The sequence below is a fragment of the Ornithorhynchus anatinus genome, chromosome 3 (assembly GCF_004115215.2).
Source record: "Ornithorhynchus anatinus isolate Pmale09 chromosome 3, mOrnAna1.pri.v4, whole genome shotgun sequence".
In the NCBI taxonomy this organism is placed as follows: domain Eukaryota; kingdom Metazoa; phylum Chordata; class Mammalia; order Monotremata; family Ornithorhynchidae; genus Ornithorhynchus; species Ornithorhynchus anatinus.
The window spans coordinates 59,105,369-59,249,547 of NC_041730.1; the positions used below are offsets into that span (position 1 = coordinate 59,105,369).

At 41.4% G+C, this 144,179-nt stretch overlaps 1 pseudogene; it reads left to right on the forward strand.

Moving 5' to 3' along the window:
* The first annotated feature begins 49,479 nt into the window (after window positions 1-49,479).
* LOC114810981 lies at window positions 49,480-49,654 on the forward strand (annotated as a pseudogene).
* The last annotated feature ends 94,525 nt before the right edge of the window (window positions 49,655-144,179 follow it).

The window sequence follows — 144,179 nt, forward strand, 5'->3', positions numbered from 1 at the left end:
CTATGTACTAGGAACTTTAGTAGCCCTTGGATATTAGCACAAGTCAATCAGGTTGGACCCAATCTACATCCCAAGTGGGGCTCGCAGTCTTAATCCCCATTTTATAAATGAGGTAACTGAAGCATAGAGAAGTGAAGTGATTTGTCCAAGATCACACAGCAAACAAGTAGTGTGGCTAGGATTAGAACCCAGGTCCTCTGACTCCTAGGCCTGTGATCTTTCCACTAAGCCATAGTGTTTCTCCAAATATATCATTCAGCTTTTATGATATGAACACTTTGGACATTTGATATTAACCCCATTCTCAGCCTCACAGTACTTTTGTGCATATCTATAAATTATTCATTCAGAGTATGGTCTGTGAGCTTCATGTGGGACACGACTATTTTGTATCTATCGCAGTTCTTAGAACAGTGCTTGACATATAGTAAGTGCTTAGCAAATAGCATTATTATTTTTATTATTAAGGTAATGCAGGCAAAAGTGAAGGGGACAAGAGGAATGTATCTGGTTGATCCTAGCCTCAAAATCACTATGTTTTTATTTCCCCAATTTATCTTGGTACTTGAGGCAAAAGAATAGGTTTGTTTTTTGTGAGAATGACCTACACAATTGCACAGGATAGACTGAATCAACCTATTCCATTATTGTATAAACTGGTCCTTTTCTGACCAACAATATGATAGCCCCAGACCAGAAAACCCAGAAAGCAAGCCTTCACCATAGTTCATCAGTTTGTCCCCTGACAGAACTTTTGCCTAGGTGTTTGCCTTCCCTTCTGAAATGATGCCAGCAGGACATCCTGCCCTTGGCATTTCTTTCCTGTGGGAAACCTGTTCACCTTTGCAATCCAATTCTCAGTGATCATTTCCTGACATATTACTGTTCTTTGAAGACGTACCTTGCTCCTTTCATGACCAATCTCTGTTAATCATATCAAATCTAATAATAGCATTGTTAATAATACCTCATGATACAATATCCTCTCTCCCATAGCTTTCTAGGCTGTTCAGATGGCTAATGTCTTGTTAAAACTTTTTTTCTTTACTTATTAATTTTGTCTGTGACAGAGGCTGATTAGCTTCTGAATTACTCTGCACCTATTTTTGGTGTGCCATGCCCCTATCCTTCACACACAGTTTAATCCTAAAGTATTAATCCGTCTCCATATAATGCTGACTTGTCTTTTTTCAGGTATCCTAAATCTTTCTGTTTTTGTGTGAGGTCCATCTACTTCAATTTTAACTCTTCTCCTCTTTTTCATCCCTTTCATGGAGCTGCTATGCCAGAGGGATAACTGACGGCCCTCATTGGGGCTGGGGTAGATAGGTTTGAAAGTTTGATTTTAGGAACTGGGCATAAGCTAAAGGTATACAGTGCATATCCTTCATCTGCAAGAGAGAGGCTGGAAAGCAGAACCTTATTCCGGTTACCTCAATTAGGCTTCATTTTATTCTCATAAAAATAGTGTTCAGTTGTAGGGGGAGGAGTGATAATTGGGGTAAAAGTGGTCTTTGATGCCATGACTGAAGACAGTGAATGCAGTGAATTTTGCTCAGGTTTAGCAAGGGTTCACACACTCTCTGTGGATGTGTGGCAGGGTCTGTCACCACAAAACCCCAGGGAAACGTGACATGAGAAGATAAAGCACTTAAGCATCCTTCATCACTTTTGTCATTCAAGGACAGAGTCTGTAAATTGGAACAGTGGTACTTGCTTGGTTCTTACCCAAGGGATAGGTGGCCCTTGGATACTCAATATTGCTTCAGACTCCCACAGCCACTATAACAGCAGGAGCAGAAAGACTAACAGACCCTTGAATGTGAGAAATCACACTCAGGAAAGAAACACAGAAGCCTCAGATTGTGTTTATGGTTGACTCTCCTCCTGAGTTTCATTGTATATTGGCTTCTTCATGCATAGATCTTCCACAGTCTCCCCCACTTCTACATGCACCCCTATCTTTGGATAATATTATGTTCCAATATGAAGCAGCATGTCTCAGTGACACAAGCCCAGGCTTGGGAGTCAAAGGTCATGGGTTCTAATCCGCCTCCACCACTTGTCTGCTGTATGACCTTGGGCAAGCCACTTAACTTCTCTGTGCCTCAGTTACCCCATATGTAAAATGGAGATTAAGACCCTGAGCCCCACGTGGGACAACCTGTACATTGTATCTACCCCAGTGCTTAGAACAGTGCTTGGCACATAGTAAGAGCTTAACAAATACCATCATTATTGTTATTATTATTCTCATACATATCTATCTATCTATCTATCTATCTATCTATCTATCTATCTATCTATCTATCTATCTATATCTCTTGATATGAGACAAATAGCTCCAGGAACTATCTGAGTCCTTTGAAAATGAAGACACAAATGTTAGCATGTAATTCCAAAATGGAAAGGATATCAACTGAGCTAATTGGGTAGTAAATAAAAGATCATCCAGATTCAAAAAACCCTTTTTCCCTTTTTGGGTAATTGTTAAGCACCTACTATGTGCCAGGCACTCTACTTTGTGCTAGGTTAGATACAAGCTAATCAGGTTGGAAGCAGTCCATGTCACACATGGGGCTCACAATCTTAATCCTCATTTTCCAGATGAGGTAACTGACACAAAGAGAAGTTAAGTGGCTTGCCCAAGGCCAAAGAGTAGACAAGAGTCAGGGTCAGGATTAGAACCCAGGTCCTTCTGACTCAAATGCCCGTGTTCTACCCACCAAACCACTTCTTCTGCTCTAACAGATTAACTTTCCCCAGGTCCCTTTCTACTTTCCTGCGAGTCTTACACACTTTCTCCTGGTCCATTCCCCTCAGCTTCTCTGAGGGAATCCCAAATTTAAGTTTCATAATGATAATAATAATAATAATAATGATGGTATTGTTAAGTGCTTTCTATGTGCCAAGCACTGGGGTTAATACAAGGTCATCAGGTTGTCCCACGTGGAGGTAACAGTCTTAGTCCTCACTTGACAGATGAGGTAACTGAAGCCCAGAGAAGTTAAGTGGTTTATCCAAAGTCACATAGCAGACATGTGGAAGAGCTGAGATTAGAATCCACAACCTCTGGCTTGCAATCCTGGGCTCATGCCACTAAGACATACTGCTTCTCCTCTCTGAACTCTCCCCCAACTTTTTCAGATGCCAGGGTAAAACTGCTGCTGAGCTCATGATAGTCTCTCTCCTCATTCTGGGGTGGGAGCCTTGCTTCACAGGGATCCTAGCCACTCATATCCAGGTTGGAGACACCCCACTTCTCTGACCTTTTCTCCCAGGATTGAATGATACCTTAATTTTAAAAGGATGGGCAGTTTCTTCTCCCCATTTAACTCACCTTCTCCTCTTTTCCCAATTCTCCTGTGATGAGCTGGCATTCTGGGGTGGTGTCACCACCTAAGCAATTACTTGGTACTTAGTTCAATCAGCTTTCCCTCATGGAGTGGGTTCTCAGGAGTGAACTTCTATCCTAACACCTTCTGAGGTTTCCTCCCCAAGTCTGCCGGACTCTTGGTGGAAGACTAGTTCGAATGACTGACACAAGACTGTTCCTCTAAATTGCTCTGTTGCTACTGATTGGGATTATCTTCCCTTCTTTTACACATGATAAACATTGTTCAAGTTGCAGTGAACATGCTGTTTATGACTTTGGCTATTTCTACTTAGTAGTATGGCAGCAACGTGGCCTAATGGAAAGAGCACAAACTTGGTAGTTAGAAGACCTGTGGGCTAATCCCAGTCCTCCCACTTGCCTGCTGTGTAATTTTGGGTAAATCACTTAACTCCTCTGTGCCTCAGTTTCCTCATCTGTAAAATGGGGGGTTGAATTTGACTCCCTCCTCCTTAGACAGTGAGTCCCATCAGAGACAGGAACTTTGTCCAACCTGATCATCTCACACCTACCCCAGTTCTTAGTACAGTGGTTGGCACATAGTAAGTGCTTAATAAATACCATCATCATTAATGTTGTAGTTTTCATGTCTCTGGTTTATGCCCCGTCAGGTTCTTGTTCATTTCCCAACATTGAGGCTTTATACGGATTGTACTGCAGTACATATACGTATCGGTAATATATTTATTTTTACTGATGTCTCTCTCCCCTCCTCTACACTGTAAACTCAGTGTGGACAGGGAATGTGTCTATTGTTGTATTGTACTCTACACACACTGAGCACTCAGTAAATACAATGGAATGGATGAATGCTGAAAGTTTCAGCTAGGAAAATGGGTTTACTTTCCACCCAAATAGCTTCCCAGGATGGGATGAGGAAGAATTTCAAAAAATCCAGCTAGGTCTCCTCTTTTGACCATTTGAGTCAAGGCCGAGTGATCCTTACTGGTGGTGGAATGACCATTAGGTAAATGAATTATAGAATGACCAAATTGGAAGTTAACCTCGGGAAATTGAGTTCCCCACCTAAAGAAGAAATCTGAAAACTATCAGGAGCAAGAAAGCACTGTTGGGAAGCATAGGGCTTTCACTTTGCATAAAGGCCCCTGCTCCCTGTCTTGCTTCTTCCTAAATCCATATCTGAGATCTACAATCTAGTCCTCCTGCAAGCTCCAGCCCTGAAAATAAAAAAAAATAAGAAAAATGATTATTATTACAATTACGCATTTACTGGAAAGTATGATAAGCTCTGTAATTAGCAATGAATGCACAACCCTTTTATTGGAATCTTTCAACAGTTTCAATAGGCTTAAAAAATTCTTGTCACACACACAGAGAATGAGGAATATGGAAATATGATTGCTTTCCTTTTAGTGTTTTTTGTGCTGCGCCTGATAACTGAAAATTCTTCTTTATAAATCAATAACTATTTGAATTCTGGTAAGAAATTGTGGCCCTAAGGTATTGGCTATGTCTGGATTTTAAATCTTGTGGAGGATTCTGGAGGGTATCATTGTTGTCTGTTGAAGCACCCACACCCGTGAAATGGGTATTTTGTAAAAAAAAAAAAAAAATCAAAAAGCGCTCTTATGATTTCAGCCTAGCACCACCATGGCTGGAAGAACCTAGGGAGGCAGAGAAACTCCTAAATTACCTAAGCAAAAAGAAGTCTCAATCATGAAGCAGAGGGATCAGCAATAGATCATTTCACTTGGAGAATTAATGATTTCTATGTATATACTTCATGAAATTGTTGTATTTGTGTTTTTGTTTGACACAGCTGTAAAGTTTTCTCATGTAGTGTCAGGAAGACTGGACCACCACAGAAAAAAATATATATTTTATGATAATGACAATGATCCTCCCTGCATCTGGACTGGGAAAACACGTTATTAGATTCAATTTGTCGTGAAATACTGCTTTTTTTCTGAGGAGACAATCAGCAGCCTGGTAAGAGTTGTAGACCTTTGGTACTAATAATTGTCTTAAAAAATGACTCAATCAATAAATCAATCGATGACATTCATTGAGCAAGAGCACTGTACTGTGTATACTGTGTGCAGAGCACTAAGCACTGGAGTAGGTACAATAGAATAGGTGGATGAAATTCCTTCCCTGAAGGTAAACCAAACCATGCTTAATCCCATAGGAGCACTTGAGATGTTAAATTGATAGAATTAGCAATCTAACCTATTGTGGGAGGACAGAGGACAGGAGAGGGTGTCACAAGTTTAACCCTTAAAATAAATTAGTAAATATTCATTGTCAGGGAAACAAAAGAAAACAAAAATTAAGCAAAATATAGTGGATACATCATGATACTTCTACTATTAATAATAATAATGGTGGTATTTAAGTGCTTACTATGTGCAAAACATTGTTCTAAGCCCTGGGGGGGATACAAGGTGATCAGGTTGTCCCACGTGGGGCTCACAGTCTTCATCCCCATTTTACAGATGAGGTAACTACAACTATTACTATTACTACTACTAATGATAATAGTTACAATAATGATTGCGGTATTTGTTAAGCACTTATTATGTGTCAAGCACTACTAAAGAATGGGGTTGATACAAGATAATCAGGTCCCACATGGGGCTTACTGTCTAATTATGGGGAGAACAGGTATTGAATCCCCATTTTGCTGATAAGGGAACTGAGGCATAGAGAAGTTAGATGATATGCCCAAGGTCACCTAGCATCTCAATAGGCCAGACATCCTTTATGATTAATTAGTAGAAAATGTCTTTTATTGTTTGATTATAATTGGGATATAAGAAGATCAGGAAGGGCACACCTGAGAAAGTTGTGTCCTATTCTAGTATTCTTTCTCTGATAATTGCAGCAAGATTCATTCATTCAGTCAGTCTTATTTATTCACATTTACTGTGTGCAAAGCACTGTACTAAGCACTTGGAAAGTACAGTTCGGCAGCAAATAGAGACAAGATACAAACTATGGTGTCTTCTTTGACACCAACCACAAAAGCTCACCTAATGCACCTAAACAAAGTGATAATGGTATTTGTTGTGTGTTTAGTATGCTTTAAGAAATGTATTAAGATTCAAGATAATCAGGTCAGATCAGAGATACAGTCCCTGTTCCTCATGGAACTCTAAAAGGGAGGGAGAACATATCTGTAATCTTTATTTTACAGGTGAAGAAAATAAGGCACAGAGAATTTAAGTGACTTGCCCAAAGTCACACAGCAGGTGGATGGCATAACTGGGATTAGAACCCAGGTCCTCTGATTCCAGGGCACAAATTTCATTATGGACCATTCATTATCTGTAATTTATTTATTTATCTATTTATTAATATTAAGGTCTGTCTCCCCCTCTAGACTGTGAGCTTGTTATGGGCAGGGAATGTGTTTGATATTATAGTGTACAGTCTCCCAAGTGTTTAGTACAGTGCTTTGCACACAGTAAGTGCTCAATAAATACAATTAATAATTGTTATAATCATTCATGAAGTGATCCAAATCCCTCCTGAACCTACTGATATTTTCTGACTGCACAACTCCCTGTGTTAACAAATGCTACATACTTATCTCCTGCTGTGTGAAGAAGTGATTCACTTTTGATTGTATTGAATCTAATCCCTTCGAGGATCAATAGTTGTCTCTTGACCTGCCGGTATGAACTTTGGGGAAAAACAATTCCTTGCATGTTCTGTCCATATTCTTCAGGAGTTTCTAAATTTCAGTTGCATGTGTTTATCATCTTTCAATTCTGTTGTATCCTTACTAACTGGCAGAAAAAGCCACAATTCTTAGACTTGTGTTCCTCTATTCCTATTTCAAATTTTCCCTCAGGCTGGTAACAGCACACCTTCCAAGGCAAACAGTCACTCAGTCAATTGTATTTATTGAGTGTTTACTGTGTGCAGAGCACTGTACTTAGAACTAGGGAGAGTACAGTATAACAGTATAACAGACACATTCCCTGAACACAACGAGTTTACAGACTTATGGCTGGTTGGTGGAGAATAGCTGAACCCCAAGGAAACAATTGTGAGCAGGCATCAACTTGACAGCCGACTAACATTGGTCATCTCTTCTGGGCTACAATTCATTAAGAATTAAAGGTAATGCATCTAAGAGGCCTTCCCCAATTCCAAAACTCCTTTCCTGATTCCAAGAGTCCTTCCCCTATTCCAAGAGACCTTCCCAGATTAAACCCTCTTTTCCTCAACTCTCTCTCCCTTCTGCATTGTCTATGCACTTGAATATATACACCTTGGGTGCTTTGTATTCACCCTACAATCAGCCCTACAACACTTACACAAATATCCAGATTTTATTTATTTATAGAAATGTCTATCTCCCCATAAAGACTGTAAGCTCCTTGTCAGCAGGAAACATGTTTACCAGTGTTGTAATGTACTCTACTAAACACTTAATCCAGTGCTCTGAACACAGTGAGTGAGCAGTAAATACCACTGATTTATTGATTGCATCCCTACCTTTATTGTTAACAGATTAACCAGTGAGATATCATTAGCTTTCTTAAGTCACAGGAAGATTTTGTGCAGTATTTCCCATCTTTTGCTAAGGTTTCCCAGTGAGATGGTGGATGAAAGAATCAATCTATCAATTGTTTTTATTGTTCTTACTGTGTGCAGAGCACTGTACTAAACACTTGGGACACGATGATGCAGAGTTGGTAGACATGTTCCCTGACCACAATGAGCGGACAGTTGTAGAAGGAAAGACAGTTAATAAATATGAACAAACAAATTATGATTATGTACAAAAGCACTGTGTAAAGATTGTGTACAAAAGCACACATCATCAACCCAGTATTAAAATAGGAACTAGATGGAGGAAAATATAGGGATGTGTTCAAAATAGGTTAGGTCACCTTGCCACCCTGCTTTTGTTCTGTTAGATTTTACGCTCCTTAGGGCAGGGATTGTGTCTACCCTCTCTGTTGCATTGTACTCTCCCAAGCACTATGAACACTCAGAGGCCTTCCTAGTCTGAGCTTCCCCTTTTCCCTCTGCTCCCTCTGCTGCCTCTCTGCCCCCCCTTCACCTCCCCTCAGCTAAGCCCCCTTTCCCCCCCACTTTACCTCTGCTCCTCCCCCTCTCCCTTCCCCTCCCCTCAGAACTGTGCTCATTTGCTCATTTGTATATATTTTTATTACCCTATTTATTTTGTTAAAGAGATGTACATCCCCTTGATTCTATTTATTTCTATTGTTTTGTCTGTCCGTCTCCCCCGATTAGACTGTAAGCCTGTCAATGGGCAGGGATTGTCTCTATCTGTTGCTGAACTGTACATTCCAAGCGCTTAGTAGAGTGCTCTGCACAGAGTAAGCACTCAATAAATACTATTGAATGAAAGAATGAATGAATAAATACCATTGATTGAGTGATTGGTTGCTCCTTGGATTGCTTACTTTTGAAAATGCTATATTTAATTATATTCCCTAAAGACTGTAAACTCGTGAAAAGGAAACACGTCTAACCAACTCCATTGTACTGTACTTTCCCAAGCTTTTAGTACAGTACTCTGCAAGCAGTAAGTGCTCAATAAATATGATCAATTGATTGATATTCCTGAATATGCCCAAAGGATTTACTCATTCTGGGGATACCAAAGACATGAGGCTGACAACTTGACATTGTAGCCTCTTTTTGGAATGCTGCTTCAATTTGAACAGAGGAGTGATGAGGAACTTCTCTTTTTTCCTATACAGAAGAGGTGCATAATCAGTATCCCAAACCAGTCTTCTGTAGACGTTTTGCTTAACAACAAATTTAACGGCAAGGCTCCTTGTAACACCAAAGGAGATGGGTCTCACTCACTTGCTTTGATAATCAAATCATTGTTTTTGCAGCCTTAAGGGCTGCCTGCTTACAATAAAATTCAACACATAGTTTAATTTCCTTATCTGATCTTCCCCTTCACATGAATAGCTTCCATTTCCTGCCATATTTCAAATTTTCTTCCCTAATTCAAAGGGCAGCTCTGTGTTTTGGAGGACTGATCATATTGACAGCACAAAATGACAAGGGGTTTTATATATCTTTTTTCACTTTTCTTTTGGATCAGAGATTCGAAGGGTTTAGCTTGACAACACTTTTACACTCTTTCAATGGCCGTTGCCTTGTTCTCATTCTTTCCTGTTAGTCAAGAATAGAAAGAAGAAGAGGTGGTTTTTTTTATGAACACGGCCATCTCCCCAGCAACAGCAACAAGAATAATAGTATTAACTATAGTGTTTGTTAAGCCCTTACTATATGCCAGGCACTGTTCTAAGTGCTGGAGTAGATATAAGATTATCAGTTGGACACAGTCTCTCTCCCACATTGTTTTAAGCCCCATTTTACAGGTGAGGTAAGTGAGGCACAGCGAAGTGAAGTGACTTGCCTAAGGTGACCCAGCAGAAAAGTGGCAGAGTTAGGATTAGAACCCAGGTCCTTCTGACTCCCAGGCCCATGCTCAAGTCCCTTAACTGCATTAATTGTCAGGACACGTGGATTCAGGACACGTGGATTCCCAGATCCAAAGAGGGAGGAACCTGATGTGGTGGCCTCTAACAGGGTTATGTTAATGTTGTCCTTTATTGCTGGGGAGCCCCAGGGTCTCATGCCCATGAGAGACAATGGAACAAGGGTATTCTCCACCTCTGGGCCTAAGAAGACATACAGGTAGGATGCTCTCACTGAATGGCGGAGAATAGAGACCAGGGCTCCTTCTAAACCCAGTACTTTACAATCAAAGGTGCTTACACCACATCTTGCATACTAACTCTCTAACTGGACCTCAATCTCCAATCTCCTTTCTCACTCTATTTCTCCTGGAACCCCCTTCTTCCCAAGTCCACCAGAATGATGACTTCCTCTCCTTTAAAGCCCTTGTAAAGATCCACCTCCTTCAGGAAAAGTCTCTGAATCAAAGCCTAATACCTCAAATTGTGTCAAGCCAACAGTCAACATTAGGACTGAAGTATTAGTATTAGTACCATTCCTCAGCACATATTACTACTTTACTAATGAGAATGGTAATGATAATTATAATGATAGTAATAATTGTTGTATTTGTTAAGTGTTTAGTAAGTGCCAAGCTGTGCACAAAGCATTGAGGTAGAAGCAAGATAATCAACTCCCTCTTGGGGCTCACAGTCTAAGCAGTTGGGAGAATAGGTATTGAAATCCCAATTTGCAGATGAGGAAACCGAAGCATAGAAAAGGTAAATGATTTGCTCAAGGTCACACAGCCAATACTTGGTGATGCTGGAATTAGAACCAGGTCCTCTGACTCCCAGGCCCGTGTGTTTTTCGCTAAGCCATGCTCCTTCCCTATACTTATGTATATTCAATTATACATTAATCTATTTCATTCTGATATATTCTTGCTACTACTTATTACATCCTTGTTCTTCCCCTTGATCCCAGTATTTTAAAATAATATATGTTGGTAGATATAACCCATTGGATCACAAACTTTCTGATGTAAGGGACTGTATGGTTGATTTCTATTGTAATCTCACAAGTGTTTAGTACAATAATAATATTAATAATTCTGTAGTAAATGGTTTGAAGATACAAAGTAAGTGCTGCATAAATCCAAGCACTTATCTATTCTGTCTTGATTACTGTATTAGCCTCATTGCTGACTGCCCTGTATCATGTCTTTTCCCACTCCAATCCATACTTCACTTTGCTGCGTGAATCATTTTTCTACAAAAATGTTCAGTCCATGTTTCCCCATGGTTGAAGAACCTCCATTGGTTGCCCATTCACCTCCCCAACTAACAGAAACTGCATCAAACATCAACTTCTTGCCATCGGCTTTAAAGTACTCCACCCCATATAATACAGTGCCTGGCAAATAATAATAATAATAATATAATAAGCACTTAACAAATACAATTAAAAAAAACTCTGAAGGAAACCTTTGCAATCCACGCACACTTTCTGTTGAGGAGAGAGGTGGGTGAAGGACAGAAGGATAGGTAGGAATTGGGAGGAATAAAACAACTCCAGAACAATTTCAGATGGGCACAGGGGAGCTGCCGTAGTACCAATAAGAGCTTGACACTCCTCCAGCCTCCCACACTGACTATGCCCTCCTTTCCTCTTCTTCTGCTCCCTTCTGCTTCACCCTGATTCACTCCCTTTATTTATCACCCTCCAGTTCCCATAGCACTTATGTACATATCTGAAATTTATTTATTTATTTATTGCATTAATGTCTATCTCCCCTTCTAGACTATAAGCTCATTGTGGGCAAGGAATGTGTCTGTTTATAGTTAAATCGTACTCTCCCAAACATTAAGTGTAGTATTTTGCACACAGTAAGCACTCTATAAACACTACTGAATGAATGAATGGTTCTCTGTATTTAAGCATCAGCTCCTGGAGTTTGGGGGTCATTCTAAATTGGTTTGAGTTAGCCCAGTGCCCTAAGCAATGATAGTAATAATAATAATTGTGGTAATTATTAAGTGCTTCTATAAACCAGGCACTGTACATGTTCTCCTCAGCCGAACTGTGCTGTCATGAACACTGTTTCAAAGTCGATGAGCTTACTACCTTCCAGACCTTATTAATCGTAGTCATGATCTATTATTTGTTGTTGAGAATGGTTCTTAGATGATGCTGATGTAATTGCTCTAGAAGTTAGTTGTGTGTTCTGTAGTATGTCCAGCTTTCACGGGAAGTTGGACATCACAACCTTGTAATCCTTCAGCTCGGTGTTTCTTGGTCTCCATCCACTTCCTTGCACCATCCCAAACACCTTTTAGATTATGTGTTTTAGCTCTTGATGGACACACCGAACTATCGAAGTAGCAACATTTGTGGACCACTTTTTATTCTATGTGTTGCTCATGAGAACCTTTCCTGCGGTGGAGGGACTTCCCAGGTGAAGCTCATGGGGGATTTCTGTTTCCTTTAGAGTTTTTTTCACACTATCACCCTGTACCCCATCTGCAAAGCTATTCATAATCATTTGACTGTCTTCTAATCCCTGCTCTTCCACTTGACTGCTGTGTGACTTTGGGCAAGTCACTTAATATCTCTGTCCCTCAGTTTCTTCATCTGAAAATTGGGTCTAAAAACTTGTTCTCCCTCAGCCTTAGATTATGAGCCTTGTGTAAGACCACAACTATAGTTTGTATCTACCCCGGTGTTCAATATAGGGCTTTGCCCAACAACTACCACAATCATTCTTCCTGTGTAAGTGCCTCCAGAGCTGGTATCTGACCGTAGAAATTCCTGACCCCATGTCAAAAGTGTTCCTAACCTGTTGGAACGGAAGAGCTCCTTAGTGATGGGAAGCATATTCTGACTCAGTTTGCAGTGATGTTTGGTTGCAGATCTCTCCTTGAGCAAGACAGCAGAGAAAAGAATAGGACTGAAAACCCATATCAACCCTACACTCTGATGATGATGAGAACTAGCATGGCCTAGTGGAAAGAGCATGGGCCAGGGAGTCAGAAGACATGAGTTCTAATACCGGCTCTGCCAATTGCTTGCTGTGTGACCTTGACAAGTCACTCACCTTCTCTGCCTCAATTTCCTCAACTGCAAAATGGACATTAAATACCTTTTTTTCCTCCTATTTAAGACTGAGCCTTATGTATAACAGGAACCATATTCAACCTGATTAAGTTGAATCTACCCCAGCTCTTAGAACAGTTTTTGACAAGTAGTAAGCACTTAACAAATATAATAATTATAAAGGAAAGGCTCAGACCAGTTTCTTCAACTCCTCCTTGATCAATATCCTGTTGTGAAGTAGTCTAAGAACTGAGTGAATTTGTCATGGCAGTCAAATATTCTTAAGTCGGGTCTCCTGACTACCAGTTCTCCAATAATTTCCAGTAGCTCACACTGATCATTTCCAGTTCAGTGTATCTAGACCAAAATAGAGTTACCATCTCCTTTAGGGTTTTCCCCCTATTATGCAAATATTTAAGATTATCTTTGTCAAACTTCATAAAATATTTCCCTCATATAGTCCCTTTCTTTCCACTGCCAGGTAACCAGATAATTGAGCACACACTTGAATTTAAGATAAAAGTAGCATGAGGAGGCCTGAATTATTCAGACTGATTTTCTAACCAACTCAAATACACTGAACATGGCTTGGAGTCTGCATTTCTCTCTGGCCCATGTAGTTGAGTTTATAGGACTAAAAAGCCAAAGCTTCTTGGAGCATAGTCAATAACTACATGTACCTTGGCTATAGAATAGCTGTGAACTGTGTATCACTTTACCAACGTTCTTTCAAGTGTTTTCTGTATTACAGATTGGCATTATCTATATTTGCAGTTGACGGTGTATCCTGCTCATACTGAAATTACAGTTTTATTTGTTGCATTAGTGGTAGTTTTGAAATAGGCTTTATACCTGGTGAAACATCTCTGCTGCTTCAGGCATGCCAGGTAATCACACCATTCATTGCTCAGTAAGCTAAATTATTTTAAACCTTTCAAAAAATAGCTCCTCTCTTCTCTGCTAGTTTTCCCAAGAACAATCTCCATGAGAACGACTCCTAATTTAAAGAAAACTAAGGCATTCCTCACCACTGACAGGGAAAATGGCTCTTTTTGGCCAAATCATAGAAATGAGCTTCCCTAAGTACCTTGCACCTTTAAAAGCTGACATTATTGCAGAGAACCGTATACCGTACCTTGTCAGCATGGAATAACCAGACTTGGCCAAGTTGTCATTTCTGACAGGTCAGTGTAATGAGCAAAAGAACGCTGAGTTTGTCTAAAAGTTTTCACTCGAATCAGCAGGGTATAGCTGTTTTGGGTGATAACAGCTATACATATGTGACTCATTAAATGTGTCACATTATCAAAACTCCATCGCCTACTCTATCACAGCCACCACATTGATGCTGGGGCTGCTTTGTTATTTTTTCTTTTACCCCTTCACCCCTGTCTATTTTTATTCTTACTTCAAGAAGAATAGGGATTGCAGGGTTGGAAGCATTGGGCATCAGAGAACAGATGATTAGATGGATGCTAAATGGATACATTCTCTCTTTCAAAACCCCAAGCTGAGAAAAATGCTCATCAAACTCAATTTTGTTCCTCTTCTGGGTGTCTCTTTTCCCACTCCCTTGGTGTTCTGGAGTGGCTTCTTAGCCACACCAAAATCAGAGAGACGAGAGAAAGGAGCAAGTAAGTACAGAAGGGAGGAAAGACATGAGGAAGGAAAAGGGAAAGTATAAAGTTGATAGATGCAGATGGTCTTTTTTAATTGTTGTGCATCATTCCAAGATTTCAGGTCCCGTTCATACATTCTTCTCCCTGCCACTCCCCCTAGGTGTTAGGGTGTGGAGAAAACGTCCAGCTTCACAACTTTGTTAAATGCAAATAATCACCTGGATCAGAAGGCCTCCTTTTCAAAGTGGTGAAATATTTGTTTTCAGACCTACCCATTTTAGCAGCCAGCTGGATAACCCTTCCTTTAATCAGATGTACCAAACAACAGAAAACATTTTTTCCCCTCTTCAAAAAAAAATTCACTTAATGTTCGTGACTAATTAAATTCTCACTCTAGTCATGATTAATGTAACAAATAATTACAGCTTAGATCTAATATAGATACAACTAATTGTTCTGCCCACAGTGCATCGTGACTAACAATTAAACACAGCCTTTTAAAGCAAAATAGAGAAGATCTGAAGCTAACCTTTTGCCTTGTTTTGCTCTCTCCACCGAAGGAAATGCCTACAGCTTTTGTTTTCCCCTTCACATCTTTGGCGTTGACAGCTTTTTCTCCCCCACCCCCTGCTCTTATTAAACGTGAGACAATCTCTACTTCTTGAAACTTGGTGTTTTCCAAATTTGGGGAAATGTTAGATCAGAAGAAAAATACCCGAAGTGTGAGGCTGAGCCGCCTGAGTTCACTGGGGAGCGTCAAAGATGGAAAGCATCATTGGTACAACTGGAGCAAAAGGTGGATGTGCGGATGGGATATGCCTCAGGGCTCACATTCAGCAGATAAGTTGGACTGAGCATTTCACTTACCCAAGGAAGTGCAGGCAAGAACAATGGGGAAATGCAGCTCTTAGGTGAAAGGGAAAGAACCAGCAAGGAACAGTAGAAAGCATGCTATAGAATGAAAAGTAATACAACCAATAGGTTACTGATGATGGTCCAATTATATTTATTGAGCACTTTATGTAATAGTAATAATAATTGTGGTATTTGTTAAGCACTTTTGCTATGTGCCAGGCACTGAACCAAGAGCTGGGGTAGAGACAAGCAAATAGGATTAGACATTGTCCCTGTCCCAAATGGAGCTCACAGTCTTAATCTCCATTTTATGGATGAGGTACCTGAGATCCAGAGAAGTGAAGTGATTTTCCCACGGTCACCCAGCAGACAAGTGTCAAAGCTGGGATTGGTACCCAGGTCCTTCTAACTCCCAGACCAGTGTTCTTCTCACTATAACACTGTATGCTTCTCTACTGTATGCGGAGAAAGTCTATTAACTGGGGGTGGGAAACTGTATAACAGGATTGGTAGACCCAATCCCTGCCCACAAGGAATTTACAGTCTACAGTGGGGGAGACAACAGTGTAGAGGGGGAGATAATGGTTTGTGTGTCATTTATTTAGGGGAAATCTTTGAGCCATCACTTTGGAATTTTTTGTGAGAGCTACAACACCCTTGCCTCCTCTGCTGGGGCAAAGTCATGGGAGATAAAGGCCAGGACTCCAAGGCTAGACCCATATTGAAAGTTGGGTAACAAAGTGATAGCATGAGGGACAGTACAATCGAATGAATAGCATTCATATCATCATAAGAATTTGAGCAATACCAAAGATCCTTCCAGCCCAGTATTAGGTCTTTAAGCAGGAGCAACATGATGTATTGTGACATAAATCCCCTCATATCACTAATTTTTCTTCTACTGCACTTATGAATTTCTCAAATATGAATGAATTTCAGCCTTTATTGCGATAACTGGTATTTTCATCGTGCATAGCTACTAGAGCAACAAATGCCATGTGTTTGTCTCCCCCTCTAGACTGTAAACTTGTTGTGGGCAGGGAATATGTGTTTTATTGTTATATTGTACTCTCCCAAGCACTTAGTACAGTGCTCTGCACACAGTAAGGGCTCAATAAATTCGATTGAATGAACAAATCAATGCCCCAAAATCCCCATCCTCACTTCATCATGTTTCTTCTGCTCCTCCATCTTCTTCTACTCTTTCTTCTCCCTCTTGTTTGACCTCTTCAGGGCTGGTATTCAGAGTAAAGTCAAATGCCCACCAACCCTATTAATGGTAACATGACTCAGTGGAGAGAGCTCGGGTTTAAGAGTCAGAAGTCATGGGTTCTAATCCCAGCTCCGCCACTTGTCAGCTGTGTGACTTTGGGCAAGTCACTTGATTTCTCGTTGACTCAGTTACCTCATCTGTAAAATGGGGATTAAAAGTGTGAGCCCCACCTGGGACAACCTGATTATCCTGTATCTACCCCAGCGCTTACAACAGTGCTCAGCACATAGTAAGCGCTTAACAAATACCAACATTATTGTTATCATTAAGATTTGTTACTATGTGCCAAGCACTGTATGTTCTGGGTTAGATATAAAAAAAATCAGGATGGATGTAGTCCTTGTCCCACAAAGGGCTCACAGTCTAAGGGGGATGGAGAATAGGTACTTAGTCCCCTTTTTATAGATGAGAAAGTTGAGGCAAGGAAAATGAAGTAACTTGCCCACTGTTATGTAGGAGGAAAGTGACAGAGTGGGGATTAGAACCCAGGTTTCCTGACTCCCAGCCCCATGCTCTCTCTGCCAGGCCCTGCCCTTTAAGAGCTTCCAGTCTAAGATGGGTGATAGAGAGAGTGGGGCTTGGCAAAATGGAATTTCTTCATGCTCATCAGGAAAGACTTCCAGGAGGGAGTTCTTTATGACGAAGGGTAGAGAATGTGGTGAATAGAAGGGAGATTCCTAATTTAAGGAACACCCTGGTGGAAGGTGTGGTTGCCATAATTGTGATGATTAGATGAAAGGATCACTGAACAGTCACTATTACCTATATAAATGATGGGTTCAGACCCAGTTTAAATCTGAGAGGAGATTGGCTGGCGAAAGTAAAATAAATATGCATATATTGATAAATAGCTGTGATTATTTGCAAGATTGTGTTCATAGCCTTCATATACCACTACTGCTGGCCTAGAGTACATATAAATTATTGACCCACTGCAACCATGATCCACTTCATGAAACACAGGGCATTACATTTAGCTAATTTCTTCAAGCCACTACAGAGAGAAAAAGCAATTGAGGGACTGTAAACAAGAAAATATATGTATATATATGTGTGTGTATACACAAACACACACACACACACACATATGTGTGTGTATATATATCTGTGTATATATATATGTATATATATATATATAACTTCCCCAGCATCTCTCTTCTCTCCACTAGTCCTGAAAGCAATAGAGAATTACAGTGAAATAGTGAATTCGTATGGGTAAATGATATTTCCAACTTCAAAACTACATGATGGGCCAATAGATAGGAAAATAGGGTGAGAAAAATGATGTAACTGTGAACAATAAATGCAGAAAAATGTAGCACTAGGCATTGGACATGCTAGTGGAACATAAAGCCAGAAAAAGATTATGTTTGAGAATGATCTATCAAGTTTTCCTCCTTGATTCTGAGCAAACAGCAAAACCTCAACCAGCCAGGCTTAAGGGCACACAATCCTTAACTCTTCCCCCCTTTTGGTTCCTTACTTCATTCACCTACAGCCCTCCCATTTTAGCCGGGTGTCCTGAAAAATAGATATGTTTCTCACACCCTTAACTCTGCCCTAATAGTCCTTCCCTGCTCAAACCTGCGGGACCATAGCTCACCCCATTTTCAAAGCCCTTCTGAAATCACACCCCCTCCAGGGTGTCTTCCCAATTAATCTCTCTTCCACCCAGGTGATATTAGCTCAACTACCACATCAAGACCCGTACACCAATGACACATTTGTAGACTAACAACCACCTGAATTATTTTTCTCCATTTTGACTTACTATTTAAACATGAATTCCCCTTACATGCCCCCTTTTCCTTCTTTCTCTTATCTGTGAATTATTTCAGTGTTTGTCTCCCCCTGCTACATTATCAGCTCCTCGAGTGCAGGGATCTATCCTATTTACTCTAGTATTCCCTCGCAAGCGTTTAGCCCAGTGGTCTGTACACAGTCAATACTCCATAAATACTATGAATGATTAATTAATGAATTGCTTGAAAGCTGTCTCTTGTTGTCTTTAATGCTAATAAATCTTCCTTTGGCTCTTTCTCTTTCTAAAGATACCATTTCATACTCTCTGCACAGCCTTCTCCAGCTAGTCAATTGGAATGAACATGATTCCTGGACACTTGTACGTCAGGCTTCAATCCTCCGACAGTGTTCATTCGCACTTAGAGAAGCAGTTGTTGCCTAGTGGATAGACAATGGGCCTGGAAGTCAAAAGGACCTGGATTCTAATCCCTGCTCTGCCACTTTTCTGCTGTGTGACTTTGGGCAAGTCACATTACTTCTCTGTGCCTCAGTTCCCTCATCTCTCAAATGGCGATTGAGACTGGTGAGTCTCTTGTGGAGCATGGACTATGTCCAACTTGTTTATCGTTTATCTACCCCAGCCCTTAGTACAGTGCTTGGTACATAGTAAACTCTAAAGAAACACCATTAACAACAATACAAGCTCCTGGTAAAAAGAAATGACTTTGGGATCAGAAGGAATTTGGGTGGATATCTGGACAGCATTTTGAAAACAATTGACAATTGAAAACAAAAAACAAGTAACAGCTGTTACTTGAACAAAGTTGGACACAACGAATCAATAATAACAATAATAATGGTATTTGTTAAGCAGTTACTATGTGTCTAACACTGTTCTAAGTGCTGTGGTAGATATAATACTATTGATGGTATTTGTTAAGTGCTTACTGTATGCCAAGCACTATTCTAAGCGCTGGGGTAGATACAAGGTAATCAGGTTGTCCCACATGGGGCTCACAGTCCTAATTCCCATTTTACAAATGAGAAAACTGAGGCACAAAGAAGTTAAGTGTCTTGCCCAAGGTCACACAGCAGACAAGTGGCGGAGCCAGGGTTAGAACCCATGTCCTCTAACTCCCAAGCCCATGCTGTTTCCACTAAGCCACGCTGCACATTCAGTGCAGGTTTTTTGTTTTTTTTTGTCCTCTCTAATTAAATGGTCAAACAAACCTTAAGAATTTTTATCTTTGCTGAGAGAAGAGAATTGAGAGAATCTCATGTTTGGACTGTGTGTAAATAGTGGATACAATAAATTATAATGACTGGATGGCTAAATGAATGAATGTGCTGAAGGGGTTTAGATAAGAAGGCACTGGCTTCTCTTGCCACAGCCCAAGATAGGAGGGAATTCCCCAACCTCTTATCTACATGTCCACCAATTTTAAAACATCTCCCAAAATTAAGGTGAGATCATCTATACTTGGTAATATCCCTTCAACCCAAGACCTGGTTAATCCAAGAACAATGGATCTGTAGAATGAATGTACAATCTCATAAAATGTTAGTCATAATTTTAATTTTTCTTGGGGCTTATTCTCCTACCTCCTCAAAACACTGGCAGGTATTAAAAATAAAAAAAAAGGTATAAATTCAGAACAAGAGGCAGGATCTAATAAGAAAAATAAATTTAGACAATGAGGATTTTTTAATTGGATTACTGAAGGAAGTTTTACAGGGAAAGCACCAATTTGGGAGGGTCTTTAGGAAGAGGGGAGTGCCAAAGAGAAGTTCAACTGCTCTTTTTCTCCTGCCTTCTTACCTTCTGCCTGATATCCTTCCCATTCTAAAGAAAGTTTCTCTGATCCTAATGTACCCTCCAACTATCACCTCATCTCACTTCTATTCTTGTCTAACCATACCTTCTGAATGTCAATTAATCCCAAGAACAAGACTATAGCATAACAATTGGGGGTCTTTTGAGGTTCCTGAAATTGGAAGGGTCTTTGCAAGATTAATGCTCCATTTCTCTGCCATCAAAAAGGACTGCACAAAAATTGCTTAATTTTTTGTTGTTTGTGTTTTCTTTATTTTAGCAAGTCAACCATAATGTATGATGAATCATTTGGAAGTGTAGGATTTTATCATATATTGCTATTAGCAGGTAGGGTCCCTGATGTCAAATCAGGTCTGAATCCTATAAATCAATCCAACCGATCACCTTTTGTTAGATGATTTATTATGGAAATATTGCTCAAGTATGAGATTCCCTCTTCCCTCTTCATTCTCATTTCTCTTAAGCAGTTTTAGATGAGTGAAACCCATGACAAAGAAAAATTAGATTTACTCTAATTTTAGAAATTACTCAAGAAATTTCTGTAATCTTCATTTCATTTGAAGGGAAGGAAATGATGTTAGCATCTCGGCGTGTTTATCAGTTTGAGGCTTCTCTAGCTCGCTCCCTGGGAGAATATAATTTATAGCTCCTATTATTTTGTTTTTCTTGTTTAGATTTCCAGATGAATGTTGTGCCCATGAAAAGCATCAGACAGGAAACCAAATCCCTCTGCCTACCCAGGGAATACTACAGTCACTCTCAATCAAACTGGGCAGGGAGAGGGCAGTGAGAGCCAAGGGAAATCAGAGTCCATTGTGCTAGTACATATTATCTTTCAGAAACTCATAGGCACAGTACAGACCTCAAAGAGTGTTCCCAATTCATTTGGAAGTGTGTGGTGACAACAATAGCAACACCAAGAATCAGTGATGAAGATGATGATGACGATGATAAAGAAAAAGAAACAAAGCCATAAAAGACCAGGACATTTTGGGCACCATTGGGCATCATTTTAGACACCAACTATTCTGCTCTTTGTTAAATTCCAGGAATAGATCCAGGAACAAGTAGCTGTTGTTCTTAGAAGATATATCCCAAGACCTTATGCAGGGAGATAAAGCGGAAGTTTATTTCCCCACTAGACCACACAGGGGATGAGGGATACTAATCAATCATCAATCAATCAAGTTTTGTATGTCCAATGTGTGCAGACAATTGCCCTAAACATTTTGGGAGCTACACTTGAATCAATGTACATAATCCCTGCTCTCAAGGAGCTTAAAGTCTAACAGTGCAGACAAACAACAAAATCAATTTCAAACTGTCAGAAGTAACAAAATCTCAAAATGCGTGGGTAAGTGCTGCAGGGTGTTGTGAGTATCCCAGTGCTTAGTTGGAGCAGAAATACTAAAGTGACAGTAGGATGATAGAAGCAGCATGGCCTAGTGGATAGAGCATAGGCCTGGGAGTCAGAAGGACCTGAGTTCTAATTCTGACTCTGCCACTTGTCTGCTGTGTGACCCATGGCAAGTCACTTCTCTGTTCTTCGGTTACCTAATCTGCAAAATGGGGATTAATAATAATAATAATTAATATTTATTAAGTGCTTACTATGTGCCAAGCACTGTTCTAAGCGCTGGGTAGATACAAGGTAATCAGGTTGTCCCACATAGGGCTCACAGTTTCAATCCCCATTTTCCAGATGAGGTAACTGTGGCACAGAGAAGTTAAGTGACTTGCCCAAAGTCACACAGCTGATAAGTGGCAGAGTCAGGATTAGAGCCCATGACCTCTGACTCCCAAACCCATGCTCTTTCCACTGAACCATGCTGCTTCTCATAAGTCTGTGAACCCCATATGGGACAGTTACTGTGTCCAACCTGATTTGCATGTGTCCACCCCAGAGCTTAGTGCAGTCTCTGATACATAGGAAGCACTTAACAAATACCTTAAAGAAGTGGGAAGATTAGAAATTAGAAATAATAACCCTCTCCTCCTGCCACACTTGATTCTGAGAGCTGAAGCTCCATTTCCATAGGTAGGGATTGTTTGCACAGTGAATATTGTTTCTTACTCAACTGTTTTGCATTTTGAAAACTCACAGCTCCTGATTTGAAGCTTGTTCTGGTTTGCTTTAACAGGGTTCTCTTCATCTTTTGATCAGTTCAGGTGAGAAGGTAAAGTAGAGAGCTCATCATTGTTCCCTTTTTTATATTGTTTTTTCATATAAATTGATTTTTTTTTCCTTAGTGTTCTGTGACTCAGTTGCCTTCCTCTTTAAGGTTGTAAGTATCTGTTTGAGGAACGTTTTTGCAATATCCCCAATGCCTCAAAATAGCGTTCTGTGCTTTACAGACCTGTAAAAGTTTATTTTGATGTTGATGATGATGATGTGATGCTAAAGATGGTGATGAAGATGATAATACTTATGTGATTGTAATGAGACTGGTGGTGGTGGCAATGGAGGAGGAGTTGTAATAATATAGAGTGATGCTAATGATCATTTTTGGGCCTTGGGTGGTTTGAATATTCTAGCTAAACATCTTAGGGAATTGGGTTTTCATTATAAACTGGTCTCTATTCAGAAATGCGATTGCTGGATACACTTCAGGTAATGATAAATTTTTAAGAATCTGAACAGCAGAGAAGAATGCAAGGGACAGATAGAGACACGTATGTTTCGCTGCATACAAAGTAGACTAAGATGAGTAAGAAAGTTGAATATTGTTACAGTGTCTGATAAAATTTGATTCCTTTCTTTTTCAGGGATTTCAACATGTGTTGGGTTAGAGTCTTCTTTGTCAGGAAATCCTCCTGGACAGAGATTTTTAAAAGGTCAAGTTATGGGTTTACAGTCATAGATTATTCAGATATTTTCATACAAAAACCTTTTTCTTGAAATATTTGGGTATTTGAGGCCAAAATGTTTTTTGTGAGGGTGAGTTATTAGAATGCTTTGCTACTGTAGACAGAGCTAGTTGTTAAAAGGTAGAATTGCTAGTAGAGACCTCAACAGGAATGAGTTGGTCTATCAATCAGTGGTATTTATTGAGTGCTTACTATGCACACTGCATTGTACTTAGCACTTAATAATAATGTTGGTATTTGTTAAGTGCTTACTATGTGCAAAGCACTGTTCTAAGCGCTGGGGTAGACACAGGGAAATCAGGTTGTCCCACGTGGGGCTCACATTCTTCATCCCCATTTTACAGATGAAGGAACTGAGGCACAGAGAAGTTAAGTGACTTGCCCATAGTCACACAGCTGACAAGTGGCAGAGTTGGGATTCGAACTCATAACCTCTGACTCCAAAGCCCGCGCTCTTTCCACTGAGCCACGCTGGACTTGAGAGAACACAATACATCAGAGTTGGTAGACATGCTCCCTGCCTACAAAAGTTACAGTCAAGTTTTACTGTCAAAAATCATGCCCTAAAGATTCATTTTCCTTTTACTGCTTATGGTATACTCCCCAAATGGATCCCTGGTATGCTGTTGATTCCTGGGTCCCACACCAACTGAGAAATCCCCAGTCCCCCCAAAATATTTTCTCCTTCACATGAGTAGAAACAGCCTCTGAATCAAGCTACTAACTGACCTTCAGTTTATTCCGAATAAATACGAGCCCAGCTGCTGAGCTCCTGAAGCTGCTCATCCAAAGTAAAACCAATATCAACTTTGGCTCTCATTGGTCTGTATTCTGCGGGTTGATGTTGTGCTCAATGAGAATATTGTTTAAAATGTTACTCTTTTCCCATTTAAAAGGTTACACATAATGAGATTTCAGCTGTTGTGGGAAAGTTCAGAATTCTGCACGACTTGCCAAATCTTTTGATATCAAGACCTGCTTTTTATACATTTATTCTAAAGCATTTACCTTTAAAAGGTCTAAAATGCAATCAGGTAGCTATCGCTTTCAGTGTCTGCATTTCTTCTTGGCTCCTTTCCCCTTTAAACTTTGAAAGATTTCCCACTTCCCATTCCCTTTCCTTCCCTATTTCAAAGTTAACTCCTTAAGATCCTTTTTCTGCTCACTGGGGTAAATAAAAAAATGTTGACTTTAATTTACACAACTTTTCTCTTAGCCCAGTGGCCCATTAGTACGTCAGTTCCTTATGATATTGACAAGAGGAAAGATACCAGTGGTCTTTCCCCTTCTCTTGTTCCTTAAATCTTGATTCCATTCCTTCCTTCCTTGGCCCATCTAGAAAGAACTAGATGTTCATGATTGTTTTTATGGATTATCTGAATTCAGCATTCATCATCCAACCCAATGATAAAAGGCTTTAACATATTTCTTAATGTGGAACACTAAAGATTAGGGCTTGGATAAGGATCTGGAGTGAAGTGGATGACCTGACATTAATGAATGGAGTATTTGTTTAGCTCTTACAATTTGCCAAGCACTGTACTAAGTGCTGGAGTAGATATAAGAAAATCAGGGCACACACAGTCCCTGGCCCTTATGGGATTCAATCTAAGTAAGAGGGAGAACATGCAATTAACACCCATTTTGTAGATGGTGAAACTGAGGCACAGAGTAGTCAAGTGACTTATCCAAGATCATTGTGTAGGCAAGTGGTAGAGTTGGGATTAGCACACAGGTCCTTTGACTCTATAGTCTTTTCTATTTTAAATTAGGTTATACTGCTGCTTCTTTGCTTCTTAAAATCAGTATGCGTCTACTTGGTGTAAAATGGATTTTCCTACAAGCAGAGGTAGTCATGGGTGACTGGTAGCTGGAGCATTTTTATTTCCAGAAGACCACAAGTTTACCAGCAAACCCTTTATTGGTCAGACAAATAGTCCGCCCAAACGAGTCATAGTAATAGATATTGGGATTTTTTTGTTATTGTTTTAAGCACTTACTGTGTGCAAAGCACTGAACTATGTGCCAGGACAGAGTACACAGATAGGAATTAGACATAGTCCCTGCCCCCAAGAGTCTCACAGTCCAAATACATACAGAGTGAGGAGAGGAGATAGTTACTTAACAAACGATGAAACAATAAAAACACAGGAAAGACAACATAGGCAAGGTCAAATATACTCAAAGCAAAAACAAACCAATGTGGCCATGAGCAGTCTCATCATGGTTCAAAGCCCAACAATCACAACGGCAGTCACTGCATCTGCCCCAACCTATTCAATGCTCAAAATTTTGTGGATGCCTGCTGCCACAGCTTTTCTCCTTCCTTCCATACAGATGCAAGGCAGAGTGGGATCATGGAACAGAAGGTTGGAAACCTGATTTGATGATTTCCCTCTCTTACATCCATCCTAAACTTCATATGATGATGCCATCAAACAATAGTCATTCTTTGAACCAGAGGAAAAACAACTAGACCAATATAATAATGTTGGTATTTGTTAAGCGCTTACTATGTGCCGAGCACTGTTCTAAGCGCTGGGGTAGACACAGGGGAATCAGGTTGTCCCACGTGGGGCTCACAGTCTTAATCCCCATTTTCCAGATGAGGTAACTGAGGCCCAGAGAAATGAAGTGACTTGCCCACAGTCACACAGCTGACAAGTGGCCGAGCTGGTATTCGAACCCATGGCCTCTGACTCCAAAGCCCGTGCTCTTTCCACTAAGCCACGCTGCTTCTCCAATCAAACAATGATCTTGTGAATAATAGAAACAGTTTAAGGTTGTGGGTTTCCTGTACAGGAACTGTTAGCTTGGAATTGGTTGGCATTGTCAGGATATACATTACTTGAACATTTACAAGAGGAATCAATAAATTAATCAGTGGTATTTATTGAGTGCTTACTGTGTGCAAAGCACTGAAATGCTTCAGAGAGAACAATACAAGAGAGTTGGTAGACATGTTTCCTGCCCACAGTGAGCTTACAGTCTAGAATGGGAGACAAACATTACCATAAATAAATAATTTAATATATAAAATTTAGTGATATGTCCATAAGTTCTGTAGGGCTGATGGTGAGACAAATATCAAATGCCCATGGGTCACACATCTAAATCCAGAGACAACACAGAAGGGAGAGGGAGCATCTCATCTGATATTTTTATGGACAGGATGTAATAGTTGTCTCCTAAGAAGTTTAACTTGCCTGTCTAGAGCCTACAGAATAGATGGCCTAAGTTTTCTCTGACCTTAATAACATTAATAATAAATTATAATGTTGGTATTTGTTAAGCACTTACTATGTGCAGAGCACTGTTATAAGTGCTGGGGTAGACACAGGGTAATCAGGTTGTTCCACATGAAGCTCACAATTAATCCCCATTTTACAGATGAGGTAACTGAGGCACAGAGAAGTTAAGTGACTTGCCCACAGTCACACAGCTGACAAGTGGCAGAGGCGGAATTAGAACCCATGACCTCTGACTCCCAAGCCCAAGGTCTTTCCACTGAGCCACCCTGCTTCACTAGATGCAAACTCACTAAATTCAGCCAAAGGAATGCAGGTCTTCCTAAAGCCTGTTTACTGTGAACCTGAGAGATTTAAGGAAAATTGAAATATGTAGATTATTTTGTCTTCGAGCAAGCTAAGGCCAAAGCTGAGAAGTTTCATTCTCCATTAATATTTGCAATGATATATGAGTTCTATAGTAACAGGGAAGTGATTCAGTGCTTTGAGGGCAATGCTATTTCCGAAGGAATCACAGGCACCCGAAGGTCGATGTTTCAGATGAAACGCAGATGAAGAAACAAAGGGTGTATGAAATCACACCTGGTATTAGTGACAGGAAGGAGGCACATGAAAGAAAAAAAAAGGATGAAGATGTAAATGAGTTATTCAGAGGAAGGATCTCAAGGTTTCAAAAAATGAGTAAAAGAAAAGCTCATCATCAGGGAGAAGGAAAATGGAGGGAGCAGTGTCACTGTGTGGTTGAATAAAGAAGGTGAGAGTCTAAAGGACAATGGCAAGCCAATCCTAAAACTTGAGAAACACTTCTTTTTCCTTGTAGAAGGGATCCGTAATGAAACAAAATAGGGTCCATCTCCACAAGGGATTGTCCAATGGGAAAGTTGAATGATAATAACAATGATAATAATAATAGTGGTATTTGTTAAATTCTTAATGATGTGGCAAGCACTATGCTAAGCACTGGGATAAAATAAGACAATCAAGTTGGATATAGTCTCTATATAGCCCAATATCCCAGTGAAAATATGGTTTATTCACTAATTTCAAGGAAACAATCTGGAAGTCATTCACTCGCAGGGTGACACAAAGTTTGTTAAGAAGCTCTTTTGTCTGTCATTTGAAACATGATCCCCCTGATGGTTTTGTTTGTTTATGTTGGACTATATGTTTTCAGCTTGGGGTTAGCGTAGAATACTACCCACACTCTCAAGCCTGTGAATAGGAAAGTATAATTGCCCCATAGCCATTGCTGGTCTCATTTTTCAGCATCAGTGTCCGCAGTCTTTCAGGGTACTGTGGACCTGGGGGACATATAGACTACCATTTGGTGACTGGATAATAGGCCATTTCTATTTCTATCATTGTGTTCTGGGATATTACCTCCTAGAGGGACCAGATCAGTTCACCTGAGAAACAGACCATGACCTGGTTCCAGATGACACAATCTGGATGAAATCTGGAGATATGTCATCCCTCAATAAATGGCACTGATTGAGCACTTACTGTATAAAGAGCACCATGCTAAACACTAGGGGGAGTATAATACAGCAGGAGTGAATAGAGGTTGTGTAAGGCAAGGGGGTGATCTTTCTAGTTGAAAGTGAAATTAATCTTTTTCGAGGGGCTGGGCTTGGTGCTAAGAAAAAGACTGGATATCTTGGAACAGGACCAACTTCACTGTGTATGTTTGTCAATGTTAAGGTGCTCAGGTGGAGGTGGAGACTATGAATTATGGTCCTGGCTGTGGCACTGACTGTGTAACCTTGGAGCGATGACTTACCCTGTCTATGCTGTAGATTCCTCCTCTGCCAAATAGAGCTAATGGGATCTCATTGGCTAGCTGAACCAATAAACAATAAATATGACTGTGAGGAACTTTGCAATTGTAAAACACATATAAATGAATAACAAGTGTGAGGAGAAATGTTTAATTAGATATTGATTAAGTTGCAGAAGCCACAGTTGAAGCTTATTGCGCTATTATTTGACCTTCTGAAGCCTGTATTATTATATCTGGAATTAATTCCTCTTTGAAGAACACAGATCTCTCCTTCTGCAGTCTCACATTTCCTCCTGCCTTCAAGACATCTCTACTTAAATGTGTCAATGACACTTCCCACCTAACATGTCTATTACAGAACTCCTCATCTTCCCACCCAAACCCTGTTCTCTTGCTGACTTTTCCATCACTGTAGACAGCACCACCAACCTCTCTGTCTCACAAGCCTATAACTTGGGTGGTGCTGTCTCTCATCTCTCTCCAACTTACATATTTAATTTGTCAATAAATCCTCTCGGGTCACAACTTTCACTTCCTGGAAATCTTCCCTTTCCATTCCACCCAAACTGCTGCCACCTTAATCCAAGCACTTAGGTCTATCCCACATTTATTACTGTATCAGTCTCCTTGCTGACCTGCCTGCCTCCTCTCTCTCCCCACTCCAGTCCATACTTCACTCTGCTGCCCAGATCAGTTTCCTGTGAAAATATTCAGTCCATGTTTCCCCACCCTTCCAGAATGTCCAATGTTTGCCCATCCACCTTCACACTTAACTGAAGCTCCATACCACTCAATCACCTTATCTCCACCTACATTCATTCATTCATTCAATAGTATTTATTGAGCGCTTACTATGTGCAGAGCATTGTACTAAGCGCTTGGAATGTACAAGCGGGCAACAGATAGAGACAGTCCCTGCCCTTTGACGGGCTTACAGTCTAATCGAGGGAGTCAGGCAGACAAGAACAATGGCAATAAATAGAGTCAAGGGGAAAAACATCTCATAAAAACAATGGCAACTAAATAGAATCAGGGTGATGTACATCTCATTAAACAAAATAAACAAAATGAATAGGGTGATAAAGATATATACAGTTGATCGGACGAGTACAGAGCTGAGGGGGTGGGACAGGAGAGGGAAAGGGGGGAGAAGAGGGGTTAGCTGCAGAGAGATGAAGCGGGTGTAGAGGGAGCAGAGGGAAAAAGGGGGGAGCTCAGTCTGGGAAGGCCTCTTGGAGGAGGTGAGCTTTAAGAAGAGATTTGAAGAGGGGAAGAGAATTAGATTGTTGGAGGTGAGGAGGGAGGGCATTCCAGGACCGCGGGAGGACATGGCCCAGGGGTCGATGGTGGGATAGGCAAGACCGAGGGACGGTGAGGAGGTGGGCGGCAGAGGAGCGGAGCGTGCGGGGTGGGCAGTAGAAAGAGAGAAGGGAGGAGAGGTAGGAAGGAGCAAGGTGATGGAGAGCCTTGAAGCCTAGAGTAGAACATCACCTAGCTGCTGTTCCACTACAACCCAGCTCACACACTTTGCTCCTCTAATGCTAACCTACTCCCATCTATCGTGCCACTGACCTCTCACCCACATCTTGCCACTTGCTTGGAACACCCTCTCTTTTCAAATCCTATAGACAATCACTTTCCCATCTTCCAAGCCTTATTAAAGGCATATCTTCTTCACGAGGCCTTCTCTGATTCATTCCTCATTTCCTCTTCTCCCACTACCTTCTGGGTCACTGTGCATTTGGTTTTGCTCTATTGTTTACCCTTCCCTCAGCTCCACAGCACTTATGTACATATCCATAATTTATTTATATTAATGTCAGGATTCCCCTCTAGATTTTAAACTCCTTGTGGGCAGAGAATGTGTCTAACAACTCTATTATATCATACTCTCCCAAGCACTTAGTACAGTGCTTGGCACACATAAGCACCCAATAAATATGATTAATTGATTGAGATACACTCTGAAAAAAATGATGAAGAAAATGAAGAAATCTCAAAAAGAAAATGTAAAGTTAAAGACATCAAGGCCCAGTCAAGGGATATGGGATAGAGATACTGTCTCTGGGGTAGAGATTTCTCCATGATAGGCATTCTGGGTATGAATCCTATAGGAGACTTGAATGGTGAAAGGGATACACACTGATGAAAAGGCCCCCAGTAGAAGTGTTTTGAAAACAGTAGCAGGCTATATGATTTAGGAATCTTCTCTAGAGAAGCACTGTGGCTCAGTGGAAAGAACACGGGCTCTTTTATTGTCAGCGGTCATGGGTTCTAATGCTGCCTCCACCACTTGTCATGTGTGTGACTTTGGGGAAGTCACTTAATTCTCTGTGCCTCAGTTACCTCATCTATAAATGGGGATTAAGACTGTGAGCCCCACATGGGACAACCTGATTATCTTGTATCCCCCCTCAACCACAGTGCTTCGAACAGTACTTGGCACATAGTATGTGCTTAACAAATACCATCATCATTGTTATTGTTACAAAGCAATGGCTTTCCAATTGAATCCTATTCCAAATTTTCTCCCTTTCATAAAACAAAATTTGTAATTATCACAATCAATCAGTTCACTAGATTGTAAGCTCCTGTAAGGCAGGGATTGTGTCTACCAACTCAATTGTATATACTCCCCAAAGCTCTTAGTAAACTGTGCTGCACACAGTAAGCACTCAATGAATACTGCTGTTCAGTCAATCAATAGTATTCATTTATATCAGGAATTACTACTTTAAATGGAAAGGAATGGACAACCATATGAGGTCTTGGAGGCATGTACAGAATAACTTTTTGGAAAAATGAATCGGGCAGCATTAGCTGCAGAGGTGACAGGCTGCAAGCAAGGAGACCAGTGAGGAGGTGGATGCCATAGTTAGAAGGTATTGGTAAATTGTCTGGACAGTGATGTGGTTCTTCAGAAGAGAGGAAGGGGTGGAGTTGAAAATTCAAATAAATATGGCAAACTCAATAAGGCATGTGAAAGAGAGGGAGGAATAAAGGATAATAGCAAGGTTTTGGGCTCTAGAAACAAAGAGGGTAATGTTGTCAACTGTGATAGGAAAGTAAGGTGAAAGTCTATTCTGGAGAGATGAGAATTCAGGCAAATTGAGATAGAGTAGAGTCTGTTAAATTTGTCAAATAGTAGGTCATTGATGTCCTTGGAGACAATATTTCCAGTGGAGCAAGGAAGGAATAAAATGGATTCTAGGGAATCAAGTAAGGGGGGAAATGAAGGAGAGGAAGTAGAGAAAGTAGGTGTATAACACCAGTTAAGAGCAATTTCGGCAGAAGTAGAAACAAGGAGATTGGTGGATAGCTGCACTCTACAGTAAACTAGAGAGGTTTTGTCAGAAAGAGCAGATATGTGAATGTATAAAGACAAAGGAAATGATCCATCAGAGAGTGACCAGTTGAAGAGAGCAGTTAGAGTGGGACAAAAGGTGACAAGCAGAGGGGTCTAGTGGACAGATCATGAGTCTGGGAGTGAGAAGGACCTGGGTTCTTCCATCTCTGCCACTTGTCTGCTGTGTGACCTTGGGCAAGTGACTTAACTTCTGTGCCTCAGTTATCTCATCTGTGAAATGGAGAGTAAGATTGTGAGCCGCATGTGGGTCATATACTGTGTCCAACCTGATTAGTTCATATCTATCCCAGTGATTAGTAGAGTGCCTTGCACATAGTTAGCAAATACCATAAAAAGTGAGCACAAGGTGGGCTTGAAGGTAAAATGGGTTGTAGATGGAGACATGAGTGGTGGATAGATTTGGAAATAGACAGCCTTCTTCTTCTTGTGAGGTTCGTGAAAAAGATGGGAGTGGGTGTGGAGATGGGAGGAGGTTGAGGAGGTTAAGAGGAAACCATGTCTTATGGTTTTGAATTTATCAAGAAAGTAGTTGGCTAGGTCACCGGGTTGAGAGCTGGAAGTGGGGCCACCAAGGTTTTCAGGAGAAAGTTAAAGTTGAGGGATCATCGTTGGGGGCAATAGTCATGGGATTTGATGAGGGAGAACATTAATGTTACTCTGCAGTGAGATCAGAGTTAAAGCAAGTAAGCAGGAATTTTAAGTACCTGAATGTGGCCCGGTGCCTGGATTTACACCAGCGGTGCTTGCAGCATGAGGCAAGAGTGGTGAAATCACCCCAAGGATATGGTAATGAAAAATTTTCTGAGGGAGAGAGAGAGGCAAGGGAGTTTAATTCCGTGTAGAGGCAGGTCTTCAGTTGTTTTTATTGAGCACTTACTATGTGTGTAACACTGTATTAAGCACTTGGAAGCGTACAACAGAATTAGCAGACACATGCCCTGCCCTTAGCAATTTTATAGTCTAGAGAGAGCAGTATCCAATGGTTACATCTTTTACGATGTCGTGTGTTTGGTGTAATGTGCTGCCATATAGAATGATGTGGATGTATAGGGTAATGTGATGACTCAAGTGAGGGATGAAGCCTCCTCTTCAATGGGTAGCCCAAGCGTGTGAAACTGCCTTTTGGCTTCTGACAAATACCAACACTGTCTGTATTCAGCCCTGGATTTTGGGTCAAAGTGAAACAGAGGGAGAACAAGTTGCCAGTATAGGAGACAATTCAAATGATTCAGATACTGTGTTTGATTTGCTAATAGTTTGGATGATTCCATGGATTTTCCAGCCACCAGTTTCTGAGAGTGAATGACTATTAATAAAAATAATTATGGTATTGCGGTGCTTACTGTGTGCCAAGCACTGTTCTAAGCACTGGGGTAAATACCAGTTTATCAGGTTGGACAGAGTCCCTGTCCCTTAAGGGGCTCTTGCTCAATCCCCATTTCACAGATGAGGTAACTGAGGCTCAGAGAAGTTAAGTAACTTGCTCAAGGTCAAGCAGGAGACATGTTGTGGAGCTGGCTGGGATTAGAACTCAGGTCCTTATGACTTCTGACATAATCCACCATCCACTAGGCCACACTGCTATCAACATCCACTATTGCATTAGGGCAGGGAAGAAGAAGCTTGACCAGCACACAGTATGATATGGTGTTTCAGCAGCATAAAGCTTTAGACAGTCTACACATAGATTGGTATTTTGAATAGGCACATAGGGAGAAATCAAGCCTTATACAGAGAGAATTATCATCCAGCTTTCTCTGTCAATTAATAATTTACTTTCCAGATATTTCACTGTATCATGACTTCTGGTCTGGGACCCTAATTTTCAGATTGACTATCTACATTGCCTAAATTCACAAGGTAATCATCAGCCATGCAGATTTTCAAGCGCCAAAAAACCGGCACAGTTTGCATTTGTTTTAGCTGCATCGATAGCAATAAACAGATTTCCAAACAATGCACATTTTTACAATTTTCACATTTGAAGTGTTAAGAGCAACAGAAGTTACACTATTAAACAGCACCCTTCATAGCTGATGCATACTTGAATGGACATTTGGAATGCTCATTTTTGTAGACAAAATGGTTTTGCTCTGCAATTACACGGAATTATTTTATGCAATAACCTTTGCAATAATGATAAAAATCCAGAACGACCACTGGCTCTGCCTCAGAGCCATATTGGTGGTCATTTCTTTCTCTAATAAAATGGCAAATTGTTTATTTGCTTTTAGGTGTGTGGTCGGCCTAGAGACAAGGGAGGCGTGTGTAAGGTGCATTGACACAGCTGAATTTCATTTATTTTCAATCAAATGCTCAACATAAACTTTACTTCTCTCCTTGCCCAGGCACATAACTACTTTATATATTCCCATTTCATTGTTCCGTCCCAGGGCTATAGATTTGAATGACATGAGTCATCTGTAGTTTAGCTTATGAAAGAGTATATGGCAACTTAAGATATTGTTTTCAGATTTGACTGCATTGTGCAATTCATACGCTGTTTTTTTAACCTATCATCAGCACTCCTTAGGCAGATAGTAATATATTTGAATAGCAGACATCCAATCCAAAATATTTGCACACAAAGTAATTGAATGACTGCAAGTAGAAGATAATTTTCTTATTATTAATCCTGAACAGTTTAGCTCAACAGAATACCTGCACATTTCTAATATGCACTGAGTTGCACTGAATTTTTTTTATGACATCTGGTTATTTAATCTCCTGCCAACACTGCCTGTGGAGCCTATTTTTTTCAGACTATGCCCACTAAGCTTTCATACTATTGATGTTTTTGTAGAGAATGGTGCATGTGTGTCAAATTATAGCTATTGATCTATGTTTGTTTGTTAATGTGTACAGTTGTTTAGATAGTATTATGGCTTGTCTGATTGTGGATACATAAATAAAAGGGGGAAAGAAAAAATGCCATGTCTATTTCTTACATGGATTTCATTGTTGAGTGAAGACTGTTTATTTGAATTGAAAATACACTGGAATCAATGTTTCTTTAGATATGAGTTATCTTTTTCCATTTTTCAGTAACAAATGGAAATAATAGGACATAGAGCTTGAATATAAAGAGGCTTCTATTTTTCAGAAGAAAATAAATCTTTTCTAATATATATTGTGTCAAATTTCTTTTGTCTTAAAACATGACTGTTCTATCTACCCCAATAAGAACGGGTCTATTAAATGAGAGCTGTCAGAACAAGGTTTAATTTTTTTTAAACTCTCCTTTATTGAAGAGACTTTGTTGCAAGTTTGCAAATAAATCATCTCCCCTTCCAATTTTGCTCCTTGTCATTTTCAAATATTGATTCTGCCCACCCACTCTGAGGAATATTTCAGATGGAAGGGAAATTTAAACAGTTTTGGGTCTTCTGCCATTTTACATCAGAGTTCCGAAAAAGTAACATTACAGATAGCATAGTGACCATGAAACTAAGCAGAAGAAATAGAAAAGCTCAATGGGCCTTAATCTTTTTGAGAGATAAAATCAGAACTTTCTCTGATGGAGAGACATCAGGGCTTTCACACTGTTAAGATTCTGTGTGGTAAGCTTCACCTTCTAGTGCAATAGGAGCTGGACTCTAGTTGCCTGACTTGGGTTCCTGGAGGCAGAATAGTCCAGTGGCCAGACAGTGGAACTGGGAGTCAGGACATCTCGGCTCTAGTCCCAGCTCTGGCATTGACCTTGCTGTATGATCCTGGAGAAGTCACTGAATGTCTCTGGATCTGAGGTCACACAGCAGATGAGTGGCAGTGCCACGAAAAGAACCCAGGTCCTGTGATTCCCAGGTGTGTGTATTTTCCACTAGGCCACTTTGCAAAATTGCCTCCAAGTAACCCAAAGGATACCTACTGACACTCATATCCATTGCCTGTGCCAGCTGTTCCAGAGGTTTAACTTCCTCTTCAAACTTCCTGTCCTTCCCTTCCGGCCCCACCCCATTTATTTTGCCTAATGACCTGGCCACATGCTCCACAGATAAAATTGAAACCATCAGTCATGATTTCCTTAATAATAAATAATGACGGTTACGGTATTTGTTAAATGCTTACTACTTGCCAGGCACTGTGCTAAGTGCCATGTGAGGCTCACAGTCTCAATACCCATTTTACAGATGAGGTAACTGACACCCAGAGAAGTGAAGTGACTTACCCAAAGTCACACAGCAGACAAGTGGTGGAGCTGAGATTAGAACCCATGGCCTTCTGACTCCCAGGCCCAAACTCTAACCAATATGCCATGCTGCTTCTCTAAAATCTCCTGCTCCTCTCCAGTCCCTCTCTACTCTTGCACCCTCTTTGACTCTCCTAATTTTCCCAGCAATATCTTGAGAGACACTTTCTCATCTCTTAACTCCCATTAACTTAACTCATTCCTTAACATTCCTTAACTCCCATTCTCTCCTAGACCCCCTCCAATCTGGCTTCCGTCCCCTCCACTCTACCGAGACTGCTCTCTCTAAGGTCACCCATGACCTCCTTCTTGCCAAATCCAATGGCTCCTACTCCATTCTGATCCTCCTTGACCTCTCTGCTGCCTTTGACACTGTCGACCATCCCCTCCTCCTCCATACCTTATCTCACCTTGGCTTCACGGACTCTGTCCTCTCCTGGTTCTCCTCTTACCTCTCTGGCCGATCATTCTCGGTCTCCTACGCTGGAGCCTCCTCCCCCTCCCATCCTTTAACTGTTGGAGTTCCTCAAGGGTCAGTTCTTGGCCCTCTTCTGTTCTCCATTTACACTCACTCCCTCGGTGAACTCATCCGCTCTCACAGCTTTGACTACCATCTCTACGCAGATGACACGCAGATCTACATCTCCGCCCCTGTCCTCTCCCCCTCCCTTCAGGCTCGCATCTCCTCCTGCCTCCGGGACGTCTCCACCTGGATGTCGGCCCGCCACCTAAAACTCAACATGAGCAAGACTGAGCTCCTCATCTTCCCTCCCAAACCCGGTCCGCTCCCAGACTTCTCTATCACCGTGAATGGCACGACCATCCTTCCCGTCCCGCAGGCCCGCAATCTCGGTGTCATCCTTGACTCGTCCCTCTCGTTCACCCCACACATCCTATCCGTTACCAAGACCTGCCGGTTTCACCTCTACAATATCGCCAAGATCCGCCCTTTCCTCTCCACCCAAACGGCTACCTTACTATTACGGGCTCTCGTTATATCCCGGCTAGACTACTGTGTCAGCCTTCTCTCTGACCTCCCTTCCTCCTCTCTCGCCCCGCTCCGGTCTATTCTTCACTCCGCTGCCCGGCTCATCTTCCTGCAGAAACGATCTGGGCATGTCACTCCCCTTCTTAAACAACTCCAGTGGTTGCCTATCGACCTCCGCTCCAAACAAAAACTCCTCACTCTAGGCTTCAAGGCTCTCCATCACCTTGCCCCTTCCTACCTCTCCTCCCTTCTCTCTTTCTACCGCCCACCCCGCACGCTCCGCTCCTCTGCCGCCCACCTCCTCACCGTCCCTCGGTCTCGCCTATTCCGCCGTCAACCCCTGGGTCACGTCCTCCCGCGGTCCTGGAACGCCCTCCCTCCTCACCTCCGCCAAACTGATTCTCTTTCCCTCTTCAAAACCTTACTTAAAAATCACCTCCTCCAAGAGGCGTTCCCAGACTGAGCTCCTCTTCCCCCTCTACTCCCTCTGCCATCCCCCCTTTACCTCTCCGCAGCTAAAGCCTCATTTTCCCCTTTTCCCTCTGCTCCTCCACCTCTCCCTTCCCATCCCCACAGCACTGTACTCGTCCGCTCAACTGTATATATTTTCGTTACCCTATTTATTTTGTTAATGAATTGTACATCGCCTTGATTCTATTTAGTTGCCATTGTTTTTACTAGATGTTCTTCCCCTTGACGCTGTTTAGTGCCATTGTTCTTGTCTGTCCGTCTCCCCCGATTAGACTGTAAGCCCGTCAAACAGCAGGGACTGTCTCTATCTGTTGCCGACTTGTTCATCCCAAGCGCTTAGTACAGTGCTCTGCACATAGTAAGCGCTCAATAAATACTATTGAATGAATGAATGAATCTCTTCTCAAAAATCTACCCTATCCACCTGCACCCCTCTGACTCCTCTCTTCATATTGTATCAAAATACTTGTCACCTCCATTCTTCCTTCCATGAGTCTCATCTTTTTTTTTGAATGGTATTTGGTAAGCATTTATTACGTGCCAGGCACTGTGCTAAGCAGTGGGGTAGATACAAGCTAACCAGATTGGGCACAGTCCCTGTCCCTCATGGGCTTAATCCCTATATTACAAATCAGGTAACTCAGGCACAGAGAAGGGAAGTAGCTTGCCCAAGGTCACACAGAAGACAGGTGGTGGAGCCAGGATTACAACTCCAGTCCTTCTGACCCTCAGGCCTGTGCTCTATCCACTAGACCATGGTGCTTCTCCTCACCTTTTCACTTTCCAATGGCTTCTTCCCCACTGCTTTCAAACAGCTGATGCATAATCTGTCTTTAAAAAAGGCCTTGACCTCACCATCTTCCCCCTCCCCATTGCTTTCCTACCACTCCTTGCCAAACTCCTTGAGCAGACTGTTCAAACCTGCTGCCTCCACTTCCTCTCCTCCAATTCTCTGATTGATTCCCTTCAATTTGGTTTCTTACCACCTCACTCCATGGAAATTGCCCTCTTTAAGGTCATTAATGCCTTCATTATTCTTGACAAATCCTATAGCTTCTACTCCATCTTAATCCTCCTTTACCTCTTAACTACTTTCAAAACCTAGACCTCCCCCTTCTCCTTGAAGAATTGTCCAACCTTAACTATGCTGACACTGGCCTCTCCTGACCCTCCAGTATCTCTGACTGCTCCTTCTCAATCTCTTTAGCAAATTCCTCCTCTGACTAGAGAGGATCTCTCAAGGCTCAGTTCTGGATGCCCCTGTATTCTTCATCTAAACCCACTCACTTGAAGAACTCAATCACTCCCATTGCTTCAACTATCATATTTACCCAGATGATTCCCAAGTTTACTTCTCAATCCTAACCTCTATCTTTCTTTACAGTCTCATATATCCTCCTGCCTTCAGGACAGCTCTATCTGGATGTCCTGCCAATACCTCAGACTAAACATGTCCAAAATATAACTTCTCATCTTCCCACTCCAACCCTTCCTCTCTGAGATTTTTCCATGACTTTAGACAACACCCCAAACCTTCCTATCTTACCAGCCAATAACCTTGGCATTATCCTCATTTCATCTCCTTTCAAGCCACACATTCAATGTCACTAAATTCTCCCAATTCTACCTTCACAACATCACTAAAATCCACTCTTTCCTCTTCATCCAAACTGCTAGTATGCTGATCCAAGAACTTATATCCTGGCTTGACTATAGCATCAGTCTGCTTGCTGACATCCCTGACTGTGGGTTCTCCCCATTACAGTCCATACTTCACTTTGCTGCCTGAATCATTTTTCTAAAAAAACATTCAGTTTATGAATCCTCACTCCCCACTCATCAAGAAACAACTCTATTTCCCATCCTTCTCTGCATCAAACAGAAACTTCTTACCATTTTCTTTAAATCACCTTGCTCCTCCTACTACCCCCCGCCACCGATTTACACTGATAACCCAGTCTACACACTTTCTTCCTCTAGCACTAGCTTGATCCTTGTGCCTCAATCTCATCTAACTGCTGCCTGCTTTCCCACATCCTTTCTCTGACCTGGAATTCCCTCCTCCTCCATAAATGATCAATCACCATTCTTCCCACCTTCAAAGCTTTATTAAAATCACATTTCATCCAGAGGCCTTCCTTGTTTAAGCCTCCCCTCCTCCCCTCCTCCCTCTCCTTCTGACTCACCTATACACTTATATCTGTACCTCTAAGCATTTGCATACAGATCCATACTTTATATTATTGTCTGACTCCCCCTCTAGATTGTAGCCTCCTTGTGGGCAAGGAATGTACTGTACTCTCTCAAGGGCTTATTACCCAGTAAGCACTCAATAAATACCTTCTATTGATTGAAGGGAAAATGTGGAAATCCAAAAAGAAAGAGAGACATGCATGGGGCCTCATAGGAGCTTTTCCTAGCTCACTGTGGGCAGGAAATGTATCTGTTTACTTTTGTATTGTATTCTCCTAAGTGCTTAGTACCGTGCTCTGCACAGAGTAAACTCTGAAAAAATACAATTGAATGATTGAATGAATTTCAGGATGCCATCCATGTGACAGATGAATCTCCTTTGGGTAGGCATGTCCCTAGGTGTGTTAATAGTTGTGACACATAAATTCTCTTTCTCACTTCAAATACAACACAGCCTCGAGCTCAAGTCAAATTAAATCAGCCACTCAAGTATGAGAGCTTTGTTTACCTTTCTATCCATCCAACCATCAATCATCAATTTGTCACCCATCCATCATCCATTCAGCCATAACTATCCACAATCCATCCAAAATTCATCTACCTACCCATTTACCCATCCATCCATCCATCCATCCATCCATCCATCCATCCATCCATCCATCCATCCATCCATTCAAACATCCATCCTTCAGTAAACTATGCACCCTTGTTTATGGTTCTTTTGTAGCCCACCTTTCAAGAAAATTGACATGAATTCTAAGCTTGTGTAAACCCAGACCACGGAAGGGATTCACACCATGAGACACCCTGCTAAAAATAACTTATTTGTCACATCAACAATATGACTACTACTTCCCCTACTAAAATAACTCAGGGAACTTCTCACTCCAGAAACAGTGGATATTCTTTTTCTTTTCTTTTCAGGGGTATTTAAGTGCTTAATATGTGCCAGGCACTGTATTAAGCTTAGTGCTAGATAGAAGCTAATCAGATTGGATATAGTCCTTGTCCCTGATGGGGCTCACAGTCTTAATTCCCATTTTACAGATGGGGTAACTGAGGCATACAGAAGTTAAGTGTCTTGCCAAAGGTCACTTAGCAGACAAGTGGTAGAGGCTGAATTAGAACCCAGGTTTTTCTGACTCCCAAGTCTTTCTGTGCTCTATAATAATAATAATAATAATGTTGGTATTAGTTAAGCGCTTACTAAGTGCAGAGCACTGTTCTAAGCACTGGGGTAGACACAAGGGAATCAGGTTATCCCACGTGGGGCTCACAGTCTTAATCCCCATTTTACAAATGAGGTAACTGAGGCACAGAGAAGTTAAGTGACTTGCCCAAAGTCACACAGCTGACAAGTGGCAGAGCTGGGATTCGAACCCACGATCTCTGACTCCAAAGCCCATGCTCTTTCCACTGAGCCACGCTGCTTCTCTGCTCTATCTTTAGGCTATGTTACTTCTCCATTTGTTATTCACTTCAGTGAAGTAAGTTGTATTGAATTCTTTAATATATTTGTTTCAATATTTATAAGTGCTTACTTTATGTCACAAACACTGGTCTAAATACTGGGGTATATTCACATTAATCTGGTCAGATACAGTCCCTATCTTACATGGGGCTTACAGTCTGTGTAGGAGGGAGAACTAGAATTCAATCCCTATTTTACATATGAGGAAACTGAGACACAGAAAATTTAAGTTACTTACACGAGGTCCCACAGCAAGCAGGTAAAGGAGCCAGGATTAGACTACAAGTCCTCTGACTCTCATGACAATGGTCTAGGCTATATTGCTTCTCATTTATGATTTACTTCAATGAAATAAATTGTCCCTTCCACCCAAGATGAAGAAACCAGAATGCAACTGCATGGTCAACAGGTTCTAAGTACCATGTTTTCCCTTGGAAGTTTTCAGGAGTCATATATCCTGAAAATAAATAGGTCTGTCCTAAATGGACACTCTGTCCATTCCTAAGGTTGCTATAGCATAAAGTCATTAGTGATGTAAAGTAATTGGTCTGAATCTGTGTCCCTTTCAGATCCCTGGCTCAGTATTTCATATGCACAGCACATAGGATAGGTTAGACAAGAGAGAACAAGGCAGACCTTTCTGTTAGGCGTTTGAATAAGGCTTCCAATTTTTAACCATGAAAGTAAGATGGAAATGGCGAGTCGAAAATCCAACTAATCTCCCTTAATGAAGAAAAGAATGCTCATTAAAATAGTGAAAGAACTTGAGCACAGACTTGTACGAAGTTTCATGGTTGAAAAGGTAATTACTCACATTTCCCCAAAGCTACTATTCTCAAGAAATCCTCAGTCAGATTTCCAAGGAATCGTTTCCCCATTCCCTTCCTCTCTTCCTCCCACCTGTGCCCCCCACCCACCTCAATAAAGTGGCAGCTCCGTGCCTCATTGTGGCTTAAAATCTTAAAAGAAAATGTGTAAACATTCTCAAGCATCATGCAGCTGGAGCCCTGAAGCACTGAGCTACAAGCAGTGGTGGAGTGCTGGGCTGTGTTTTTGTAAGTACAAGACAGAAAATCTATGTAATTACCTCTGAAGCAGAAGAAGCTGTGCAGCCTGACAGAACAGCATGTGTAGGAAGCACTTTGTCAGGTCTCTACTGACTAATTTCCCACTCTACACATTTTTTTTTTTTTTTTTGCTAGTCGTCTTTCCGTATTAACCCTCGAGATGCCAATCTTCTCTTCTGTTTTTGCAGTCACACCTCTACTCATCTCTGACTCTCCAAAATGTCCTTTTCATAACTTTGACCTGCTGTGGGAATGTGGGAGCTGCTGCAGAAATGTGGGAAATGAGAGAAAAGTAGTGTTCTACTTTTTTCCTCCCAAAGTAAATGTTGGGGCATCTTTTAGAGTCAGAGACAAGTTATGTTCTGAGCAAGTGGAGAAATGTATAGTCCTTGTAGGTCTTTCATGCACTAAGGGTCTATAGAGTTGGAGTAAACACAGGACCCCATCCTAACAAGGTCAAGCTTGAGTCCAGACAATCTTTCAATAGCCTTTTGGTTCTTATGGGAAGTGAGGCTCCTAAATGAACTTCGGACGTGAAACCCATGATGAATTTGCATCATTCATCTGTAAAGAGCAGGGACAGGTGGGAGACAGGCAGGCAAAGCAGTGGACTTTGAAGATTATTCAAGTGGGAGTTTCCTTTCATATTATGGTATCATTTCTAAATTCTCCTTTGTCATGAAGACTTTTAGTTTGAACGCTCCCAGCAAATTTGTGTAACATGGAATCGTTGAAGTAAGAGGTGGAAAACATCTATTAATTCCCTATTGCTCAAGACAGAATTAATCCCTTTGGGATACTCGCTGGAGTTTTGTCAGCTGAGTTTAATATGAGGTTAGCTAGAAAGAGGGACCAAGTGAGGTACATGACTGGAATTGTAAGAGATAATAATAATAATAACAACGAATAATTCATAAATAATAAATAAAAAAATTCTGAATTGTTACATAGTACTTTCTCCCAGGAACTCAAAATGTTCAGGAATCGGAGGCCTTTTTACTTTAGGATTGGATTAGAATGATGACTGTGGGCACGCTTCATATTCTGTGACTCACGGGCCTCTACTCTTATTTACAGTATTTCTATCCCAAGAATTCACATCGGTTTACAGTTCATGCATAGCCTCTTCATGGATTATCAGTTGACAAACTTCAGTTTCCATGGCCTATGTGAATATTTCCATAAAATACTGCAGCTTTCAACTTAATTGAATTCCATTTCTTTCAGGAAGCCTTCCCTGGTCACAGTAGTAATAATTGTATTTATTGATTGCCCACTTGGTGCTCCTCTCTGTACAAGATGCTTGGGAAGGATAGCCTCAATCAATCCATCAGTGGTATTTATTGATCTTCTTCTGTGGGCAGAGCACTGTACCAAGCCCATTGGAGAGTACTATACAATAGAGTTGGTAGACATGATTCCTTCCCTGAAGCACTTCACAGTCTAGTGGGGAGGACAGACATTGAAATAAAGTACATAAAGCAGCCGTCTATATGGTGGTGAAGGGCAGGGAATGTATCAGTTAATTGTTATGTTGTACTCTCCCAAGCTCTTAGTACAGTGGTCTGCAAAGTAAGTGCTCAACAAATACAATTGATTGACTGACTAACTGAAGGTGGGGTGAGCAACAAAGTCCTTAAGGGATACTGGATCAAAGGGAAGGTGAACAGGGTGAAGAAATGGTTAGTCAAGGCTTTTCAGAAGAGCTATGATTTCAGGTGGACTTTGAAGAAGATGACATTGGCAGTTTGTCAGATATGAAGAAAGAAGGACTTCCAGACAGGAGGGAGGGTGTAAAGAAAGAGTTGATGGTAAGAGAGAAGAAATCAAGGCATAGTAAATAGGTTAGTTGTTAAGAGACTGAACTGTAATAGAGGGAGATGAGTGAGATTAAATAGGAGGATAGAGCTGACTGAGTGCCTTAAAAGTCAATGGTGAGGGATTTCCTTAAAAGGAGCTTACATAATAATGAGGGAAAAATTCATAAAAATAGAGTGGTCAAAATAAAGAAAAGCATATTAACATGAGTTCTAAAGAGGATGGAAATGAGTTCATAAGTGCTAGAGTTGATTGAAAGGGAGATAAAGCTCAAAGTGCAGGGATATGAATTGGAGAAGTCTTCTTCCAGCAACTGGGGTGCTCAAAAGAATGTGAATTTAGGGAGAGATGTCGTATGTGGAACAGGAAGGAATTACAAGCTGAGGGACAGGAGAAAAGGGAAGGAGGTGAGTTGAGAGTGAGGTATGGCCAGAAAATTAGCTTGGGAGGAACAAAGACAATGACAGTTAAGTAATGAGGGCTGAAGAAAATAGATAGGCAATGTAGAATTAGGTGGTAGAGAACCTTGAAAGAGGAGGACCTATGAGTTCTGATACAGAGACACAGGATTCCAGTGGAAGGTTTTGAAGAAATAAGAGTTGTGAGCTGAACCAAACTTCAGGAAGATGATCTATACAACAGTCATTAGTCTAGGTTGGAGTTAGGAGAGGCTGGAGACTGGAGGCTGGGAGACCAACAAGGAGGATAATGTTACTGCATTACAGTCTAGTTGTACCAAGATCAGAGTTTCTTCCAGGGTGGTATCAGCTTGGTTGAGAAGAATGGAGCAGATGCAGGAGATGCTGTGCAAGAATTCCTGGTCTTGTCATCCCAACAACTCTTTTGTATTTAATTGCATTTCCTAACCTCAACATTTATCTCTACTTATAATTTTATATTAGAATATTTGCATGAATATATTATAACATATTCTCCTACATCATTCAGATATGCTTGGATCACATCCATTTATATTCTCTTGTGTACAGTATTTATAAATCATTTTTGCCCATTTCCTTCATCATGAGATTCTTCAGGTTGTAGAACACATGCATTGCCCTTATTTTTCTCTCCTAAATGTTTAGTACAGTGCCTTACATTCAGTAGGTTGCTCAACAAATACAACTCACTGAAGAAAAATATCCAATTATATACATATATAATTGTATATAAAGATATATATATCTGTGCATTATCTCAAGGGAAAATAGAATGACCCTAGTGTAGGGATCTGATTAGGAAGTGTCCCATCAAGAGGGACAATTTCAGGCGAATCTTTTAGAAGGCCTGAACCTCCATATGCCCACTGTATACTGAGTTCTTCTATGAGAGCTACATTCTTGCAAAACCTCATGCTAAAGAAAACCAGTACCGTAGTATTCACTGGGTTTCAGTGCTGTACCCCTCAACTCCATGTGCATAAGCCCTTTTCTCTGATAACAGTGCACCTGAGCCAAACAGACTTGTGTTATTGGAAGTAAGTACCCTTAGAGTATATTAGTAAAATGCATAGTCAAACATGCTATGGCAGAATTCCTACTTACACTGTGAGCCCCATGTGGGGCAAGAACTTAATTAATCTGCACCTACCCCAGTACTAGAACAGTTTTTGACACACATTCAGCGCTTAACAAATACCATTAGAAAATGTAAGGAAAAGTCACAGTGATCAATTGAAGAATAGGGAGATGGTTGTCTTTACTGAGCAATGAGCGAGTCATTGCAAGTTTTATTAATCATTTTTTTTAAAATTTAAAAGAGTCACACCTATTTATAAGCAGACCTGTGTAGGACTCTGTCCTGGTTGCGTCCCCTAGAACATCCCTCTCTCAAAGGTATTCTACTCTAAAAACAGAAAAAAATGTGTTGCCTTGACTTAGTGTGGAAATAACTGAGGAGAGATTCATTAACCTAGTGCAAAAAAAAAAAAAAGATATGCTTCTCAAGAGGAACAAGTGAACAAGTCCATTCTCCCAACTTTCCTACCTATAAGAATGGATGACCATTCCCAATACTTAATACCTACATCAAATCTTAGATCTATCCAACGAAGCAATCTGTCCTTAATAGTAGTCCCGAATGATGTTACTATAAGGCCTTCAAATATCCAGGGTAGCCTACTTGGGGACAGTTTTTGACCTCTGACCTAACATGTCTTTAGTCACATTTATCTCCTGTAGAACAAGGAGAGGTAGCATGCTCAAATGGAACTTTTTAATAGAAAAATGCAATTTTTTTTCTGAGCCTTAAATGCCACGAGCTCTTTTTCTGCTTCACGGATGCTACCCTTCTGACATGGTTTGTCTAGTACCCCTTTTTGTGTCTATTATAAGCCAACATGGGTCAGGTCTTGGACTCCTGCAAAATAAATTCCTCCTTAACACAGATCTAGACTAACTTCAAATAGTGGAGGTTCTCACTGCATTTTCTTAACTGGCCAAAGAGGAAGGTCTTCAGATCATTCATTCATGCATACATTCATTCATGCAATCATATTTATTGAGCACTTACTGTATGCAGAGACTGTACTAATCACTTGGAAAGTACAGTACAGCAATATATGATGGGCTCACATTCTAAAAGGGGAGACAGACATCAATACAAGTAAAGAGGCATCAGTATGAATAAATAGAATTATAGAAATGTACATATATACATAAGTGTTGTGGGGCGGGGGGGGAGAGCACAAGGAGCAAGTCGAGGTGATGCAGAAGGGAGGGGGAGCTGAGGAAAAGTGAGGCTTAGTCTGGGAAGGCCTCCTGGAGGAGGTGCACCTTCAGTAGGGCTTTGAATGGGGGATGAGCATTTGTTTGGTGGATTTGAAGAGGGAGGGCTTTCCAGGCCAGAGGCAGGACGTGGGCCAGGGTTCGGTGAAACAGGCGAGATCGAGGCACAGTGAGAAGGTTAGCACCAGAGGAGTGGAGTGTGCGGGCTGGGATGTAGAAGGAGAGGATGGAGGAGAGGTAGGAGAGGGCAAGGTGATGGAGAGCTCTAAGTGAGGAGTTTTTGTTTGATATGGAAGTGGATATGCAACCACTGGAGATTTTTGAGGAGGGGAGTGGCATGCCCTGAACGTTTCTGTAGAAAGATAATCCAGGCAGTGGAGTGAAGTATGGACTGAAGTGGGAAGAGGCAGGAGATTGGGTGCTCACAAAGGAGGCTGATGCAATAATCTAGTCAGGATATGATGAATGATTGTACTAATGTGGTAGTTTGGATGGAGAGGAAAGATCAGGTCTTGGTGATGTTGTGAAGGTGAGAGCAGCAGGATATGGTGGCAGATTGGGTGAGTGGTTTGAATGAGAGAGCGGAGTCAAGGATGACACCAACGTTATGGGCTTGTGAGACGGGAAAGATGGTTGTGTGTTCTACAGTTATGGGAAAGTTTGGGTAGTATGGAAAAGTTGAAGAGAGAGCCAAGAGGAGGGGGATTGAGGAAGGGGAGGGGTGATTTTGGGGAGCTCACACCTGATGGTATTATTTTCTTAACAAAGTAGATGGCCAGATCACTAGGGGCAAGGGATTGGGGGGAGGGGGCAGGGGGCCAGAGGAGAGAGTTAAATGTCTGTAACAACTGGTGAGGGTGATGGGTATGGATATCCATAAGGGAAGAAGAATAGTTTTGCTGGTCACAGGAGAGGGCAGAGTTAAGCAAAAAGGACCAACTTGAAGTGGGCAAGTGTGGCCTGATGTTTAGATTTCCACCAGCAGTGTACAGTTCAGTGGCTCGATCATAAGAGCAAAGGAGTATCACAGTACAGGTGATCCAGGGCACTGAGTGATACGAGAGCGACGAAGGGTTAGTGGGGTGAGTGAGTTGAGTTAAGTAGAGAGGGAATATCTATTTGGTCATCAAGATCAGAAATTGTTCCCAGGAATTTAGTAGTTTATTCAGGCTATCTTAGCCTCCATTCAGTTTTCTCTCAGATAACTCAAGTCTTCTGTAGGGTAAAGGATGATTCATGTTTCTTCCCAAGCATATTAAGTCTACAGTCCATATAAAATGTCTCATATGATAAAGTATAAATTGCTATTCCCTAGGGTATTTTCTGATAGAGACTACATATTGGGAATCACAGCCCTGAATGATGTGATAAATATATTCATACACTTTCATACAGGGGGTACATGAAGACACATAGAGACCTGGTTTATTTGTGGGACTCTGTACTGTCAGTATGAGGTGAGTGCAAGTTGCTACATATTTAGGCTTCTTCGCTCAATGTTTCTCTGGCCCTGTTTCTCCGGTCAGAGCACATTTTGAATATATCCTTTGAAACCTGGAAGAAATACAAATGAAACATCCAAAGAAATAGCTCAACAAGGAACAATTCACACTCTCCACACACTGAAATATGAAGTGTCTCCATATATTGCCAGGTGGTAAAACCTATGTTACAGCATATATTTGATTTGGAAAGATTCTTTTTTTTCAGATTCTTAGAGAAGGGAGGGACCTTACAACAATGTTAAACTGTTTTTCCTGCCTCCAGACAGATGTATGTCTAAATTAGGGTTAAGCTTAGATATAGCTAGGCCAGGAAGGAGGGAATCCACCTCACGTTCTGTATGTCGAGACTACATTAGCTTTGGCTGAGTGGATTTTTAAGTAGAAAGCCTTGTTTTAGCCCAATGTGCAGAAACGCCCAGTGTCAACATCTAACTAACCTTACAGGTCCTCATAAAGCCTTCTGTCCCCACATCATAGCTCCCAGGACTCTGCTCCCAGCATGCCCTTTGCACCCTGGGCCATCCAATTGGACTTATACCACAACTGATTGTGTTCCGACCATCACCACCAGATGGTTTTATGACTACTCCAGGGGACCTTCAGCCCCCACATGAGGGATCCCAGGGCTCTTGGAATCTTTCTCTACCTGACCGCCTCCTGGTTCTCCTCTGTGTCACCAAGAAGCCTCCATCCTGCCCTGCCCTGCACCAACCCGGTGGGACAGAGGAAAGTAGCTGCAGCCTGGCACCTTCAGGAAGACAATGACAGCTGCTGCTGTAAGGTCACTTTGGCTGCAGTTGTTATGGTGGGTGCTGAGCCACAAGGAGCATGCAATTCTGCTCCTTTAGCCACAGTACTTTCCTGATCCTCCTTTTTGTCTTCATGGTGTCTCAGTGTTTGTTTCATCTCTCCTAATGTAACTATTAGCAGACACAGTTCCCCATTTTTATTTTTAGATGGTGAGCCCTTCAAGGGATGGGGAACATGTCTAATTCCTACCTGCATATTATTTCCCAGGACTTAGTCTAGTGCTCTGTACATATTAAGTGCTTAATAAATACTATACTGTTACTTCTGCTACTACCACAATTACCACTGGAGTCGATGGGTTGTGCAGTTGTAACAAACGAGGAAGCTCAGGTCATTTTTCCTTCATTCAAACCAGTAATTGGAAACTTGACATCAGGCCTATGGTTGACAATCATCCTTCTCCACCCATTCAATCTCCCTATTCCTGACTCCTAATCCAACTGCTTACCTAACAGGCTTCAGACCCATTCCCAGGATCCAGGCAGACCAGTGACTGGGAAAGCAGAACTGACAGCACTCCTGGATATCAATAGTCACTCATTTAGATTTTCAACCAATCAGGAAACTCAGATTAGGATTATCTACCACAGACCATTGCTTTGTCATCATGAAGTCATCACTGGAAACTCAACTGAACTAGACACAGTGGGAAGAACCTGACATATTTATCAATCTCCTTTTGTTAGCTTGAACGTGAGGATGGAAACATTTGCGCTATTTTGGAAGCAGGCAGAATTCACATCTCCCCTCTCAGGATCGCACCTGGAGAGTTTCCAGTACTCTACCAGTCTTGGCTACAGGAGGGAGAGTCAAGCAGAGGCAGACCCATTCTATTCCTAGTTTGGGCACTTGCTAGTGAGACCCATTCTATTCCTAGTTTGGGCAGTTGCTAGTGAGTGGAAGGCAATCTGCTACAAGTCAAAACTCCACTGTGCTGGGCAGCAGCATCATAGGAGAGAGTCAAGGGAGGAGACTCAAGTTTATGTGTGGAAGAAGGCTATGGTAAACCACTTCAGTATTTTTACCAAGAAAACTCTACGGATCCACTACCAGAATGATTGCAGGTGGAGGTGGGGAATTCTGGGAGAGATACGTCCATGGAGTCACTATGGGTTGGAGATGACTCGACAGCATAAGACAAGACAAGAATTCACACTGATTTCTTTGCTTTCCTACTCTGCTGTTGTGTAGATTTACTAAGTTATGAAAACACATTAGCATCCATTTTGAATTTGAAATTGATTCTGGAATAGTAGTGCAGTCAGTTTAAATTGTGTTAGAGAAAACACTGTGTCTCCATTTCTTTATCTGCCTTTTCTATGTGCACACTTAGTTATGCACTTGAAGACCTTTATCCTTCAAAAATGACCCAAGCAGAGCTTAGAACAGTGCTAGACACATAGTAAGCACTTAACCAAGACTATTAAAAAATGCAGAGCTCTATGTGACTGTAATACATACTTATACTTGAAAAGAAGGCAGAAAATATGGCACTAAAAACCTGACCCGGGCTTCTATTATTCACTGTAATCATCGAAGGAAGGTCTCTCTAGTAAGAAAAGTGGTCAATCCATCACCAGTTTGTCCTTTCAGTCAAAGACAATTTTTTTCCTCTATATCTGCTGTGAATTCTTTGTAGAACACCTCTGCTGGAGTCCTGGTTACTTAGTCCTCTTTCCCATCAGATAGTTCTTCCTATTTCCCTAAGTCTACTGAGGTTTGCCTTTGAAATCACCACTGTTTCACTGATTTCTCAGTATACCTTGATTCCAAGTGTGAAGCTCAATTGCAGTTTTGCAGTTAGACTGGTGCCGTTTCCTAAGCAGTAGTTCTATGAGGCATACCTCTATTCTGTACTTCATATCTACTCCTGTGCATGATTCAGTGCTTGGCATCTTGTAAGCAATTAACAAATATTATTATTATTATTATTATCATTATCATTGTCACAATATTACTGCATCATACTCTCCCAAGCCCTTTTCAGTATTCTTCATACAGTAAATACTTAAAAAATTCCATTATTTGATTGATTGATTACTTTCTGGACTAAGTCTCTTGGTGGACCTTGGATGCAGTACATACAGATCTCAACTTTTGCCTGCCTGGGTGAAAGGGGATATTCTGAGACCAAGGTGGCTGACAGTGGGTTAAGAAGGTAGGAAAGTGGCAGTGCAAAAACCTGAAAAGCTATCTTTCTTCTAGGACAAAACAGAGACACTTAAGCTCCCCAAGATGGGTCTGCAGATGGACTGATATCTCAGTTCCTACAGAGTAATAGCGAATCTCCCCTGTCCAACCCTACCAGAATGTTATAGAAAACTGACGGTCAAGCCTGCTTTGGAGAGTACCTTGGCTAAATGGAAATATGAACTGGATAGTTTCAGTTGAAAATAAAACCTATATATAAATTCAGTCATATTTATTGAGCACTTACTGTTTGCAGAGCACTGTACTCAGTACAGTACAACTATAACCAGTGACATTCCCTGCCCACAACGAGCTTACAGTCTAGAAAAGGGGTGAGAGACATCAAAACAAATAAAGAAAGTTGACGTAGACATTTTTTGTCACTGGCATGGGTGGTTTCCATACCACACCTAGTTCCTCTTTAAGTCTATAATTAGGCAAAAGTTCAGAATGAGATGGGTTTGCCAATTGACTCTAGTCAAACTTCTGAGGATCCCTGAAGCTCTTTTCAAGATTAACCCTACGAGATGTCAACATTTGTATAAATGCAAAAACATTTCCAAACTGAAGTGGGGCATGTCTATATAATGATAGTCTTGAAATCTGCCTTATTTTCAGATCTCACCCTTAAGCCTCATTTCAAATGTATTTACACTAATGGTGCCATGGAATTAACTGCTAATTTTGCTCAAATTTTGAGAGTTCAGGTCTTCCAAGGTCACACACAGTGAACCACTTTGTGGTAGAATGGGAGTTTCCATTTAGAAAGCAATCTTGGATCAACACGTCAAACAGGGCATGAAGTAGTGGAAGGAAAATATAATGTTAATACCCTAATGCCAGGAGACAGATCCTATGCTAATGAGAAAGCAAACTGCTTTCTCTTTATTTCCCCACTGTTCCTAGCACTGCTGCTGAGGCATGAGAAGCAAAGTAAAGCATATTTAGAGAGATGGTTCGTCAGTGCATCAATGCCCAACACATCTGCCTGAAGCATGGTAGGAGAATTTGATGGTCAGAGATTTTTAAAAATTGGTTCTGCCACTGATCTGATATGTGACCTTGGGTAAGTCACTTACCCTCCTTGTGTGTCAGTGTCCTCATCAATAAAAAGACAATATTGATACTGGCCCTCTATAACCACCAGGGACACTATGAAAACAAATGAGGTTATGGCTATGGATGTGCTTTGGACAATAAAGCATCACATAAATTCCAGGTCTTATTGTTTTAGACTGGCAGTAACAGAACATCAATCAATCAGTAGAATTCATTGAGTGTTTACTTAGTGTTAAGCTCTGTACTAAGCCCTTGGGAGACTGGACTGTAAGAGAAGCCTACCACAAGGAACTTAATTGTAAAAGGAAGAGAGCAGGACAAAAATTATTTATAACTAGTCAGAGTATGAGAAAAGTGAGGATATAGCTGGAAGTAGTATAAATAGTTCAGGAAGAAATAGCCAAAGAAATAATTGAGTATGAATATCCAGCTGAATATGCATATTAAAATGAATATGTATGCATATATATGTGTACATATATTTACATACATATGTCAATAATATTTATTATATCATATCACATGTTTATATATATGTACACACAAACATGCACACACACACACACACACACAAGTACACACACATATGTTTACATCTCTTGTGCTATTTGTCTCACTGGGCCTTGATCTCACCTGTCTCGCCGCCTACCCCTAGCCCAAGTCCTGCCTCGGGCCTGGAACGCCCTCCCTTCTCAAATCCGCCAGACGATTACTTTCCCCCTCTTCAAAGTCTTACTGAAGGCACATCTCCTCCAAGAGGCCTTCCCAGACTGAGCCCCACTTTTCCTTATCTATCACTCCCTTCTGTGTCCCGTGGCTCAGTGGAAAGAGCACGGGCTTTGGAGTCAGGGCTCATGAGTTCGAATCCCAGCTCTGCCACTTGTCAGCTGTGTGACTGTGGGCAAGTCACTTCACTTCTCTGGGCCTCAGTTCCCTCATCTGTAAAATGGGGATGAAAACTGTGAGCCCCACGTGGGACATCCTGATTCCCCTGTGTCTACCCCAGCGCTTAGAACAGTGCTCGGCACATAGTAAGCGCTTAACAAATACCAACATTATTATTATTATCCTGACTTGTCCCCTTTGCTCTTCCTCCCCTCCCAGCCTTTCAGCACTTATGAGTGTATCTGTAATTTTATTTATTTGTATTTATGTCTATTTGTATTGATGTCTGTCTCCCTCTTTCTAGACTGTGAGCTCCTTGTAGGCAGGGATTACCACTCTTTATTTGTTATATTGTACTTTCCCAAGTGCTTAGTAAGGTGCTGTGCACACAGTAAGCACTTAATAAATGTGATTGAATGAATGAATGAATGAATGAATGAATGAATGAATGAATGAATGAATCTACCAAGGATAAGAACCAACTACAAAAATTCTATAGATATGTTTTTAAGTGATGTGAATGGGGTGTTGTAAATTAATAGGAGAAAAATTCCCTGGACTTTATAAGAATTTTATGAAGGCCCTGGGAGAGAAGAAGGGGAAAGCTGTGGGTTGGCAGAGGGCTTGTCATTCCAGGCTGGGAGAACAGAGTGAGGAGGTACTGGTAGGGGAAGGGCTTGGGAGGAGCAAAGAGTGCCAGTTGTGGAGTTTAGACTATAAGCTTGTTGTGGGCAGGGAATGTGTCTTCATAGAGAAGCAGAGTGGCTTAGTGGAAAGAGCAGGGGCTAGGGAGTCAGAGGTTGTGGGTTCTAATCCCAGTTCCGCCACTTGTCTGCTGTGTGACCTTGGGCAAGCCACTTAATATCTCTGTGCCTCAGTTACCTCATCTGTAAAATGGGGATGAAGACTGTGAGCCCCCACACAGGACAACCTGATTACAGCACTTAGAACAGTGTTTCACACAAAGTACTTCACAAATACCATAATTATTATTATAGTTATATTGTAGACTCTCAAGTGCTTAGTACAGTGCTCTGCTCATAGTAAGTGCTCAGTAAATACTATTCACTTACTGACTGAAGAGCCCCTAAATACGATAGAGAGATTTGGTGGCGAACCCTGTAAGAAGTTTCTGCTTGATGCGAAAGGAGATGTGGAAGGATAGTCACTGGAGGTTTTTAAGGAGCAGAGAAATCTGTTCAACGCAATGCTACAGGAAGGTGAGCCATGCAGCAGTGTGAAGTATGAACTGATGGGGACAGAGACTGAAGCGAGCAAAACCAACAAGGAGGACCAAACTAGAGTCTAAGCAGGATATAACAAGTGCTTAGGCCAGGCTGAGAGCTGTTTGGGTGAAAAGGAAGGGAAAAAGCAGCATGGCTTAGAGGATAGAGCACGGGCCTGGGAGTCAGAAAGACCTGGGTTCTAATATCGGCTCCAACGCTTGTCTGCTGGGTGACCTGGGGCAAATCCTTTCACTTTTCTGGGGCTCAGTTACCTCATCTGTTAAATGGGGATTTAAACTGGGAGCCCCATGTGGACAAGGACTGTATCTAACCTGATAAGCTTGGATCTTTCCCAGTGTTCAATACAGTGCCTGGTACATAGTAAGTGCTTAACAAATATCACAAAAAGGACATATTTCTATGATTGTTAAGGTCATGAGCTTCTGTTAAGGAGGAGGAGGAGTGAGTTTAGGAGGTACTATGAGAAACTCAGTTTTGGACATGTTGAATTTGAGGTGTCAGAGACATCAATCAATCAGCCAATGGTATTTATTGAGTGCTTATTGTATGCAGAGCACTATTTTAAGTGCTTAGGAGAGTACAATATACTAGAGTTGATAGACAAGTTTCCCTGCCCTTAAGGAATTTACATTCTAATGGGGGGAGATAGATATTAATATAAATAAATAAATTACAGATATATACATAAGTGTTGTATGGCTGAGGTGGAATGAACTTGAAATGCTTAAAGGGCACAGATGGGAAAGGGAGTAGGAGCAAAGAGGGCTTAATAAAGGCAGGCCTCTTGGAGGAGATATGATGTTTAATAGTGTTTTGAAGGTGGAGACAATGGTGGCCTGTTGTAAATGGAGGGGAAGGGAGTTACAGGAGAGAGGAAGAAAGTGGGAAAGTAGTTGTGGTGAGGTAGATGAGATTGAAGCACATTTAAGCAAGCTAGTACTAGAGGAGTGGGCTTGGCTGTGGTAGGAAATCAGCAAGGCGAGGAAGGAGGTGGAAAGCTGACTGAGTCCTATAAATTTGATGGTAAGGAGTCCCTGATTGAAATTCTTAGTGGTCAAGTGCAGGTAGCAAGAGAAAATGAAGACTCATAGATAAGGTGAGAAGCTGGTGCTGGAGACACGGATTTAGGAATCACCTATCTAGAACATAATATTAACAGTGATATATGCCAATGTACAGCCACTTTCCATGTAAGATCTTTATGGGCAGGGAACATGTCTGCTAATTCTGTCATATTCTACACTCTCAAGCACTTAAAACATGGCTCTGCAACTAGTGAGCACTCAATAAATGTGATTGATTGATTCTTCAATACTCTACTAAAATCTCACTTTCTCCAGGATCAGTGCTCTACTAAAGATCTCAGTTTCTCCAGGAAGCATTGCCTGATTAACAAATCATTCTTCCAATAAGCATTTATATCTCCAAATGAATTATTTCTTTTTTAAAATTTCGTTGTGCTAATGTGTATATGATTTGATCATCATCATCATCACTGTTACCAACAACAGCAACTTCTACACTGTATGTAAAAAACACTGCTTTAGGTTTTTAGTAACGCATAATGATAGCATAAAATATAGTCCTTGTTCTTAAATAGTTTATAAATGAATGAGAGAAACAAGTTATCATAAAATACCCAATGCAATAAATAAAAGAATAAGTAAATAGATTCTTTGTATCAAAGATGGAGTTAAGAAGCTAACTCGAGAAGTCAAGAGAGTCTCAGTTGAGATGTAGCAGGAGTTAATAACAGATAGGCCAGAGGAAGACTCCTGGAAGAAATCCTTGAAAGTCAATGACTTGGGCAGTTTACTTTATCAGAAAAGAAATGGGGAGCGGCTAGGAGTGAAGTGTACCAAATGCCATTTTAAGAAAAGGATGCAGATAGTTACAGTTTGAGAATGTGAAGATGTGGGGCCATGCTGCATATGTTTAACCACCAGAGTTGTGGAGCAGTGGAAAGAGCACAGCCCTGAGAATATAATTGAAAAAGAATGTCTAGATCAACTCTGTTGGTACTGATTTCTGCCAACTGCTTAGTATAGTACTGTGCACACAGTAAAAACTGAATAAATGTTATCGATTGAATGAGTGACTTAGAGGACCTGGGTCGTAATCATGGCTCCACCACTTGCCAGGTGTGTGAACTTGGGCAAGTCACTTAACTTTTCTTAGCTTCTGTTTCCTCATCTGCAAAATAGGGATTCAATACCTGATCTACCTCATATTTAGGCTGTGAGCCCATTGTGGGACAGGGACTGTGTCCAACCTGATTAACTTGTATCTATCCCAGAGTTTAGTATGGTACTTCACACACAGTAAGAGCTTAATAAATGCCATAATTACTGATTATAATTATTGTGGAAAAAAAGTTCTCACTCATAATAATAATTATGTTGGTGTTTGTTAAGTGCTTACTTTGTGCCAAGCACTGTTCTAAGCTCTGGGGTAGATATGAGTTAATCAGGTTGTTCCACTTAGGGCTCACAGTCTTCATCCCCATTTTACAGATGAGGTAACTGAGGCCCAGAGAAGTGAAGTGACTTGCCCAAGATCATGCTGCTGACAAGCGGCAGAGCTGTGATTAGAACCCATGACCTCTGACTCCCAAGCCTGTGCTCTTTCCATTATGCCACGCTGCTTCTCATAATCCCACTAAGCTGTTAGGCTCTTGACGACAAGGACTGTGTCTAACAACTCTATTGTATTATATTCCCCCAAAGTGACAATGTATGGATCCAAAAGTTGGACAGTGAAAACACAGGTTAGAAAGGGTATTCATTATTTTGAAAAGTGGTGTTGGAGAAGGTTTTTGGGAATACCATGGACTGCCTGAAAAACAAAAATGGATTTTGGAGCAAATTACACCAAAGTGGTTTTTAGAAGGCCAAATAACTTGACTTAGATTAGCATATTTTGAACACATAATCAGGGGGAGTAATTCTCTGGAGAACACACTAATGCTAGGAAAAGTCCATGGAGAACATGGAAGAGACAGACCAATAGCTAGATGTATAGAAACCATAACAATGAAAAAGGAAGAACCGTTAACAAGGTTATGGATTATGGAAGATGACAGGATGTTCTGGAGAAAATATATCCATAGAATCTCTATGAATCAGAAACTATTCAACAGCACTTGATAATAATAATAAAGTTCTTAGTAAAGTGCTTTGCCTACAGTAAGTTTTCAATAAATACCATTAATGGATTGATTGATAGAAATCCACTTCAATCTGTATTATTTTGACATGAAAGATGGCTGCTGTGCTCGTATGAACAATTACAATGCTATCAACCAGTGTTCTTCCTAGGAAACTCAGAGTATCAGTCAATCAATCAGTCAGTCAATCAGTCATATTTGTTGAATGCTTACTGTGTGCAGAGTACTGTACTAATCACTTGGGAAAGTACAGTTCAACAGAGTTGATTAATCAATCAGTCAATCAAAGGTATTTCTTGAGCAGACCAGTGTACTAAGCACTTGGGAGAGTACAGCAGAATTAGTGGCCATGTTCCTTGTCCCTTACAGTGCAGAGGGGAAGACAGACATTAATATAAATAATTTATTGAAATTAATTTAAATATATGTACATAACTGCTGTGGGGTTGGGAAGTAGGGTGACTATCCCATATCCAAGCGCATAGATGACGAAGAAGGGGGAGTGAGCCAAGGAAAATTACGTTTGATCAAGAAAGTCCTCTTGGAGGAGAGGTGGTCTTAATAATGATTTGAAGGTGGAGAAGGTGGTCTGGCACATGATGATGATGGTATTTGTTAAACCCTTACTATGTGTCAAGGACTGTTCTAAGTGCTGAGGTAGATGCTGGGTAATCAGGTGGCCCCACATGGGATTCACGGTTTTAATCCTCATTTTACAGATGAGGTAACTGAGGCACAGAGAAGTGAAGTGACTTGTCCAAGGCCACAGAGCAGACAAGTGGTGGAGCCAGGATTAGAACCCACGTTCTCTGACTCCCAAGCCCGTGCTCTTTCAACTAAGGCACAATATGGATCGGGAGAGAGTTCCAGGCTAGGAGGTTGACTTGGGAAAAGGGTAGTCATGTTCCCCCTTTCCACAGTGAGCTTACAGTCTGGAGGGGGAGATAGACATTAATATAAATAAAGAAATTATGGATATGTACATAAGTCCTTAGGTGATGAGGGTGGGGTGAAATCCAAATTCCCATAGATAATGCAGAAGAGAGAGGGATTCAAGGGGGAAAAGAGAGCTTAATTGGAAAGAACTCTTGGAGAAGATGTGACCTTAATAAGGCTTTAAGGATGGGAAGAGTAATGGGCTGTTGCATATTGCGGTGGAAGAAGTTCGAGGCCAGAGGGAGGATGTGGGGAAGGGATGGGCCATAGCTGAGAGAGATCTAAGGGCAGAGTGTGTGGCCTGGGGTCTAGTAGATCAGTGAGGTAAGGTAGGAGGGGGCCAGCTGACTGAGTATATGAGCTAATTTAAAATTCTTCCAACCCATCATAGTGCACTAATTACCTGACCCCTAATCAATCATTCAATCAATCAATGGTATTTATTGAACACTTACTGTGCGCAGAGCACTTTACTAAGAGCTTGGGAGAGTACAATACAAAAGAGTCAGTAGACATACTTACTGAGCATACAATCATCCATTTAGTGGTAGCAGGTTACAAATTGCAGCCTGGATTTTGACCATCACTTAACCATTCCTCTGTCTAAATGGAGAGGATTTCTCTAAGACTCACATGGAATAGGGATTCTGTGGGAATCAGACTCGTTAATGTATCTGATATCCTGGAAGCTATATGATGCCATTCAAATATGAGAGAGCTGCCTGAGAGAATCTCTGACAGTCATGTCAAGGTGCTATCCCAGCTCCCCGCCATGGATGTGCCGGTAAAACTGTTCTTGCTTTGATGAGTGACAACTCAGTAAAATGTCACCTTGATCCCTGGGTACCCAGCTTGCCTTGCTTCAGGACAGCTTAGACCAGAGGACCAGGTGATTCAGTGGAGTTTCAGGATCCAGGGAACTGCATATTGAGCTTTTCAACTTTGAGACATCAAAATGAGGGTTGTAACCCTTAGGGAGACATCTATGCCTCTGAAAACCAATAATAGAGATTTTCTCTCCTTCTAAAAGGGAGAGAAGGACCAAAGCATTGTTGTGACTACCCAGGAATTTCCTAGCATTCAGAAGGATCCCTTCAGGTCAGAGGAGAATTGATGGTTTCTGCCAAACTCTGTTCCTCTTTGGCCTGATCCTAGAAAAGCCAGAAGCAGTCTCCCTCAGTGGCCTCAGCACATACCAGCTATTCCCTTCTGCCTCCCCTGTAAGTGGGGCAAGAAGGTGTTGGAAGGATAAAAATGCACAAAAGATGTGGGAAGATTTAATGTCTGGTCAGCTCTAATCTAGGACTGCACATGAGACTCAGCTCAGGGAGCAGAAAGAGAGGGAAAATCTAGGCTTTATAGGCTGTCATTTATTAGTCCATTATTTCATTCTCACAGGGTAGCAAAGGAAAACTTCAATATGAGTTCCTCAAGCAGCAGCTACAGCAGCAGCTCTGATGTAGCCACCATCACTGAATATAGTAGACTTCAGTCAGTCAGTCGTATTTAGTGATCACTTACTGTGTGCCGAACACTGTACTAAATCCTTGGAAGCAGCATTTAAAGAAGCAGCGTGGCTCAGTAGAAAGATCCTGGGCTTGTGAGCCAGAGGTCATGGGTTCAAATCCGAGCTCTGCCACCTGTCAGCTGTGTGACTGTGGGCAAGTCACTTAACTTCTCTGCACCTCAGTTACCTCATCTGTAAAATGGGGATGAAGCAAAATGGGGATGAAGACTACGAGCCTCATGTGGGACAACCTGATTACCCTGTATCTCCCCCCAGTGCTTAGAACAGTGCTCTGCATATAGCGCTTAACAAATACCAACATTATTATTATTATTATTGGAAGAGTCCAATGTAAGAACAGACAGACACATTCTCTTCCCACACCAAGCTTATAGCCTAGATGATAGTCTAACCCAAGTGCTTAGGTGACAGATGGTAGTCATAGTATTTTGGGAGTGCTTACTGTGTGCAAGGCATTGTACTAAATGCTAGGAAAGAATACACAGTTGGGAATTAGATGTGTTCTGTCTAATTAGCCTATTAGCCCCCTTGGAGTCAAGAGCCAGAAATCAGCCTTAGGAGCTGCTTAGAAGGAACCATGCTCAGTCGTATTTTGGCAAATTTGCCTCCATTTCATGAGAGCCTAATAACAGCCCAAATGTTTTGTCACCTCCCTCTTTTTATTTCTCTTTGCCCAAAAGTTTCCTGTGTTACAAAAAAGTACCCCCCACCCTCTCTTTGCCAAGATGCATAGAAAACTGAGATTTTCATTATTTTCCAATATGAATTTTCTCAAGAGAAAAGTGTATCTGTTCTGAAAGCATTTTTTACTGAAAAAATTGACATCCTGCTGCTTTAAAAATGAAGAGCAAATAATAAAAATTACATTAAGCATTCCTTCTCCTCTTCTCTCCTCTCTCCTGTTTTTCTTCTTTTCCACATTTCTCCCTCTTTTGCCTCTTTTTCTGTCCTTTTTTTTCCTGCTCCTCCTCCTCTTCTAATCTCTTGATCCCAGCTACTAGAGATTTCTGGTACAGAAATTTAAAGACTTATACCCACCAATCTACAAACCCACAAAGCCATAACCTTTATGGCAGTGTTAAACAGGGCCAAGTTTGTGGTGGGCCCTTCCTTGCCTCTCCCAAGGTTAAGCTCACCCTGACTAATAATTGTAATTGTAGTTTTTGTTGAGCACTTACTAAATCCTTCACACTGTACTAAGCACTGAGGTAGATACAAGAAAATAAGGTTGGACCCTGCCCCACATTGGGATCACTGTTTAAGTAGATGAGAGAACAGGTATTTTTCCCCATTTCACAGATGCAGAAACCCAGGCCCCAATAATTATAACAATAATAATGGTATTTGTAAGCACTTACTATGTGCCAGGCACTGTTCTAAGCACTGGGGTGGAAACAAACAGATCAGGGTGTCCCATGTGGAGCTCAGTTTCAATCCCCATTTTACAGATGAGATAACTGAGGCCCAGAAAAGTGAATTGCCCAAGGTCACCTAACAGACAAGTGGTGGAGCTGGGATTAGAACCCATGACCTTCTGACTCCCTGACTCATTCTCTGTCCACTAAGCCATGCTGCTTCTCCCCAAGAAATCAAGTGACTTGTTGAAGGTCACAGAGCAGATAAATGGAGGAACTGATATTCAAAACTAGGTCCTCTGACTCCTAGAACCCATATTCTTTCCATTAGTACAAGCTGAATCTGAATCTGAGAAGCACAGAAATTTGCAGACTAATATCCACCAATCCACAAACCCCCAAAACCCTAAACTGTAAGTGTTGCTCTAAGGTTATGGCTGTGTGTAGCTTCCAACTTTTGATTTTAGTATTATGGTATAAATTAAGCACCTATTTTGTTCTAAGCACTGGAATAGACACAGATAATTCAACTGTATACTATTTATGCCCACCTCGGGGCTCACAAATAAGATACAGAGAGTAGGTATGCCCATTTCACCAATGCAGAAATTAAAGCATTCACAGGGAAGTTTAGTGATCTGCATGAAACCACACAGCATGTCAGTGTAAGTGCTTGTATCCACAGATCCCCAGCATCATGCTCTTTCCACCGACACTGCCTCCTTGATTTGGACTCTGCCTGTGGCATCTTCTTCTTTTTTAAATAAATGCCCTTATGTTCTGGCTTTCTTCCTGAGGAAGATGGAATCAAGCCAAAAGAAACATAAATGCAAGTTTAACCACCTTCCCTTCCCCTTCATCTCTCTCACTGATAACCAGACAGTGGTTACAGTGCTTGAAGTGGGCTGGATTTATCTTGTCACAGACCTGAATGGAGAACCCACACAGAATTCTGCTAATGCAAAATGGTCCACTGGAAAAGGCCATGGATTTGACAGTCAGGAGTTCTAGGTTCTAGACCCAGCACTTGATAAAAAGTACTATTGCTACTACTAAATAATTTTAAGGCTAGTAATCATTTTCTTTTACACAGCACAGTACTTTTGAATATATTGAGCATTGAATAAATGCCATTATGATTATTAATTGATAGCAATAGCATTATTTATGAATTGATAGCAAAAGTATTACTTGTGACAATGGTACCATATGGAACAAATCATCCAAGTCCACTCCCTGCATTTATGATCTGCCTCCACTACACAGCTGAACCTGAGTATGTGAAGACAGTGAGATGATTGAAGGACTAACTGAAAGTCAACAATCCAGCAGATACACCGACTAGGATGAAGCCAGGAAAGAGATATCTGGTTTCAGCAATAACCTTTCTCAAGCACACAAGGGAATCCAGCTGCAATTTGGGGAGTAGACAAGAAAAGTCACCTCCCCTGGGCTATGGGAACTTTACGCAAGCTGGCCCATGTGCTATTGGTATTTGGCCTGCTAAAATGAAAAAGGGGCTTGGCTAGAGAGGAGTCAGGTGTAGGGCAGGGAGAAGTTAGCTTTAATGAGGACAGAGCACCTCTCAATTTAATCTCCCTTTATGGGGACTCCAAGCAAGCTCTCTGTAAAGGTTTGATCTCTGTAAAGATCCAGGAGAGCTATAAAGCCATGCCTGGGGAATAGCCACCTGCCTACCCATAGCAACACGGGTCGTGAGCACATCTGCTCCTCAAATACTGGCTTTTCTCAAATCCAAGTGTAATTCAAGGAGTCGCCTTTGAGTTATATCACCCTTATATATCCTTGAGAAAGGTGATCAGTTTTCTCCTTGAGGAGGACATTAGAAACCAGGCCCCCTACTAATATCCTGAGATATGACAGATACCCACTTGGTTTGATTTCAGAACACGTGGCAGACACTTGTCTGTGTTTAATTGTGCAGTGGCCGTAGGCTGCCCTTGGATGACACTGGAATTGAATTTGGAATATGATATAAATGGGTCTCTGTTTTTCCTGTCAAAATCCCATTCACGTGGTTTCAATTCAGAACACTCTGATCGTCATTATCACCATCATCATTTGCTTAGCATCGCCTTCATGGAAGCTGCCAGTAGTGAGATCTGTTCCTACTCTTCCTCCAGCCATAGTGTGTATTTTAACCTGAAAAGAGAATTTTTAGAACTGATTTAACAGTTAAAGCATTTTGGTCTATGAGAGTGCTGCCTAGGATAGAGTTGTATTTCATTAGATGATTTTTTTAAATGGTATTTGTAAGTGCTGCTATGTACCAGGCACTGTACTAAGCACTGGAGTAGACAAAAAATAATTGAGTTTGATACAGTCCCTCTCCTAAAAAGGGCTCACAGTCTTAACCCCCATTTTACAGATGAGGTAACTGAGGCAACAGAGAAGTTAAGTGACTGGTCCAAGGTCACAGAGTAGACAGGTGATGGAGCCAGAATTAGAAACCAGGTCCTCTCACTCCCAGCCCTGTGTTCTTTCCATTAGGCCATGCTGCTTTCCATTATTATCACAGACACATGTCAGAGGAATTTTGATCCCAGATGAAGAGTTGAAACTGCCAGTCCAGACACAGGCATCAAGCTTGGGCCAATTTCCCATCCAGTTTGAGTGTGACAAATATGTCTATTGGCCATACTATATTGGATCAAAATAATGACCAATCCAACCCAATACTGTGTCTCTGACTATATCTACTAAACTGCTTGGAGTAACCATGTAATAATAGCCCTCCTGGACATCTATCCTCTAGACTGCAAGTTCATTATGAGTAATGAACATGCCTGCTAATTCTGTTGTAATATGCTCTCCCAAGCACTTAGTACAGTGCTTTGCACATTGTAAGCACTCAGTAAATAACACTGATTAATCTATCCCTATCCTCTAGCAACTAGGTAATTATGTAACCTGTTCTTTCCTCAAGTAATTTATCCTCCAATAACTCAATGTGTACCCTTCGTCCCCTTGGTTCCTACTGATATTTTTATCTGCACAGTGTTGCTTGAGTCAGTGTTGAACAGGTTGGCTGGGTTGCAGCCAATTTTTTTTAGGGAAAACACGTCTGCTTGCTAATCAGGTCTTGCAAGGGAATTGCTGGAAGCATAGGACTGGTTGAGTACATTTCCCAGAGGCCTTTGGGGCTTTCAAAGAGGAGCTTGTCTTCACTGTCAGGATGGGAAATTATACCACTATCTGTAGAGAGCCAGGGTGGAGCTAAGATTTTATAAGTGATTATTCAGAAGCCTAACCTCTCTCTCTCTGCTTGCTACTCTGTGTTAATAATTGTTATGTTTGTTAAGTCCTTACTCTATGCCAAGCACTATATCAAGCTCTGCGATGGATACATAATAATCAGATCAGACACCGCCCCTGACCCACACTGGCTCACAGTCTAAGAAGAGAGCCCTATCCCCATTTTACAAGTGAAGAGACTGAGCACAGAGAAATTGAGTTGTGCAAAGTTACCTGGCAGGCAAGTTTAGAGCAGATCTGCTGACTCCCAGTCTTGTGCTCTTTCCACTAGGCCACAGTGCTCTGTTCAATTTTGACTTGAACCTTCCCAGAAGATGGTTTGCCTCTATTTTGCTTGACCTGAGCACACACTGAGTAGCTTTTGTATTGAAGCAATTAATTTATGAAGATGTATTTTTTTAATGGTATTTGTTAAGCGCTTACTATGTGGCAGACACAGACTAAGCACCAGGGTAGATATAGGATAATCAGGTTGGACACCATCCCTGATCCCACACAGGATTCCATCTTAGTCGCATTTTACATTTGAGGTAACTGAAGCGCCAAAAAGTGAAGTGACTTGCCCATGGTCTCACAGCAGGTAAGGGGCACAGCCAGGATTAGAATCTGGATCCTCTGACTCCAATGCTTGTGCTCTTTCCACTCAGGCCACGTTGCTCCTGATGGGGAATCTGCCTTTGAATCTCTATTTGTATTCTTTCCTATTATACTATTCTTTCTGGAGATCTATTTCGATGATGGTGATCAGGACTTTTGCAGATCCAACATCTAAATATTGGCTAAACTCATTACATCTTTTGTTTCTCTGATTTGTTTTTGCACAGAGAGAGTTAATGTTTTTACTCTTCTCCAGTGCGAGTTAGAAATGGGGCCCCATTCTCACAACTAGTGTGAATCTAGTACACAGAATCCTGTTGGAACAGTTTCCCTGTGCTACATCCCATACTCCACGTCCTGCCCACGTCCTGCCTCTGGCCTGGAATGCCCTACCTCCTCATATCCAACCCACAGTGACTCTCCCCTGCTTCAAAGCTTTATTGAAGACAAATCTCCTTTAAGAGGCCTTCCCTGACCTCTTTTCCTTTTCTTCAACTCCCTTCTGCATCATCCTGACTAGCTCGCTTTATTCATCCCCCCTCAACCCCACAGAATTTATGTACATATCTGTAATTTATTTATTTGTACTAATGTCTTTCTTCCCCTCTAGACTATAAACTCATTGTGAGCAGAGAATGTGTCTTCTATATTGTTGAGTTGTACTCCCCAAGTACTTAGTACAGTGCTCTGCACACATTTAGCATTCAATCAATATGATTGACTGCCTGATTGACTAGAAGGAAATCAGGGAGGCAAGGTAGGAGGAGGCAAAGTGATTAAGTGCTTTAAAGCCATTGGTAAGGAGTTTCTTTTGGATGAGGAGGTGGATGGGCAATCACTGGAGAATCTCCAGGAGTGAGGAAATATGGACTGAATGGCTTTATGGAAAAATGATCTGGGCAGCAGTATGAAGTATGGATTGAAGTGGGGAGAGACAGGAGACAGGGAGGTCATTGAAAAGATTGATACGGTAATCTCAGGCAGGATAGGATAAATGCTCGGATTAAAGTGGAAACATTTTCAGAGCTACACCAAGAAATTCAAACAAGTAGATGAAGGCTCCATATCCTGGTGGCCTACATATGACTCCTCACCTTCTTGGGCTTTTCTGTTTTCCAAAGTTAAAGTCTTTGTAGTCAAAATGACAGGTCTTGAACTCCTACTGAATGCAGTGAATAGCAAGGAGTGCTTAGGAAATATTGCAGAAGCACAAGTCATGGAAAATAGGAACACTGCAACTTTTCCAGGCACTGCCCTCTATCCTATATCTTCCAACTGACACTTCAGAACTTCTGTGCTACTTAAGCACTTGGATACTCATAGCCTCCGTAACACTTTTGTAAAGATTACCGTGCTCTATTACCTCCTGTCTGTATTTAACTTCAAAGCCTATGTCCACCAGTAGATCATAATCTCCTTGAGAAAAGGGATCTTGTCTACTAATTCTATTTTAGTCTCACAAGGACTTAGTATAATGCTCTCCACACAGTAGGGCTCAGTGAATATGATTGGTTGATTGACTGATTGATTAATTGTTGTGAGTAATTGTAAAGAGATTTTATATTGCCAAAATTATTGCATGTTCACGAGACCCCCAACAAGAAATCCAACAAGGGCCAAAGGCACCTTTGTCCAGATTGCTTGACAACATTTCTTTGTGGTTTTTAACGAGAAGATTTTGATAGCCTTGGTTATAACAAATGGGGTTTTTAAAGACTATGCACAAGATTTATAGTTTAGGCAAGGTTAATCTCTTAATTGCTCTATTTCAAGAGGGGAGAAGGGGGAAGGAGGAAGTGGAATTACCTTCTGAGCTTGCCTTCTTCTTTGGACAAATGGAAGAAATCAAATCATCTTTATTTTGCAACAACATTGGATCCAGAACAGTTAAGTGCACAGGTGGTAGAAACTACTGAAAACCATAATCAGAAATCAATCATACAAACAGGAGGAGACATTTTCTTCTTGTCTGACTCAATTACCAGGGAGGGGAAGAGATCTAAGGGTTGAAGGTGGAGATAGTAAATCAGAGCAGATTACTAATGCCGCACATTTCGGGACTACACTTCCATCTTCCACATCCTCCTGAAAATGAGCCTCCATTTTGCTCCAGGGACAAGTCCATGCAAAACTCTCCGAGTAGAATTAGCCAGAGAACATATCCTTTGCTGGTGTCTACTGTCTGACATATGGACTTTTGTCTCCAAAGACTTTCCCCTTTTTATTGCTGCCTCTGTCTAAGTGGGAACTTGTCAAGGTTATCAAACTGCTTTGGGGATTGCCGTTTACGACTTGGGCCATAAAACCCAGACAGCACAACATAGTTTAATAAGCAAACAGTACGCTAATTTAGCAGCAGCAGAAGCATACTTTATTCATTTTGTAAGAGTTAACACAGCCCCAACACACTGTATTTCTGACCCATTGTACAATCCCAGAAGCAGTCCTCTCTGTGAAAGTTGACAGTGTTGCCTAGTGGAGAGGACACAGGTCTGGGAGTCAGGAGACCTAGCTTCTATCCTCAGTTCTGCCATATCCCTGTTGTGTGACTTGTAAAAAAAAAAGTCACTCAACTTCTCAGTGCCTCAGTTTCCACATCTGTAAAATAGAGATGAATCACCTATTCTAACAATGTGATATCTGCGAAGCACTTACTATGTGGCAGGCACTCTTCTAAGCACTGGGAGAGGTGCAAGCTAGTCACTTTGGACACACTCCATGTCCCGTTTGAGGCTCACAGTCTTAATCCCATTTTACAGATGAGATAACTAAGTCACAGAGAAGCTAAATCATTTGCCCAAAGTCACACAGCAGACAAGTGGCGGAGTTGGGACTAGTACCCAGGACCTTCTGACACACAGGTTTGTACTCTATCCACTAGGCCATGCAGCTTCTCCATGGTCTTAGACTGTGAGACCCATGTGGTGTAGGAACTGTGTATAATATGATAATTTTGTATCTATCCCAGCTATTGGGACTTAGTAGGGGATTAATAAATCACATCATTACCAATGGACATTGTTTTTTTGCGAGGGGAAGCACTGCTGTCTGGCTGCCCATGGCTAATGGGACATGGTTTGGAAAAACCAACAGGTTTGGCAGAGGGGAAGACTGCAGGAATTTAGAAGAGGAAAAAAAATACATTGATTAAATGCTACTCCCGTAACTCTAAGTGGAGTATGGAAATGGCTTTTGTTGATCCATTGGTGGATAGACTATCATTGTTACATGGAATAGATGAAAAGTCCTAATGAAACCATTTCTTCATAGTGTGAGGCTGCAGGTAGATGTTTCTGTGTGGGATCATCACATTGTTTATCGAGTGCCTACTGCAAGTAAAGCACAGAATTAGGTACTTGGGTCATGCAAAATAATTAATTTACCCTTTCCTCATTGAGTCTGCAGTCTACTTTTCAATCACTATATAATGAAAAAGAGGAAGAACGAGGTGGAGTAGGTGGCGTATTTCTTAAAATACCCAGAGGTATCCAGAAAATCAGATTAAATAGAGCACTACCTCTCTTCCTAATCCGATTCAACTAGTTAAAAGTTTCCAAAATCTTTTCAGAGGGTTTAGTTTGTAAGCACTTGGATTGCCAGGTCACTTTGGATGTATAGAAGAAACCTGGAGGAACCTGTTATTCTTCCAGTTGTCACTGGGAAAAGAAAAGAAACAAAGAAAAAAAATGCTTAAGAAAAAAATTTTCCATGCCCAAAGTTAAAATGAGGACTGCACAGTGGCTGATGCACAGTTAATGTAGCTCACGGACCCCTATGGAGCGGAAGGATTTTACCAGAACTGTATGAAGTGGCTTGAAATTAATTTTCTTATAATAGAAACTACTTAAAAGCATTATCTTGCTGTGCAGCAAATCAGTTCATGTGGCAGATTTATTCTTTTTTTTTTTTTCCAGGAATGTTTTTAAAGGGGGCTAAGTCAGAAGAGAAATAGTTTGGATGAAATAAGAATCAGGGCAGACCCAACTCTGAGATAAAGTCTCTGAGATGCCTCAGAGTTCAAGAAACGTTGGGACACAGAGAAGGATGGATCCATGCTGGACAAACATTTGAATGTACCTGCTAAATCAGTCAATCAGTCATTCATGTTTACAGACTACTTGCTTTGTGTAGAGCACAGTACTAATCACTCACAAGTGCTTAGTACTTACAGTTCTTGGGTGAGTACAATACAGTACAGTTGGTGACTGACTTCTAGAGGTTTACAATATAGAGGGAAAGTCTATCCCAACACTGCAGAGCTGGGAGTGACTAAAATAAATACTATGTATGGGGGGCTTGTCTGCTCTTAGAGATTCCAAGTCATTCCAGGAAACGGTAGGTAGAACCACCCAGGCTTCACTCTGGCTCACCAAGCATGGTGTAGTGGATAGCACATTGGCCTGGAAGTCAGAAGGGCATGGGTTCCAATCCTGGCTCTGCTACTTGTATGCTGTGTGACCTTAGACAAGTCACTTCACTTCCCTGTGCTTCACTTACCTCATCTGTAAAATGGGAATTCTGTGAGCCCCTCGTGGGACAGGGACTGTGTCCAACCTGATGTGCTTGTATCTACTCCAGCATTTAGTACAGCGCCTGGAACATAGTAAGCGCTTAACAAATAACATGTTTTTTTTAAAACCCCTTCACCCCCTCCCCCTGATCACGACTCAAACAGTCAGCTGGAATCTCAATATTCAGGGCACAGACCACAAATTGGTCCTGAAGAATTAGTAAGTAGATAGGTAAAAAGAGCAAGAACTTAAGCATTTCAGCAACACCTAAGTGTCTGGGTACTCACCCCAGCCTGCACCACAAAGCAATCAATCATTTAATCAATGGTAATTTTTGAACACTTACTTTTGCAAAGCACTATACTAAGTTTCTGGGATAGTACAGTACAACAGAGTTTGTCGACACGTTCTGTGCCCACAGTGAGTTTACAGTCTATAGGGGAGAATAGCATTTATATACATATATTTAAAGTCTGTTTCTTTCCCTATATGCAACTTATTCTTGTATCTGTCTCCCAGCCAGATTGTGAGCTCCTTGAGGGCAAGGATTGTGTCAACTTTACTCTTTACTCAGTGGTATCGATAAAGTACTTACTCTGTGCAGAGCACTGTACAGAGCTTTGGGGAGAATACAATACAATAGAATTGGTAGGCAAGAGTTTACAATCTTAGAGGAGGAGCTTACAGTCTTCCTTGAAGAGAGAGCTCAGCTAAGGTTGCTTTTATGAGGGGGTCCTTCTAGAGGCCTAAAAGAGAAGGAGCCCAAGATACTACTATCTGTTTATCATAGGTGTAGTTAGGACTTTTTCCTTCAAAGATGATTTTCAGGATAAGCTAATGCTGGAATTTGTTCATCCTGAAGGGAGTCATAACACATAGACCAGAACCAGGAGGTTGGTGGAAGATGGGATAGGGTAGATCTTTAAATTGTTCCTTCCTCTACTGATCTCCTCCTATGGGTTGGTTGGCCTATTGTCAGTCTTTTTAGAAGGTCTTTGATTTGCTTTTTTCACTTCTCCAATCCAAGAGGACCTGAAGCAACACCCTGGTTTAAAGTCTTCCTTTTCCAGTCAGTCAGTCAATGACCAGAATGGATTGAGAATACTCTAGGTGCTGCCAAACTCAGCTATGTAATAAGAGCTGTCTGATTTCTTTCTGAGTCAAATCTCTGGGCTTTGACCAGGATTATTTATTTAATATATGCCACCCTTCTCCTGGACAGTTTCTGGGGACAGAGAGTTTTGTTCTCTGTGTTATGCCTGTCTTTATGATGAATAATTTCCTGAAAAATTTAATGGCAAAGAACTTAATCAGAAGTTGATGTATACAGTGAAGTTATCACTTCCCTCATGAATTAATTGCCTCTACACTGTAAGCTCCTTGAGGGCAGGAAACATGTCTAACAACTATGTCGTATTGAACTCTCCCAAGTGCTTAGTACAGTGCTCTCCCCACACAGTATGTGCAAAATAAATAACATTGATTGACTGAACGATTAATTATGGAACAACTTTGAGAATCTATATCTACTATTTTCTGAGAAATGGAAACTGGACCATAACTGTTATAGACCATAACTGTTGAGTAGGTTTATGAGTCATATTCTAAATATCCCCTCCATACAGATTTGCATAAGAAGAACTTTTTCTAGCTCATACAGGATGCTAACCCTGGAAAATTCAACTCAGTCCTCTATTTTAAGGAAACTGATGAAGGGCATAGTTTGCTTTGCTGATTCTAGATGCTGATTTCTTGTCTGCTTTGAAGAATAGTACATTTTCAGGGCGTGAGACCCAAAATCAGCCACTAGAGCTCCTACATTTTCAGTTTTATCTTGGTATTTTGAGGCTTTAAAACAGGCAGAAAGTAAACAAGCCTGCCAGGATCGTTTAATAACAAACATGACTCTCTGAGAATTTATAGTGTAATAACACTTCACTTCTCAGACCTATAAAAATCCTTGGTTTCCACCCATTTTCATAATCTGGAATAAAATTGAAAACAAAACTTTTATGTTCTTATTTTGAAAACCCTAAGAAAAAGATCAGTTTGAGGTCTTTTAGTTCCACTGATGATGAAGTCTGAGATCTTTGCTTAATGCTTTTTGTTATGGTGGAGATGACAGAGAAAACTCAGCCCCACAGACTCCACTGTGATTCCAAATTCTGAGTCTTGCCTGTCTGCAGAAGATGCTTTTTTTTCCCAACTGGTATACTTAATTTCAGAAGTGGACATTATTCAATTTATTCAGCCGCCATTTCCAAAGAAGCATCAGAAAGACAAATTAGTTGGTGGCCTATAAAGATCTATGGAGATGAGAAATGAGACTCTCAAAGCTGATGTGTATGGACAAGGCTTTTGTTGGCATTGATATGACTCTGGCATGAATTATACAGAAGTCTATGGAAGAAGGAGCAATAAATCATGGAAACCAAGCACCTAAAGGTCAAGCATCAATAAATTCAAATTGTCGATAATTCCTGAAATTAAAATCAGCCTGTGGTCAAATCAAACCACCTAAAACTCATTTTAGGGCTATGTTTAGGATTACCAGCCAGATTTAGTGTTAAAGCTCAGATTATATTTCAGGCTAGGATCAAAGTTAAAATTAAAGTTAGAGTAAAAGTAAGGTTTTGTATAGGGATTAAGGGAAGGGTAAGGACTAAACTTTAAGACCAGTGTTAATGATTTTTTTGGTAAATGAATATTAATAATAGACCACTACAGGATTGATTTGTTGATGATTGATTTTAGGCAGTTCCTTTCTTAAATGTTTTACAGCCACTTTAGGGAAGGTGAAAGCCAGAGTGTAAAATTCAGAAAAAAATTATTTGTCGTATCTCCATATCCTGCTATTTCAACTATTAGCTCATTGTACTCTTTAACACAGTTGGAACATGCCTGTCAGGGTCAAGGGAATGTACTGTGGTACTGTGGTACTGCACAAACCAGTCTCATTGCAGGTAATGAGACTGTACTAAGAACTGGGATAGGTACAAAATAATCCTATTGGGCAGAGTCCCTGTCCCATGTGGGGCTCACAGTCTAAATAGAAGGGAGTAGGACTTAATCCTCATTTTACAGGTGAGGTAACTGAGGAACAGGGAAGTTAAGTGACTTGTCCAAGATCAGACAACAGAAAAGCAGCAGAGCTAGTATTATAACCCCAGGTCCTCCAATTTTCAGGGCCGTTGTCTTTCCACTGGTCTACACATGCTGCTGTTGTTACTGCAGTGCTGATGTTGAATCCCTCCTGATTCAGCATCTTTGTTCCTTTCCCTAGGGCTCAGTACAGTGTTTTGTGAAAAGTAAACACTCAAATAAATGCCTGAAATGTTGAGGTGATGATGATGATAGATCAATCAGTCGGTGCTATTTACTGAACACTTGCTGTGTGCAAAGCATTGTACTCAGGGCTCGTATGATAGTTGTAATGATATCCCTAAGGTTTTTAGAGAAAAGTTGGATTCCTAAAATGTCTACAACCCCTTCAGTTTATCCTGTGCCGACATAATTTCAGGTTCTCTCCAGATTAGATGAGCCACTGTGGGCAAATTGGTCTACAAAAGCTCAGTTTCTCAAGTGGGGATAGTATGTTTATGGATGGATATAGGAACAAATATTATGGAATTTTTTATGCTTCTGGGAGAAAGTCACATACCAAATGCTATGTGCTGCATTGTTACTGCATGTATATTCCATTGCTTATTGAGTCAAGTTCTAAAGGATTCAACTAATAGGATTTCAAGCCCTTTTCTTGCAAAACATTCTGCTCACTAACACGCTTCCATGGTTTAACAGATCACAACATATGGCAATTTCTCCTGATGTTCAGTCTACAATTTCTCTGGTTTAATTGTATCCAATTATACCTCTCTGTACTACTTTCTTTCCTCTGTGTTTACCCCTTCAACTGCCAATAGTCAAAGTTTAAATGAAACACAATACAATGCATGAGTTTTTGAAAGCGTCACATCAGTTTTGGGGTGCTAAAGGAACTTTTGTTTCCTATCAGAAAGAAAAAGAAAATATTCCTGTTTTATTTTGTTTCCTGCTAGGTTGGTTTGGCTCCTCAGAAATAAAAATCGCTAGGGTAAACCCAATAGCAAAACAGCTAAACTGATTTTGTAGCTTCCTGCTGGCCATTGAAAGTGTAAAACTACTAGATATAGAGTTTCTTAATACATTGACCCAATAGTAAATAAGTTTAATACAGCGCATAAATGTTTGATATTCTGTCTTAAATGAAAACATATGTATTTTATAATGAATACTTAATTAGGACTACGATCTGAATATAAGGGATGGAGCCCCTACTGCTGCAGAGACAAAGTAGAGTGAAATGAATTACCACCATGCAGGGAATGATATTAATAGTGTCCAGCTTTATAAATGAATCCAATTTTAAGCCACTTTAGTTGCTATCATACTGAGAAAGAGTCCAACGTGTCTAACATATCATTTCTGTTCTAGCAAATGCCGAGATGGAAGCAGAAAACAATTTAACGTGCTGATGTTTGCCTGCATTAAATATTTCTAATTATTGAGTCCTCACATTCAAACATCATTTTGAAAACAAACGTCAGTGCTCTTTTCGCATCAACAAGTTGAGAGGCGACATCTTCTTTTAACAAAATCATAAAACTACCCAAGAATCTAAATTCTTTTGGATTAGAACATCAGTAATTGTTAGAGCACTTCTTAGAGTCTGTACTCCTTGATCTGCCTGGATTTTAAATTAAGGTCCAAAATGTATTTATGAAGAGGATATTGGATGCTTTCGGGGATGATTTCAGGTAGATGGTAGAGCCATAATCAATGATGGAAGAATCTCAAAAACTGGGAGATTCAGAGAGGACTTCAGAAATGTTTGCCAATTGATTGCAACTGGTTGGGATCTCAAGGAAATTGAATACAGAGATAGAAGATACAGGGTTATTCTCATCATTATTCAGAACTTCTTATGAAAAATCGGATTAGAGGTTTGCTGTGCTTATTGTTATTACAGAGAATGATGTATTGTGACTTCATTAGATTGTCTCTGCTACCAGGCATGGGGAACGCAGGGGATTCCATCACCAAGGTCTTCTGAATTAGCAACATCAGCTCACTGAAATGAACCCAGAGATCACTGCGCTTCCATGGCTCTAGAATTTCAGGGCATATTAAATGCCTGTATTCCTGGACTACTGGGAGAACTCAGCCTACTATTATGACTACTTCTACTGCTAGTACTAGTAACAATTATAATGATAATAGAGTTTGTTAAACGCTTACTATGTGCTGAGCACAGTACTAAGGACTATGGAAGGTTCAAGATAGCCAAGTTGGACACACAGCCTCTGTCCCACATTTTGTTCACAGTCGAAGTAGGAGGGACTGGGATTTAATCCCCACTGTACAGATACAGTAAATTTGGCCCAGAGAAGTTGAGTGACTTACCCCAAGGTCACACAGCAGACAAGTGGCGAGACTGGGATTAGAACCCAGGTCCCATTACTCCCAGGCTCATGGTCTTTTCACTAGGCAACAGTGTTCCTTAACTGTAATAGTGATTTGTAAAACAGCTGCAAAAGTTATTTTTGCTGTGATTTCTGCCCCAAAATGACCAGGATAAACTAAACTGGTTTAGTTTAGTTAAATTTAGTTTATCCTCTGAGGTCAGGATTTCTTTGTGCTTTACAGAAGTAAGCAGGTTAACGGAGATGTGGGCCAGATAATAATGATAAAAATAATAATAATGGTATTTGTTAAGTGCTTACTATGTGCAAAGCACTGTTCTAAGTGCTTGGGGGGATATAAGGTGATCAGGTTGTTCCACATGGGGCTCACAGTCTTAATCCCCATTTTACAGATGAGGTAACTGAGGCCCAGAGAAGGGAAGTGACTTGCCCCAAATCGCACAGCTGACAAGCGGAGGAGCCGGGATTAGAACCCATGACTCCCAAGCCTGTGCTCTTTCCAATGAGCCATGCTGCTTCTCAAGATAAGGTAGGCATCACATAAAATATGTGTTATTTCAGAAAATTAAAGGGGAAAGAGTAGGGAAATGGAAATGTTGGCCTGTGGGTGATACAACTCCCAACCCAGTTCCTTTGTGATATACAGTCATAGAAAACATTGAACATCATAGTGACATGCACGTAAAGCAACCCTGGGAAAGTTCTACGTTACTGGGTAAACTGCTATAGGCTGTGTTGTACTGTTAAGTTATACGAAGTACTCATCTATCCATCTTGCTCCGTGTGAAATATTCCTCATAATACAGTCATCTGACTAATTAAAAAGAAATTCCTAATAATAACTGTGGAATCTGTTAAGACTTTACCTTGTGCCAAACACTCTACTAAGTGTTGAGGTAGATACAAGATAATCAGGTCCCACATGAGGCCCAGAGTGTAAGCAGGAGGAAGAACAAGTTTTGAATCCCCATTTTTGCAGATGAGGGAACAGAGACACAGAAAGGTTAAGTGATTTGCCCAAGGCCACAAAGCAGGTACATCATGTTCTCTGCCCCAAAGGAGTTTACAGTCCTTGGGGGAAAACAAATATTAACACAAATTATATGGGGCTGAGGGTGGGGTGAATATCAAGGGCTTAAAGGATACAGATTCAAGTACATAGATGATGCAGAATGGAGGAGTAGGGGAATGAGGACCTAGTTGGGGAAGGCCTCTTGGAGGAGATGTAATTTTAATAAGAGTTTGAAGGTGAGGAGAATGGTGGTCTATCATATATGAAGTGGGTTGGAGCTCCAGACCAGAGGGAAGATGTGGCCAAGGGTTCCATGGCGAGATAGAGAAGATGGAGTTTCACTAAGTAGTTTGACATTAGAGGAGCAAAGTGTGCAGTCTGGGTAATCAGCTCCCTTATGGGGCTCACAGTCTAAGTTGGTGGGAGAACAAGCATTGATTCCCCATTTTGCAGATAAGGGAACTGAAACACAGAGAAGTTAAATGAGTTAACCAAGGTCACACAGCAGATCAGTAGCAGAACAGGGATTGGAACCCAGGTCTTCTGCCTCCTAGACCAATACTTATTCAACTAGGTGACACTGCTTCTTTGATGAGGCCATCAAAATAATAAAACAATTCTCTTTCTTTTTGATTTTTGTGCTTCTAGGCAGTCCGTGTTTCAGGATGTTAAAACTTAAAGGTGTACATTTTTGCCTAAATGAAAGGAAACACTGCTCAGGAATTCACAAGGTCATATAAGCAGATAAGATCTAAGCAATGCCATATATCTCCCTAAACTATCCTTCAGACTTCTAACATCCCTAATTTTTCCTTCTCTCCCATTAATTCATCCAAGCCTTCTTGAATTTACTGATACGTTCTGCATGCATAACTTCCTATGAAAACACATTCCATATGCCTACAGTTAAATAGGCAGAAAGTGTCAGTAAGTTCAAGAATGGCTTGGACAAATTCAAGGGAGAGATGTCTGTTAGAAGGAAAAATTAGGGATGTTAGAAGTCCCATGAATGTAGGATGAAGAGTGTGACATTACCATGCATTCTCAGAACTTAAATTCCAGCCAAAAAAGTCCTTGATGTCACTGTAGGAACACTTGGACTGTCTTTGTTCGGCTTTCTAATGATTCTCCAGATTACCCGTTCTTCTACCACAGGTTTTGGGGCATCCTAATCACTGCCTCCAAAAGGTCTGCACCCCTCTTGCTGCCACTACTCTATGGCTGAAGTCCAGTAGTCTCCCCAAAGATGTAAAGGTCACTGGGGACTATCCTACCTCCCACATCCTGAGTCTGGCTGCAGGAAGCACATGGATATAATGTTCCCAACCATGGCTTCTCAAGTAATGTATCTCCCAGTCCCTCCTGCAGGGAGACACTAAGACCCGAGATGTCTACAATATTTAATGTGTTCTTAATAAGGTAACAAACACAACAAATCCAGTTAATACTGCCTCTCCCTGTATCTACTACTTCTCCTTCAGGACTCTGTACTTCCCGGTGCCCAAATTCTTCTCCCTTTCAAGGCAGGAGCCTCATTTCTCCAAAGTCCTAGCCACTAGACTCCAAATCTCCAGGTATTCTCTCCCACCCTTTCTTGTGCCGTTTGTCGGTCTAGGCACGTAGATCTTTTCCCCTCACCTCTAGATGGCCAAAAATCTTCTTTCCCTACTCTGGTCCTTCTGTTTCCTTCCCAGTCCTTTTATCTGCTTGTTTCCGTTTATACTTCAGAGAGGGGAATCAAGGAGTGACTCTTCTGCCTTCCTCCTTCCTCTCCTAAATTTGGGGGACAGTGGAACTAATAGTCACAAAGAGACAATAGATCAAAGTAATGCTATTGGAGGGAAAGTTAGGGATGTTATCCTTACCCTAACCATGTAAAAGAAGGAAACCACCACACTGTTTTTCCAAGCATCCTTTGGTGCCATTGTGAGATAGATTAACTAAGCTAGGTACCTAGCGTGGCAGTGCCTATGACATTTCCTTTTACAACTCCTTGAATTCTTGAATAGTTTTCTTGAGAATTGGATACTCATTTTGCCAAGCAGGTTTCATTCTGGAAGGTGTTAGAGGCAAGTGGTAGAGGGTTCTGAGATGTTTACTGCTCAAGGAGCTAGCATGAGTCAACATGAATCAGCATGAGCCTGCAGTATCAAAATCTATCACATAATAACCTTTCAAATTGAGTCCCAACCCAGGCAAGAGCCATCCTCACAGGTTATAGGAGTAGAGACCCTAGTCTGATTCCTGTCTAATGGGGATGAGAGGTCCCCTCCAAGAAGGAGGGAGTTTGAGGGATTTACATAATCGATAAAGTACAAGGAAGATATGATAAGGATAGGTAATAGTATAAAAGCAGACCAGGATGGGGTTCTGTGAATATGATGGCTCTCAGGTCTGTTCTCGAAATCCAAATCTACAATGGAAAGACCATCTCTCATTGGTAACATCCGATCCGTGGCATTCTGGACCATCTGGGCCTCCAATTTAGTGTGCCCTGTGATGACAACCATCAGCCTCCAGAAAATTCAGGAGGGCTTTTTAATCTGAAAGCCACTGGATGCAGGGGGAGGCAAAGGCAGAGCTATAAACAGGTTCCTCTTAGGCCCCGGAGAGAGACAGGATTGACCATCCCCATGTACATTCACCCAAACGTGGATTGTAACCACACTGTAAGATTGTACACTGTATGGTAAGCTCCTTGAGGGCAATAATTGTGTCTTGCTAATTCAAGCATTCTCTCCCAAGTGTGGAGTATAGTGCTCTGTACAGAGTGAGTAATCAATCAATGTCACTCAATCACTATATTTACTGAGGACTTATTGTGTGCAGAGCATTGTACTAAGTGCTTATGAGAGTAATAATAAGAATAAGAAGAAATATGGTATTTGTTAAGCACTTACTATGCACAAGCACTGTTCTAAGCGCTGGGATAGATGCAAGTTAATCAAGTTGTCCCACGTGGGACTCAAGGTCTTAACCCCCATTTTCCAGTTGAGGTAACTGAGGCACAGAGCAGTGAAGTGGCTTGCCCAAGGTCACACAGCAGACAAGTTACAGAGTCCGTATTAGAACCCATGACCTCTGACTCCCAAGCCCATGCTCTTTCCACTGAGCCATGCCGCTTCTCTGGAAAATGGTTATAACAGAGTTGGTAGACACATTCACTGCCCTCAGCGAGCTTACGGTCTTGATGGGAGTTTACTCATTAAGTACTGTCGATTGATCTGTATTAAAAGGGTATAAGTGTTTGGCCCCAAACAGTTGGGGTTAAAAAGTGTCTTCATTCCCTTCCACCTTAACAGAAGCATGACCATGCTTAATAATGTTGGTATTTGTTAAGGGCTTACTATGTGCAGAGCACTGTTCTAAGCGCTGGGTTAGATTTACAGGGTAATCAAGTTGTCCCACGTGAGGCTCACAGTCTTAATCCCCATTTTACAGATGAGGTACCTGAGGCACAGAGAAGTTAAGTGACTTGCCCACAGTCACACAGCTGACAAGTGGCAGATCCGGGATTCAAACCCATGACCTCTGACTCCCAAGCCCAGGCTCTTGCCACTGAGCCACGCATGCTTCTGTTGTACTTTCCCAAAAGTTTAGTACAGAGCAATTAGTAAATATCTGCTCCTTTCAATTTGGCACTGTTTGCTACTTACTTTGAATTTCAGATCCAAAACTAACTTTCTTCCTCAAAAATATTTTGCCAAAGGACATTCTGCTTTACACTCAAAACTGTACAGCACAACATCAGGGGTATATTGTGCTTTATAAACAAGATTAACATTTTTAGACCTACAAATAAAAGTTCATCTTGGGGGAAGGGTAGGGTAGTTTGCCTGCCCTTTGCCCTGTTATTCTGCTTTTGAATGACACCAAACTCTCCATCCCTCACCTTCTCTTCTTTTGAAGCCCTAATCCTCCATGGTAACCATCACTGCTAGTTGCGATGTTTTCCCATCCCATAGGCTCACCTCCATTTTGCTGAGCAATGTCATTGCCTTTCTCATCTTACTCCACTCTACTCTTCTATATTGATCCTGGGGAACTTCAGTATCTGTGACTTTCTGAGGACCTCCCCACAGACTACTTTATCTCACTTCTCAGCTCCGCCAGCTACCTGCTCTTCACCACCTCATCGACTCAGTCAGTCACACTGGTTCTCATCATCAGAAGTCACTGTCTCTATATCTACTCTCAATATCTACTTTCACCAAATCTGAAATCCCACTCTCTGACCACAACCTCTAAAGCTGCCTTCTCTTCTTCATCCAGCTTCCCTGCACAGTTGTTCTCCCTGCTCTCTAAACTCCTTCCACTTATTCATGGTCATCATACTGCTTTTGGATTCCCCAATCTATGGTAAGCTCATTCATTCATTCAATTGTATTTATTGAGCGCTAACTGTGTGCAGAGCATTGTACTAAGTGCTTGGGAAAGTACAAAACAGCCCATCGTGGGCAGGGAATGTGTCTAGCAACTCTGTTGATTGTATTCTCCCAAGCACTTAGTACAATGCTCTGTACACAATAAGCACTCAATAAATACCACTGACTGATTGAACAAATCTAAGCCCTCAAAACTGCCCTCTCTTCCAAACTCAAATCTGTTCCTTCAAATCCTTCTAGGGATTTTCAGTGTCCCTTCACTGTCCCTCCCTCAGTCTTGTATCACTAACTCCCACCCTAGATCACCTCTACAGCACCTTTTTGCTGCTTTTAAACTCATGGGTTGAAATGCTTTTGGTGAATATCGAGCCTCCAGGCCAACTTCAGCTGCTTCCAATTCATCCTTGTTTGCTATAACTCTGCCTCTATTCTGAACAGTTTCATTACTTCTCCTTCATTGACTCCCATACCCACTGACAGACTAAATATTCCAAATCTTCAACCCTCTCCTGTAACCTACAGTGTTCCTTCCATCCATTTTCTTGTCCTTGATGACCTTGCTAAAAACATTTTTTGATGAAATTGAAATGATCAGGCATTAATTCTTCAAAATCTTCCTCTCATCTCTCCAACTACTTCCCACCCTTACACCTGCTCTCTCGTCCTTCTAGGGTTTTTCGCAAAATTAGATCTGCCTTTTGTTTTCTAAATCTACCACCTCTTATAGTTCCTTCATCCCCATTCCTTCTCACCTTCTAAAGCACTTGCACTCACTCATCTTCCCCCAGTGTGTACCATCTTCAACTGCTCACTCTTAATGGCTCCCTTTCCTTCTTTCAAACATGTTAATTTCTGCCCTATCCTAAAAAAAATTAAGTACCCCAGGAGTTTCTTGCATCCTCCAGGTATTTCTCCTTGACCCTCTTTCAGATCCTTGTCCAAGCTATTGGCTATTGTCTATTAATTCACCAGTAAGTAGCATTTATTGAGCACTGTACTAAATGCTTGAGAGTGTAATATTTCAAAATATCTCTTAAGTATATTGATATTTTATGGTTACACAAATTCCTGTGGTAATAAATTCCTTAGCTTTACCACCCACTTTGGGGAAGAATCAACCCCTCCCTTAAACTTCTATCAATGCTATTTATTTAGTATCTACTGAATCAAGCCAAAATTGCAGCTCCTATTCTCAGGAGGCTTACAAACTCTTGGAGGGCACAGGCACATGTAAACTATTAGCAAATGGAGGAAGCAGAGAAAGAACATAAATACAGTAGGTATTTGTACAGGTAGGTACAGTATGAGTTTGTAAGGATTAAATAGCAGAATAATTGAGTAAATTTGTGAGAAATATGTGTATATACATATGTTCATGTTTATTAGTATAGAGCATGAGCATAAATATATTAGGTTAAGGGTGACTTTGGGGTTGATGCAACATGGGTACAAATTAATGAGGGAAGACTTCTTGGTGGAGATAGGATTGATAGAGGGCTTTGAGAATGAGGAGAGCTGTAGTCAGGCAGATTTGAAGGGGAAAGGTGTTCCAGTCAAGATGTCACCTCGTACTGGTTTGGGATTTTGTGAAAAACAATTTTTTACCAACTTTAAACATATCCTTCAAGATTTGGTAGACTTCAACTATGTACCTTTTCAATCTTCTCTTTTTCAGACCGTCTTCATGAGACCCTGTAGTGGGTTCATTATATTGTAAGCTCCTTGAGCACAGGGAACATGTCTACTAACTCTAGTGTATTCTCCCAAAAGCTTAGTACAGGACTCTGCACACAGCAAGCACTCAATAAATACCACTGATTAGATGGATTGATTCACAGTTGTAGCATATTGCATCACTTACTTTAGCACTCTCTCTCAGCCTTCTCTAGAAACTCCAACTTCTGTGTGCTCTCCTGGCTGAAATATAGTATTTGGGAACTTTCTATTCCAAGACTCTCTTTTCCTTTCCTTTCCACACTGCATATGAAGTCCTTCAGGACAATCTTCAGTGTCCAGGCAGATAATGTTATAAGCTTAGATCCACCACCAACAGTTATGGGTACAGGTCAAGTAATTATTAAAGAGAGGAATATTATCCCTCCCAGAATCCTGTGGGGAGAATTTTGAGAAAAGCTCTAGTAACAAGTCCTGTACATGTTAGCATCCAGAAAAAGAGGAGGAGCTATAAAGTGTTTTCAAGGTTTACCCCATGCAGACTCTGTTATGAATTACGATGCTAATTATAAAAATTATTTGAGGAAGTACAGTAATCAGAATTAAGCATCTGTAGAATTTAGAGTCAAGAGTTGTTAATGCCATTTTGGCTAAGTTCTCATCTCTCTTCATGCCCAGGAGGAAACTGGTGTTTATAGAGGGAACATCCTACAACTCAGAAGCCACCTATCCACCTGATTGCTTGGTTACAGGAGTACCTCAAAACACTGCTGTGGTCAGAAAAAAGAATAGTTGTCACGATCTCCAATAGTTGTCCTGCAGAGCCCACGAAAATACCTTCTAACAAAGGCATGAACTCTTGGTGGAAATGTAACACTGGGTACTTTCCTGTGCCCTGTATTTCTTCTTCATCTTTTTATTACATCATGTCAGTGACAGACAACTGGGGTGGTTTGAGAATTACAGTGAGTCTGTTATATGATGAAGGCTAGATTAGGCATGTAGCATGGAGAATTGGCTGCAATATTGTCAACCATTGAGCTATTTCACTAATTTTACTAAGTTCCTGACATGTAAGAGGAAATTAAAATGTAAAGAAAATAATACAGATTATAAAAATAAGCAAGGACCCTGAAGTGGGACAAACTGATTACATTGTATCTACCCCAGCGCTTAGAACAGTGCTTGTCACATAGTAAGCACTTAACAAATGCAATTATTATTATTATTATTATTAGTAGTAGTATTGCAACCTTTGGACATCATGGATATTTAATAGCCAAGGAGATTATTCATTTATACAAGTTCATTAACAAATTTAACAATCTGAATGTGAAAAAAAAGTGTTAATGATTTTTACAGTTTATATTTTCCCAATTTCCCCTGAGTACCAAAATGTCTTAAAAATACTGTGATTCATTCATATTCACTGGAGCCAATTTGTGAAGTGAAGACTGGTGGTTTCTTTCAGGTCTGGTTAGCTCTCCAGCCCAGATGGGGAGCGGAAGACTCTGAGACACGGTCTACCAAGCTGTTCTCAGTATTGTGGGTGAGCTGAAATCATGTGTTGGAATCTGGGTTTACAAAGAGGATGTTGATGTGTGGTAGTTTCCAAAAATAAGAGATATGCCATGAGAATTTGGCAGTCCCTAAAAGGAAGGAATACTGAAGCAATCTGTGCATGTCTTTCAGATCAAGATAAGACACGTGGGGTGACTTGAAATGGAATTTCTCAAGTTCCTGAGCAGTAAGAAGTTGACAGAGCACTGTGGATGGCATAAAGAGTTCAGTCAATCTGGGTGGAGATCAGTCACTCAATCATTGAGTGTTTACTATATCCAAAACAATATACTAAGGGCTTGGGAGGAGTATAATACAATAGAGATGGAAGCCATTATTCCTGCCTATAAAATGTTTACAGGCTAGAGGGGTAGATAGATATTAAAATAAAATACAGATAAGGGAAATAGTGTATAAGGATATACACATCAATGCTATGGCAAACTGAAGGGAGGGCCAATAAGGGAAATGACTGGTTGTCAAGGAAAGTCTCTTGGAGGAAGTGTCATTTTAGTAGTTGTTTGAAGATTGGGGGAATGGTGTTACGTCGGACATGACGGGTGAGGGAACCCTAGGCCTGAGGAAGGAGGTGGGAAAGGGGTGGGTGGTGAGATAGAGGAGATGGAGGAACAGTAAATAGGTTGTCATATTAAGAAATATTATAGTAAGAAATCAGTAAGGCAAGATAGGAGGATGAGAGCTGATTGAGTGCTTTAAAGCTAACAGTAAGGAGTTTCTGTTCGATGCTGACATGCATGGGCAATCACATTGTTGATTTTTGAAGATTGAGGAGACATGGACTGAATCTTTTTTAGAAAAAATGATCAGGTAAGCAGAGTGAAATATGGACTGTAGAAAGGAGAAATAGGAGGCAGTCAGGTCACTGAAGAGGCTGATGCAGCAATCAAGTTAGGAAGTAAGTGTTTACATGGTAGTAGTTTGAGTGGAGAAGAAGGGGTGGATTCTAGAGATGTAGTGAAAATAGAACCAACAGGATTTGGGCCAACAGGATTTGGGGACAGACTTCTTATGCAGGTTGAAATAAAGAGTTGAGTTGAGGTGATGAGAAAATCTGGAGGACAGGGTTTTATGGATAGATGAGAAATTTGGTTTTGGAGATGTTAAATTTGAGGTGTCAGCAGGACATCCAAGTATAGATGTCCTGAAGGCACCAGAAAATATGAGCCTGCAGAGAAGGAGAGAGTTGAGGTTCGAAGGTAGTTTGGGGATTCATCTACATAGAGATGGTAGTTAAAGTTGTGGGAGCAAAAGAGTTCTCCAAGGGATTTGTTAGATGGAGAATAGAAGGGGACCCAAAACTGACCAAGAGAGAGGCTTGAAATGAGAGAGGCAAAGAGGATGAACAACAAAGGATATTGAGCAGGAGTGGCCAGCGATTCAAGAGGAGAAGCAGGAAAGGACAGAGCCACTAAAGCCAAGGTTGGATAATGTTTCCAGTAAAAGGTGATGGGCCACAGCAACGAAGACAGCTGAGAGGTCAAAATGGCAGGATGGATTTGGCAAGAAGAAGGTCATTGGTGACCTTAAATCGCTTCCATGTAGAGAAGGGGTGATTTCAGGGAGTAAAGGAGAGACTTGGAAGAGAGAAAGTGGAGGCTGCTGTTGTAAACAACTTGCTCAAGGAATTGGAAAGGAATGATAGGAGGGAGATAAGGAGATAACCAAAGGGAGCTGTGGGAGTGAGGAATGCCTTTTTTGTTAGGATAGGGGATACGTGGGTATATTTGTAAGCAATGGGGAAAAAGCCATTGACAAATGAGAGATTGAAGATGGCAGTTAGTGATGGACGAAGTGAGAGTGGAAAGGTATGAGGTCGGAGGAGTTGGGTGATCTCTTCTTGAGATACTGCTGGGAAGGGGATAGGAAAAATAGCTGGAGGATGCGAATGGAGAGGTACTTGGGGATATTTTAGGGAGATAATAGCTGGTGGCTTCATGAAAGAGGTGACCAGGTCATTAGGGGGAAGAGGTGTCAGAGGCAGAGGAACAGGGTTTTGAGGAGAGATTTAACAGTGTGAAATAGCTGGCATAGGCAATGGGAATGGGAGTCAATAAGGATGGAGAAATAATGTCAATCACAGGAGAAGGCAGATTTGAAGCAGATGAGGATGAATTAAAATGCACAGGAGCAGAGGAACCATACTGTGGAGGTGATTCAGAGCATCAGGTTAGTGGCATAAGATCACTGGATGAACAGGCGGGTGAGGTAGTTGAGTTAATTGGAAAGGGTGGAGTTGAGGGGAAAGAGCATGGTCTTGGGAGTCAGAGGTCATGAGTTCTAATTCCGGCTCCGCCACTTGTCAGCTGTGTGACTTTGGACAAGTCACTCTGTGCCTCAGTTACCTCATCTGTAAAATGGGGATTAAGACTGTGAGCCCCACATGGGACAACATGATCACCTTGTAACCCCCTCAGCACTTAGAACAGTGCTTTGCACATAGTAAGCGTTTAGCAAATACCATCATTATTATTATTATTTTTATAGTATTTGTTAAGACCTTACTATGTGCCAGACACTATACTAAGCACTAAGGTAGACACAAGTTAGTCAGGTTGGACACAGCTCATGTCCTACATGGGGCTTACAGTATGATATCCCCATTTTACAGATGAGGTAACTGAGATGCAGCAAAGTGAAGTGACTTGCCCAGGGTCACTTAGCCGACAAGTGGCAGAGCTGGGATTAGAATCCAAGTCCTTCAAACTCCCAGGCCCCTGTGCTATCACTAGGCCACCTACTTCTCAAGGATGTGCCTCAAGAGATAATAGGCTTGGTATGGAGACAAAATGGGGCATGATGACTTTGGAAAACCAGAGGAAGTCAAAAGATCTCTGAAATGAGAATAGGCTGACAATACCAGGGAGACAGAGGCCCACTCAGGCTATAGGTGAACTTATCTTCCACAACAGGGAAATACCTGGCAAAGAGGGATTTGAAATCAAATAGTCAAGAAGCAGAAGCCGAATGGCAAGGCAAACAAAACCACAGAAGGGCTATATTTAGCATTCTCTGGCTCAGAGATGAGGGGTTGAATTTACTTTAAAGGGCTCTAACAAAGAGGATCTTTAGGTGGGAGTCTGCCCTTGGATACAATTCCCTGACAGATTTTGGGGACAAAATACAAGTAGCAGCATGGCCTAGTGGAAAGAGCAGAGTCGTGGAAATCAGAGGACCTGGGTTCTAGTCCTGGCTCTGCCAATTGCTTGCTGCATGACCTTGGGCAAGTCAGTGAACCTTTTTGTGCCTCAGTTCTCCTGTTCTTCCTTCTATTTAGACTAGGAGCCCCATGAAGGACAGGTACTTTGTCCAATCTCACTAACGTGTACCTACTCCAGCACTTAGAACAGAGTTTGACACATAGTAAGCACTTGACAAATACCATAAAAAACTGAAAATTAAACAGAATAATAGTGGTCTAACTGAACAATGGAATTTATTGAATACTTACTATGTGCAAAGCACTATATTAAGCACTTGGAAAAGTACAATAAAACAGAGTTGGTAGACAAATTCCCTGCCCACAGTGAGTTCACAATCTAGGGGAGAGACAGACATTAATATAAATAAATAATTTATATTTATAAGTGCTGTAGATATGAAGTTGGGGAGAATATGGTAGACAAATTCCCTGCCCACAAGGAGAAAGGTGGGAGAAGTCAGCTCTGGCTTCCTGGTTTCCTCCTGCTCTGACTTGCATCTCTGGCCCTGGACTTGAGAGGAAGCCAGTTCCTATGGGCTGTTTTGAGCTAAAGTTCATTGCTAACCGTAATTTCACAATCTTCTTTCCACCCACCTAACTTGTTTTTATAGGCCCCCACAAAGCAATTCTTCAAGGAGCATAAGGTCCTTTATCACCCACCCTCTCGTATAGGAAAGTTGTAAAGGTTATGGAGACCTGCAATTTGGCCCAAGAAGAAAGGAAAGGTAAAATCTATGGCCTGGCTGATTTGGAGAGTTATTCAGCCATTGAAAGACATAGCTGACTGATCTGACTGAACCCTGTGAAAGAGGGCCAAAATTTTCAAGGATTCAGACGACTCAGATTGAAAAGCAGTGTGATCTAGTGGATAGAGCACAGATCTGAGAATCAGAAGGACCTGGGTTCTAATCCCGGCTTCATCACTTGTCTGCTATGTGACCTTGGGCAAGTAGCTTCACTTTTCTGGGCCTCAATTACCTCATCGGCAAAATAGGGACTAAGACTGAGTGTCCCATTTTATCTTGCATCTGTCCCAGCGCTTAGTACAGTGCTTGATACACAGTAAGCACTTAACAAATACAAGAAAAAAAGACTCCACCACTGTTTTGACTGTTAGAAGGGAAGATGCCATTTTAGAATTTCATATCTTTGAGTCTAGATTGAACCACATTAATCTGGGACTCAGACTGCTCTGTCACCTGCTGAGAATATCAAAGCAGGAGATAATCCTGGAATGTGGTCTGGCTCTTTCTACTTCCCTCTTTTTACCTTCTACCATTCTCTTTGATTTTTAGAGGGGCAAGGAAATTTGCCTTGTCTGGATAAGCACCCTTCCAAATGGACTGTATTACTTCTATATGCTTTAGGCATATAACCCATGGGCCAGGGAGAAAAGAACTAACAACAAAAATTCTAGCCTGTTGACATTATCTCTGAGGCTTGCAAAAAAAGATTGTAAACAGGAAATTAAATAAGGGATTTTGAACCCTCAGCCCAATTAAGGGCTGGTAGGAACCCCCTCAATCTCCAGGGTCCGAGCCCTAAGGAATTATGGAAATCACAGATATTTCAGCTGGCAACACCAAACTGCCCATTTTAGTTTTAGTTATTATATGTTTGCTGTGTTCCAAATGTGCACTTGGGGCTGTAGAAAATGGAGGAAGTCCTCTCTGGCGATTGCCCTCAGGGATGACAGTCTAAGTTACTCAGACTGTACAACCACACAGACAAAAAATACATCAGAGGAGAAGGTTAAATCTCTGAGGTGAAATTATACACACTGAGTTCCCAGGAGGAAAGGTGCCAGATAATGGATAAAAACTTTTGTTCTTTTTATTTCCCCCTGTGATTCCATCAGTCTGGATCAGGAGGAATCTCTAACCCATTTGGGGAAATAAATGGGTTTCCAAAATGTGATTCAGAACAAGGGGTCACCTTCTCAGCTTTAGTTTTTTGATCTGAGTAATGGGGATAATATCCCTCCTTCTCCTTCTGTCTCAGGAATACAGTGATATTAAATTGGATAAGTTTGAAAGGCTTCCAGGCAACGACCTGAGCGTAGACTGATGCCTACTGCTCATGGAGTGGATTCATACGGAGAAGACGGAGATGCATGTTACTCGTAGAAAATAAGGCAAAAGGCATATGGGATTGAGGATAGTCAGTAAGTGTCCCCTGGAAGAAAGGTCATGAACTCCTCTATTACTAAATTCTAATAATAATAATAATGATTACTGTGATATTTATCAAATGCTTACTATGTGCCAGGCAGAGTACTAAATGCTGGGGTGGATACAAGCAAATCAGTTTGGACATAGTTCCTGTCCCACCTGGGATGAGGTAACTGAGGCACAGAGAAGTTAAGTGCCTTGCCTAAGGTCACACAGAAGATGAGTGGCAGAGCTGGGATTAGAACCCAGGTCCTTCTGAATCATCTTTATTTGTTCCCTTATTCACCAGCCCCCTTAGCCCCACAGCACTTAGATACATACCCGTAATTAATATATTTATATTCATGTTTGTCTCCCGCTCTAAAATGTTAACTCTCTGTGGGCAGGTATTGTGTGTACCAACTCTATTATACGGTGATATTGTACTCTCCTGAAGTGTTTAGTATAGTGCTCTACCAGTAAATAATAAATATGATTGATTGATCGATTGATTACTCCTTTCTCCTCCTGTGGTGTCTGGTTTGAAATAATACTAATTGTGTTATGTCTTAAGTGTGTACTGTGTGCCAAGCACTGTACTGAGCACTGGGGTTGATACAAAATAGTCATGTCAGACACAATCTTTGTCTCTCATGAGTCCTAGTTGTTGTCCTGAGCAGATAGCACAGTCCTCAGCCCGGAGAACTTGCTCAGTTAATACCACAGAATGATCGATGAAGCTCGCAGTCTACATAGGAGGGAGAACAGTTATTTCATCCCCATTTTACAGAAGAGAAAATTGAGACTTTCATAATGTCACACAGCAGGAAAAGTTGTAGAGCCAGGATTAGAACCCAGGTCCTCTGACTATGGACCTGGACTCTTTCTACTAGGCCACCCCAGGTTCTGGGGCCTGGCTTAGCAGCTCAGAGAATAGTCATCAGTGAGTGGTACATAATGAGCCCTTCATTGCTTGTAAGTGTAGAAGAGAAGCAAAAGATGCTTTCCCTGCCCTTGAGGTTTACAAGAAAGGAAGGAGAGGGGATAGTCTCCAAAAATCTGCTGAATTTATGAGAGGAATCCCCAGAGTTTATGATTCCCCTCTTTGCCCAGAGGCCAGGTTTAAAGGTTTTTAGCCTCAATTAATCAATAAATCCATTAATAATGTTTATTGAGTGTTTACTGTGTGCAGAGCACAGTTCCTAAGTATTGGAAGAGTACAGCGGAGTAGATAAACATGATCCCTGCCCACAATGGGCTTACAGTATCATAGAGAAGCTTACAGACAAGTAAGTACTTCTCCACACTTGGATGGGTGGGTGAATTCAGCTCTATGGGATGGCATGAGAAAAGGCTGTTGAAGACTCAAAAAGATCCATGCCATTTTGGTTTATGGCACTTTGGCCTGCATAGCACCTTTACAATAATGGGAGAATTAGGCTCAATATATCAACCAATCAATAAATGGTATTTATTGAGTGCTTACTCTGTGCAGAACACTTTACTAAATACTTGGGATAATGTAACACAAAACAGTTGGTAGATACAATCCCTGCCCACAAGGAACTGACAGTATACAGGGAGAGACAGACATTAAAGAAGGATAGAGATAGAGGAAATTGTGGAGTATAAGTATATTTACATAAGTATTGTGGGGTTGGGGTGAATATAATAATCATGATATCTGTTAAGGGTTACTATGTTACCAGGCACTGTACTAAACCCTGGGGGAGATACAGGCAAATGGTGTTAGATGCAGTCCCTGTCCCACATGGGGCTCACAGTCTCAATCCCCATTTTACAGATGATGTAACTGAGGCCCAGAGAAGTAAAATAATGTGCCCAAGGTCAGACAGCCCACAAGTGACAGAACTGAGATTAGCACCCACAAACTTCTGACTCCCAGTCCCGTGCTCTATCCACTACATCATGCTACTTCAAAGTGAGCAGGGAACATTTCTGCTAATCCTGTTGTTCTGTACTCTCTCAAGTGCTAGGTACAGTGCACTGAACAAAGTAAGCACTCAATAAATATGATCGATTGATTAAGGGGTGCTCAGCCAAGTTCATAATTTATGCAAGAGGGAGGGAGCAACTTTCCCCATTCCCTCCACTTTCCCACTGACATTTCTGCCAGTATATACCACCATCAACCAATTCTTAAATTTGAGATACTGATGGGCAAGTCTTGTGGCAACGAGTATGGAGCCTCTAATACTAAAAATCAATAATCCAAATCATTAATGATAAATATGCCATATGTGAGCATATGGAATGTGAGTAGCAAAGAGCAACATAAACAAATGAAGAGGCATCTACATGAAGGACAGCTCTCTTTTCCTGGTTTTATGATTGCCTTTCAACCGGCTTCCACTCTGGCTTTAATATATGATTTTGTTTCCTACTGCTGCTCTTTCTTACACTCTTTCTGTTGCCGGTGTGAGGCTCTGAAGCGATCAATGCAAGTTTAGCTGGTTTCTTGTTTCTTGGCCCCATAGAAAACTCAGAGATTTCTCTCACTACCTGGTCATATACTTGGAATAAGTAGCTATTAGGGCTCCAATTGAAAACAGTTGAAAAATCAGAAGTCATTCTGGAGTGGTTAACAGTATTGGGCCTGAGATTAAACTTCGTGAAATGGAGCGTTTAGATCACTGCGGAGTTGTAGCAAATAGCATACATAGTGTAATAAACAAGCTGCAGTGTTTCCATGCCACATCTTCGAAACAAATGAATGCTGAGCTGGATAGACATATTCAGATGTAGTTAAACTCCTTGAGCATCCTGAGCAATTTTTCAAATATTCTGAGTTCTTTGACTTTCCAAATGCATATTGCCCAAAGCTCATTTTCTCCTGGTTTATAAACTCACGTCTCAGTCAAGGGTGATGTGATCCATACATTTCAGAGTCATTTGCACTTAACCCATCGGAATCTTGTTTGGGGAGTGCTATTTGGTACTCAGGAAGCCTTAAGCCATTTTAATGACTTTCAAAGCTATTGTTTCACTGCACAAAGAGGAAAAATGCATTTTGCCAAGAGGAAATTTCATCAAATACCCAAGATAATAGTAATAATAATAGTATTTTCTAAGTGCTTATTCTGTGTCAAGCACTTTGCTAAGCACTGGTGTAGACACTGGATAATCAGAGCTAACACAGTCTCTTTATCACAAGGGGCTCACAATCTAAAAGGGAGGGAGAACTGGAATTTAATCCCCATTTTACAGATAAGGAAACAGGCTCAGATAAATTCAATGATTTACCCAAGGTCACACAGCAGGTAAATGACAGAGTTAGGATTAGAACCCAGGTCCTCTAACTCACAGTCCTGTTTTCTCTCCACAAGGCTTCTCATTTGGGGTTATTGAGGTGAAAAATCAGAATTTAGCCAGAAGAGATAAAATTCTCTTATACATGGATTAGGGAAACAAGAGAAGTGGATTCTAATCACAGATCTACTACTGATTTGTTGTGTCACTGGGGAAAAGTCACATCCATTCAGTGCCTCGGTATCCTCATATGTAAAATGAGGGTAATTACACCTTTTTCTTCCTATGGTGTTTTGCACGTAGGAAACACGTAATAAATGTTATTGCTATCTGAACTCAGAGATTTTATGAGATTAAAATAGGATAGCTGCTATGAAAGTTACTTGAGGAAATAAAAGTGATCTTCAGATGCAGTGTTTAATCCCAGTATTCATTGTAGTTTAGAGGACTTCAGATACATATTTTGGATTAAAGTTCTGCCTCAACTTCGTTCAAGAGGACAGAAATGAAATCTTGTGAGAATTATTTCTGTACTACGGGCTCATTGTGGACAGGAATTGTGTCTACTAACTATATTGTATTGAACTCATTCAAAGCATAGTACAGTGCTCTGCCCACAGTAAGCATTCAGTAAATACCATTGATTGATTGACTGATCATGTTTCTATTCCCTAACTCCTATTCCATGAGAGACTATGACAGTTCCTGCCCTTCCACCGAACAGATTCAAGAGGTTAGGGGCATAGAGATGGGGGATGAGTTTTGGAGAGAATGTCAAATTTTGTTTGGACTCCTGGTTCTGAGCTTGAGTTTGTTCCCAATCCTATGAGACCTTGAGAACTCAATGAGCAATTCTATACACAGCCATCTATACAAAACATTTGACTTTACCATTAATTCAGCTGTGACTGTGGCAGTGTGTGGTTCCAATCCGTTTTTATCGGGGCCAGCACAAATTCATGATCGCATCCCATCTTGTCTCACAAATCTAGGTGCTTTCTGTATAAGAGGTATAGTCTGATGAGATGCTGTTCTCACTTTTGCAGAATAAGGTCACATGACTATTGGTTTTCGGGTCTAAGCCTGCCTTGGAAATTGGGTTGGGGGCTAAGGAAGTGGGTGGGTTCAAGAGTGGGCAGAAGGGAGTCTTTGATCACATTGGATGCAGAAGGGAGTCTTTGATCACATTGGATTTAGAGAAATGTTTGGAGCAGGGGAAGGGTTTTGGGTTTGTCTACCCCTCCCACTGTCTTTCCCTCAGTTAACTGGGAACATTTATTGACTGCAGACTCTGGAGTATGTGTATATGTGTTTGGCTATGAGTAGGTGTCTATATACTGCACATAATGACCCGGGAAATGTGGCTTACAAAAACAATCCAGACTGACCTCCCTTTCCACATTATATGTGTGAAAAAATTGTCTTTTTCTGCACTGTAACACTGTCATTCTCAGTGCCCAGGGCTGTTTTTATTTCTCTTGCTTTGTGATGCAACCTTCCTGAAACACTTCTGTTCCCAAACAGTTGCCCAATATTTGTTGGTTGCCAGCCAATCTGACCCATCTTCTACTTCTTTTTCCAACGGTTCACTGCTAGATTATATCACTTGAGGATTTACTTCATTGTAATCAATCAGTGGCATTTATATAGTGCTTACTCTTTACAAAGCAGTGTAGTAAGTGCTTGGGAGAGCACGATAGAGTTGGTAGACCTGATTCCTGCCTTAAAAGCACTAACAATCTCCTCTCCACTCTGAAATGCCTGCACTTCTGCAAACAGTAAAATAGTTTCTAGGACTTTCTGTTGTCCATTTTCCTCGCATGTCCTACCTGGAGAAGGTATGATGGGATCTAGACTGTAAGCCAGTTGTGGGCAGGGATTGTCTCTCTTTATTGCTGAATTGTACTTTCCAAGAGCTTAGTACAGTGCTCTGCACACAGTAATATCCAGGCTGGATTATTGTGTCACCCTTCTCTCTGATATCCGTTCCTCCTATCTCTTCCCACTCCGCTATCATCATTCCGCTATCTTCGCTTCTTCATTCCGCTATCATCTTTCTACAGAAACACTCTGGGCATGTTACTCCCCTCCTTAAAAACCTTCAGTGGTTGCATATCAACCTCTGCATGAAACAAAAATTCCTCACTCTTGGCTTCAAGGCTCTCCATCACCTTGCCCCCTCCTACCTCACCTCCCTTCTCTCTTTCTACTCCACTTCTCTGCTGCTCACCTCCTCACTGTCCTCCGTTCACGCCTATCCCGCCATCGACCTCTGGCCCATGTCATACCACTGTCCTGGAATGCCCTCCCTCCTCACCTCCACCAAACTAACTCTCTTCTCCCTTTCAAAGCCCTACTGAGAGCTCACCTCCTCCAAGAGGCCTTCCCAGACTGAGTTCCCCCTTTTCCCTCTGCTCTCACTGCTCCCGCTCTGCTGCCCCTCTGCCCTCTGCTCCTTCCCCTTCCCCCTTCACCTCCCCTCAGCTAAGCCCCCTTTCCCTCTTCTCCTCCCCCTCCTCCTCCCCCTCCCTCAGCACTGTGCTCATCTGTATATATTTTTTTATTACCCTATTTATTTTGTTAATGAGGTGTACATCCCCTTGATTCTATTTATCATGATAATGTTGTCTTGTTTTTGTTTCATTCTGTTTTGCTCTGCCATCTGTCTCCCCCGATTAGACTGTGAGCCCGTCATTGGGCAGGGATTGTCTCTATCTGTTGCTGAATTGTACATTCCAAGGCTTAGTACAGTGCTCTGCACATAGTAAATGCTCAATAAATACTATTGAACGAATGAATTAATTAATTTCGATACTGTGGATCTGATTACATTCAAGGATAATAATAATAATAATAGCTCTGTAGGCAGGGAATGTATTTGTTTATTGCTATATTGTATTCTCCCAAGTGCTTAGTACAGTGACTGACTAGTATTTGTTAAGTTCTCACTATCAATCAATCAATCCATCCTATTTATTAAGAATTTACTGTGTGCAGAGCACTCTACTAATTACTTGGGAGAGTACATTATAACAGAGTTAATGCAGTAGGCCACAAGAATGGCCTAGTACCATGTCCTAGTGGATAGAACTTGGGCCTGGAAGTCAGAAGAACCTGAGTTTAGTCCTGACTCCACCACTTGTCTGCTGTGTGACCTTGGGCAAGTTATTAACTTCTCTGTGCCTCAGTTACCTCATCTGTAAACTGGGGATTAAGCTGTGAGCCCTATGTGGGACATGGGCTGTATCCAACCTGATTAGCTTGTATTTACTCCAGCACTTAGAGCAGTGCCTGGCACTGGGTAAGCGTTAAACGAATGCCATTAAAATAAGTTGATAGACATGTTCCCTGCCCACAAGGAGTTTACCGATTAGAGAGCTTATGTGACAACCACTGGGCTGAGCTTTGGGCAATGCATTTAAATCAGGCCCATTACTTGTCAAACATAAAGTTCACCATCTAAGGGGGTAGGAGCACAATGTGGATCTCAGGGTGATTCTGTCTGAATGCTTGAGATTAAATATTGCCCAAAGATAGCTTAAGTGGAACTGCTCCAGAAGTTGGATGTGGAATCGGTGGTAGGTCTCACAATGTAAGCCCGGTGTGGGCAGGGACTATCTCTCTTTATTGCTGAATTGTACTTTCCAAGCAGTTAGTAAAGTGCTCTGCACACAGTAAGAGCTCAATGAATGCGATCGAATGAATGAATGAAGTGTATATCACCTAATTAACAGAGGTCCTGAACACCAACCCTGATCAGTTTTTCTTGCACTGAACATTAGCAGACTAAAAAGTTATTTACTGAGGCATGTAACAAAGACTACTTGAGAGCATCAGAAACTGACAGCAATTCATTTTTAATGAGAAGAAGCCTTCTGTTAACAACAACAACAACAAAAATCCTGTAATTACTAATGAGAATTTAAAATCCTAGAAAAATCACTCAGCCTTAGTAACACATCACTGCATCAACTTTGCCTCAGGATGAAAAAGTGGTCATCTTTATTGAGGTATGATCTAACTTTGGAAACTCCCTATAGGATGGGATAACTTTGGTGCTGTACTTGGGGTCCAAATCTGTTTCTCCTGGAGATTCTCAACATTTTTGGAAAGAGTACTCGCACAAGATGGGTACTGGCAGATTGGCTAGTGAGAGTCTGACATTGTAACCCAGCTTGTGTTTTCCCTCTGACAGTTTAATGCACCACTTCATTATTTTGAACCCTGCAATTATTCTGTTTATTGATCCCCATTTCAGCATTAACAGGAGAATTGGTGGTAATTCCCTCAACATTCCTTGGCACACCCCAGGGTTGGGGAAACTTTTGCAGAAAGGGGCACGGTTGGGTCACATGACCCAATTTGTATCAGTATTTTCCCTCATCACTATTTCTTCTCTCATTAATACTGAGGTTTCCTTCCCGGACACCCAAGGGAAATAGCAATGAATGGCTGTCTTAGTGTGCTTTAAGAAAATATAAAAATTATCTTTGTATTTTAGTAGTCATTTCCCAATTTCCCCTGACCCACGTTAGTTCTGAGCTTTTTAATCTAAGCAACACAGATCTGAGCTCAGCCTCTGGAAGATTGTGGAGCTTGATACCTCCTAGTTAGAAATTTTTTTAAAAACCCTTATATGAACGCAGAGATGACCTCCAGGCCTTTAGCTAACCATGAACCTAGTCCTAGGCCTAGTCCGTCTTTGAATGATGGGTGTTATTCTTAAGATGTGGAATTCACTCTCCTTTTTTCTGATCATTCAGTGGATAACAATAAAATAAAGTTTGGAGAAGGCCCATTATCCCTCCTACAATTCATGATCCATTAGGCAGGAATAGCAGAGAGAAGAAATTGGAAGTGAGAGTTTAAAGGGGTTGGTAATATGATGGATGAAAATCCAAGAGTAATTGAAAAAAATCCGAGCAACTACAGCCGCCAAAATACAATGACATTGAGAAACTATGAAGAAAGAAAGGAGTGAAAAAATGTTAGGAGTTCAGCAAGTTTCACTTTTAGACTCTGATGGAATTATATTATTTCCAACAGAAATGGAATCTACTTTACCATTAAATATTGCTGCATTTAATTGTCATGTGTGACAGGGAATTTTCAATTATGGTGTCTTGCAGCTAAGAAAAGAAGGTAGGTGGATACTGTTTGTCAGATTATGGAAACAATGCTATTTGCCACTTTTGCTGAAACCTTGTGCCTTGTCTCCAATCAGCAGTTTTCTGACAGCTATCCTATGATGGTAATAATAATAACAACAATAATAAGCACTTTGGAAATAGATGGATCTAAAGATGAACAGAAAGAATATTTTTACAGAATAAGCCCTCTTCCTAAATGATCCTAAAGTAGTGATTAAGATTGCGGATCAAATGAAATGATGGTATTTGTCAGGAACCTGGTCTGTGCCAAGCACTGTGAGAGACACAGTATAATCTTATCACATAAAGTTCCTATCCCACATGGAGTTCACATATCTAATGGCAAGGGAGAATAGGTACTAACTCCTCCTTTTACAGCGGAGGAAACTGAGGCACTGAGAAGACATACACTCACACAGCAGGCAAGTGGCAGAGCTGGGATTAGAACAAAGGTCCTCTGACTCCCAGGGTTCTTTCCACTAGGCCCTGCTGCTTCTAAGTTCAAAATCCACACTGAACAGTTTCTTCACTTTACTGCTTCCTTTGTTCAATTCAGCTTATATATATATATATATATACATATATTGTAGTAACATATACATATATGTATGCTAATGTATATAAAAGAGGGAAAACTGTTCTTGATCATTGAAGAAGTTGGTCTCAAAATTTCAACTTCTAATAAACACCTAATTCCTTTCCATTCTATCCAGTGAAAGGTATGGTTAAATTCTGTTCCTGAAAAAGACAAAGCGGTATACAATAATGGCTCCATCATCAGGTAACAGGCAACAGCAGGGGAGAAAACCCTGAAGCTAGGGAAAGATCAGATTGGGAGAAGTCCCCTCAACAGCATTATTTAAGTTTTCCTTCCATCACTTCATTCTGACACACCTACACTAACAGGACTTTTCCTTATAGTTAAAAAGGCCCCGCTGTGCCCCAGACTTCCTAGGTAACTGGTCTCCGTTGTTGAGTAAACATTGAATATGTAATAAAGTTTTTGTCCCCTTTCACAAATCTTCTTCCTAATCTCAAGTGTGGTACCCCTCCAAGAAAATGGGCCTCTGTACACTTGATAGTCTCTACCCCTTCAGTCCCCACCAATTATGTGTAGATCTGTAATTTATTATAATGTCTGTCCTCCCCTCTAGACTGTGAGCTCCTTGTGGGCAGGGAACATGTCTACCAACTCTGCCATATTGTACTCTCCTAAGTGCTTAGTGCAGTGCTCTGCATGGTTAGCCATTCCATAAATATCACTGATTGATGGATGGATCCCAAATGCCATAAACCTATTTATAAAACAAAAGTGGGAGCACCATTCAACTTAATCATTTTAAGGGAGACTATCCTTGTATGCTCATTCTTACCACTGCAGATTTGTTAGGCCGACCTCTTGATGCTCCAAGCTGACTAAAGTAATAGTAACACTAACCTTCTCACTTTGCCTTGATCTCATCTTTCTCACTGCACACCCCTCGCCCACGTCCTGCCTCTGGCCTGGAACACCCTCTCTCTCCTAAAGTCCAACAGATAGTTACTCTCCCCCACTTCAAAGCTTTTTTGAAGGCACATCTCCAAAAGGCCTGCCCTGACTAAGCCCCCCTTAACTCTTCTCTCACTCCTTTCTGCAACTCCCTGACTTACTCCCTTTGTTCGTCTCCCCTCCAAGCCCCACGACACGTATATATCTGTAATTTTTTTTATATGAATATCTGTATCCCCCGCTTCTAGACTTTGTGGGCAGGGAATGTCTCTGTTTATTATTGTATTGTACTCTCCTGAGTGCTTAGTATAGTGTTCTGCACACAGTAAGCACTCAATAAATATGACTGAATGAATGAATAGTAGAAATAGCAGTAATAATAGCATTAGTGTTTATTGAGTACCCACTTTATTTCAAGTGCTTAAAATAGTGCTCTACAAACAGTAAACACTCAGCTTGGCCTAGAGGATAGAGCAAGGGCCTGGGAATCAAAATAATAATAATCGTATTTGTTAAGTGCTTACTGTGTGCCAGGCACTGTACTAAGCACTGATGTAGATACAAGCAAATTGTGTTGAACACAATCCCTGGTCCACATAGGCCTCACAGTCTCAATCCCCATTTTACAGACGACGTAACTGAGCCACCGAGAAGTGAAGTGACTTGACCAAGATCACACTGCAGACAAATTGTATAGCCCAAATTAGAACCCATGACCTTCTGACACCCAGGCCCATGCTCTTTCTGCTACATCATGGTGACCTGAGTTCTAATCCCAGCTCCACCACTTGTCTGCTGTGTGACCTTGGGCAAGTCACTGAACTCCTCTGTGCCTCTGTGCTTCAGTTACCTTATCGCAAAATGGGAATTAAGACTGTGAGCCCCATGTGAGACAATGGACTCTGTCCATCCTAATTAGCTTGTATTAGCTCAACACTTAGTACAATGCTGGGCACATAGTATGCACTTAACAAATATCACAAAAATAATAAGTAAATAAATGCTATTGACTGATTAATTGATTGATTGATGTGGACCACTGAACTGGGCACTTGAGAGTACAGAATGGAGAAGTGTGATGTTCCCTACCACAAAGAGCTTACACTCCAACAAGGGAGAAAAATGTTAACATATTAACTACTAGAATGATCAAACTAAATGAATGGATATATATATATACATATATATATGCTAGTTAATGTCTTAAATACTAGAGTTGGTTTTACTCTAAAAGCAGCATGGCCTAGTGAATAAAGAACAGGCCTGGGAGTCAGAAGGAACTGGGTTCTAGTCCGGGCTTTGCCTCTTGTTTGCTGTGTGACCTTGGACAAGTCAGTTCACTTCTGCTTCAGAGAACTGGCGTGGCTTAGTGGAAAGAGCATGGGCTTGGGAGTCACAGGACTTGGGTTCTAATCCCAACTCTGCCCCTTGTCTGTTGTGTGACCTTGGGCAAGCCACTTACCTTCTCTGTGCCTCAGTTACCTCATCTGTAAATGGGGATTTAGACTGTGAGCCCCACTTCAGACAACCTGTTTACTGTGTATCTATTCCAGTGCTTAGAACAGTGCTTGGCACATACTAAGCTCTTAAGAATTACCATCATTCTCTTTGCCTGATCCATAAAGTGGGCATTCAGACTGTGAGACCCATGTGGAATATGGACTGTATCCACCCTGATTAACTTGTTTCTGCCACAGAGCTTAGTACAATAGCTGTCCCATAGTAAGCACTTAAGAAATGCCAAAAACAAACAAACAAAAAAACCTTGTTAGAGCTACTTTGATTACAAATTGTTACCCACAGATACCAAAAAAATGAGGGGAATGAAAAAGTTTACATGGAATTCCAAAGTGCTTCAGTAAATTTACGTAGGTGAAGGCAGGATTTCCCAGGGGAAAAGCCGTTGCTTTATGTCCTTCCTGAAGCATAAAATTCAGTAAGAATCCGATAGTGTTGTCAAATGCTGAATAGGCAGGTCGATGTGTTAAACAGGAAGTGTGGTGTGGGGGGTTGTCCCTCTAGAGAAAGAGGACTGAGCCTTATAGTCAGGCTGAGACATAAACTCTAATGATTTCACACCTTTACACTTAGCTTGCCTGTAGTGGACTGCTTTGTCTGAGTAATGTGTGCTGCAGAATTTTAAGTCCCTGTTAAGGCTACATGGTAAAGAATTTGCATACGAGAATAATTCCAGCTCTATTGTCTTGAACGTAGTACTTACCTTGGGTACATTTTTGGGAACATCAACCAATGAACAGGAAGTAATAGCAATCAAAACCTTTCACCTCCAATGTAAACATCTGGGAGAACTGTGCTTTCTAGTGGGTATATGCATGTACTAAAATGCACAAAATGGTAGAGACAGAAGTGCCACACAGAGAACTACTTTATCTCTGTTTCCCGCTTAAAGCAGGGATGAAAATGAATCCTGCATGGAAGTCTGCGCTCTTCTGATTTCCTGCCAAATTTTGCAGCCTCGGTGGCTTAGGACACTTCAGATCACCATACCAACATTTACATCTCGACATCTCTTGTAGTTCAACAACTATAGCTGTTGTAGAATTTTTTTATTTAGTACCTCATGGGCCAATGCGAAGGACATGATATGGGAGTGAAAGTTTCTAGGTGTTATACTGGGCCCGAAAAATATAGGAAGCAGCATAAAACGAGGGGTGGCATAAATGTTCCATAAGGTTTCAAAGCAGAAAATAGAATTTTCTCTTTCCACTGAGACTTCTCCACACTTCCTGGGTCTCATCATCCTGTGAAAAGGCTCTTCTGAACAAAAAGAGATACCAAGTGCATTTGTGGTGGAAGAAGCATGCCTTTCTCTTCCCAGGTGCTGCCACACTGAGTGACAAAGTTATATCCAAGTGTAACCTGGATTGTGAGGCTCTAAATGTGGGCAAAGTAGCTCGGAGTAGATAATGTACCCATGATGAGATGGGGGCTGGTGGTGTTGGAGGGATTCTGCCAGTATGAAGCCTGGAACTGCTCTTCCTTCTGTAACAGAGAGTTGAGGAGAGGTACTAAATCGGCTCTAAATCCCAGTTCCACCATTTGCCTGCTGCAATTTGCCTGACTTTGCCTGACTTAACCAAGTCACTTAACTTCTCTGTGCCTCCATTTCCTCATCTGTACTCCTTAGACTTTGCAGGACAGGTTTTAACCTGATTAACTTATAACTATCCCAGAGCTTAGTATAGTGCTTGGTGCATAGTAAGTGCTAAACAAATACCAGAATTATTATTATTAACACATACCACAATTTTTATCATTGAAAAGTAGTGTGGCTTAGTGGAAAGAGCATGGGCTTGGGAATCAGAGGACGTGAGTTCTAATCCCAGCTCTGCCGCTTGTCTGCTGTGTGACCTCGGGCAAGTCACTTAACTTCTCTGTGTCTCAGTTACCTCATCTGTTGGAGAAGCAGCGTGGCTCAGTGGAGAGAGCATGGGCTTTGGAGTCAGGGCTCATGAGTTCGAATTCCAGCTCTGCCACTTGTCAGCTGTGTGACTGTGGGCAAGTCACTTCACTTCTCTGTGCCTCAGTTCCCTCATCTGTAAAATGGGGATTAAGACTGTGAGCCCCATGTGGGACAACCTGATTCCCCTATGTCTACCCCAGCACTTAGAACAGTGCTCGGCACATAGTAAGCGCTTAACAAATACCAACATTATTATTCCTCACTCTAGGCTTCAAGGCTCTCCATCACCTTGCCCCTTCCTACCTCTCCTCCCTTCTCTCTTTCTACCACCCACCCCGCACGCTCCGCTCCTCTGCCGCCCACCTCCTCACCGTCCCTCGGTCTCGCCTATCCCACCGTCGACCCCCGGGTCACGTCCTCCCGCGGTCCTGGAACGCCCTCCCTCCTCACCTCCGCCAAACTGATTCTCTTTCCCTCTTCAAAACCCTACTTAAAACTCACCTCCTCCAAGAGGCCTTCCCAGACTGAGCTCCTCTTCTCCCTCTACTCCCTCTGCCACCCCCCCTTTACCTCTCCACAGCTAAACCCTCTTTTTCCCCTTTTCCCTCTGCTCCTCCACCTCTCCATTCCCATCCACACAGCACTGTACTCGTCAGCTCAACTGTATATATTTTCATTACCCTATTTATTTTGTTAATGAATTGTACATCGCCTTGATTCTATTTAGTTGCCATTGTTTTTACGAGATGTTCTTCCCCTCGACCCTATTTATTGCCATTGTTCTTGTCTGTCCATCTCCCCCGATTAGACTGTAAGCCCGTCAAACGGCAGGGACTGTCTCTATCTGTTGCCGACTTGTTCATCCCAAGTGCTTAGTACAGTGCTCTGCACATAGTAAGTGCTCAATAAATACTATTGAATGAATGAATGAATAAAATGGGGATTAACAGTGGGAGCCCTACATGGGACATCCTGATTACTCTGTATCCACCCCAGTGCTTAGAACAGTGCTTGGCACATAGTAAGTGCTTAACAAATACCACAATTATTATTATTATCATTAACACATACCACAATTATTATCATTACCATGTACACTGACAGATCTCAAAACTTCTGATAATACAGATGTGAAAGAGGAAGCAGATCATTTTCTTCCTCTGTCCTAGAAGTTCTGACCTTATCTAGGCAACCAATTAGTTAGTCTGCCAAGTGTAGATTACAATTATTATTGATTTCTGAGGTAGAGTGCACTATACTAGCTCTGAGGAAGTGGTAGAGGAGGGGTTGGCCAAGGGAAAACAACACCAAGTCAATGACTTCAAGGAATTTCTTGTTGAATAAGACTGTAAGCTCCTTATGGGCAGGGAATGTGTCTACCGACTCTGTTACACTGTACTCTCCCAAGCACTTAATACTGTGCTCTGCACAGAATAAGTGCTCAATAAATATAATTGATCAATTAATGAGAGAGACAGAGAGGACACAAATATGTGTGTGTCCTCTGTGTGAGGGTCGAAGTATATGTATGCCTGCAACATAAATGACTTCCATTGCTGCTGTTAGTGCTCGGAATCTCTGAGTTAACCACTTTCTCCCCTCCTTGGGCTTCAGAAGATTATTTTGCATGCAAATTTCCAGGGTGCTGGGAAAGCAGTGGTGGAGTGGCTCCTTTCTGAAGTTTTAGGGTTGATGGGGGTGATTGGAGGTGAAGATGCATTATTCTACCCTGAATCAACCAACCAATGATGTTTCGTGAACACTGTTGCAGAGTACAGTAATATAATAATACTTATGGTATTTGTTACGTACATACTATGTGCCAGGCACTGTACTAAGCACTGGGGTGGATACAAATAAATCGCGTTGGACACAGTCCCTGGCCCTCATACAGTGTTCATCCCCATATTACAGATGAGGTAACTGAGGCACAGAGAAGTGAAGTGACTTGTCCAAGGCCAAACAGCAGACAAGTGGCTGAGACTGGTTTAGAACCCATAACCTTCTGATTCTCAGGCCTGTCCTCTATCCACTATGCCATGCTGTTTGGCAAGCACTGAGTACCAAACACTGAAAGAATACAATAAAGTAGCAGCGTGGGTCAGAGAAGCAGTGTGGGTCAGTGGAAAGAGCACGGGCTTGGGAGTCAGAGGTCATGGGTTCAAATCCCGGCTCTGCCACTTGTCAGCTGTGTGACTGTGGCCAAGTCACTTAACTTCTCTGTGCTTCAGTAACCTCATCTGTAAAATGGGGAGTATGACTGTGAGCCTCACATGGGACAACCTGATTACCCTGTATCTAACCCAGTGCTTAGAACAGTGCTCTGCACATAGTAAGCGCTTAACAAATACCAACATTATTATTATTATTATTATTAGACAATTCCCTACCCTTAAAGAGCTTAAAATCTAGCTGAGTGGGAGGGGAATACTCAAGCCCCTTCTGTCCTGTAAAATTGAAATAAAATCCCAAGTCTCAAAAAACACATTTACACAAACTATCTATGCCAAGTCCCTATCTCAGGACAGAATAATTTTACTAACAGTGTTGATAGCAATTCCTCTGTATCATTTAATATAATTTTCATTTGAATCTTCCTTATATTTAGACATTTATAATCATCATTACCTTATCTATCTATCTAAACTGAATGGTATTTTAGTGAAAACCAGAAAATATGTTATTCCTTGCTATATTAAATATGTAGGAGGCTTATTTTTGAGAGGCAATATTTTATATTAGTGGAGTTGCTAAAAAGATAATTTTAGGCTGGTAGGTATCACTATGAATGTATGTTCCACTAATAGCATTCATAATGCAGAGTGTGTATAGTGCAGCAAGCCAGATTCACAATATAACAAGTTAAACTGCTCTTTGCATTAGCATTATTCTTAATGCTAATGTAACATCTAACCACTAAGGCAGCATTGTTATATTGTTAGTACTGTAGATTGTAATGACAAAAGGAATTAGATGGGTTTTCTATGTTAAATCAATCATTAAGTGGTGCTATAATTATTTGCTGTTGGGAAAGCTCTTTTTTCCTATTGTGAAATTGACACAGCCTCTGAATGTAATTGCTGTGTTTTTATCCCAGGGCCCTTTAAGATTAGAGCCTAGGAGTGAAGATGTGGCACTTCTAATCTTTCTGACATTTCAGGAGGAATATACCGGCAGGAATAATATCCCATCGCGATGTAATTTGTCAGCCCATTTCACTGTGGTCTGCAAAATATGAATTTCTCCTTGTGATCGGGAGGCAGAGGGGTGGCCTGGTCAAGGCTTCTGTAGGTTTAATTACAATGTGACGCAGAGTCCAATTATTTTCTTTGCCAATTTTGTCTTTTCACTTTGCATATTCAGACCCTTCTAATAAGCTTCCAGAATGGAAATATTTCAAGCAAAAGAGCACATGGGATCCAGACCATCTGTGGGGATAGGGAACCCTAATTTCACACTGTGTGAGAGAGATCTCGAACAAGGTTCTAATAAGATATAGAAGGAAGGGCCATAATAATAAAACAACAAGAATAATTCCCAAACCTTTATAAACTGAAAGGTGAAGGAACAATCCAGTGGATTTTGACACAAAACCGAGGTTTTTGTACTGAGAGATACAAAAATAAAAGAAAAAAAATATTTTAATCCAATGAGGAATTGAAAAACAAATACTCTTTTTGTCATGTGAAGGTCCCATTTACAATCACATCACCTGACCTAGAGAAATAGCAATTAGCTCAGCTGAGATGTAAGAAACTGGAGGAGGAATATTTGAAATTATCTGTTTCCAAGTCGGGAGATGCAGAGGTTCCTGTTTGAAATGGGGAAACTTTATGACAAGGATAGTATCAAATCAAGCCTGGCAGGCTAGATTGGCAAACAAAAACTTCTTCTTAATTGCATTTTGGGGGCTAAAAACATACACTGTGAATATGAAGTAGAATTGTCAGTGACTCGTTTCATTAAACTATCCATCATCTATTAGGACAAGGCGACTTGGAGGCAATAAGGGAGTTATTTTGAGGGGGCATAATTCAATTTGTTGAGAAGCAGAAGGGTCATTGTGGTGTTGATGAGAAAATCAGAATGGTTATGAGTTTTATTTGGTAAAACCTTATTCATTTAGTTATTTTGGGAATGTCAGACTCCCTCTTCCAGTTTGCCCATTTTCCATTTTCAGTGGCAGCCAAGCTCTCTGAACTGGGAAGCCTCCAACTGAAAACATAGCATGGCTGAGAGCATCAGATCAAACTTGGTGGAGGGCAGGTTGGGGACAGGAAAGTGACCCCAGTTTTCATGGAGCTGTTGGATGGACTCGCAACTAATTCCGCATCCAAATACTCCCTGCTGGGGACAAGAGGGGCAGTGTCAGGTGGCTTGACCCGACCAGGGAGCTGGGGTCTGAAGAGTGGAAAAGCACAGCCTCTCCTCACTGGGTTCTCTTCTTCTTCCTCTCAGCAGCCCAAATGCTGCTACCTGCCCCTCTTCTTTCTGGGGTGCAGGTTACAATAAGGGGTGAAGTAAGGGGCATGCAGACCTGTGAGGATCTCCCTCTCCCATCCAGTGATGTGACAGTCACTTGGAAGGAAGTCTGGCAGATGATAAAGTAGCAAAGCAGCGCTAATGATGGCAACTGTGGCTGTTGGGGTAGCAAAAATGACATCCCTGGGATTCCTCCTCCTATCTCGTCTTATTCATGACTGTGTCCAACTTGATTTGCTAGTATCCATCCCAGTGCTTAGTAATAATAATAATAATGATGATGGCATTTTTTAAGCACTTACTATGTGCCAAGCACTATTAGTATAAGTGCCTGGCACATAGTAAGTGCTTAAAAATGCCATTCCTGTTATTATTATTATTATTATTATAATGTTCCGCATAGAATCTGCTCTTAACTTAGCCAATTCCTCTTTTCAAGACCATAGTTTGCGTGTGTGTATGTGTGTTTATAGTATTTGTTAAGCTCTTACTATGTGCCAGGCACTGTACTAAGAGCTAGGTGAGATACATCCAATCAGAATGGGCACAGTCCCTGTCCCACATAGGGCTGTCCCTGTCCCTGTCTCTATGTGGGTTCACAATCTCCATCCCCATTTCACAGATGAGGCACAGAAAAGTAAAGTGACTTGCTCAAGGTCACACAGCAGCCTCCAAGAGGCCTTCCCAGACTGAGCTCCCCCCTTTTCCCTCTGCTCCCCCTCCACCCTCTGCTCCTCCCCATTTCCCCGTCACCTCCCCTCAGGTGAGCCCCCTTTCCCTCTGCTCCCCCTCCCTTCCCCTCCCCACCCTTTGCTCCCCCCTCTCCCTTCCCCTCCCCTCAGCACTGTGCTGATTTGTATATATCATTTATTACCCTATTTTCTTAATGAGATGTACAGCACCTTGATTCTATTTATCATGATACTTTTGTCTTGTTTTTTGTTTTTGGTTACGTTCTGTTTTACTCTGTCATCTGTCTCCCCCGATTAATAATAATAATGTTAGTATTTATTAAGCACTTACTATGTGCAGACCACTGTTCTAAGCGCTGGGGTAGATACAGGGTAATCAGGTTGTCCCACGTGAGGCTCACAGTCTTCATCCCCATTTTACAGATGCGGTAACTGAGGCACAGAGAAGTTAAGTGACTTGCCCATAGTCACACAGCTGACAAGTGGCAGAGCCAGGATTTGAACCCATGACCTCTGACTCCCAAGCCCGTGCTCTTTCCACTGAGCCACACTGAGCCCATCATTGGGCAGGGATTGTCTCTATCTGTTGCCAATTTGTACATTCCAAGTGCTTAGTACAGTGCTCTGCACATAGTAAGTGCTAAATAAATACTATTGAATGAATGATTGAAAGGTGGAGGAGCTAGGATTAGAAACCACACCCTTCTGACTCCCAGACCTACACTTTATCCGCTAGGCCATGCTGCTTCACTAGAGAGTAAGTTCTCTGTGGGCCGGGAACATGTCTACCAACTCTGCTGTATTGTACCCTCCCAAGGCCTTAGTACAATGCTCTGCACACAATCAAAACTCATTAAATAACATTGATTGATTAATTTACCATTTATTGATAGAACTGTAGGGATTCACTCTAACTATATAGGTCTAGAAGAGGGGTCCCGGATCCTAATTATCTGAAATGGTTACTTCAGCTATGAGTCCTCAATGACCTTCAGAGAAAAAAATTTCACCTTCCGGACTCCTTCCACTGGGACACTGCTTACCTGCTAATCAATTAATCAACCAATAGTAATTACTGAGCTTCTACTCTGTGCATATCCCTATACAATACTTTAGTACTACACTCTGAATGATACTGTCACTTAGGAGAGCATAATAATTTCTATGTAAGTGTTTCTAGGGAGCTGTGAGTGCAAAAGTGACCGAGGGGCTCCTAAATGATGAGCAGCATGGCCAAGTGGAAAGAGCTCGGTTAAGAGCCTGGCCTGGGAGTGAGAGGACCTTGATTCTAACCCTAACTTCAACACTTGTCTGCTCCATGACCTAGGGCAAGTCACTTAACTTCTCTGTTCTTCAGTTTCCTCATCTGTAAAATGAGGATTAAGACTGAGCCTTAAGTGGGACAGGGACTGTTTAAAACGTGATTATCGTCTATCTTCCCCAGTGATTAGCATAGAGCCTGGCACAAAGTAAGTACTTACCAAATACCATTAAATAATAAAGAGGTGAAATGGCAGTTGGTGGTGACCCAGTGTGGAGAGTTGAGAAATTAATCAGAGATGATCTTCAGCTGGTGGCAAAAGGCTTTGAAGGTGGAAGAACTGTGTTGTGAAGAAGAGGATTTCAAGGGAGGATGTTCTAGTCAGGAGGTAGGAAGTGAGCAAGAGATTCACAGCAGGAAAAAATAAGAACAGGCTACAATGAGTAGTTTGGTTCGAGAGGAAGGAATTATGGAAGTTGGGATGAAGTGGGAGAACATTAAGGACAAGTAAGGGGGAGAGAGCTGACTGAGTGCCTTCAAGCCAATGGTTACGAGTTGTGAAGAGGAATGAGCTTTTGAAGAGTAGGAAGATGTGTGCAGAATAATGTTTTAGAACAATGACCCAAGCATCAGGGTTAAGAATGGACTGGAGAGAGAAAAATAAGGCAGTAAGGGATGTCAGTGACAAGAAGGATTCAATAGTCAAACTGGTATAACTGGTGTCTGGGCCAGCTTGGTATCTGTTTTGGTCGGAGAGGAAGAGGTGGATTCTGAAAATGCTTGGCAAAAGAACTGACATCACTTGGTGATAGGCTAGATATTGGAAGCAGCTTGGTCTCATGGGTTATAGTCCCAGCTCTACCACTTTTCTACTATGTGACCTTTTGCAAGTCAGTTCACTTCTCTCTGCCTTAGTTCCCTCATCTGCGAGATGGGGATTCTGTACTTGTTCTCCTTCCTACTTGGACTGTGAGCCCCATGTTGGACTTGGTCATCTTGTATCTACCCCAGAACTTAGGATAATGCTTGGTATGTAAGTACGTAGTAAGCACTTAACAAATACCATTGATATGGAGGTTGACAGGAAGTATGGAGTCAAGGATAATGCCAAGTTTATGGGCTTGACAGATGGGGACGATAGGGATGTTGAAAGTTAAGAGGAAGAAAGGATTTGGGAGGTAAATTGAGGAATAGCTTCTTTTGCCTCTGTTGACTTAATTTCCTGATCCCTGAAGCTATCTGAGGCCAAGTGAGCCAGCACCTCTGGCTCCCTGGCTTCCATCAAGGCCATCTTTCCACCCTGGGTCATTTCTAATTTAATTGCTGATGTGAGTTACATATCTTTCCATCTCTGAAAAACAGGTTGTGGTGGCAAGGACAATCTGCTTAATTTATAGTTAAAAACTCACCCATCCACAGGGACTGGGAAGAAGCCAATATGGATATGAGGATATTTTGGTTATTTTTCATTTTTCTGTTTAGACATATAGTCACGTGTATGGTAACTCCAGAAAATAAAAATACAGTCTTCCAAATAAATGATTACGTGGTACTTTGGCCGTCATTTAGCATCAAGTTACCATATGTAGTTGGTTATTTGCTTGATTTGAGGACAATTCTAGAAGCCTTGTCACGCAATGGGTGATAGCAGTGGTTGGTAATGAGAGGAAAGGAGAAGGTGTAATAGAAAAGGATAAGAAGATAGTTGCAGAGAGACATTCTAAAGGAAAGAAAGCCAGTCAGAAAGCTGAAAATTGGTCATTCTGGTCCTATCTGCCTCTCTCCCACCTCCCTTGCCTAACCATCCTGGAGAACTCAAGGGTATCTTATAGTTGCTCCTTTGTGAAGATTCTCACATTTCAGTCTTCTCTTCCTATCCTGCTACACTTTTGTGTGCAAATAGGTCAAATATATATTAGTTAAAAGCGCCAAGGTAGGGTAAAGATCAATTAAGTTGAACAGAGTACCTGTCCTGCCTGGGGCTCAACTGTCTAAGTAGGAGGGAGAACAGGTCTTGAATCCTCATTTTGCAGCTGGAGAAACTGAAGCACAGAGCAGTCAAGTAAGTTGTCCAAGGTCACACAGCAAACATTTGGCAAAACTGGGATTAGGATGCAGTTCCCCTGACTCCAAGGTCCATGCTCTACCCTTTAGGTCACATGGCTTCTCCAGAAATGACTGAAATGACTGGTGAATGCCCAGGAGTTTCTGGAAACCTAACTACTCCCTGATTCCTTGTAGATGATAACCTATATCCACCAAAGGACACATTCAATGTAATCCCTGGACTCCGCAATAGAATCCTGGTGCCATTCAAACTCCAGGTTTTTCACAAGGACTTTACATAGGGAACTTGAAAGTGTAAAAGTTTGGTTCTATGTGAGAACTCAGTATTTTGCAAAAATCCAGATAAGTGAACTTTCAGGATCTGTTGCCTGAAAACATATTGTTACTTGTAGTCTTCTTAGCTGAAAAAATCTCCACTTTCACAAAGTGAACAACCTTGTTTCCACAGTCCACTTAACTGAAATATCCTGCCTGAATAGCTGGTGTTGGTCACCAAATGAGTATTTCTTTAATCGTTACGAACCTTTCTGTCCATCCCTACAACAATGGTCATGTTAGACAGAGACAGAGAGGCTCCTTCCATCTGTCTGCAAAGAAGTGTCCTGGAATGTAGCCGTTATCATTCTCTGACAGTGATATTTGTTCATAAAGAGGAAGAATGAGTCATGGTCAATTTTCACAAGCCTAGGCATTAGATTGATTCAGTCATCTATGAAGTCCAGTATTCAGGCTTCCCTAACTTGGTTTAATTGACAAATAAATCTAGGCTTGGAATGACCCCTAAAACACATCATTAATACGATGGGATGGTGGAAAGACTCTGATAACGGCTTTTATATTCCAATTATTAAAAAAAACAACTTTTACCATCAGATAACACAGCATGCTAAAGTGACGCTGTGAAATGATGAAGAAAGGGCAATTTATGCCAGTTTGAAAAACTCACAGCAAAAGTTTGAGGAGGACAGAATGTGGCTAGATCTGGGGCCCAGAGCAGAACTCTGCAGTCCAAGGTCAGAAGCCTAGTGGTCAACTTAAGTACATCACATACAATGTAATCCCGCTCTTAGATATGAGTAGTTCAGAAAATAAAAGGAATTATCCAGAGGTGTTCAACTGCTGGTACAAGAAGCCTTGAGATAATTCAAGACTCTGTAGCAGATCATTCAATTATTCAATCAGCATTGTTAATTGAGTGCTTACTGTGTGCAGAGCACTGTACTAAGTACTTGGGAAATTATTATGCAACAGAGTTGGTAGGCATGATCCCTGCCTGAAAGGAGCTTACTGGCTGCAGGGAGAGACAGTCATTAAAATAAATTAGGGTTAGGGGAAATTGCATAGTATAAGAATATTTATATAAGCATTTTGGGGCTGGGATGAGTATCAAAGTGCTTAATCGGTACACATCCAAGTTCATAGTCAATGCAGAGAGGGCCTAGAGGAGAAATAGAGGTCTTAGTCTGCTTGGTCACTTAGCAGAATCATTCATTCATTGAATCATATTTATTAAGCTCTTACTGTGTGCAGAACACTGTACTGAGCACTTGGGAGAGTACAATACAAACACATATCGTGCCCACAGTGAGCTTACAGACTAGAAGGAGTGAATCAGACATTAATATAAAAAAATTACAGATATGTACATATGTTCTCTAGACTATGAGCTCAGTGTGGACAGGAATGTGTCTGTTTGTTGTTATATTGTACTCTCCCAAGTTCTAAGTACAGTACTTTGCACCCAGGAAACACCGACTATGAATGAATGAATGAATGAATGAATGCATGAATGCTGTGGGGCTGGGAAGGGAAAGGAACAGAAAGAGCAAGTCAGGGCAATGCAGAAGGGAGTGGGAGAAGAGTAAAGGAGAGCTTAGTCAAGGAAGACCTCCTGGAGGACATGTGCCTTCAAGAAGACCTTGAAGCAAGGGGGAGAAATTATCTGTTGGATCCAAGGAGGGAGGTCATTTCAGGCGAGGGGCAGGACATTGGCAAGGGGTTGGTGGAGAGATAAGCAAGAAGGGGTACAGTGAGAAAGTTGGCTTTAGAGGAGCGAAGTGTGCAGGTTGGGTTGTAGTAGGATATAAGCGAGGTGAGGTAGGTGGGGACAGGTGATAGAGTGCTTAAAAGGCAGTGGTGAGGAGTTTTTGTTTGATGTGGAGGTGGATGGACAACCACTGGAGTTCTTTGAGGAGTGAGGTCACATGTCCTGAATGTTTTTGTAGAAAAATGACCCTGGGCAGCAGAGTGACATATGGACTGGAGTGGGAAAAGGCAGGAGGCTGGGAAATCAGCAGGGAGGCCCATGCAGTAATTCAGGAGGGATAGGATGAGTGACTGTGTTAATGTAGTAGCAATTTGGATGGAGAGGAAAGGGCAGGTTTTAGCGATGTTGTGAAGGTGGGAGGACAGGATTTAGTGATGGATTGAATTTGTGGGTTGAATGAGAGAGAGGAGTCAAGGGTAATTTCAAGGTTATGGGCTTGTGAGCCAGCAGTGTGGTTCATTGGAAAGAGCCTGGCCTTGGGAGTCAGACGTCATGGGTTCTAATCCCGCCTCGGCCACTTGTCTGCTGTGTGACCTTGGGCAAGTCACTTAACTTCTCTGTGCCTCAGGTACCTCATCTGTAAAATGGACTTTAAGACTGTGAGCCCCACGTGGGATAATGTGATTACCTTGTATCTACTCCAGCACTTACAATAGTGCTTGGCACATAGTAAGCGCTTAACAAATACCAGTATTATTATTATTATCATTATTATTGTCCTATCTACAGTAATGGGAAAGTCAGGAGGAGGTCAGCGTTTGGGTGGGAAGATAGGGAGTTCCGGTTGGACATGTTAAGCTTGAGGTGACAGGAGGACATCCAAGTAGAGATGTCCTGAAGGCAAGAGGAACTGAGAGATTATAGAGAGGGAGAGAGATCAGGGCTGAAGATGTAGATTTGGGTATCATCTAAATAGAGGTGGTAGTTGAAGCCATAGGAGCAAATGATTTCTCCAAGGGAATGAGTGTAGATGGAGAATAGAAGGGGACCCAGAACTGAACCTTGAGTATGAATCAACAGAATTTACTGATTGTTTGTCTTACTGCGTGCTCTGCTAAGTGCTGGGGGAAGTATAATTAAATAGGATTAATAAACTGATGTCCACAAGTGCTTACAATCATCAGTCAGTTGTATTTATTGACCACTTACTACATACAATGCACTACAATTTGGGAGAATACAATACAAGAGAATTAGCAGACACATTCCTGCCTCCAAAAGCTTACAGTCTACAGGGTGAGACAAACATTAATAAGAATCATTAAGTAATTTTGTAATTTAAAGCTATGTAAACATATGCTGACATTAGGGGAAACACTGGCATAGATCATGGGAATGGCAGGGGGGGTGGCGGGGGGGGGGGGCAGGCCGTGGGCAGAGAAGTCAGCCAGATAAAGCAGGAGCAGCAGCCAGTGAAGTTTATTAGTTTCAGATGAAACCTTGAGATTACAGGGATTCTCTTTCCAACAAAATTTAAAAACCCTCAGAGTACATTTGCACCAGGGCTTAGCACCTATAGTGTATAAGAGGAGAATGTACAAGCCATTCTCCTGGAATGGAAGCCTCTCACTACACAGGAAAATCTGTGCCAATTCTGGGATAGTGTTAACCCTTCCGCCTTGACTATTTTTGAGACTTGTACCAATAAATCAATCAGGGGTGGTTATTGAGTGTTTACTGTGAGCTGCGCACTGTACTAAGCACTTGGGAGTCTGTAATAGAATGTGTAGACAGTAACCCTGCCTTCAGGGAACACAAAAGGAGGCCCTCCTTGCCGTCCTCCCTCCATCCACCTCCACCCCCTGCTATTCCCCCCTCCCCCCCGAAGCTTGGGATATTCATTTAGGACAACACAGGATCCAATATGAAGAGTAATGAGGACTGCACCAGAAATACTGCAATCCAGAGAGCAATCAGTCTGGAATGGAAAAAAGGCATGGAAAAATGGAGAAAAATCACTGGAAGGAAACATCATGTAATTCTCCCCAAGACTCAGACCCACAAGAGAAAAGGTTTCTATCAATCAGGCAGTCAATAGATTTTTGAGTATATGCTCTGTGCTGAGCACTGTACTAAGCACTTGGGAAAGTACAAGTGTTAGCAAACATGAACCCTGCCTTCAAGGAATTTATCTTCTAGTGGGGAAGATAGAAACTAAAATAAATTACAGGTAAGGGGAAGCAGCTAAGTTTAAAAATATGTACATAAGTGGTTTGGGCTTTTTGTGGTATTTGTTAAGCACTTACTATATATGAGGCACTGTTCTAAGCACTGGGGTGGATATAAGCAAATCAGGTTGGACACAGTCCCTGTCCCACATGGGGTTCAGAGTCTTAATCCCCATTTTTCAGATGAAGTAACTGAGGCACAGAGAAGTTAAGTGACTTGTCCAAGGTCACACGACACACAAGTGGCTAAGGCTGAATTAAAACCCAGTTCCTTTTGACTCCCAGACCCGTGATCTATCTACTAAGCCACCCTGCTTCTCAGCGTTGGGTTGGGTAGGAACCTAAGTGCTTCTGGGACTTGTGAGGACACAAGCATATACATTGGTTGGGTGATGGGTAGGAAGAGGTAAGGAAAGATCTCCATTTTCGGATTCCGCCAAGTACTTAGTACAGTGCTCTCATGCAATCATATGGGCTCTAGCTCTACCATGCAATTACCATGAGTTAATAAGAGTAATAATAATCACAGTAACAATGACAATGATTCTAATAATTCTGGTGTTTAAGCACTTACTATGTACCAAACACTGCACTAAATGCTAGGGTAAATACAAGCTATTCAGATTGGACATAGTCCTTGCCCCAGCCAGGGCTCACAATGTGGGTAAGGGAGAACAGGGAGAATCCCCATTATACATATGAAAAACATGGACAAAGAGAAGTTAAGTGATTTGCCCAGGGTCAAACAGTAGGCAAGTGGCAGACCCAGGATTAGAACCCAAGTACTCTAATTCCCGGGCCTGTGCTCTTTCTATACTATTTCTCTAAATCATCTCAACTGATGATCTCCCTTACCCTACTCTCTCACTGCCATTTAAAGTGAATGTGGGTGTGCTGTCCGCTTAATGGTGGTGGCTAGTGGTGGCTTGTGGACTTGGGCTGGTGGTAGCCTGGGGAGAGGGGAAACTGAATCTCTCTCTACACAGACTCTTAAAGCCCCATCCTCCACCCCCAACCCACACAATCCCAGTTAGCCTTAATGCAAAGCAAAATCCTTCACAGAATTTCTGCAGGAACAGAAATTGAGAGATTTAGAATAAGACAAAAGAATCCAGCCTATAGCCTATCCATGATCTATTTATTTTCAGTATTTAAAAATGTATTTATCTGTCAACTATTTTGGGTCTGCCTATCTCATTCTCTTTCTCCTCCTTTCCCCATTTTCCCCTCTTTTTCTCTAAGTTCTTCTCCCTCTCACTCCAACTCAGGCTTTATTAATCCAGGCAGGCTGTTTCAGACATCTAGACCGCTGTGCTTTTTTCAGGGCTGCATATAGTGAGACTTTCTTCACCTCTAGGTGTAGCTCCCTTAGCAAATTTCCCCAGTCTCTTCCCCCTGGCTGCCACAGCTCTTTAAACAGACATTTCAAGAGCTGTCAGAGCCAAGGCAAGAAAAGAGAGAAGGGCAGGCAAGGTAAGCAGAAGGCGAGGCAAAAAAAAAAAAAAAAAAGTGAAGTCCCGAGGTTCCCACTGTGCTGATTTCATACTTTCACACCTTTGAATGAGTGTTCAAAGTGTTTCATTTCGGAGCCCCAGACAGCGGAGCCATGATTGAGACTGTTCCAGGCACCTCAGCACACAGCTGGTCACTCTGCTACTACTGTGCCGGCATCGAGTTGCTAAAAATAATGAAAATCAAAGAGAGGTTATTTTCCGCTGTGACGGGTGAACCTCCAGAAAGTCAAAGACTTGCTTTCATCGTCAGCACACAACCTAAGTTACAGCAGCTTTCTCCTAGTGTCGCCTAACTCAGGGAACCTTTCGGGACTGAGTACCTGGAACGGTAACCCCTCCCCGCCTTTCCTTCACAGTGTTTCCAGGATTCCTCGGTCTAAAATATGTCAGCAGGGTAGCTATTGCTATGGTGGTTCATATCTCTCTTTTAGCTCTTGGCCTCAATCCAGAGATAACCCAATGATCAGGAAACCACCTTTCTGAACCTCTATCAAGCAACCAAGTTTGGTTGCTATAAGTTGCTCATGCAACTTATTCGGTAATTTCTACCCACTACAAGAGGAAAATGTGACATAGAAATATCAACAATGCCATGTGTGCACATATAATGTAATGTGGACATGCATTAGATGTTTTATCTCAGCTGGCCATGTGTCCCCATTTATCTGTGGCAAGTTGTAGGGTTTTGAAGAATTTCTGGGCTATTTTCAATCAACATACAGAGGCTTGCAATTGGAATTGTCCTAGCTCAATTGGACAGCCTAACCTGGCAACAACCCTCAACTGCACACTGTCATTTCTGGGTTGGAGTATGCTCAGCACATTGTCCAATTACATTCCTCAGCATTCTAGATTTATAGTGCAGACTTCCCAGCCTGCGGGTAGACTTTCATCCCCTACTTTCTTCCCTGTCCCTCCTCTCACAATATCTGAGGAGGAAGGGGACACTGCATATGGTTGGGATGGTGTCCAGATGACCCATTTCTTAACCAGTGACAGTGATCCTGCCATTTGGAGAATGGAGATTGGAGACTAGAGGCCAGCATAGGGGGAGGATTCAATGTTTTCCCAAGACCTTTAAACACTGCTTTCACCTGTAGTAGTGAAGAGAGGGTGGGAGCTGGGGGAAGGGAAGGAAAGTAGAGTCGGAAGGTCCATGAAGGTGCACTTGCTTAGTAGAATCATTTCTAAATAACTTTAACAATGGGAGAACTAGGGTCAGCTAGATTTGAGCATGAGGGATTTCCAGGCAGGTGGGAGAGGGCATGACAAGTGGTCGGTGGTTGGAGAAATGGGAACAAGGCACAGTTAAGTTGAGAGGAATCAAGAGAATTTGGCAGCCCCAAATTTAGGACTTTGAATCGAGATTTCCGACATGTCTATCCACAATGGAGAGTACCTTCCCCCCATTCTCCACAGTCATGCACATGTACACTAAAAAGCCTTTGCTAAGGAACTTATGCCTTTCCCTGTAATCTGCTACTTATTTTATGGGAAAGGGGCTCAAATTGACATCAGAATTATAGATGGAACTCTGTTCACTAAGATCTCCAGATTTTAAACATTTCTCTCTTCTTTTTTTAATATATAAGGGAATTTACACACTAATTGGATCTTTATTCCTTGAGAGTCCCTCTGTTCTTGTAATGTCTTCCTCACCAAAGTACTAATTCCTCAATTTGAAACATCATCATTGACTGCTGGAGAAAGTTTGTGATGTCACAAATGGAGGATTATGACTTCACAAGGGAAATAAGAGAGTGAGACGGATGATTTCAAGAAATCAAGATCCTTTATTTATGAGAGTGTCTCTATTAATCACAGGGCAAAGAACATACCAAACATATAGAAAATGACAGCAGAATTGTACCTAAATAAAATATTCTTCAAAATGATCCTGGCAATGTCAGTTTCTCTTTAGAGGATTCTGGATTCCAGAGAAACATTATTGCCCAGTATAGAATTGAGAGTCCAGATTATCCTAACCCACAGGACCTGAGCAACAGCATGGCTTGAATAATAGTCATTAGACAATCAGTCATCTATGTTGAATGCTGTGGCCTTCTCCTTCACAAGTACCATCAACCTTTGCAGCCTCCACGATCTGCATTCACTGCTCAGTAGTTGCCTCCACTTCTACTTTACTGTTATGCCAACTGGACTGACCTCATATCAGGGACCCTGTAACAGGAATTTTTTGCACATCCTTTATCAGCCCATTGATAGAAATCTCACTCTAGTCCCTTAAAGACATGAGCCATTTCACAGGTAATTTGCCCAACACTTTCCCAACTTTTAATTGCATCCCATTCATGAATGGGATCATGTCATGTCATGTCATGTCATGTCATGTCATCCTTGACTCGTCCCTCTCGTTCACCCCACACATCCTATCCGTTACCAAGACCTGCCGGTTTCACCTCTACAATATCGCCAAGATCCGCCCTTTCCTCTCCACCCAAACGGCTACCTTACTATTACGGGCTCTCGTTATATCCAGGCTAGACTACTGTGTCAGCCTTCTCTCTGACCTCCCTTCCTCCTCTCTTGCCCCGCTCCAGTCTATTCTTCACTCCGCTGCCCGGCTCATCTTCCTGCAGAAACGATCTGGGCATGTCACTCCCCTTCTTAAACAACTCCAGTGGTTGCCTATCGACCTCCGCTCCAAACAAAAACTCCTCACTCTAGGCTTCAAGGCTCTCCATCACCTTGCCCCTTCCTACCTCTCCTCCTTTCTCTCTTTCTACCGCCCACCCCGCACGCTCCGCTCCTCTGCCACCCACCTCCTCACCGTCCCTCGGTCTCGCCTATCCAGCCGTCGACCCCTGGGTCACGTCCTCCCGCGGTCCTGGAACGCCCTCCCTCCTCACCTCCGCCAAACTGATTCTCTTTCCCTCTTCAAAACCTTACTTAAAAATCACCTCCTCCAAGAGGCGTTCCCAGACTGAGCTCCTCTTCCCCCTCTACTCCCTCTGCCATCCCCCCTTTACCTCTCCGCAGCTAAAGCCTCATTTTCCCCTTTTCCCTCTGCTCCTCCACCTCTCCCTTCCCATCCCCACAGCACCGTACTCGTCCGCTCAACTGTATATATTTTAGTTACCCTATTTATTTTGTTAATGAATTGTACATCGCCTTGATTCTATTTAGTTGCCATTGTTTTTACGAGATGTTCTTCCCCTTGACGCTGTTTATTGCCATTGTTCTTGTCTGTCCGTCTCCCCCGATTAGACTGTAAGCCCGTCAAACAGCAGGGACTGTCTCTATCTGTTGCCGACTTGTTCATCCCAAGCGCTTAGTACAGTGCTCTGCACATAGTAAGCGCTCAATAAATACTATTGAATGAATGAATAGAGTGCATCCATAATTTCACAAAAGCAATTGCTTATTTTCAGCTACTTTCTCAGCATCAAGAAGTTCTTTACATGACTTCAACGTTTCATCTGTGATGCCGCTGCTGCTGCTGTTGGTGATGGTATGGATGAGAACAGAATCTCCTTTGGCGATGTCAGATGAGCTTTGAACCTGATCCTGAGAACCAGCTCAAAGGAATAGATTGTACTGCTACTGGTTTGGATAGTGCCACTCACACTTTCTCATCTATGCCCATTGGAACACAGAGTACAATGAACAGGTAGGTGGGCAGAGGTACCATATGTTAAGATTGCCTCACAAAGGTTTTTTACATGCAGATGTCATACTGCTGTGTCATAGCCACTGTGGTTTTGGTCACCCGTATGAGCTAGCTAAATTTCAGGATTCCTACAATAGTAATGATGATTATTAGGCTATTTACAAAGTTCTTACTATGTCTTGAATTACTGTTCTACTAGTGTATCAGGTTGGTCACAGTCCCTACCCCACATGGGACTAAGTTTTGAAAAGTCACAAAAGTAATTGCTTATTTTCACCTACTTTTTCAGCATAAAGAGGTTCTTTTCATGACTTTGTGAATCCAGAAAGCAGGTACCAAACTACTGCTTTATTGTTCTGAAATGATGCAGAAGATTCTAAATATAGAATGTGACCTGCTAGTGTGGGTCTGGTGAATGACCTTGGGCAAGGCACTTAACTTGTATGCACCTCAGTTTCTTCATCTCTAAAATGGGGATTTCATACCTTTTCTCCCTCCCCTTTAGACTGTGAACTCTTTGAGGTACAGGGATTCTGTCTGATCTGATCATCTTGTATCAACCTCAGCATCTAGCAGAGCTCTTGATACAAAATAACTGCTTAATCAGTACCACAGAATCCCCACGCAAATAAGTCCGGAATCTCCTAAAGCATTTAGCTTCTCCAGTGTGGTCCTATTTCTGTGAAATTATCAAAGCTTCTGTAATCAGGAAGCACTTCTGCTGCCCAAAGAACCCAGGTATAGATTCTTGATAGACACGTTTCCCACTTTTTAATAAAGGGCTTCAGGAATTTATAATGAAACCTTTTTTCTTACTTTTTAATGGGTAAATTAATGTATTTTGTTAAGCATTTTCTATGTGCCAGGCATTGAACTAAGATCTGGGGTAGATACAAATTAATCAGGTTCAACACAGCCCCTGTCTCATATAGGGCTCACAGTCTTAGTCCCCATTTTACAGACGAAGTAACAGAGGCATAGGGAATTTAGATGACTTGCTCAAAGTCACACAGCAGACAGGTGGCAGAGCCAGAATTAGAACCCAAGTCCTTCTGACTTCCAGGTCCATTCTTCATCCACTAGGCCCTGCTGCTTCTCTATTAACAACTAACAATGCACAGGTCTCCTCTTCCCAGTCACACCCAAATTTAGAAAGTGATCCATTATAAGAGGGAGACCAGGGAAAAATTCCACCCTTTCTGCAGCTGGCATTTGTTGGAAGCCAGCCAGACTTTCAATGTACACTCTAACTCACAAAGCAACTGAAAAAAGGCAAGTAGACCCTTCTCTCTCTCTCTCTCTCTCTCTCTCTGTCTCTCTCTGCCTGATTAGAGGGTGTCTCACAATTGCATTCCCTGGACAAGCTTTATAATAGACTCATCCACTTTGTGTTCAATTGTAAATTCAATACCTACCACTGTCAGATGTTTAATCTGTTGAACTCCATCCTGTTAAATGTTTTGTTGGAAGAAGAGCAGACCCAAAAAACGAAGAACAAAAAGGTTAGGATTTTTTTTTTAGGTATACAAAATTATTATTATGTGTGTGTGTGTGTGTGTGTGTGTGCATGTGTGTGTTGTACTCACTAGATCAGCTAATGGTATGACTTATTGAGTGCTTACTGTGTGGAGACCACTCTACTAAATACTTGAGTAAGTACAATACAGTTGGCAAATAGTCAGTGCTCTCAAGGATCCTCTGCAGGCTAGCACAGAGCTTACAGTCTTAAATTCCTTCTGCATCCTGGGGATCGACCAGTGAGCTCTGGAAGGACAGGATGGGGGCAGTTTAATAAGCAAGAACAGTTGCGTTGGATCAGATGCACTATTGAGGATGGGGGAATTGCGGAAGGAACAATGTTCCACCAGATCCACCAGCTGATCCATTCACTATAAAGTAATAGTATTTATTTGGTGCTTACTTTATGCAGAGCACTGTACTAAGCGCTGGGATGTATGCATACATGTGAGTTGGTCCCCACATTTCAATCCTCATTGCTTTCTTCTCCCCACCCTACTCCCAGTACATTGGGAAGCTATGAAGCAGGAATTCCAGAGGCTAGGCTTTTGCCTTCAGAAATTAGAGTCACTTCCATGTCAAACTATGAGTTCGAATGTCCCGATCCCGACTCCGTCACTCATCATGAATCTGATAAGGTCATAATTCATAGTAGGACAAATGTAAAATTTCCAGTTCACTTTGGTCAATCTCTAGAAAAAAATCTGGAAAGTCTGAATAGAGCAGGCTTTCTTTTCTGTGACCTCCATACTCACCTTGCTCAATGGTGTTCTCAGAGATGGGGAAGCAGCAGGGCCTACTGGATAAAACATGGACCTGGGAGCCAGAGGACCTGGGTCCTGATCCTGGCTCCTCCACTTGCTGCTGTGTGACCTTGGGCAACTCATTTCACTTCTCGTACCTCAGATTTCTCAACTACAAAACCGATATTCAATATCTGCTCTCCCTCCTCCTTCAACTGTGAGCCCAATGGGGGACAGGGACTGTATCCATCCTGATTAACTATTATCTATCCCAGCATTTAGAACAGTGCTGAACAAATAATATAAAAAATTGTGGCCCCTCATGGAGTGAAAATAATGAGTTGGGAGATCCATCCATTAATTAGTCAGTGATTTTTACTGAACTCTTACTATGTGCAGAGCACTGTATTAAGCACTTGACACTGCATGAGATGAAAAAACTAGGCCCTTCTCTCTGGCTAATGTGAAGATTTTTGTTAGAGTTCTTTAGAGCCAGATACTGTACTAAACTCTGAGGTACATACAAGATAATCAAGTTGGACAAAATCCCTGTCCCACAAAGGACTCACAGTGTTAATCCCTGTTTAATAGATACGGGACCTGAAGCACAGAGAAGTTAAATGATTTGCTCAATGTGATGCAGTAGAGAAATGGCAGAGCCAGAATTCGAATCCAGGTTCTGGTGCTCTATCCACTAGGCTACAATGCTTCATTTTGCTAGGCCCTCATTTCCTCTTTTCCACTCCTTTCTGTGTCACCCTGACTTGCTCCCTTTATTTACCACCAATTCCCCCTGCCAACTGCGCAATATTTATGCACATTTCCGTAGTTTATTCATTTATATTCATGTTTGCCTCCCCCTCCAGACTATAAGCTTATTGTGAGCAGGGAATATGTCTGTTATATGATATATTGTTGTGCTGTACTCTCCCAAGTGCTTAATACAGTGCTCTGCACAAAATAAGTGCACAATAAGTGCTATTGATTGACTGACTGATTAGTAGACAAGATCTCTGCCCACAGCGATTTCACAGTGTAGAAACAGAGTCATTAAAGTAAATTGCAGATAAGGGCATTAATCATTTAATTTACTAAGTACACTGATTTGCCCCAGCTGAACTCTGAATTCCATCTTCTTACTGCATCTCCCTAGTCCTGCTCCTCCCCAGCCATTTCACAATTGAATTATTTATTTATCGTTGTTGTCAATATCATTTAGTGCTGATTTATTTACACACATGCACTTATTATCTATATCTAATCTCATGCTTTTTTAACTAGTGTATGCTTGTTGATTGGATTGAAAGCTCCTCAAAGGTAGGCAATGCCTTGAGAAGCAGCAAGGTTTAGTGGCAAAAGTATGGGCTTGGGAATCAGAGGTCGTGGGTTCTAATCCCAGCTCCGCCACTTATCAGTTGTGTGACTTTGGGCAAGTCTCTTACCTTCTCTGTGCCTCAGTTACCTCATCTGTAAAATGGGATTTAAGACTGTGAGCCCCATGTGGGAGAACTTAATTATCGTGTATCTACCCCAGCACTTAGAATAGTGCTTTGCATGTAGTAAGCGCTTTTAACAAATACCATTATTATTATTATTCTGCCTGCATCCCAAATTTTCTAATACAGCTCTCTGAACATAATACAACCTCAGTTGAAAGACAGAGTGGCTGAGTAGATAGCACAAGGGCCTAGGAGTCAGAAGGACCTAGGCTTTAATTTCAGCTCTGCCACTTGACTGCTGTGTGACTTTGAGCAAGTCACTTAACTTCTTTGTGCCTCAGTTCCCTCATCAGTAAAGTGGGGATTAAGACTGTGAGCCCCATGTGGAACAGGGACTGTGTCTAATCCAATGTGCTTCTATCTACCCCAGCACCTAATTCAATGCCTGGCACATAGTAAGTGCTTAACAAATACCACAATTATTATTATTATTATTATTATGTGGTACATGGACTGTGTCCAATCTGATTTTCTAGTATCTACCCAGCTAAGTCCCGTGCCAGGCACAAAGTAAACACTTAACAAATACCATAAAAAACAAACAAATGCTGTTGACAGTGGTGATATGATGACAATGGCGATGATGATGATGCTAATGACGATAGTGTGGCTTCGTGGAAAAAACAGTTTTTAATAAAATGATGAAGTGTAAGAAATAATTTAAGAAAGCTTGATAATGTGAGATTTTCAGTCCTGATTACTAATCACAAAGGTCAGTATTATTTGAAAAGCAAAACCCACTTCATCATTATAGCTTTCAATATGAATGGTTGAAACTGTTCCTTCACTAGTCCATTCTCTTCACTGTCAAACAAACTCAAGGCTGGGGAAGTCATGAACTTGGAGGATGGTACTCTACACACAGAAAGTGCTCAATAAATACCACTGATTGTCCACTGTGAGATTGGAATAAGAAATGTTCCTTTAGATTAAATTAGTCCAATAGATGAAACTATTCCTTACCTCACCACAGTAAACAATTCTTTGCTTCCTCTGGTAAAAATGTAGCATGGTCCTTCAGGGACTGCTTATAAAGCCTTGTATTTTAAAATCAGTAGTTACTCTAATCTGGTACGACTCAAGCCATCATTTACTTTTCATTATATATCAATTTTAGTGGGGTTTAGCCATCATAATAGGAAGATTTATGTATCCTACTACAAAGATTGATAGGTAATTAGAAGGATAGATATACATCTATTTCTTATTCAGTGTACATACTTTCTATTTGCATGCATTTGGTGCCTGTGTTCACCTATACACACATATCACATTAACCACTAAAGGAAGATTAAGAGTTTTACCACGGTAAAGTGGAGAATGCCAAGAGTTAATATTATAAAGTTGGTTTTTTACATAGTATTTTGAATTATGAGTCACAGTTGTATTTGTATCTAACTTCATGCAATTCTGAGAATCTCAGTGATTACATTTTCTAACATCTGTATATCAAAATGAGGAGTCCCTTTGTACTAGCACCACTGCATGGTATGTGAACAAAAGCGAATATGTTCTCATTCATTTAACTCTAGATAGCTTTTTACTTTGAACTGCAAGATGTAGGGACACAAAAGTGATCTCACTATTAATTTGACATTAGGGAAACAAAGAGTTAGTTTGCAGTCTAACCTGTTGTTTGGTGTGCTTTTTTTTCCCTCTTCTGTTCATATAAAGCACTGGAGCAAGATCAATTTGTTCTTTGGTTGAATTACTTTTCTTGTGGGCCCCTCAAGCATACATTCAAGTACAGCTTCCAAGAAACAAATTTATTTTCTTGAAATGATGGTCTTTATTGGCAACATCTAGTTCTTTTAATTTTACAGTTGGTTTACCAGTTATGATCTCCATTTTCATGGAGCATGAGAAAAATCCTAGAATAGTTAAATGTGCTTACCATCTAGAATTAGTGGGACTTTCAAATTGGCAGCAGATGCAGAGTGTAACTGCAGTTAGTTTCCCTGAACTCCCTTTCCTCCTCCCCTTTGAGGAATTTACAAGGGGCCTTGCATGCACCCTGTTCTGCCATTCTGAGGTGCTTTCTCCTCTAAGATCAGCTGTGATATTCCTTCTGCTGTCTGACCTTATCACTCAGTGTTGCTGCCAAACCTGTGACACCTGTTACTTCAAAGAATAAAAAAGGAAGAAGAGGGAAAAAAAATCCTGTTCGATACCAACATATGGTGGTATGTGTTGGAGGGCACATATGTTACAGAGGACATGTCCAAATCTCTTCAGGTGGGTTATGGGAAGGATGGCAGGGATTGCCATTAGTGAGTAAGTGAGAAGTGACACTCTCTGTCTCTCTGAGGGTTTCTTCCAGTCCAGTTTGGTACCTCTCATTACATTGCTAGAATCCATTAAGACAGAAACAAGGTTATTCCATGAAATGTTTTTGTGACTAAAGAGGACATCCAGCTCTTTAATCAGTGACAGAACATCTACTCTGACAAGACTGAGTGATATCGTGTGCTCCACTACCACCTTTGCAGCTGAAGGAGAATATAACTTACAAGGACAGACAATATTCTCATTAAATTGCCATTGGTTGATCCATCAATGCTCCAGTGAAAATAATTATTCTGAATATGTTTGATGTAAATGTCTATGTCAAATGAAACCTCATTTTATATTTTGCGGATGTCTGATCCATGATAATTCAGCTAATGCCTTTAGGTCATGAGATAACTGTCTCCTCTCTTCAGCGATGGCAGGGGCCGCAAAAGAACTCTTCGGTGGTGAGGGAAAATGAAGGAAAAAAAAAAATCCTCCTCCCAAATCAAAGTTGCCATGTAAGTGGAGTCTGTAGCCTGCCATCTTCGTTCCAAACAGTGCTAGAGCTGAATAGAGGGTTTAAAAAAATCTGTCTGAATTATCAAAGGAATGTGAAGAGTACTTGTGTGTGTGTGTGTGTGTATGTGTGTGTGTGTACGCGCACGAGAGAGAGCCCTATGTGGGACAAGTACTGTGTCCACCTTGATTATCTTGTATCTACCCCAGCACTTAGTACTCGGCACATAGCAAGTATTAACAAATTGTACAATTATTATCATTACATAATGTCTAGTCATTCAGGGTGGGGAACAATGAATGAAGAGCTAGTAGTTGGTTAGTCAGCTCAGGATGTGGAATCCTGAGTCCAATATGAGCAGATTAGTCAGTGACTTTTTTCATATCTCTCCCCTACTCACAGGAGTTACTGTGGCTGCTTCATGATATGGAAGTTAAGAAGTGAAGAGATCTCAGTACTTTCAGAGGTGGCAAAAACGAAAAGATCAAGCGGCACCGAGGGGGAGACTGTTGAGGGGGTAGACTGGATTCTGGCAGGCTCTAAAAAAGTACTAGGGTGGTGGCTCCATGAGATTCAGGAACCTTCAAGGGAGGGTTCAGGGCAACATACTGATGCTGGCTTAAAAGAATAGAAGGCCCAGAGGATAGATCTGTTTGTCTTTGTTTGCTATTGGCCCTGGACAGCACTTTGGAAAGTGAAGTAATCCCAAGATGAATTATTAGGTTAAAGGAGCATTAAATTGAGCTTCCTCCTTTATTCCACATCTTTTCTCTGCTTTTTTTTTTTGAATGTGTGTGCCCTTAGGTTAGACACCCTCTTGTAAAAATATGGGAGACAATTAAACATGTAACCAAATGGATTAAAAAATAAACTGTGACAGACATCAATTCATTGAATAGCTGCTCGGCCCCCCATGTGAGATTTTCTTCTGAGTGACACAGACAAGAATAGCTCATATCAGGACTGACAACAGGAAGCTTAGCACATAGGATAAGATTCAAGAGTTCCCTTCTATTATGGAAAAACATCTACTTGGTCTTGAATTTCCTGCATTGGTTACACCATTCTCACACCTGAAATAAATGCTCAGCTCACCATTTCACTCTGGATGTAGCATGACCTAATGGAAAGAGCACAGAGCTGGGAGTGAGGAGAAGTGGTTTAGTATCCTATTTCCACTACTGGCCTAATCTGTGATCATGAGCAAATCATGTATCATCTCTAGGTCTCAGTTTTCTCATCTGTAAAATAAGGATGAGAAGATTATGAGCATCTCATGGTTCAGAGATGTGTATGTTTTCATAACCTCTCATCTCTCGGTGCATACCTCATTAGTAAGGGTCTAATAAATGTCATAATTGAAACATCTTTTCCAGGAGCTTGTGAAGGTTCAACACCTAGATATATGGGGAAAGAACAGATTTTTTAGAGCAGGGGATTCCTCCCAAAGGGAAAGCTAATTTGGATAGCAATCACTTGCCTGTTAATATCAGCTGGTCCATCAGAGATTTTAAGGGAGAATTTGTGTGGCTTGTGGCAGGCTAGCTAAGGGGAAATTTCCATCAAGACACTCCATCATGAATCCTCTGCCTTAATAAAAGGTATTTTTTTAATGGTCTTTGTTAAGTGCTTACTATGTGCTAGGCACTGAACTAAGCTCTAGGGTAGATACAAAGTAATCAGATTGGACTCAGTCCATGACCCACAGGGGCTCACAGTCTTAATCCCCATTTTACAAATGAGGTAACTGAGACACAGAGAAGTGAAGCAACTTTCCCAAGGTCACAGAGCAGAAAAGTGGCAGATCAGGGGCTAGATCCCAGGTCGTTTTGACTCCCAGGCCCATGTGCTGTCCACTAGGGCATGCTACTTCTCATCTTCACTGAGAAGATTGTAACCAGCAGGGTGAACTCTTCAGGAACAGCTGTTGATGAGGCAGAGCACTGAAGAGCAATGTATAAGGAAGCCCAGGGGCTTATGGGTGGAGGTTACTCCTAGGTTAAGTGACAAATAAGTACCAGAGAAGGGAAGGGTAACTCTGAACTAGTAACAGTGAAAAGAGCATAAGCTTGGGAGTCAGAGGACTTAGGGTCTAATCTTAGCTCTTCCACTTGTCTGTTGTATGACCTTGGGCAAGTCACTTAATTTATCTGTCTCAGTTTCCTCATCTGTAAAATGGGGATCAAACACTACTCCTTCCTTACCTAGATGGTGAGCCCCATGCAGGACAGAGACTACGTCCAACCTGATAAACTTGTATTTATTCTAGTGCTTAGAATAATGTTTGGTGTAGAGTAAATACTTAACAAATACTCTTATAATATTTTCTGGATTTGTCTTATGATCTGTGACACAACTAATGTTAATTCTTTAAATATAAGCTAGTTCTCTGTTCAGAAGAACTGGTCCCAATGTTTCTGTATGTGAACACTTCACACTTCAGAGAAATTGCTGTCACAGTGGGGAGTGGCTATTTACATCTCCCAAAATCCTAGCCACCAGCCCTTATGGGAACAAGACTAGGTAGCTTTTACCTTGCTCTTTCACCCACTTTTGGGGGAGTTGTACATTCTGAAAGTCATGGGATGGTGCACCAAACTAGAGGGGCAATCTTAGAGGGCACTAGCCTGAACCCTTAAAAGCCTTGGCCATAAAAAACAGAGTGCAAGGGCACTGGGAAATTCCTGGGCACCTGATCTTAAATGGGATTAAAGTGGGCAACCTCAACCAAATGGAGTGGCTAGAACACCCCCAAACTACCATAAGGCAGGTTAACAAAGGGGTTTCTTACTGGAAGCATTCAGTGATTCAGGTTTGTAAAGTTTCTTTATTCTATCTGTAATGGGCCTTGTATTAAAATAATTGTGTATTTGTAAAGTGCGTTCTGTGACAAGCAGCGTGGCTTAGTGAAAAGAGCAGGAGCTTGGGAGTCAGAGGATGTGGGTTCTAATGCCGAATCCACCACTAGTCTGCTGTGTGGCCTTGGGCAAGCCACTTAATTACTCTGTGCCTCAGTTATCTCATCAGTAAAATGGAGATGAATACTGTGAGCCTCAAGTGGCACAACCTGCTGATGTTGTATCTACCCCAGCACTTAGAACAGTGCTTGGCTCATAGTAAGCGCTTAACAAATACCATCATTATTATTATTATTGTTATGTGTCAAATACTATACTAAGGACTGGGATAAACACTAGGTCCCACATGTGGCTCAGTCTAAGTAGGAGGGAGAGCAGGTATTGAATCCCCATTTTGCAGATGAGGGAACACAGAGAAGTTAAGTAACTTGTCCAGGGTCACTCAGTAGACAAGCAGAGGAGCTATTAGAGCCCAAGTCTTCTGACTCCCAGGCCTATGCTGTTTCCACTAGGCCACACTGCTTCTCTTTCTGATCTTTCTGAGACCCATATCATGGGCCTGTCTCAGAGAGATACATTTAACAAATTACCCAGACTACAACTGCTGCCCTGGTTTTAATATACTCTGTATTCTTGAAGGCGTTACTATTCAAATTTGCTCCTTAACACATGCAGTTCACTTTATTTTACTTTTACTATGTCTGGACTGTTCAAAACTGACATCCATAAAAAATAGCAGCACATCCTAGAAATAGTACTGGCTTTGTATGTACAAGGCTATAAATAAATACAGGCAGTTAAACTTCTGTGCTTTTAAACTTTAGCCTCTTTATCTCTGTCACTATGAGAGGCCTCTCTGGTCTGTTTTCTTTTTTGCCTATGATAAAATGTGTATGCAGTGGTAATCAGTCTTGCATTCCCTATTTCCCCCTTGCCATTTATTCATTTTTAATTTCCAAGTTTCTGTTTCACTCGCTTGGGAGTTTTAATGATGACCTCCCACATCCTCACTTCCAACGGCTTCCCAGGAATCCCTGCTTCCCATGTTACCATATCCAAGGTTCTGAGCCCTCAGTCCCCAACCTGATCCTAATTTGTTAGTCCCTGACATCCAATCTTAAGGAATAGGAAGGAGCAGACCCTTTTTTCATCTTAATGTATTTTTTTCCAAACTACGGAAACTTTCCTGTGAATTCTGCAGACTGGCTCAGCGAAGTTCATTTACTTCTCCAAAGCTTCTGTCACATAATACCACTTGAGTCCTAATTTTTTTGGTATTTTCATCCCTCACATCTCTAGGGTTTATTGTTTCCAGGCCCTCACAGATTCCCCCTGCTGCAAAGCTCCTGTCACTGCCTGTATTTATTTGTGGTGTTTCCCCCTTCTCTCTTTTTAACACATTAGTCAGTGTCTAATATTGCAAGAGCAAATAAAAAATAGGTGTAATACTTTACCCTCCAGCTTTCAACTTCCAAGAGTACAAGTATTTATATAAGGATTCTTTTTTTCTTCTGGCTCACCTTACTTTTTGTTTTTGTTTTCTTATCCTATTTTTTTAAGAGAAACAAGATTGGATATTAATCATTCACCTGTTCTGCGGCATAAAACAATAAAGATTGGTCTATTTCTTTTTACAAGTTCATCCAATTGCCGTGGTGCCAGACCATAGCCAGGATATCTGGAGATGGGGTTTCTGGGATAGAGACTTCCTATCAACTGGAGTTTGGCCTATGACACTTCTGTACCCTACCCTCAAAAGGGTGGCTCTCCCTTCTGAGGCATTAACCACAAGCCCATATACCCTCAGTCAAAACTATCTATTGAGCACCTACTTTGTTCAGGAGGCCAAACCAAAAGCAAAAGACATAGACTCAGCCCTCAATCTAATGGGGTGGTAGGCTCACACCCCAATGAAGGAGGCAGACAGACCAGTTTTTTTAGAAATGCTGTAAGGGGAAAACCAGAGAATGAAACTTCCAGCTGTTGGAAGATAGTGGCCAGAGGCTTCATTGGGCCACAAAAATGCACCCACCTGTCTGTTCTCCAGTCTTCCTCCAGGAATCTGCACTGCCCAATCTGCATAGCCCTAATAGTAACAAGATCCCAGTAACTAATACAGTATCACAACCTTGTACTTACGGCTGATCTTTTTTCTGGACCTTCCAAATGTTGTACCAGAGCTTATGATTACCAATGTTACTGAGCACCTACTAGGTTCTGAACTCTGCAGTAGGCACTTATAAACATAAAACAGAATTAAGAGACCAGGTTCCTGCCTTTGACGAATTTCAATTTGAAGGATAGTTCTAGTTTGTCCTAAACGATTTGGCCTCAAACATCTAGATGTTTCAGGCCAGATCCATTTTATTTTATCTGATGTATCTGCAAAGTTGATTCAAACACTTATCTTCGGGGTAGGACAAGGCTGAAAAGTACAGCTTGCTAGCTAGAAGAAATGGGCAAGTGGGAAATTTTATATTTGAGTTCTGATTTTTTTATGGTATTTGTTAAGTGCTTACTATGTGTCAGGCACTGTACTAAGCCCTGGGGTTTTCCCTGCCCCACATAGCGTTTACAGTAATATTCCCCAATTTTCAGCTGAGGTGACTGAGACACAGAGAAGTTAGGTGATTTGCCCAAAGTCTTAGAGCAGACAAGTGGCAGAGCCAGGATTAGAACCCTGGTCCTCTAATTCTTAGGGACTTGATCTTTCCCCTAGGACACACTGGTTGATGTTGTTTGAGGTTTGCTGAAATGCCCATTGTTAATCAGACAGATTTAGTAATCTCAGGATTTATGGGGTGAGTTTGGGAGCAGAATCAATAGCATGAGGTTCTGCTAGTTCTGATGTTGTGAAAAGCACAAAGCCTGTTACCACTAGGTAGGACTTAAGCATGAGGTTGACTTCTTGCTGTTTTGGGATAGAAACATAATTTCCTTCAGAAACCATTTTCTCCAAAACCTATAATCACTAAGGAACAAGATTCAACACCATTTACTTCAGGTACAAAATTATTGGACTAGAGCTAGGTTCTAGCTAGAGACCTGCCATCTATTATTCTTTAGGTAAAAGCTAAAGATGTGTCTCATTTTGGATGTTTTTAATTTAAATTTTAAATAATTATTTTTGTAGTCATTTGGCTGCTCTGCAAATTCAGAGTATTAATCAGTGCACAATGCAGTATTGATATGATTTTATATTTCCATTAAGGGCACCCTGAGGACTTCCAGCATTTAACGCCAACAAATTTAAATTATTAATTTTATTGCAACAAGAATTCTAAAATGGCAGAGTTACTGAACTGCTCTTTTAAATTGACTTTAACTAGAAAAATAGAGAGACAGGATATGGACACTTGGGAAGTAATAAAAAATATGACAGCACAACCATTGATTTAAAATTAGGTAAGGGAATATTGGAAAAAAAGTTCAAAATACATAATCACTATGCTAGATAAGAGGCAGAGAATATTACTGAGACTGTCAGTGAGATGGGGACCAACTTAAAGACAGGCAGACAAATAGGAAGAAAGGACAGAGGAAAAAGAAAGGAAGAAAGAAAGGAGGTAGGAAGCAAGAAAGTGAAGGAGACATATTCTGATCTTGGAGGAAAAAATAATAAAATAAAATTTAGAGTAAATTGTGATACCACAGCAGTCCTGATTATTACTAATTTCTAACTCTATTTGTAATAATGTTGGTATTTGTTAAGCGCTTACTATGTGCCGAGCACTGTTCTAAGTGCTGGGGTAGATACAGGGTAATCAGGTTGTCCCACGTGAGGCTCACAGTTAATCCCCATTTTACAGATGAGGTAACTGAGGCACAGAGAAATGAAGTGACTTGCCCACAGTCACACAGCTGACAAGTGACACATCCGGGATTCGAACTTATGACCTCTGACTCCCAAGCCCGTGCTCTTTCCACTGAGCCACACTGTTGTCTGTCTTACACCTAGACACATGATGTCTAGGTGGCTATATAGAGTGTAGGTAGATATATTCAGGTATTTAATAAAATAATGGAATAGTTACAATACTAAGAAAATGCTGACACATCAAAACACCAGTAATTTTAGGAATGAGGAAAATGGGTATATTTAAGAAGAAAGTTAAATCTCACAAATTTGAAGACAAGTGACACATATTCAAATTCCTACAAAATTCCCCTCTCAGTGGTGCATCAAACAACAGAGAATATGAAAAGAAGAATCAAAGTACCCAGAATTAGGAAAATTGTTGTGGGCAGGGAATATGACTATTTATTGTTGTATTATACTCTCCCAAGCATTTTATATAATGCTCTGCACACAATAATTGCTCAACAAATATGATTGAATGAATGAATATGAGGTGATAGCATTGTAAAATTAATTGCAGCATAAAGGAATATAAACAAATATATCCAAGGGAAATTTATCTGAAACACTTTATTTCTTAAAATTTATGCTCTTCTTTGAGCATAAAGCAGTTGCTATATGACCTATGCACAAGACGGTCTTGCTCTTAACAAGCAACCTAAACACACATAATACCACCTTACTCTTAATCACAATCGCAATCCCATAGCCACTAACAAACTATGAACCTGAGAAGTGAACATAATCAAATGCTAAACCAAATAAATATGTCTTACTCTCTTCTCTGACTAGCGCCAAGTTTCATTTTTGGTGGATGGCCAAATAAAAGTGCCAAAGACATATGGTTGCAGGTACTTCTGAGCCAGAAAGATGTCAACAAATTGGAGTGGATTCAGAGAAGAACAACGTAGGTGATTAAGGGGCTGGAGGAATTTACTTATGAGGCAAATTAAGAGCGCTAAATGTGCATATATTGGTTAAGCAATGTATGGAGAGGCATGAGGGGTGTGGAAATTCCAAGTGCCTGCAAGGCCCTACAAGGTTCTAGCAGTGAGATGGGGGAAGACACTTCAGGAATCATAGAAGTCTCACTATCCCACCAGCTGTATCCACTCCAGATGCCAGATAACTCAGTGTGTTGTTTGAAAAATATTTCCAAAGGTATCGAACTTCTTCCCAGGAAGAAATTTAGGCACGAGGAAAATTTGGCTCCTGAAGAAAAGTATTTTAGCTATCATTCATTGTTTCCTCCCTCTCCACTTCCCTTATTCCCCCTCCCACTCCTCTTTCCCCCTCCCATACCCACAAACACAACCAGAGACACTGAAGCATAGTCACTCCAAGACCACCTAGGTGCATTCTCCAAAATCACAAGATTCACTTTAGACCCAAATGGTGCTTGTTGTGAGTTAAACCTGACTTTGAGCTTTGAATAAATAAAACATTATCCTGACTCCTTTTCTGTTCTCTTCTTCTCCTTTACCTACCCTTCCTTTCCCTCAATTTTCTTTTAGGGCAGTAATCTGAAGATGACATTAGAAAATACTTAAATAGTCCTTTAAACATAATAAAGAAAATAATAGACAAGAACGAAACATGCTATTAATACTCTTAGCGGACTTAAAACACACTTTGCTTTCCATCCCACATTTCAATTCAGTTCTTATTTTGTAAAAATACGCAAGATTTGCATCTAGCCATTCTCATTCAGCAGAGAAATGGTTAAACGTTGGGTGTGGATTCCAGAGAGATTGAGGGCCCTGGCACGGCTCAGATGTGAGGGAGTGTTTTCTTTTTCTTCTTCACATACTTTGTTTTAGATTTGCTCTTTATCCAGAACCTACTGTGCCAAATCAGGCTTGTGATTAAGATCAAGTCTACCGGGAAATCAGCAGATAGCTGGTGAGCTTTTTGAAAAGAGCCTAGCTGTCCAAAGTTTGCAAACTCCGGTGAACAGCTGTTATGGCATGATTGTTTTATCTTTCTCTCCCTTACAGGCCAATATTTGAAAACCACTGCATTTTGAGAGAGGTCAGCATAAATTAAAAGAGGCAAATATCTGCTTTCTCTCAACACAAAATAGAATTACAAACTCCATTGAGGCTCTGAGGCCAGAAACATCTCTTATTTTGCTACAGTTATCTCTGTTACGGAGTAAAAAACATAGGTCATACGCTCTGTTCCTTTATCCTACTTCAAAGTTATGGGCTATATGTTCCTGTTGGCTCCTTGAACCCTTTTGAAATGCTCTGTAGAGAATTATGCCAAACAAATAGCATCTCCTCTTGAGTTATTCTTTTCCCCACCTATATTGAGCCTAAGGTGAGTGTTTTCTTTCATTTCTGTCATGTAGCCAAAAGATTACTCTTAAAATATGTGCTCTTAGATGTTGTGGATTTGCTCTTTACTTTTCCTTAGTCTAATTGATTTGCATTTGCATGCCAGTACTGAGCAGAGGTTTGACTTTCTCTGACATGTCTGTGCCGGTGGTCTGCTAGTCTGCCTGCCTGCCTGTTTGTCTTTTGTTTTATTATCAGTCTCTCATCTATCTATTTATCTACCTATCATTTATCTATGTGGAAGGTTGGGTTATCCAGGGCTTCACTGGCCGAAAAGCTCCAGTTGCTGCCATTTATGATATTCCTCAACTTAAAAGCAATCTCAGTGGATTGAACCTAGGTGGAAAATGGCTTCACTCAGAAGTTATTTTCAATGATGAGAATATATCTGAGTCCTTCCACTTGATAGAGGAGGAGGTAAAGCAAAGTATTACACTGTTATCTTTCGGGAAATACTGTTCAAATTCTAGAAGAGCTGACTTGGGCAGTGTAGGTTAGACAAGCAGCAAGATATTCCACTAAGCTAATTAGCAAATACTCTCAACCATAGAAGTTCCCAGATTTTAGTCTTCTGGGAACTTGGATTTACCAGGACCTATAATTTCCCCTAGAATATCAGATAAAGATATTAGCACAGGCCTGAGAGTCAGAGTCTGCCAATTGTCTGATGTATGTGATGATGGGCAAGTCTTTTAACTTCTCTGTGACTCAACTCCCTCATCTGCAAAATGGGGATTCAACATCTGTTCTCCCTCCTATTTAGATTGCCAGCTCCATGAGGGACCTGATAATCTTGTATCTATCCCTCTAGACTGTAAGCTTCTTGGGGGCAGGGATTGTGTCCGCAAACTCTGTTGTAAAGCACTTTCCCAAGTGCTTACTACAATGTTCTGCACTGTATTGCCCTAAGAGCTCAGCAAAAACCACTGATTGAATGACTGATAGCTTGTCTATGCTCATAAATCCCATGTTTTGCCTTGAACACTGCCTCATATATAGTTTATAGGTTTTCTAGATTAAGGTAATGATGAAAAGGTTCACATGATCTGCTTAAAAAGTAGATCTATTTAAAACATGAAACTTGTTGAACCAACTTTGAAGTAGCTCACAGTCTAGCTGTTTGCATGTTCATAATTGCAAATAAGCAGGAATGCATCTGTGGCATATAAAGGTACATGTTTCCTCTTTTCATTTCTCTTATTAATGTAATCTCTAATATTTTGCCCATCTTGTCAGTGAATTCTTGCCAATTTGTCCAAAATTATGCATTGCCTAATAACATGGTTGAAAGAAACATAGAGAAGAATATGTACATCAGGGGATTATGCTCCTTTGGAGTTAAATGGAACACCTTGGTGTTGTGCTTGAAGTGATTTCAGTTTAACCAATCAGGTTGATTCTTCTCCTGGCCCACTTTATAATTTTAATTAAAGAAAATTGAAATTAATTATTAATGGAAACAATTAGATAAATTAGCTAAGTTGACCTGGTACTTATTTTCATTCTTCAAGAAGTGCCATCAATATACCCAGGATGGTTGAGGATAGCTCTCAAACTGCTGAATAACCATGAAGTTTTTGCCTCAAGGATCCTCCCATCTCCAAAGATGTGGTAAAAGTCTGATTGGATCACAAAACAGAGGTTAAGAGAACAGAAAAGTATGTGAGAAGAGTTTGTCACTGCAAGGTTGCTTTTGATGGAAAAGGTGGGGTGTGGATGTGTGACTGGAACTCTGAATGAGGAGTGGAGTCAAAGCAGAACATAGTAATGAATCAGCTTCTAGGGATTAAAGAAGTATCTTGGCACCAAGGTTGCGCCAGGCAATCAGGTCCTGCCTCACAACATCTTGCACAAGCAGTGGGACGGTCTGGCTCCACTCAGCAGACTGAATCTGAAGAGCTCTGCATTCTGCCTTTTAAGATGATGATGGTGATTATGGTATTTTTAAGCACTTATTATGTATCAAGCACTCTTCTTGGTGCTGGAATGCATATAAGTTAATCAGGTCAGACCCAGTTCCTGTCCCACATAGGTCTCACAGTTGTGATGTAGTAGGGTTAAAAGGTATTGAAACCCCACTTTAAAGATGAGGAAATGAAGACACAAAGAAGATAAATGACTTCCCTAAGGTAACACAGCAGATGAATGGCAGAGCCAGGGATGAACCCAAGTCCTCTGACTCCCAGGCATGTGGTCTTTCCCTAGGCCACACTGCTACCAGTTTCCTCTGACCCTATATGATGCTTTTTCTTACGGTAGTTTTGGAGAGAATCTCATTTTCAGCCTACCTTTCGAGTCATGGGGATTGCTCGGGCTGAAGGTCAAGTTTCCCTCTATAATTGGACTCAGGATAGGCTAATGAAGAATCCTCATTGGGCAGGAGAAAACACAGTGCATCCCCACAGGACTTCAATACTACGTCTTCTCCAAGTGGGAGCTTCGTGACTAGGGGAATATTCCCTTAACCTGTGACTTGGGATTTGTTCAAAGCCCTGGGTTCCCTTGGGTGATAGGAAAACCCTAAGGGCCTGAACCACAGTCCTGCACCACAGCGGACCCTCTCTTAATCATTGCTAGGCTCCTCACCAATTATCCTCAAAAGAGTGATTCCATAACTAGGAATAGTGTTTGTTATCTTTTTTAATAGTATTTGTTAGGTGCTTACTATGTGCTAGATACTATACTAAGCGCTGGGGTAGATGCAAACTAATCTGGTTGGACGCAGTCCCTGGCCCACATGGAGTTCACAGTCTTCATCCCCATTTTACAGATGAGGTAACTGAGGGACAGAGGAAGTGAAGTGACTTGCCCAAGGTCACACAGCAGACAAGTGGCTGAGCCAGGATTAACACCCAGGACCTTCTGACTCTCACGCCCATGCCAACAGTGGAATAGGATAGATGAAATGAGGGGAGTAAAGAACAAGGCAGCTGTACTCAAGGAGCCTTGCTCTACATTTCCCTTCTCCATCATTATGGTGAAAATGCACTATATTAAGTGCTTTGGAGAATGCAATTTGGCAGTAAACAGACACATTCCTTGCTCACAATAAGTTTATAGATTATATTCGTGGGACAGACATTAATACAAATAAATAAGTACATAAATACATCAGTAAATTACACATACATGCATTGTAGGAGTAGCAGTAGTAGTAGAAGCAGTAATAGCAGTAGTAATAGTATTTGTTAAGCTCTTACTCTGTGCAAAGCACTGTGAGTTCTGGGAAAGAATACAGGAGAGAGAAATACGGCCCTCAAAAGGGATCATGATGCCAGAATAAGGGGGAAAGGGGGCTGGAGACAGACACATAAAGAGAAAACAAAACAATAAAAGTACATTAATCTATCAGTCGTATTTATTGAGTAATAATAATAATAATAATGATGGCATTTGTTAAGTGCTTACTTTGTGCAAAGCACTGTTCTAAACTCTGGAGAGGATACAAGGTGATCAGGTTGTCCCACATGGGGCTCACAGTCTTAATCCCCATTTTACAGATGAGGTAACTGAGGCACAGAGAAGTGACTTGCCCAGAGTCATACAGCTGACCAGTGACGGAGGCACAGAGAAGTGAAATGACTTGCCCAAAGTCACACAGATGACAAGCAGCTGAGCTGGGATTTGAATCCATGACCTCAGACTCCCAAGTCCGTGCTCTTTCCACTGAGCCATGCTGCTTCTCTACTTACTGTGTGCAGTACACAGTACTAAGCACTTGGGAGAGAACAATATAACCGAGCTGGTAGGCACCTTCCCTGTTCACAGTGAACCTACAGTCTAGATGGGGAGACAGACATTAATATAAATCAATAAATTACTGATATGAACCTAAGTGCTATGGGGCTGAGGGAAGGGTAAATAATGGCTGCAAATCCAAGTTCACAGGTGACACATAAAAGACAGGGACAGGGATAAATCCAAATCCAATAGAAGCTGTAGGTACCATGGAGAAAAGAGCAGAGTTTCAGGCTTCTCACTGCCCACAGTCCTCCAGTCTCAGTCACAGTGTCCACCAAATCTGAGTGCTCTCAAAGTTCTCCATTCAGTGAAGGTGTCCTGCCAAGAGGCCCTGGGGTGCTGTGGAGAGAGGCAGCACCAGGCAAAATGGAATAGCAACTTAATGGCTCCACTATCCAGTGGTTTTGGAAGCCAAAGTGACCCTGGCCAGTGCTTGCCTACCCAGTTACCCTTGCCTTCCTCAGGCTCAAGCTCTGTAGTGGAGAGGTGAGCCCCGAGATGCTTCCACAATGGAGCCAACTCTGGTGCCTGCCCTCTCACCTACCCACCTGTTATCATGCCCTCCCCACCCCTGCTGATGCCACAAAACCCAGTGCATAGATCCTCTGCTGCTGCAAGGCATCCCCAGGCTGTTGTAGTGGCTTTATTCACTCCAAACCATGGTCTCAGTTGAGCTCCCCGGTGCAGAGGAATTCCAAATTGCTTGGTCAACTCTGTGGTGCTGAGGCAGATCTGAGATCTGAGCTGCTTTGTCATCCCTGTGGCCCAAGATGAATATCACAGCACAGAGAGGGAACTCCCAGCTGCCTCTACTGTGGAACTAACCGCCTCCTTCACATCTCCTGTCCTGTGGCACACCCCGAGGGCCTGAGCCAGCACCTCTGTGGTATGCTGGTGTCTCCATGCCAGTCAGTGCTCAGTAACCCTCTCTAATCCCAGGGCCTGGCTCCACCATCAGATTGGCTACATTGTGGCCTAGGTCTCCTTCCCATGTCCCCCCCACCCTGCATACCCTGATGCCAAGGTGCTGTGGTGTATTTTTCAAATACTGTTCTAAACTTTGGAGTAGATACAAATTAATCAGGTCGGACATGGTCCCTGTCCCACATCGGTGCTCGAAGGTTAAGTAAGGGGAACAGCTATTGAATCCCCATTTTGCAGATGAGGAAACAGCCACAGAAAAATTGAAGGACTTGCCTGAAGTCACACAGCAGGCAATTAGCAGAACTGGAATTAGAACTCAGGCCCATGCTCTTTCCACTAGGCTGTGCTACTTCTCAACCTTAACTCTTCCTGGGACTGCACTGTTCTGGCACAAAATTAGCACAGCGATAAAGTCTTGGAGTGCAGTACATTGTCATTATCAAAAATGTTTTCATAACAATAGTCTCATCTGTCCTGCAGTAAGTGTTCAACAAATACCACTGATTGATTTACTGATTGATTAATGTGAAATTTACCTTCTTAACCTAATCAGTTGTGAAACTAGGAGCTTATCTAGGGGAAACAAAGAAAGCTATTTTATAAGAAAACTGTCTTATCGAAGTAGAAAAGGAAGGTTGGCTACATTATTCCTTACATTCTTTTACCATTTAATATGATAGTTCAACATTGATCTAGCCCTTTCCCAACTCTGGTTCATCAGGGGCTCTAGATCTCTTTTAAACCATCAACTGTGTGTCCATGAAAATAATTTTAATTCTGCAACATTTGTTGTTCCTCTCCTCTTTCTGAGATGTCTGAGATGCCTCTCCAAAGACCAAAGATCTCCCAGTGTAAACTGGGAGTCCAGTACAATATGTTCACATTCCACTGAGTATTCTCCTTGGCCTGAAGTCTGATTCCACCCATCATGAACCAGAGAACCAACCCTGAGGAGCCTGGGACCCGCTTCAGAATTCTTAACTCTATGAAGAGGCTCACAGATTTTGTTCCTATTATTGTTACATATTTCAGGCTGTCTATTTTGCAACAGGGAACAGAAGTCGTAAAACATGTTGAGAAGGAAAATAACAACTTGCATACATTAGCAAATGCATGGCAGATCAGGCTGTGAGAGAGGTTCAAGTACTTCCTTCTTCTATCCGCCTTGCAGGAATTTACAGTCAGGCTACCAGATTTTTCCCAGGAAACCCAGGGACACACATTTGCACACTGTTTGACATGTAGTTTGTATCTATTAGCATACATTTGCCTGATGAATTTCAAAATCCCTCACTCTAAGTATATTAAATAAAGTTAATTAGTGCAAATTAATTGGCAGAAGCCAGTAGTGTTCTGATGGGTGGAAAGCAGTTTCTCTCAACTGAACCCCCAAATATTTCAATCATCTGAAAATGGGGAACAATATAGGTTTTTCCCTAGAAACCAGGGGCATCTGGTAACTCCAAATAGAGAGTCGCTTCTGTTACAGTCTCTTTCACACACTGGCTTGCACTCTATGAGGGGGTCCTTTGGAAGACTTATGAGTTGCTTTCTCTCCTTCGCATAGCTTCCAAAGAGCCCTCCACTCTGGCCACTTGTCAGAGTGATATGAATGCATTTTGACATCGGCAGGACACAGAGACTAGGGTCACTTCCCTTGGTTTTTCCAATTACACAGCTTGCTGCGAGGAGCTGAATCAACCATGAATGTCATTCTGCTCATGCTGTCTGGGAAGGTCCTCTTTGCCCGGCCCCTGGCATTTAACCATGTTGAATTATGAATGTGCTTCCAAACACTTTGGTTGCCTTAGAGCTGGGAAAGATGAATAATGGACTTTTTTGGGGGGGTGGGAGGGGCAGGAAAGGGATTAGATTATAAACTAGACCTGACAATTTTTTCAAGCAAAGTTTATTCAGGAAGCCCTGGTTATCTCAAAATTCACAAGATAATAATACTAATACTACTAAATTGTGATATTTGTTAAGCACTTACTGCTCCTAATAATGGGAAATAACATTGTTTCATCTCTACATTCTAAAATAACCCACCATGCCTCTGCCTGTATACTGTGTACCTTTATGTAATACTAAACAAAAGTTGTCCACCAAGCCAAGACGAGTTCTATATAATTGAATAGTTAGCATTTCGTTATCTCTCTCTTTATATAAAATACTGTGATGAACCTCATTATTTAGCTTCCTATCAGATGGGGTAAAAGGCTAGATTTTTTTTTTCTACCAGTTAACTGAAAAGAGATTAAAATTGGTTCTGTAAGTAGATCGAAGGTATAGGGAGGTGTGAAGGTAATCTCCTTTGATGGAAAGATAATTAGCTAATTTTGGTATTTGTTAAGTGCTTATTAAGTGCCCAAGTGCCCTACTAAGCACTGGACTAAATACAAGATCATCATTTTGGGCATAGTCCCTGACCCACCTGATGTTCACAGTCTAGCAGGGAGAGAGAATGAGTATTGAATCCCTATTTTAGAAATAAGGAAACTAAGGCACAGGGAAGTTTAGTGAGTTGCACAAGGTCACACAGCAGCTAGATGGAAGATCCCAGATTAGAAACTAGGTCTTCTGACTCCCAGGCCCATGTTCTTTCCACTAGACCGAGCCACTTCCAGCTATTGGTGGCAAATTGAATCTGCACTGCTGAGATTACCTACTGTGGAAAGAGTGGAAAGTAAAATTGATTCATTCCTTTCTAACTGACCCAACAGCTTAATTCTGGAACTTTAACTTGGATTTGTGGCAAACTCTTCTGGGGGCCAGAAGAAGATGGCAAACCTGGGTGTTCTTGGCTAAGACTAGCATTAAAGTCCCTCCTTGTAGAATTTGGAATGTTGAGACTTGTAACAGGAGTAGGCAGTGATAATAAAAATTAACTTATCCGTTGGAAGAGAATTCTGGCAGTGGGTTTTGCTATTATATATTGCATTAGATACAAAAATATTCTATTAATATATCTTACATTACATTCACATTTAGAGAGAAATGTCTTTAGCCTTTGAAGATGATGCTACTGATGCTTAGATTTGCATTAGTGCGCACAATTGTGGCCTAGAACAATGAGTTAATGGCAATTGCTTTCATGCTGTGTGCATAAAGAAGGTTGCTAGCATCTAGGCATCATTTACATTTCTCTGCCTTTATATTGTGATCTTCCCAAATCCTCTGTTCTGAGTCATCCCATTTGTAAGTGCTATGTGCCCAAGATGATCTATCTTCTTCTGTGTCCTGACTGTCCACTCCTTTGCAACATCATTTGAGTTTTGACTTCATTTGCTTCTGTCATTCTAATTTATGGCTACCCAATTCAGCTAAGGATAGCACATCTGCTTGGGTATTCTTCTGACATCCATTCCCTTTACCTGTACCTCCCAGCAAAGTTGTGATGTGACAAGCATTATTTAGATGTTGGTAGTCTGAACTGATCGTGTGCTCGGATTTCATTATTTTTGATCGCTGTTGCCACTTGATGATAAATATTGCACACAGGTGGCATTGCTGAAACTGCTCTAGAAGTTGAAGATGGCATCTCGAAAGTTCCAGGTTTCTTGGATTTAAAAAACAGTGGAAACAACCCATGCTCTATTATTCAGTCATATTTATTGAGTGCTTATTGTGTGCAGAACACTGTACTAAGTGCTTGGAAAGTACAGTTCAGCAATAAAGAGAGATAATCCCTGCGCACACTGGGCTCACAGTCTAGAAGGGGGAGACAGATATTAAAACAAGTAATCAGGCATCAATATAAATAGAAT